General features: G+C 46.5%; 1 protein-coding gene and 1 long non-coding RNA gene across 7 annotated transcripts; one reads left to right on the plus strand and one right to left on the minus strand.

Annotated features, from left to right (window-relative positions):
- Nucleotides 1-17,895: 17,895 nt before the first annotated feature.
- On the minus strand, nucleotides 17,896-21,206 carry LOC134735263 (uncharacterized). The gene is made up of 2 exons (XR_010118252.1): nucleotides 20,990-21,206; nucleotides 17,896-20,207 (listed from the first exon to the last, which is right to left on the minus strand). It is a non-coding gene; the product is annotated as an uncharacterized lncRNA (long non-coding RNA).
- PIK3R5 (phosphoinositide-3-kinase regulatory subunit 5) lies at nucleotides 21,081-107,375 on the plus strand. Of its 6 annotated transcripts, none has more exons than XM_055258650.2 (20): nucleotides 21,263-21,396; nucleotides 74,875-74,990; nucleotides 76,825-76,941; nucleotides 77,521-77,621; nucleotides 80,988-81,056; nucleotides 82,018-82,156; nucleotides 93,218-93,287; nucleotides 95,936-96,110; nucleotides 96,721-96,874; nucleotides 97,617-97,700; nucleotides 97,951-98,689; nucleotides 99,144-99,306; nucleotides 99,604-99,729; nucleotides 100,220-100,348; nucleotides 100,501-100,594; nucleotides 101,566-101,642; nucleotides 104,445-104,538; nucleotides 104,614-104,696; nucleotides 105,266-105,378; nucleotides 105,497-107,375. In XM_055258650.2, exons 2-20 carry the CDS (start codon nucleotides 74,888-74,890, stop codon nucleotides 105,642-105,644), a joined length of 2,778 nt encoding a protein of 925 aa, XP_055114625.2. In that variant the 5' UTR covers nucleotides 21,263-21,396; nucleotides 74,875-74,887; the 3' UTR covers nucleotides 105,645-107,375. The 6 variants fall into 6 exon arrangements, with proteins under 6 accessions (XP_055114629.2, XP_055114628.2, XP_055114625.2 ...); XM_055258651.2 differs by having other exon boundaries at nucleotides 100,223-100,348; XM_055258654.2 differs by lacking the exon at nucleotides 76,825-76,941 and having other exon boundaries at nucleotides 21,081-21,396; nucleotides 100,223-100,348.
- Nucleotides 107,376-117,699: the final 10,324 nt, after the last annotated feature.

Genomic DNA, 117,699 nt, shown 5'->3' on the forward strand with positions numbered 1-117,699 from the left:
TGTGAGCCACCATGCCCAGCTGGAAACACTTTCTAAGTCTTTTCATGAGGCTAGGATAACTGGATACTAGAACCTGACAAAGACGTTACAGAAAGAGAGAATTACAGGACAAATTCTGTCATGAATATAGATATAAAGTTGTAAACAAAATATTAACAAATTCAACCCACAGTGTACAAGTAAGACAATGCATATGACAAAGTGAAGTATTTTCTAGGATTGGAAAATTGGCTTAATATTAAAAGATCAATCAATGAAATTCACCATAAAACAATACAAAGGATAAAAAGACATATGATCATCTCAATAGATGCAGAAAAAGCACTTGATAAAATTCAACACTTGTTCAGGATAAAAATTCGTCAAACTAGAAAATTTTCCATTAGCTGATAAAGTATAATTCATATGGAGCTGATTTTGTGTTATGTGCAAGATAGAAAGGATTCTATTTTATTTTTGTATATGAATTATCAATTATGCCAGCAACATATATTGAATGGGCTCCTCCTTTCCCCTCTGACCTGTAATGCCATCTCTGTCTTAAATCATACTTCCACATATGTGCAGATCTGTTTCCACTGACCTGCCTATACCTGCACCAGTACCACCCAGTCATAGCTTTAGGACATGTTTTGATCCTTCGTAAGGAAAAACCACACCACCACCTCTGCCCACCACTTCCTTTTTTTTTTTGAGACAGGGTCTTGCTCTGTCGCCCAGGCTGGAGTTCAGTGGTCCAATCTTGGCTCACTGCAACCTCAACCTCCTACCTCAGCCTTCCGAGTAGCTGGGACTACAGGTGTGAGCCACTGGGTCTGGCCACACTTCTTCCTAGGAGTATCTTGTATATTCTCAGTCCCTTGCTCTTCCATATAAAGTACTGAAACACCTGAGCAAATTACATGTACAACTTTATTGGGATTTTTTCTTGGGGTTGGTTGCATCAGATTTGGTGAGACTTCATTCTTATACTTTGCTATGAGACATGCTTTTCTTTTAAAGGGTTTATAAAGACTGATTTAAAGTCTTTATTTAGTATGTCCAACATCTGGCTTCCTCTGGGACAATTTCTATTGACTGTTTTATTTCCTGTGTGTGGGATATACTGTTTCTTTGAGTCCCTCATAATTTGTAGTTGAAAACAGGACATTTTACATTTGGAAATCAGATTCACACCCCCTTCCCAGCATTTGTTGTTGCTCCTGTTTGTTGATATTTTTGTTGCTGCTACTGTTTAGTTTGTTTAGTGGCTTTCCTGTACTAATTCTATGAAGTCTGTATTATTTGTTCTGTGTGGCCAAGGAAGTCTGTGCTCCTTTAGCTTAGTGGTCAGCTAATGTTTAGACAGAGGTTCCTTAAATGCCCAAACCAACTGATCTCCCCGCACTTTGCCAGGGAACTGTGCCTGTGTGTTGACAAACACTCTGATTGCCCTAGTTAGTTTACATCTCTGCCTTAACTTTCACTTCCTGCTTGAGCAGATGCTGAAGGTCAGCCTGAGGTGAGAGATTGGGGCCTTATCAGGTCTTTCTTGGGCATGAACATGTGCCTACCCTTCTAGATCTCCAGGACTATGTCAGAGCTTTCCAAAGCCCCCTAGCTCACTTCCCAGATTTTGCCAGAGGCGGCTGCACTGTTAAACAATTGTTGTTGATTGCTTTCAACAAATACTCTGGGAGTAGGGCAAGCGCTGAGTCAGGTCAAATAAAAACACCTGTAAATGGGGCTTTTCCAGGGAACTGCCAGCCCAGTCAAATAGTGACAGTTCTCTGGGATGGGACCTTTGGGGGTGCCCCAAAACCACCTGCCTCCTCCAGTGGCTGCAAGATTGCTGCTTTGCACAGCTACCATGGTTGTGAGATTTTCAAGTCTACTTCAGAGCTGGGGAGAGGGAGATGAGAATAGGGGAAGTTAAAAATGCCACAGAACTCACTATTCTTACTGAGAGTCAGCATTTTTTCTTGAATAAATGCTCCTGAGATTGTTGCAAGTTTTTGGTTAATTTACAGAGTTCTAAAAAGGTTTATTTTTTATTTTTTATTTTTTATTTTTATTTTTGCCAGTGTTCTCACTGCTTTTATGGAGGAATGACTTTTGGGGGGTCTCCAATCTGCCATTTTGGAAGTGCTTCTCCAGGATTGCATTGAATCTTATAGGTCAGTTTGAAAAGAGTTGATATTTTTATAATACATTTTATCCATAAAACGGGATAACTTGCCAATTATTTGTATGTATTTCAGAGAAGTTTTACAGTATTCTGTATATTGTCTTGTACATGTTTTATGTTTACTGTCTTAGCTTATGTTGCAACAATTATCTTGTAATTTAAAAAAATATGTCTTTTGTTAATTGCTGGTGTACAGCAACAGAATCCATTTTTTTGTACAGTGATTCTAGAGCCAGTTATCTTGTTAACTTCCATTCTTATTTCTAATAATTTCTTTCTTTCTTTCCCTTTCTTTCTTCCTTCCTTCCTTCCTTCCTCTCTCTCTCTTTCTTTTCTTTTTCTTTCTTTCTTCTTTCTTTCTTTCAGATGGAGTTTTGCTCTTGTTGCCCATGCTGGAGTTCCATGGCGCCGTCTCAGCTGACTGCAATCTCCACCTCCCAGGTTCAAGTGATTCTCCTATCTGTCTAAGCCTTCCAGGTAGCTGGGATTACAGGCATCAGCCACCACACCTGGCTAATTTTTGTATTTTTAGTAGAGACAGGGGTTTCACCATGTTGGCCAGGCTGGTCTCGAACTCCCGACCTCAGACAATCCATCTGCCTCAGCCTCCCAAGGTGCTAGGAGTTTAGGCGTGAGCCACCGTGCTTGGCCTATTTTTAATAATTTCTTTGTGTCTTCAGTTTTCTGTATAGACAAGCATATAATCTTTGAATAATGACCTTTTCTTCTTCCTTTACAATGTTTTTAAATTGTGTTGTTATCTTAATATTCTGGCTGGGATATCTGATATAATGGTGAATAGAAGTGGTAACAAGGCACATCCTTGTCTTGTGCCTGATCTTTTTTTTTTTTTTAATCCATATGTGTTTATTCCAAATTAACTGCTCTTGGAAACACCCTGCTCTTCACATGCTTTTTCAAAAATACCTTTATTGAGAAAAAAGTTACATCCCAGACAAATCACTCATTTAAAGTGGTTTTTAGGATATTCAGAGTTGTGCAACCATCACCCCAATCAGCGTTTTCCTCATCCCCAAAACAAACCCCATGTCCATTAGCAGTCACTTAACTATTTCTTTCCAACCATCCCTAAGCAGCCACCAGTTGACTTCCTGTCTTTATGGATTTGACTGTTCCAAACATTTCATACAAATGCAATCACACAATACAGGGGTGATTTGCAACTGGCTTATTTGTTTCACTTAGAATAAAGTTTACAAGATTCATCTATGTTGTAACTTACGCCTGATTTTAAAAAGGATGCTTCGGCCGAGCATGGTGGCTCATGCCTGTGATCCCTGCACTTTGAGAGGCCCAGGCGGGCGGATCATGAAGTCAGGAGATGGAGACCATCCTGGCTAACATGGTGAAACCCCGTGTGTACTAAAAATACAAAAAATTAGCCGGGCGTGGTGGCATGTGCCTGTAATCCCAGCTACTCAGGAGGCTGAGGCAGGAGAATTGCTTGAACCTGGGAGGTGGAGGTTGCAGTGAGCCGAGATCTCGCCATTGCACTCCAACCCGGGCAACAGAGCAAGACTCCGTCTCTAAATAAATAAATAAATAATTTAGATTTATTTATTTTATTTAGATAGATTTATTTTATTTATAAAATAAATAAATTCCTAAAATTTCTTTGTTAAAATTAAGTGTTTATTATAGGCATTTACTAAATACTCTTTCAGGCTAGGGAAATTCTATTCTTAGTTTTCCGAGAGATTTCCACCCCTCCGCACCTGACGCCCAAACGCTGATAATTTTATGAAATGCCTTTTAAGCATCCTATCGGATGTTCCCCCTTTTACATGGTTAATATGATGAATGACACTACAGAATTTTCTGCTGTCAAATTACCCTTGCATTCCTGGGATAAACCCAAGTGGTCATAATGTATAATCATTTTTGGTTTCCTATCTTTGCATGTAGTGTCACAAATAAAATCGGCCTGTAATTTTTATTTCTTCTGTCTTTATCTAGTTTGGATATCAAGGTTATGGTGCCCTCATAAAATGAGTTGGGAACTATTCCTTCTTCTTCAGTTTTCTGAAAGGGTTTGTGCATAATTGGAATGAACTGGTTTTGTTATTTTTTTCCAGGAAAAAAATGCCCATTTCATCTAAGTTTTAAAATTTATGAGCCTAATATTATTCACAGTATTATATGTTATTTTCATAATCTCTACTGCATCTGTAGTTATGTCCCCTTTTTGACCCTAATATTATTTACTTGTACTTTCTATTTCTTATCTGTCTTGCCAGATATGTGTTTATGTTGTCAAATAACCATCTTTTGGCTTTATTTGGTTCTGACAAATATTTATTATTTCATTAATCATGGCTCTTATTTTTATTATCTCCTTTTTTTAGGAGGTAGGGATTAATCTATCGCCCTTTTTGTTTTCTTTTTTGAGATAGTCTTGCTCTGTCACCCAGGCTGGAGTGCAGTGGCGCAATCTCGGCTCACTGCAACCTCCGCCTCCCGGGTTCAAGCAATTCTCCAGCCTTAGCCTTCTGAGTAGCTGGAGTTATAGGTGCCCACCACCACGCCCAGCTAATTTTTTGTATTTTTAGTAGAGATGGGGTTTCGCCATGTTGGCCAGGCTGGTCTCAAACTCCTGATCTAAGGTGATCCACCCTCCTCGGCCTCCCAAAGTGCTGAGATTACAGGTGAACTGCCGTGCCCAGCCCCTATTGTCCTTTTTCTAACTTCTTAAATTAGACAGTTTATTAATTTTCAGCCTTCTTTTATCAAATTAGCATTTAAGAGGCCATAAATTTCCTTCTATGTATGGCTTTTACTTGTGTCCCACAAGTTTTGGTATGTAATATTTTCATCGTCATTCAGTTGTAAGTATTTATTTAACTTATTTTTAGGGATAGGGTCTTGCTATGTTGCCCAGGCTGGAGTACAGTGGCTATTCAGAGGTACCAACATAATGCACTACAGCCTTAAACTCTTGGGCTCAAGCAGTCCTCCTGCCTCAGCCTCCGGAGTAGCTGGGACTACAGGCATGCACCAATGTACCCAGCTTCAGTTCTAAGTATTTTAAAAATATTTCCAGTGTGATTATTTTTCTTTGACCTAGAGGCTATTTAGAAGCGTCCAGTTTTATAATTTAAAACTATTTTTGTTATGGCACTGTGGTCAGAGAATGCGGTCCGTATGACATCAGTTCTCTGAAATTTGTTGAGACTTGATTTGTGGCCTTGCCCATGATTTATTGCAGTAACTGTTACAGCTGGGCTTGAGAAGAATATGATTGTTTTTCAATAATTGGGTGTAGGGCTATATATATGATTATCAAATCCAGTTTAATTGTTTTTTATGAAATCTATAGCTTTACTACACTTTATCTTTTGAGGGCTTTTTGTTTGTTTGTTTGTCTGTTTGTTTTGAGACAGATTCTCACTGTGTCACCCAAGCTGGAGTACAGTGGCCTGATCTTGGCTCACTGAAACCTCTACCTCCTGGGTTCAAGCGATTCTCATGCCTCAGCCTCCAAAGTAGCTGGGATTACAGGCATGCACCTCCACGCCCAGCTAATTTTTGTATTTTTTAGTAGAGACGAGGTTTCACCATGTTGGCCAGGCTTTTCTCGTGGACTCAAGTGATCCACCCACCTTGGCCTCCCAAAGTGCTGAGATCACAGGTGTGAACCACTGCCCCGGCCTCTTTTGAGTTATTAATATTTCACAGAGGCTTGTCAAAACCTCACAATGATGATTAATTTCTCAATTTCTCCATGTGGTTCTATTAATTCTTGCTTTATGTAATATTTAGATTTTTTAAATTAGTTTCGTACAAATTTAAATTTGTTTTATCTGTTGATGAGTTAAAACTGTATCACTATATCATATCTCTACTTCTAATAATACTTGTCTATTTTAATCTGAAATTGACACAACTAACCACCTTTATTTTAGTTAGTTTTCACTTGGTATTTCTTTTGCTATCCTTTTGCTTTCAGCACTTTCATGTCTTCATACCTTAGGTATACCTCTTAGAAACTGCAACTGGCTGGGTGCAGTGGCTCACGCCTGTAATCCCAGCACTTTGGGAGGCCGAGGTGGGCAGATCACTTGAGGTCAGAAGTTTGAGACCAGCCTGGCCAACATGGTGAAACCCCGTCTCTACTAAAAATACAAAAAAATTAGCCGGGTGTGGTGGCAGGCACTCGTAATCCCAGCTACTCAGGAGGCTGAGGCAGGAGAATCGTTTGAACCCGGGAGGTGGAGGTTGTGGTGAGCCGAGATATCGCACCAGTGTACTCCAGCCTGGGCGACAGAGCGAGACTCTATCTCAAAAAAAAAAAAAAAGAAAAAAAGAAAAGAAAAAGAAAGAAAGAAACTGGAACTGATTGTGTTTTATACGTTTTCTTCAATCTAACAATCTCTGACTGTTAATGGGTCACTTTATTTCATTATGATTATTGATACATTTTGGCTAGTTCCTAGACTTTTGGCTTCATTTCTATCTGCCCCACTTTTTCTGTTTCTTTTTTCCTCCTTTCTTTCTGTTTTTTTGTAGTATGTGTGTATGTGTGTGTATTAGCTTTTTTTTTTTTTTGTATGTTTGCTCATTGGGGGAATTTCATTTTCTTGGTTTTCAGTTTGGTTTTGTATTTGACTTTTTAAAATTTTTTTACTGTTGCAGTGAGCTGAGATCGCGCCATTGTACTCCAGCCTGGGCAATAGAGCGAGGCTCCATCTCAAAAAAAAAAAAAAAGATTTGAAGTAGAAAACACACTTACTTTTTCCCCAATGATTAGTTAGTTGCCCCTAATGGTCAGTTGTCCTAACCCATTATTGAGTAATTGATCCTATCTTCTTTAATCTATATTAAATTCATTCAGATATTTGTGTTTGTTTCTGACGATCAATTTAGTTCCACTGATCTGTTACACTTCCTCCATCAGCACCACAGCCCTGTAACTCGGTGGCTTTACAGAACACCTTCATATCTCAGACAGAAAGTCCTCCCTCATCACTCAACCTTTGAAAAAGTTTCTTGGTTATCTTCGCACAATTATTTTTTATGATGAAATGTGAAATCATTTTGTCAGTCTCCTTCCTTGCCCCCAACTCCACTAAAAGCCTTATTTGGCTTTGACTGAAACTATATTATATTTTTAAACTCAACTGGGGGAAAATGGACAGCTTTTACAATATGATTATATTTTCGAATCCAGATATGTGAAATAGCTTACCATTTATGCAAGACTTCTTTTGTGTCCCATAATACAATCGATAAATTTTTAATAACAATGTTATTGAGATATAATTCACATATCCTATAATTCACCCATTTAAAGTACACAGTTCAATGGATTTTAGTATATTTACTCATGCAACCATCATCACAGTCAACTTTTGAATATTTTATTTCCCCCCACATAAATCCCATCCCCATTAGCATTCACTCCCCATTTTCCCCCTACTACCCCAGTCTTTGGCAACACTAATCTACCTCTGTTTCTATGGTATTGCCTACTCTGAACATTTCTTTTCTTTTCTTTTTTTTTTTTTTTGAGACGGAGCCTTGCTCTGTCGCTCAGGCTGGAGTGCAGTGGCATGATCTCGGCTCACTGCAACCTCCGCCTCCCAGGTTCAAGCGATTCTCCTGCCTCAGCCTCCTGAGTAGCTGGGATCATGGGCGTGTGTCACCATGCCCGGCTAATTTTTTTTGTTTTGTTTTGTATTTTTAGTAGAGACGGGGTTTCACCATGTTGATCAGGCTGGTCTCGAACTCCTGACCTCATGATCCACCCGCCTCGGCCTCCCAAAGTGCTGGGATTACAGGCATGAACCATTATGCCCGGCCTGAACATTTCATATAAATAAAATCATACAATATGCGGTTCTTTGTAATTGGCTTCTTTCACTTAGCATAGTATTTTTTTTTTCTTTGAGACGGAGTCTCACTCTGTCCCCCAGGCTGGAGTGCAGTGGTGCAATCTCGGCTCACTGCAAGCTCCGCCTCCCAGGTTTACACCATTCTCCTGCCTCAGCATCCCGAGTAGCTGGGAATATAGGCGCCCGCCACCAGGCCCAGCTAATTTTTTGTATTTTTAGTAGAGACGGGGTTTCACCGTGTTAGCCAGGCTGGTCTCCACCTCCTGACCTCGTGATCTGCCCGCCTTGGCCTCCCAAAGTCCTGGGATTATAGGCCTGAGCCACTGCACCTGGCCCACTTAGCATAGTATTTTTAAGGTTCATTCACATTGCTGTATGTATCAGTACTTCATTTCTCTTTATGACCAAGTAATATCCCATTGCATGGATATACTACATTGTATTTATCCATTCATCAGTTGAAGGACATGTGTGTTTTTTCAGTTTTGTGCTATTATGAATAATGCTGCTATAAACATTCATGTACAAGTTTTTGTGTGGACATATGTTCTCATTTATCTTGGGTATACACCTAAGAGAATTGCCGGGTCATATGGTAACAGTATGTTTAACGTTTTCAAGAAACTGACAGAGTATTGTCCAGTGATTGTGCCATTTTACATTCCCACAAGGAAATAGGTATGAGGGTTCCAAATTCCCAACATCCTTGTCAACACTTGTTATTATCTGCTTTTTTTTTTTTTTTTTGATAGTGTATGGTATTTCGTGCTGGTTTTGACTCGCATTTCTCTGATGATGTGGAGCATTTTTGCACATGCTTGTTGGCTATTTGTATATTTTCTTTGGAGAAGTGTCAATTCAGATCCTTTGCCCATTTTTTAATTTGGTATTTGCCTTTTTATTATTGAGTTATAGTAGTTCTTTATATATTCTAGATTCAGATCCCTTTTCGTATATATGATTTGCAGTATTTTTCTACTATTCTGTGGGCAATCTTTTCAGTTTCTTGATGGTGTCCTTGAAGAACAAAGTTTTACTTTTCATGATGTCCACTTTATTTATTTATTTATTTTTATTTTTGAGATGGACTCTCGCTCTGTCACCCAGGCTGGAGTGCAGTGGCGTGATGCTGGCTCACTGCAATCTCTGCCTCTCAGGATCAAGCGATTCTCCTGCCTTAGCCTCCTGAGTAGCTGGGCCTACAGGCGTGCATGCGTCACTACACCTGACTAATTTTTGTATTTTTAATAGAGATGAGGTTTCGCATGTTGGCCAGGCTAGTCTCAAACTCCTGACCTCACATGATCCACCCGCCTCAGCCTCCCAAAGTGCTGGGATTACAGACGTAAGCCACTGCACCGGACCAGTGATATCGACTTTATTTTTCTTGTTTTGTTTCTTGGGCTTTTGATGTCACATCTAAGAAACTATTGACTAATCCAAGGACATGAAGATTTACACTTATGTTTTCTTCTATGAGTTTTATAGTTTCAGCTCTTAGCTTTAGGTCTTTGATCCATTTTTGAGTTAATTTTCATATGTGATATGTCTTAGGGACCCAATTTTGCAATTTTGCATATGGATATTCAGTTGTCTCAGCACTATTTATTGGGATGAATGAGCTCATTTTCTATCTGGTCATTGCTGGTATGTAGAAAATTACTGAATTTCATCTTTTTGTGTCTCCAGCTACTTTATTGAACTCTCTTATTAGTTCTAGACATTTCTCAGCCCATTATCTAAGGTTTCTCAGATAGAAATCATATCACTTACAAATAATGATGAACTTGACTTTTGCTTCCCAAATTTGTGACTCTCTTATCTTTTTGCTTTGAATTTCACAATATTATTGACACTATTCAAGTTGTGAGCATGTTTGTTTTACAGGAATTCTTCTGTTATTAAGGACTGTATCTGTCCCTTCATTCCAAGTCAACATTAGCTATCATATTGTCTGCTGGATTGAGATAGATATCATTTATCACGTTGACATAATTTCCTTTTATTCCTAAGCACAGAGAATTTGCATTACGGGACATCTTATCAGGATAATTATATAGTTTTTCTCCCGTGTCCTATTCATGTGATGAACAATATGAATACACTTTTGCAGTAATCTCTGTTTGTATAAATGAAGTGTCTTCCAGCCAGTGGGAAGATTAGCTCACGTGAACAGAAAGAACTCAGGTTTCACTGGTGCATGCTCCCACCTGTGTAATAGAAAACAGATGTCACAAACTGAAAGCCAGTAGGTCATGTCTAGTTTGGCCTGTAAGACGTTTTAGAATACTGTTTTGAATTAGCTTCCAGCATTTAAAAATCAGGAGATTTCTCTTATGAATTCCAATTTTTAGTTTCTCTTTTTAAATCATAAGATCTCGCCACACCAATCCTGCATTTCCACATGGCCACCGTGGGTTGGAGCTGAGCCCCAGGGGCTCCTTTTAGTGGTCTCTTCATTTACCTCATTAACATCCCATCATACCGTATTGTCACCATACCCTATTGTTTCCCACACATCAGAGTCAAGGCTCAGTTGCCAATTTTTGCATTTGTGCAATTTTAAAAAATAATGAAATAATGAAAATAATGAAATATTTCTTGTAATCGTGTCTAGCAAATGTAGAAAAAAATGAAAGCGGCCAGGAGGGCCAGGTGCTTCTAAGAGAAAAGGGGGAAAGCATATTTCTAGGTAGAAGTAAAGAATATTGCTGTATGTTTAATATGCAAAGTGTGTCTGCTGGAAGAATAAGACGTAAAGGGCTACCAGAAATGAAATCTAAGACTGTGGAAAAGCTGTGTCGGAAAAGAGAATCTTATTGCACTGGGGGGAGAAAAGGACTGACCTTTTAACAGGGTTTATTTCAGGAGGCAAGAGTATAAACAATGCTGTTATGAAATGTCAGAATACATTAAGCGAACACCATCTCACCCGTTCTATCCCTGAGTTTGACCTGCCTGGCCCTTGGGGGTGTTTGAGTTTCTGATCCCTGCTCCAGGTCCTCCAGCTTCCTTCAAAGCCTCCTCAGTTATCCCTGGGGTTCCCCAGGTCTGTCTTACAGTGGTGACTGTGCTGGGGTCAGTCTCCTTGTATTCCCCAAGGTACAAGGCTTCGTGATTTCAAAGCAACGCTTTTCCACAGGCCTACAGGGGCCAGAGCCATGGCATGTTCTTGCCCCTTTCACTTGGTTTCTCGGCCCTTTAATGAAAAGGTCTTTTTGCTTCTTCCTGAAGCTCTTTCTCCATAAGGTTCAACCTGTGAGGGTGACCTGGGATAGAGATCACACTCCCATTGGTAGCAACAGCAAGGGACTGGCTTGGGAAAGATGTGGGTGCAGCTCCTCCCCAAACATCCCATCTAAATTTTGCAATGGTGACCCATCAGTCAGACTCTACCCATCTCCTATGGTGACATGCTGGAATTTCCACTAGAGGTCACTCCCCATCTCGCACCCCAGGGCCCACCCATAAACGCCTCCGTGCAGGCCCCTGACTTTTAACCAGCTCAATGTACACAGTGGATTCTTGTGGCCGACCAGTCCAGTCTGCATTCCTTTGCGCTCATCCAGGATGTTGGCATTCCTTGAACAAACTCTACTTTGTCACAGTATATTACTATTTTAATTAAAGGCTGGATATAACTTGCATTTACTTTTAAAAATTATTTTATTTATTTATTTATTTTTGAGATGGAGTTTTGCTCTTTCACTCAGGCTGGAGTGAAGTGGCACGATCTCGGGTCACTGCAACCTCCACCTCCCCGGGTTCAAGTGATTCTCCTGCCTCAGCCTTCCGAGTAGCTGAGATTATAGGCGACTGCCACCACATACAGCTAATTTTTGTATTTTTAGTAGAGATGGGGTTTCGCGATGTTGGCCAGGCTGGTCTTGAACTCCTGACCTCAGGCAATCCACCCGCCTCGGCCTCCCAAAGTGCTAGGATTACAGGCATGAGCCACCGCGCCCAGCCAAACTTGCACTTATTCTATTTCAGATTTTATATCTGTATCATAGAGAAGAATTCACCTGTAGTTTTCTTTTTGTGTTTTAGTATCAGGTTAAAACAAAATGGGAAGTTTTTCCAAAGTTTGTAAGATTTGCAACTTTTAAGTTTTGCTTTTTTAAGTTTGTATTTTGAAATAATTTTGGATTTACAAACAAAGGTGCAAACGTAAGAGTTCCCATAGACCTTTGACCGAGCTTCCCTAAATATTAGCGTTGTATATAACATAGTATGATTCTTGAAATCAGAAAATTAACATTGATATAAAACTATTAACTAATCTACAGACCTTATTCAAATTTTGCCGATAGTACAACTAAATGTACTCTTTCTGGCCCAGGATCCAAGCTCAAATCCCTCATTGCATTTAAGTGTTGTGTGACAATCTATGACAGCCCTTTAGCATTTGTTTCCTGAGCTTGACACTGTTGAAGATTTTGTAGAATGTCCCTCAATTTGAGTGAGTCTGATGTTTTCCTTTTTCTTTCTTTTCTTTTTAGAGACAGGTTGTCTTGCAGGCTCTGTCACCTAGGCTAGACTGCAGCAGCATAATCACAGCTCACTGCAACCTCAACCTCCTGGGCTCAAGCAATCTTCCCACGTCAGCCTTCTTAGTAGTTGGGACTACAGGCCCATGCCACCGCACCCAGCTAGTATATGTATTTATTTTTTGGTAGAAATGGGTCTTGCTATGTTGCCCAGGCTGGTCTCGAACTCTTGGTCTCAAGCAATTCTCCCACCTTAGCTTCCCAGCGTGCTGGCATTACAGGTGTGAGCAACCAACACCAAGCCCTGATGTTTTCTATGATGAGATTGATGTAAGACATTTTTGGCAAGAATACCACAGAAATGATGTGCCTGTCTCAGCATCAAATCACGAGATGAATGTTATTGCTGTGTCTCCTTATGATAATGTTAACTTTGTTCACTTGGTTAAGGGGGTGTCCGTCTGGCTTCTTTGCTGTAAGGTTTCTACTTTCCCTTTGTAACTAGAAAGTATCTTGCTGTGCATGGTGGCTCATGCCTGTAATCCTAGCATTTTGGGAGGCCAAGGTGGGCGGATCACTTGAGGCCAGGAGGGCAGATCATTTGAGGATCAGCCTAGCTAACATGGTGAAATCTCATCTCTACTAAGAATACAAAAATTAGCTGGGTATGGTGGCACAAGCCTGTAGTCCCAGCTACTCGGGAGGCTGAGGCAGGAGAATCACTTGAACCTGGGAGGTGGAGATTGCAGTGACTCGAGATCGTGCCACTGCACTCCAGCCTGGGTGACAGAGCAAGACTCTGTCTCAAAAAAAACAAAAACAAAAACAAAACAAAACAAAAAACCTTGTGGGGAGCTACTTTAAGCAAATGTCTTATTTGTCTTAGTCTGATCAGGCTGCTATAAACAAAAAAACATAGACTGAGTGGCTTATAAACAACAAACATTTATTTTTCACAGTTCTGGAAGCTGGGAAGTCCAAGATCAAGGTACTGGCAGATTTGATGTCTGATAAGGGCCCATTCCTCATAGGCAGCACCTTCTGTGTCCTCACGTGGTGCAACACACAGTAAGAGGCAGTTCCCTTAGGCCTTTTTTTTTTTTTTTGAGATGGAGTCTTGCTCTGTCGCCCAGGCTGGAGTGCAGCAGCGCAATCTCGGCTCACTGCAACCTCAACCTCCCAGGTTCAAGTGATTCCCCTGCCTCAGCCTCCCAAGTAGCTGGGACTACAGGCACATGCCACCAAACCTGGCTAATTTTTTGTATTTTAGTAGGGACGGGGTTTCACCATGTTGGCCAGGATGGTCTCAATCTCCTGACCTCATGATCCACCTGCCTCGGCCTCCCAAAGTGCTGGGATTACAGGGGTAAGCCACGGCGCCTGGCCCCTTAGGCCTCTTTTTTTGGAGCACTAATTCTAATCATGAGGGCTCCACCCTCATCACCTAGACCTAATCACCTCCCCAAATGCCACACCTTCTAATACCATCACCTTGGGGGTTAGGCTTCAATGTATGAATAGTTGGGGGGACACATTCAGACTACAGCACCATTTATCATCATATTTTTGCTCACTGCATTTAGCATCCATTGATGATTCTTTTTTTTTTTTTTTTTTTGAAACAGAGTCTTGTTCTGTCACCCAGGCTGGAGTGCAATGGCATGGTTGGCTCACTGCAACCTCTGCTTCCCAGGTTCAAGAGATTCTCCTGCCTCAGTCTCCCAAGTAGCTGGGATTACACGCACGTGCCACCACACCCGGCTAATTTTTGTATTTTTAGTAGAGACGGGGTTTCACCATGTTGGGCAGGCTGGTCTTGAACTCCTGACCTCAGGTGATCCACCTGCCTTGGCCTCACAAAGTGCTGGGATTACAGGCGTGAGCCACTGTACCCAGCCCATTGATGATTCTTGCCTGCAAAAATTATTACTGTGGTGTTTACCAAATGGTGATTTTCTGCTTCCGTCTTCCTTCTACATGTATTTACTGGCATTCCACTGTAAGAAAGAGTTGTCAATTCTCCCCCATGTATTTATCCAATTTTTTATGTCATTATGGACTCTTGGCTATTTATTTTATTCTATAAGCTATAACCCGTAACTACCGTTATTGTGTTACTCAGCTTGTTCTGGATTTGGTCACTGGGAGCCCCTTCGAGTTGGTTATTGCATTCTTTTGACAAACATTAATCATTTTTTGAGCATTTTATCATTTTCTAGTACCACAAGATGTTCTAGATTCATCTTGTTCTTTCCCTGTCATGGCCCTTCAATCAGATATTCCTCCAAGGAGCCCTGGCTCCTTTTATTGGAGAATGATATTTAGAAACCAAGATCTGGAAGCTAGGTGTGCTCATCCCTAGTGGGATATCATTACCTCTAGGCTCCATCATCAGAGCTGGGAAATATACATACATCTATATCTCTTTATCTATATATTTATCTATGTATCTAACTATTAAAAACCATGAGTATATACTGATACTTCCAATTCTTATCTAACACCACCACATTCATTCTAGCCTTCCACCTTTCCTTATTTGTAACTTCCTTCCTCAACACCAAAAAACTTGGCTCTCATTATTCACAATATATTTACTTATTTGTTCAATCTTCACGTATATATAAAAGAGTTTCAGAATTTCTAACCCATATACCTGTGAGATATAGATTTGCTCATCAGAGAACAGACCCCTTAAGCAGCAATACCAACACAATGTGGTACAAGTTGTGGTTTTTTTTTTCCATCTTTAGCCTTTGTATTAGTCTGTTCTCACATTGCTATAGAGAAACACTTGAGACTGGGTGATTTTTATAAAGAAAAGAGGTTTAATCAGCTCACGGTTTTGCAGGCTGTGCAGGAAGTGTAGTGGCTTCTGCTTCTAGGGAGGCCTCTGGAAGCTCACAATTGTGGTGTAAGGCAAAGCTGGGGCTTGCATGTCACATGGCCAGAGAAGGAGCAAGAGAGACCAAGGCGGGAGGTACTACACAATTTTTTTTTTTTTTTTTTTTTTTTAGATGGAGTCTCACTCTGTCGCCAGGCTGGAGTGCAGTGGTGTGATCTTGGCTCATTGCCACCTCTGACTCCCTGGTTCAAGCGATTCTCCTGCCTCAGCCTCCCAAGTAGCTGGGATTACAGGCATGTACCACCACACCCAGCTAATTTTTGTATTTTTAGTTGAGACGGAATTTCACCATGTTGGCCAGGATGGTCTCAATCTCCTGACCTTGTGATCCGCCCACGTTGGCCTCCCAAAGTGCTGGGATTACAGGCATGAGCCACTGCACCTGGCCAGTACTACACATTTTTAAATGACTAGATCTCATGAGAACTCACTCTCAAGAGGACAGTACCAAGAGGGATGGTGCAAAACCATTCATGAGAAATCTGCCCCCATGATCCAATCACCTTCCAACAGGCCCCACCTCCAGCACTGGGGATTACATTTCAATATGAGATTGGATGGGGCACATACTTATATAGTCAAAATATGGTTTTCTATGTTATTTGGTTAGTTCCTTTTGTCTTCTCCTTCCTCAATATGGTTACATCATTCATTTGTAATAGAGTTAGGCTCATTTGTTACTGTTCATATTCAGTTTTGGGTTCCCATCACATCCTGATTGATGTAAACTTACTATTTTAGGGTGAGATGGGGATATGTGTAGCATTATCATGGTCCTCAAAGTAAGAACTGTACAAACAGCACACTCAGAGAATTGTCATTTCTCCCATCCCTTCTATCCTCACCCTCAATCTCCCATTCTTTCCAGACTATCCCTACCTATCCACTGTAGGTAACCAATCTCATCAGTTTCTGGTTTATCCTTCCTATACTTGTTTTTCTACAAATGAGAAGATACATGCATATTTTCTTATTTCTCTTTCTTTTTTACATGAAAGGTTAGCACACTATATTTTTCACGGTAGTATTTTTTTAAAAGCATGGCAGAATTCTGTCCTTTAAAATTTGATAGAAGTCATCTATGTAACTACCAAGACATGGAGACTTTCAAGAGAGATGTTCTTTGATAATTTATACAATTCCATGGTTATTGGTCTATTCAGGGTGTATCTCTTCTCAAGTCAATTTTTGGTAATTTATATCTTACCAGGAAAGTTAAGATATTGAGTAGAAGATGCAAATCTTCCTTTAGTTCAGAGAAAATTTCTTCTGCCATATATTTTATTTATTTTCTCCTCTCTCTCCTTGTGGAATTACTGTTATACGCATATTAGACCTCTATAGTCTAGCTATCACAGATCATCTTTTCTCTTCTGAATTCTAGGACACATTTTCAAGCTTGCGTTCTGGGTCACACATTCAGCTTTCTTCAGTTCCCAATCTTCTGTTCATTGTTTCCACTGAGGTTTAAATTTAGCAAGCTAAAAATGTTTCCTAATTTCGGTTTGCAATTTCTTAACGATTCCTTGTAATTTCAGTTTGTAATTTCTTAATCCACTACACTTGCAAATACAATACCCTCCCACATATTATTAAAAACACAAAAGAGAAATATGTTTAAATTTTTTTTCCTCTTCTTCTTGTGGAAATTTCATTTCAAAGAAAACTAATTTTCTCTGACCATGTTCCTTTCTGTTGAAAGTTTGAATCTTTTTGTGCTTTCGTATCATTAATTTTTCTCTTCGCTTATTTTTACCAGGAGGGAGTCTATATTTATTCTGGAATAGAAGTTGAGGTGGTTCTGCTGATTATCATGAATAGTCAGTAAGCATTCAGTCAAATAAATAAGTGGAGAGAGGTATTTTAAGCAGAGGGGACAGAGAGAGGAAGGGCATGAAGATATAAAAGCCCAACGTCAGCCAGGCACAGTGGCTTGCACCTGTAATCCCAGCACTTTGGGAGGCCCAGTTGGGAGGATTGTTTAAGCCCAGGAGTTTGAGACCTGCCTGGGCAACATAGCAAGACTCCATTTCTACCAATAATAATAATAACAATTAGCTAAGCACGTCTGATGCAAGAGGATGGCTTGAGCCCAGGAGTTTGAGGCTGCAGTGAGCACTGATCATGCCACTGCACTGGGTGACAGGAAGACCAACATGGATTTTCTTTTCTCTCATATTTTATGTACTGGGATATAATAGACAAAGAGCAGAATATGTAACTTTTAAGTGAACATCTCACTAACTTGTTCATATGCAGACACCATTTAACCACCACCAAGATAAAAACACCACCCCAGAAAGCTCACTCATGTCCCCTTTCTGGCTAAGTTGTTCCCTTCCCCCAAGATAACCATCATTCTGGTTCCTATCACTATAAGTTAGTTTGCTGGTTCTTGAACTTCATATATATGGAATCATGCACTATATTTTCTTTTGTGTCTGGCTTCTTTTGCTCAACATAATTTTTGTGAGATTCACCTATGTTGACACATGCATCACTCATTTATTCCTTTTTACTGCTGAGTAGCACTCCAGTGTATGAATATCCCACAATTTAACAAAAAATCATTCTACTATTAATGGTATTTGGGGTGTTTCCAGTTTGGGGCTATTATGAATAAAGTTGCTACAATCATTCATATATATGTTTCTGTGGGGAGATACACATTCATTTATCTTGGATATATACCTAGGAGTGGAATTTCTAGGTCACAGGTAGATGTATATTTAACTTTATCAGATACTGCCAATGAGTTTCCCAAACTTGTTGTGCCATGTTACGCTCCTACAAGCAATATATGAGTGTTTCGGTTCCTCCACATCCTTGCCAACATTTGCTGTTTTCAGTATGAATTTTAGCTATTCTAATGACTGTAAAGTGGTAACTCACGGCTTAAGTTTGCATTTCCCCAAAGACTCATAATGTTAGCACCTTTTCATGTGATTATTGGCCATGCGCATATCTTGTTTTGTTGAAGTGTCTGTTCAAGTCTTTTGCCCATTTTCAAATTGGATTATTTGTCTTTACTACTTTTGAGTTGTGGGAGTTCTTTATATATTCTGGCTATAAGTTACTAGAAACCTTACTATCCACTGGTGGATAGTAATGATGTCAACTGAGATAGGGAAGGCAGGAGAAAGAGTTTGTGAGAAGATGAGGAATTTATTTTAGGGCATGGAGTAATTAAAAGGCTTTTGGATTGATTATCTAGATATGGATGTACAGAAAACACTTGGAATTACAGATCTGGAGCTCAAGAGAGAAGTCTGGGCGATAGTTTGGGAGGGATCAGTATGATAGGAATGGATGAGATTGCCCAGGGAGAAGCAGCCTCATCTGAAACCTCAAGCATTGTATTGTTTAAGGGATGATGCAGAAATGAAGCCAGAAGAAGAAAACAGAAATCATGGTGAGACGTGGAGGAGAAGCCAAGGAGGGGATTTTCAAGAAGGAGTGGTGCTAAATGCTATAGTGAGGTAAGAAAATGAAACCACTGGAGCTGACATTTGGGGTTTCCCTGGTGGTCTCTGTTCAGAGAATTGAGGAATTAATGTAAGATGAGGAAGCGGAGACAGGGGTAGACTCCTCTTTGAAAACATTAGGCAGTGAAAGGAAGAAGAGTGATTTCAAAGAGCCATCGATTTTAAAACAAAGCAACAAAGGAGTTGTAGAAAGAGGTACATAATCAGATGCTTAATGAGTGACAGAGGTACCTTTCAGAGTTTTTCCAGCAGCTTTGGGGAGGTGGGAAGTGGAGGATGGATAGATGTCAGGTGCTGATCAGATCTGGGAGAGGGAGACACAGACAGAACTCAGTGTTGATGGGGTGGCATAACATGCAGGCTCCATATTTGGGTCACAGCTGCAGGTGGAGAGGAGAATGCCTACTTCTGAGGGGATGTACGATGGGACCAAGTTGGCTTCTTGGGATGCTCAGAGCCCTAGGAATGAGCACCAATGAGCCACTCCTTTGCAGTTTTCCTCCATTTTCAGAAGGCGGGCATCCCATAATTTCTCTGGCAGATTATTTGCCTTTCCAAGTGCTCTCCTAATCCAGCATTTCCATCTGGCACACACTGTGTCATTCTTGCTCCTGAATTCCTGATTCCAGAGCAGTTCTGCCATTTTCTTCCTTTGCATGGTGTGTACCTTCCCTCTTCTCCTCTTCCTCCAAATATCCATATTTTTGTGGTGGAAAAGGTGGGGACAGGGGAGACAGAAGACTAGAATCCTTATCAAGTCCTCTCTCAGCCCTTGGTGGCTCTGGTTCCTTCTCTGTGAAAGGGTGACGTGTGGGGTAGGGATTGGGGATGAGGCAGGAGAGCGGGTCTGAGTTCCTTCCCACTTCTAACGGTGGCTGGAACCAGGCCTCTGTGTTCAACCAAGGGTACTTTCTGTTTCTGTCCATTTGGGGAAGTTGCTTTTTCTTGGTATTTCGGGAGTCAGGAAAAGAAAAGTCATTGGTGTTCATATCTCTCAAAGCCTCAGGTAGGGCTGCGGCTTTTGACCAACAATAACGTATGACCATGACCTTGTGGCCGAGCTTGCACGCCTCTAACAGATATTATGACACAGTTCCATTCAATAGTGGAAGTGGAGATTTCAGCGTTACCCTTTGTTAACCCACAAATGAAGTGCTACTCTTCCATTACGAGGGCTGTCGGAGCAGTAGCCAATCTTCTTATCCCCATTATTTAAACAAGGGAAAGGAGGCATAGGAAGCGCAGTGTCTTGTGGGATTCCCTGGGAAGTCCTTCCAACTCCTGATAGAGCATCATCTGCAACGTCGTCTGGGGGAGAAAAGGAGGAGGCAAGAAGAGGGCCTTGACCCTGGAGGCAGGAACTCCCGCACACCCTCACTCCCTTCCCCAGGGGCTGGGGAAACCACTCAGGTGACAGTAGCCTTGGTGCCGGCCAGGGAGGGCAGGAAGTCCAGCCAGAGGCTGGAGCGGCAGTGCTGAACGCCGGGACTGGCTGGTATTTCTATGAAGGTTCCTGCAGAAGGATGCGGGTCAAGGTGCCTGTCTGCACAGCAGTAGTGCAGGCATTTTAAGGGTTAAGGGCACCCAAAGAAAACAGAAGTAGGGGCCAGAAGCGGTGGCTCACGCCTGTAATCCCAGAACTTTGCGAGGCCGAGGTGGGCGGATCACGAGGTCAGGAGATCGAGACCATCCTGGCCAACATGGTGAAACCCCGTCTCTAGTAAAAATACAAAAAATTGTCGTGGTGGCGCGCGCCTGTAGTCCCAGCTACTCGGGAGGCTGAGGCAGGAGAATCGCTTGAACCCGGGAGGCGGAGGTTGCGGTGAGCCAAGATCGTGCCACTGCACTCCAGCCTGAGGACAGAGCGAGACTCCGTCTCAAAAACAAAAAAAACAAAAACAAAAAAAAAGAAAGAAAATAGAAGTAGGAAGAGGAAGTGGGTCGCAGTGAGAGAAGGAAGCAGCTCGTCGGAGCTTCCTCTTTCTCGTCTTTCCCCGAAGCCCCCACCCCAGACCTGCCCCCCAGCCCCGCCCAGCCCTCCTGCCGGGCCACAGCCGCGCTTCCGACGCGGGGGCCTAACCTCCCCTTACTCCTGGGAGGTCGCTGGTGCTCCGCGCTGGCGCCCCTCGGGCCACTGCCATGCACCGGCCAGGGTCTGCTTCTTCTGAGGGCTGGCGGGTCAGAGCCGGGGCTGCTTCTCGGACGCTTTGCGGGCTCGGGGGCCTGACCCAGAGGATGTGGGGCCGGGCGCGCACCTGGCTGACGCGGCCCGGCCACCAGGTGGCTGGAGAGGCCGGCTCCGCGGTCAGCCCCGCCCCATTAGGGCCCGCCCCCTGACAGGCCCCGCCCCGCTCCCCGCCCGCCGGAGGAGCCCAGGCTGGGCAGATGCTGCGGCTCGCCGCGCGGCTCCAGCTGGGGCGCGGTGGTCCCGACGGTCACCCGAATCGCAGGGAGTCGCCGCTGGAGAGGGGCTCGGCGCGCCCGGCGGGGACTGCAGGTGTGTGACTGGGCGGCCAGGGCGGGTGCGGAGGGCACGCGTGGGAGCTCCAGACAGAGCTGGAGCAAGCTGGGGACCGTCGGGGAGAGTGGGCTCAGCGAGCAGCCGCCGCAGCCCGGGGGCTGGACAGATTCTGCTATCTTCCGGCCCCGTGGACCTGGCCCACCGCGGGAGCAGCGGCTCTGCAAACCTGCGCTCCAGATAAACCTAGAGACTTAAGGGGCGTCGCGGGGACCACTTATCGTTATCCGGGTAACCTCTGCTGGGCGGCTCTGTGCAGCTGTGTCCTCAGCCTCCTGCCTCCGACACAGGTCGCCCTGTGTCGTAGGGTCAGGTACCCTGCCTGCTCCAGCGGGGAACTGTCCGTGAGCGTGGGCGTCAGGGCTCCTGTGCCGTCAGAACCTGGGAGTCATGGAAGTGCCCGCGTGAGGCGCCCTCTGTCGAGCCTCACTCAGCCTGCTAGTTAGCCAGCCTTGGCCCCAGACGCGGCTGCTGTCCTAGAGAACGGCACGCTTTCTGCTCTCAGAGGATCTGTGTTTACACACTGGGCATCCCCGCGTGACTGTGTGTGTGTGTGTGTGTGCGCGTGCGCGTGCTGGCCCATCCCGGCCTGGGGTAAATACACAAAAAGTTCAGGTCAGTAGGAGGAAGGAGATTGTTCAGAAGGAAAAGGAAGGCGAGATTAAAGCGGCAGGATGTGGTATAAAGCGAGTTAACAAGACTCCGAGTAGAGAGGAGGGGTGGGTTTAGGCAGAATGAGGACTAAAAGTAGGCCAAGCCTGCCTCCAAGGCCCTCTCTGGACTGACACCCTCGTTTTCCTTCCGTGTCTTCTCATCCACCCCACACTTTCCTTCCTGCCCTCAGGACCACCTGTAAGGCACTGGCTCCCAGAGCTGAATGCAGGTAGGACTCTTTTGGAACCAGCCCTACAACATGGCTTTCCAGGGATGGGATCTGGAATCCGTAGTTTTCAAAAATTTGAATGAGCTCCTTAAGTTATGATGCTGAAGCTCTTGCTTGGGAACCATGCATGATGTGGAAAAGAGACCCAAGTTCCAACCAGATCCAGCTGTGTGACCTGCAGCATCACACTGTCCCCCAACTCAGCCTCAGTCTCCTTATTTGTAAAATGTGCTGTCATACTGACCCATAGAGCTGTGTGGAATTATTATTATTATTATTATTATTATTATTTTTGAGACAGGGTCTTTCTCTGTCACTCAGGCTGGAGTGCAGTGGCGTGATCATGGCTCACTGCAGCCTTAAACTCCCAGGCTCAAGCAATCCTCCGCCTCCGCCTCCCAAGTAGCTGGGATTACAGGTCAGCACCACCGCGCTCAGCTAATTTTTGTAATTTTTGTAGAGGCAGGGTTTTGCCATGTTGCCCGGGTTGGTCTCGAATTCCTTGAGCTCAAGCGATCCGTCTACCTTGGCCTTCCAAAGTGCTGGGGTTATAGGCATGAGCCGCTGTGCCTGGCCCAGTGTGGGAAATTAAGTGAGGCATGTATGATGAGAACGGCTGCACGTGGGAGATGCTCTGTGGATGTTGGTAGAACGCTGGCTTCTGTGTTTCCTCGGTGTGGCTGTGGTGGTGTGGGTCTTCACCTGGGGACCCGTGGAAGACAAAGAAGACAGTTTTGGATGGTCAAGCTGTTTTCTTGCTTCAGGGCTCCCTCCCCTGCTTTTTGAAGCCTCACACACCAGGACTGTGGGGGCAGGAAGGCTTGGGGTCTTTGTGTGCTGTGTCTCCTTAGGGTTTTAAGAACCTCCTTCCTTTCATCTCTTGCTTACGAGAGAGATGATTCATTATCTTCTCTCCTCAGGGTGCAGTAGAAGCAGACAGTCTCTGCCTCCCTGCTTGCCTTTCCTCCCTCCCATTCACTGTTGATTGTTGCCCTCAAGAATAACAGGTTGCCCAGCTACTCGAGAAGCTTAAGTGGGAGGATTGCTTGAGTCCAGGAGTTCGAGGCTGCAGTAAGCTATGATCGCTTCACTGCACTAGAGCCTGGGAGACACAGAGAGACCCTGTCTCAAAGAAACAGACAAACAAAAAAAAAAAAGAAGAAGAAGAATAGGTTGGACGCTAACTGGTGGCACTGGATGACAAGAGCATTTGGGGTTGATGTTGGCATGAGGATGAGAAGGCAGGGGTGCAGGCTGCTCCATACCCCTGTGTTAGCCATCCATCAGGGGCCTGCTGGCTGAGGACTGGGAGAGGAGGAGAGCCAGCAGCCTTTTTGCCTGGGTAGCCTAGAGTTTGGAAGCCCCAGCTTGGGTTCCACTGAGCACTCAAGCTGTGCTGACTTGGCCTTTCTTCAAAGATGCTCATCCCAAGGGACTGAGCTGGCTGGCCCTGTGGGACCTCTGAGAACCAGAACACCTGTTTGGCCTCAGCTGGTGAGCTAAAAGCCTGAATCAATATGTTAAGAAAGAAAGCTGGCCAGGCGTAGTGGTTCATGCCTGTAATCCCAGCACTTTGGGAAGCCAAGGCTTTGAGGCCAGGAGTTCGAGGCTGCAGTGAGCTACGATCATGTCACTGCATTCCAGCCTGGGTGACAGAGTGAGACCCTGTCTTTACAAAAACAAAAACTAAAATTTAAAAAACAGAGAAAGCTCCTGGAAGAACAAGATAGAGTGATCCTTAACAAGTCAAGGGAGAGGTGTTTAATTTGATTTTTGAGCCTCAGATATAGATGGGGTGGGAGGAGAGAAAGGAAAGAGTACATCTGACTTCTGCCCAAAGGGAAGATGATACCCTCCCATAGCAAACATATATTACATAGTAGAATATTTCATCAATTTGAAGATGCACATATTTTCACGTTTTAGCACTGAACGTGCTAATTTGTATGAATTTCACTGAAATCAAGGTGCATTTTACTGTTTATGGCATCTTCCAATTATAATAGGCCACAATATTTCTTCCTTATTGCCACACAAAATAATGGTGCATCTTACAATTGATGGCATCTTAGATTCTGTTAAATACAAAGTACTTTTTATAGATTTGGGGGTATGTGTTAGCGATACACAGGTCCACACAGAATTATGTTGTTCTCATAGCTTTCATACATTAATTTTTCCGGTAGCTCTACCTTCTAAGTATCAGAACTTTTCATTGTATTATGTTTTAAAAGAAATCTTTGTAAAGTACGTTGCTTGCATTTATAAATGTAGCATGTTGGATATGATTGAATAATTTCTTGAAATTTTCATCAAGTGGTTCTGGCCTGCCATTCTCTTTTGTACCCTGTGTCTTTTTGTACATTCGTGCTTCTTTCTCTTTCATCCTTCTCCCCGTCCTTTTCTCCTTTGGCTATGACTTCATGGTTTTGGGCACTGTACTGAGTATGTCATGTCCTTTAATCTTCACAGTCACACTCTGAGGTAGCTACAATTATTGCCCCCATTTCACATATGAGAAAACCGAGGGCCAAGGCCACGCATGTAGGTGGTGCCAGAGCTGGGCTGACTCTGGCTTCTGCTCTTAACCAGAGTTGACCAAGCCTAAGTGGTGGCCTAGGTGTTCCTGTGGGTGTCAAGCACATGCCCCATACAACGCAATTTGGGGGGCATGAATTGTGGCCACCAGATGCTTTTGTTTGCTTGCTTGCTTCTAGGATAGCAGCTAGGTTCTGGATAGTTGAGGTTATCGGTTAAGTGACTTCCAGATAAGTGAGTCACAGCTACAGCAAGTTACACCCAAAAGGGGGTTGGGGGCTGATGAATGGGAAGAAATGGATGACTTTCATGGCACAGAGAAGATCCTGGGTCCTTCTTGAGTCTTCTGAGTCTATCAAGTGGCTTGCTAGACTTTGGGCCCTAGAGTTCGGCATCCATGGGAGACTCCTGCTTCCATGGGAGCGTCTCTCCTGCTGCCATGGTGATGTAAGATAACACATTTGCGTGAGTCACTTTTCTTTTCCATTTTTTTTAATTATTATTTTTTAGACAGAGTTTCACTCTTGTCACCCAGGTTGAAATGCAGTGGCGTGATCTCGGCTCACGGCAACCTCTGCCTCCTGGGTTCAAGCAATTCTCCTGCCTCAGCCTCCCGAGTAGCTGGAGTTACAGGCGTCCGCCCCCACGCCCGGCTAATTTTTGTATTTTTAGTAGAGATGGGGTTTCGCCATGTTGGCCAGGCTGGTCTCGAACTCCTGACCTCAGGTGATCTGCCTGCCTTGGCCTCCCAAAGTGCTGGGATTACAGGCGTGAGCGACCGCGTCCGGCCTGCGTGAGTCACTTTTCAGCTGAAAATGCTGCAGAGCTGCATGACTTTCCAGAGATGGTCCACACCCACCACCCATCCCAGGTCCACCCCTCCTTCTTCCTCTCCCGTAGCCTGAGCAGACCTCTGCACCTTTGTGTGTGCTATTGCTTCTCCCCAGATTGCCCTTCCCTGCCTCTGCCTGCCTGGTGAACTGCCAGTTCCTCCTAGAAGCCCAGCTCAAGCCTCATCTTCTGAATCCTTCCCTGATGCTCTTCCTTTGCCCTTCAGCACTGACCACTCTCTCCTTCTTCATTGTGCTTTCTATGTCTTTGCACCATAGCACTGACCGCCCAGGCCTGCAGGGGGACCAATGACCTGGCACAGCTATGGCCTGCTCACCCTAGCCACTTGATGTTCAGCATGGCGTCAAGCTGTCACTCTGAAATTCCCTGGGATCTCATAGGCAAGGCGTCCATGCATAGCAACAGCAGAAGTTGCCAGATCACAGGATGGGGTGGGGGGCTGGGGGTGGGGCCCGGAGGGAGTGGTGTGCTTTTCATTTTCATGTCCTCAAGAGTCTTGTTGTTGTTGACCTAGGCAAATGAGCTTGTGTGGTTTCCTTGTTAGAGTGCAGGGCTGGGGTGTGAGGGCTGAAGGTGGCCTCACATGGAGCCCAGTTCCTGCCGGGCTCCCCCACTCCTAGCCACGTGATCTTTGCTAAGTCCATGTACCTCTCTGCATGTCAGTTTCCCCATCTGTAGGATGGAAATCTGGCACTCAATGCTTTATGTGGCCCCTGCCTAATCGCTAACATTTCACTTGTTCATTCAACACTTCTGCATGGAGCGCACCTTCTGTGTGCCAGGCATGTGCCAGGCTCTGAGGACGCTGAGCAAGACAGGCAATGTTCCTGCCCCGTGGAACTCACAGTCTCATAGACAAGATATGCAACACACATATTGTTTAATTATAATTGTGAGAGTTATGGGATACTATGAGATTATGGAAAGGGAACTCAATATAGTTGAGGGGTTAAGGAAAGGTTTCTCTGAAGAAGTCAAATTTGAGTTGAGACTTGAAAGATATAAAGTAAAAGAGAATCATAACAATGATAATAATAATACTTACCATGTAGTGAATACTTGCTAAGGGCTTTTTGGGTGCATTCTTTCCAGCATTCTTTTCAACAACTCGTGTGTGGGGTATGTGGGCTCCCTCTCCTGTGAGGATCAGATGATAGCACTACTGGCAAGCACCCTTCTCAGTGTCTGACACAGACCAGGGACTCATTCCCACCTTCCTCACCCCTTCCTGTATTCCAAGGTCCAGCTTATGGATGCTTAGGTCATAAATACTAATGGGGGGGCCTCTCTTCTCCTTTCCACTGACCATCACCAGATAGCGTGTCCTGCTCAGGAGCCCTCTGCATTTGTGCATCTCCATCAACAGCTCAGGGAGTTGAGTCCCCATCCACAGAAAACTCTGCCGTGTTGTTTGCCCGGCCTTCACTCTGTTCCTGTTAGGAGCCGCTGTTCTGGGAGGGTTCAAAAGCCCTGATCCGGATTGTCTGTCTCATCTAGGAAGTCACTTGTCCAGCTCCCATATTCTTCTTCCACCAAAGCTGTCTCCCCAGAACCATGAAGTCTGTGCAGACGTATCACTGGGTTTTTGGTCTGAGCATTTATTCCTGCATGGCTTGGTGGTTTGGCCCTTGTCAGGCAAATCTCCGTGCAGCCACTTCCACCCAACCTGGCCGAGCCAGCCAGCCTCCTGGGGGAGCGTTCTGCAACCAGATCGCATCTACATTGACAGCTCTTCGAGGAGAATCTCAAACTCTCTCTAGATAGTTGGCCCCTTTGAAAAACTGATGAAAGCGATAGATCATCTCCTCTCTCGTCACCCGTAAGCACATATGTACATGCGAATGAATGTGTGCGCACGCGTGCACACACACACACACAGTCTCTCTTGCTCAAAGTTTTGCATAAAATTCTAAGGTCTTCTTGGATCTCTGCAGTTCACCAAGGGACCCAGGTTAATAACTCCTGTTCTAGAAAACATGACTTTCTCTATGCTGATTTCTTTGGATTATACCCAGCACAGCTCCCTGTGGGAGGAAGCTGTTGTCAGAAGCAAGCTAGGGGAGGTGATGGATAATGAAAACTGTGTAGAGGACACTGGTAGCAACTTACTGGTGAGAACCCCGAAGCGGCGTGCTGGGGGCCATCTCATGACTGCACACTGGGCCACTGCTCTGTTGTTGGATTTCTCACCGAGTTTTGAATTCAGCCCATTTCCAAGATGATTAAAGAGTGAAAGAGAAGGCCCGGCATGGTGGCTCACACCTGTAATTCCAGCACTTTGGGAGGCTGAGGCGGGCGGATCACCTGAGGTCAGGAGTTCAAGACCAGCCTGACCAACATGGAGAAACCTCATCTCTACTAAAAATACAAATACTAGCCGGGCGTGGTGGCACATGCCTGTAATCCCAGCTACTTGGGAGGCTGAGGCAGGAGAATCGATTGAACCTGGAGGCGGAGGTTGCGGTGAGCCGAGATCGCACCATTGCACTCCAGCCTGAGCAACAAGAGGGAAACTTCATCTCAGAAAAAAAAAAGAGAGACAGAGAGAGAGAAAAAAAGGTGTCTGTGGCCACACACATGAATATAAACAGTCTACGGATCAGAGAGGCAGGCATGACTGTTTCTTTGCCACAAAAGTCTGCAACCTCCCAAGTTCCCAGGGACGGGCATGAGCTTGGGGCTTTGTTTCTCTGATGTGGTCATAGTTCTTTAGAACCAGTGCCTTGATGTAAAGTGCCGTGTGTGAAGGACGTTTTCTTCAATTCCTCCTTTCTAAGGATTTTTTAAAAGCATGAATGGATGTTACACTTGTCCAATACTTTTTTAAAGCATCTACAAGGAAACTCTTGTATTCTTTCACCTTGTGATAGATTTATGTGACACATTAGGTCATTGGCTTCCACATATTGAGTCTCTGCATTTCTGGAATAAACTCAGTTGGGTCAAGGTGCTTTATTCTTTCAGTACTGTGCTAGGTTTGATTTGCTGTGATTTTCTTTAGGATTTTTTTTTTTTTGAGACAGTCTCACTCTGGAGTGCAGTGGTATGAACCTCCACCTGCCGGGTTCAAACAATTCTCGTGCCTCAGCCCCTAAGTAGCTGGGATTACAGGCAGCCACTATCACGGCTGGCTAATTTTTGTATTTTTAGTAGAGACGGGGATTCACCATGTTGGCCAGGCTGCTCTTGAACTCCTGGCCTCAAGTGATCCACCCGCCTTGGCCTCCCAAAGTGCTGGGATTATAGGAGTGAGCCACTGCATCCCGCCTTTCTTTAGGATTTTTGCATGAAATGAATTTGGCCTCTATTTTCCTTTTCTGTGCTGCTGTTGTCAGTTTTTGATATGCTGACTTTGCAAATGATTTTGGAAGCACGTTACCTTCTCCCGCGCCCTGTGACAGCTTATAGAGTGGGGAATGAGCTGCTCCTTGGAAGCTGGGAGAATGGCTCCAGTCTTGAGGTCTTCCACTGTGGGATTCTTGGCTTCCCACTCCCCAAGCTTCCTTCTCTTCTCTCTTCCTCAGTCCTCCCAGGTACACACCTGTAAACCTCAGTGCCCCCAGGCTCATGCCCGAGAGCCATCTTTGATTCTTGGCTTCCAATGTTCCGCCACTAGGTCCCGTGGGTCCTTACTTTATATGCCCTTCAGCTTACAAACATGCCTATTTCCACACTGAACTGGGCATATCCACCTTGAGTGCATTCCAGGTGCTGCATTTGGAGGATGCTGAGCAACCACTTCATATCCAGAGATAGGTGACCAGGATAGCGATGACAGAATATGAAGTAATTAAGAAGTAGCGAGGTTTTTCTCCAAGAAGGGAAGACAGAGGAGAAGTAGTATCTGTCTTCAGATATTTGACGAGCAGTGTCCTTTGAAAAAGGTGAAGACTTCTCAACTAGGGGTCATTCTCTGGGATGGAAAAGGGATGACAGAAGGAAAATCGTAAGAAAATAGACTCCAGCTCACTAGAAGGAAGATCTTAGAGAAATTCAGAGCAGATCAACAATGGAACGGGAGGCTTTGTGGTGGTGAGTTTCCCGTTGGGGGAAGTATGCAGGGAAAATACATGTTATATATTATAGAAATGATAGCCATGAGAAAGGAGACCGATATAGCTCATTTTTAAAGAGCCTGTAGTTCTCTAAATCATGGTGGCCATGTCTGACTGGTTGTGTAAATGCTGGTTGTTCTGAGAACATGATTTGAGTTTGAGTAGTTCAGTGACCTTGAATAAACACATCCCAAAGCTGGGCAGTTTGCTCAGAAATCCCACAGCCCTGCTTCACAGCCCGTTCCCCGGAGCAGAAGCACCTTGGCTGTTAGAAAACCATAGCCATTCATGGACACTGGGATCCTCGCCCACATCCTCTGCTGGGCTTTTCTTGAAGTCTCTTGTTCTTGGCTCCTTCTGATACCTGGTAAAATAAACTAATGGAACCCCATTTCAAAATCGCCTTCCTCTGTGAGTGTCCCACATAAGATCTTGGGGCCAACCTGTCTCACCTCCAGGTTGAGCTGGGAATTGATGTCCTCTTGTTCTTGGGGTTTTCACATCAATGTTTCATAGGTCTTTGCACTGTGCATTCACTTCTGTACCATGTTGAGAGTTTCATTTTGAGAAAACGAAAAGCTCTGCACTCTCCTTGGCCTGCTATTGTGCTTAAGAGAACACAGGGGGCTGTGATGTGATGTACTGGCTACAGGATGGGAATAGAAGATGTAATCTCTAGTCCTGGTCCCTAATTACTTCCTCATCTCGCTGAGTCTGTTTCCTCCTGGACCAACTGGACTCTATGATTCTGACCGCCTGTGAATTTTCAAAGCCTGCTCTCCAAGAGTTTTCTTGTGGGAGCTGCTCTGATGGGCTGAGCAGAGAGGGGACCGGCTCCTTCCCTCATGGTGCCACCTTATGACAGGACTCCCAGTGACTATGAGTCCCTCTTCAGACCTCAATGGCAGAAACCCACCCTCTAGCCCATGCTTCTGCTGGAAGGCTTCCTTTCAGGTCACTGGTGGCTCTTGAATGGCAAGTTCCAATAGTCTCTTCCCAACCTGCATCTTTTTTTTTTTTTTGAAGTCTCCATAAAGTCTGATGCCTGACACATTTTTTTTTTTTTTTTTTTGAGAAAGGGTCTCACTCTGTCACCCAGGCTGGAGTACAGTGGCACGATCACAGCTCACTGTAGTGTCAACCTCCCCAGGCTCAGATGATCCTCCTGCCTCAGTCTTCTGAGTAGCTGGGACTACAGGTGCATGCCACCATGCCCAGCTAATTTTTTTGTGTGTTTTTCATAGAGACAGGGCCTCACTATGTTGCCCAGACTGTTATCAAACTCCTGGGCCCAAGTGATCCACCTGCTTCGGCCTCCAAGTACATGCGGGTTATTTTCACTTGATGCCCTATTTCAACTTAAGCAATGTCCAGAGCCCAACTCTGCATCCACAAAGCAGGCTTCCTGTGCAGACTTCCCCATTTCTGTCTCTGCTGAAACCAGACTCCCAGCCTTGAAACCTTGGACTCATCTCCGCGTCCTCCCTCCATCTTCCTTGTTCCCCACTCCCCAGCCCGTTTTGATGGTGCTTCCTTTCTCCATGGCTCTTGTTTCTCTCACTTCCCCATTGTTTTCTCCGCTACCTAATTTGGCTTTATTTACCATATGCCTCTGGTGGGCCTTTTGGACCACAGGCTCTTCCTCTCTTCACCAGGAGATTCTTCTTATGAAAACTTCTATGTCACTGTGTTCAGATAGTTTGATGGCACCCCACTGCTTAGGGAGAGTCCAGAGTCCTTAGTCTTCTGTTCAGGTTTCGAAGTTGAGTCCCACTCTTTTCTCCACGAATCGTCATGCTCTCCTCCAGCCAGACTGCCTGACTCAGTTTTCCCAAGACCTAACGTGTGTTCTTGCCTCACTCATCCCCTTCCCAATGAGGGAAGCTTTCCAATCATTTTGTTCAGTGCTGACTCTCCAGTGCCTTGCAGGGGCCAGCATTTGTCATTCAATCAGTGCTTGCTGAATGAGTGATTGCCTGGTCGAGCAGCCAGCATAGAAGAGGCCTGGGCCTCAGCCTTGGATGACTGATGATGGGTAGGCTGGGCTGCTCCCCATCTGAGACCTCTGTGGGGTTTGGTCATCCTCCCCTCAAGGACCCTCCAGGCATGTCACTGGTCTTCTGTGCGCAACTGCAAGGGCTTCAGACACCTGTGGCTTTGTGATCCACTGTGGGACAAGGCAGGTGTCCTCTTCTGGGCTGCTTCAGACCCCTGAGCCTCTGGCAAAGTCCAGGTGCAAACTCCAGGTGCTGAGAACCCTCTGCTTGGGAATCTTTTTTTTTTTTTTTTTTGAGACGGAGTTTCGCTCTTGTTGCCCAGGCTGGAGTGCAGTGGCATGATCTTAGTTCACTGCAACCTCTGCCTCCTGGGTTCAAGCGATTCTCCTGCCTCAGTCTCCTGAGTAGCTGGAGTTACAGGCGCCCGCCACTATGCCAGGCTAATTTTTGTACTTTTAGTAGGCATGGGGGTTTCACCATGTTGGCCAGGCTGGTCTTGAACTCCTGACCTCAGGTGATCTGCCTGCCTCGGCCTCCCGAAGTGCTGGGATTAAAGGCATGAGCCACCGCGCCGGGCAGGGAATCTTCTTACCACCCTCCCATTTAGTCAGATTTAAGATGAGCAGTTAGCTAAGTCTGAGAGCAGGGGAAGCCCTGGGGAACCTTCCCCCAACAAGCCACTCCCAGTCTAGTGACAGCTTCTGCATAAGAGCCTGGGGAAGTATCTGTTTGCAACACGGTGTTTACAAGGCAGAGGGGCTTCCTGTCCCGCCCGTGCCAGGCTGTGGGGCAATCAGGGCAATCAGGCGCTGTGTTTTCAGAGGGAGTAAGGCAAAGAAACGGTCAAGGGATTTCTGGAGATTCTTCGAACATCACCAGGGGGTGCCTGGGCTACTTGACCCTGGAGGACAAGGGAGATGTAAAACTCAGGTTTAAAAATTGGGAGCAAATTAAAGTATTACTAACAATGATTAATTTGCATATGGTCCTTTGCACCTTGCAAAAATGCAAAGCATTTTTCACAAAAGTGGCCCTCCCTCTGAGTCTAATGGGAAAATCTTTGGAGCAAAAAACTTCCTTTTCTCACTCCCAAGCCCGGAGCTTGGGTCAGAGTAAGCAAGGACAAAGTTATTTCTTTTTCTTTTTTTTTTGCAGAGGAAAGAGCACTTTCTGGGGGAAGGGGAGAGCAGTGGAAATGACTCCCCAGGAGAGATAACTCCCGCATTCCAATTCAGAGCTCATGCATGATGGAGAGTGACACTCTCTCTGTGCATATCTGAGAAATGGGCTGAGGAGGCTGATACTGGCGCCTCTGCCTCCTCCAAGGACTGTGGCAGCCCTAGGGCACGCACCTGCCAACATGGAACCATTGCCATGGCACTCACAGAAACACGAGCTTGTGTCCAGAGCCCTTGTTGTCTCTTGGGCCTCAGTAAAAGTATCTGGAAAGGTCTTGGGAGGTGGGTTGGGCTTTCTTGGCCCTGGGGACAGGAATATAGTCCACTGCCTCTCTTCAGTGGGTGGGTAACCCAAGAGTGGGTGATCAAAAGATGTGGCTCACTCTTGCCACCTGACTTATGAAGACCTGAGGTTGTTTTTAGTGGTGAATCTTTCCTCTGAACCCATTTGATGCCAAGTGTGAGCTGGCCAGTGGTAGGGCCAAGGTGCAAAGGCTCCTGTGAGTTCAACACATTAGCCTGTGGGTCATGGTGCTATGATAGCTGTTGGTGTGAGGTGATTTGCTTTACTGTGCAAAACAAGAGAAAAATAAGGGTGTGGCCCTTTAAAGAACTTGCTAATAAAAACCTCCCACTTGAGAGAGGCAGAGGTTAGCCTGAAGGGTGGGGTTGAGGAGGGAGATGATGGGTGGAGTTGAACAAGGACTAGCTTTGTGTAAGCATCAAGAAAACACATTTCTGAACTAGTGAGGCTAAGTAGCTCAGGTCCAAGGCATGTGAGATATTTGGGAGTTTGTTCAGAAGGTTGTTCTAGAAGGTACTTGAATTGCCTAGCAGAATAGATGGTGGGGACTTGTGGAAGTTGATGGAAGCAAACCCTCAATGCTGGACCATGTAATGGGTGCAATGAATAAAGAAGGAGGCGTCCAACTTCCCATTCGCTCATTCTCCCAACTGTGGCCCAAGGCACTGTGCTATTACGGTCCAGCACTCTCCTCTGAGATAGATGTAGCTGGTCAAGAATGCTCCTTCTTGGTCCATGGCTCAACTCTGCCAGGTTCCCATCAAGCCTTCTGTCCAGGGGCTGTTGAAGGGATTGGGTTGCAGCCATGATAATCATATGATAATGGCCACAGTTGCACCTTGGGTCCAGAGCTCAGTTGCCTCAGAGGGTCCCATCTTCCCTCCTCCCCCTACCTTTCCTGCATTTTCAAAGCTACAGGCTTACTTCTCATTGGCTGTGTTACTCCTAAGATCTGCTCAGTAGATGGAGGTGAAAATGTTATTTTTCACTAAAATATCTGACCTTGTTTAAGGAGAAAACATTTTGTAATAATGCCCATAATTTATTCTCATGGTACTTTATTGACCAGTAAGAGATTACCCCTAATTCGTTTATAAAGACATTACTCTGTCAACTTGAGTTGCTTCAATACTAGCTGGCCAGCCCAGTTTGCTCCAATGAGTGTCTGACCTTTAAATAGCTCAATCCCTGCTGCTCTCCCTAGAGTAGGACACGCAGAGGTGGGGACTCCATGTAGAAAACCTGTGCTCCAGAAGTCATGTCTGGAGGATGACTTCACCTTTCATGAGGTGTCTCTATCAAGGAAATTTTGGGTATACCATGTGGTCTTTAAGTCAGACCATAAACCATACTCTACAAATTCAGGGGAAATCCACCAGCTGTAACTAAATGACATAGTAACAGAAAAACAAAAACGTAATTTCTCTTATTAGGTAACTCAGCATTCACTGAAATAATAGTTGGTCTACTGGTTTCTCTGTTGGATTGGAGAGACCCAAAATAATAGTGGCTTAAACAAGATAGAGGTTTATTTCTGTCTCATGTAGCAAGCTGGGCATAAGTGATCCAGACTTCACATGACAGCTTTATAGGTTGGGAACTGAGGTTCCTTTTGTGTCGTTGCTCTGCTTTCTTCAACATGTAGCTCTCATCTCATGGTCGATAATGGCTGCTCTAGCAATTGCCATCACATCTGCATTCCAGCTAGCAAGAGGGGGAAAGGGGGAAGGGAAGGGCATACCTCTTCCTTCTAAAAGCATGACTTGGAAATTGCACTTATCAATGTCTATTCATATTCCAGTAGGCAGAATGTAGTCATATGGTCATACTTAGTTACAAGAGTCTGGGAAATGTGATCTAAAATTCCTAAAAGTTATATTCCTATAGAAGGAAGGAGAATAGCTGTGGAAGAACAAATATGAGTCTCATCCACATTTGAACTTTGTGAATCTTCACTGTTATAAAAGATGTTCTTTATCCCTTCTCTTGTGGAATAAGCATGCCTTCTAAGCCCTACTGAAAACTGTTAATAAAAAACAGCATGCTACACCAAAAGGTCGAATTAACCCAAATGTCCATTGATGGATAAATAGATAAACAAAATGTGTATATACATTCAATTGAATGTTATTGATCCTTAAAAAGGAATGAGGTTCAAACACATGCTACACTATGCATGAACCTTGAAGACATTATGCTAAATGAAGTAAGCCAGACACAAAAGGACAAATACTGTGTGATTCCACCCAAATGAGGTAGCTAGAGTAAACTCATAGAAACAGAAAGTAGATTAGAGGTTACCAGAGGCTGGGGGGAGAAGTGGTGGGGAGTTAGTGTTTATTGGGTATGGAGTTTCAGTTTGGGAAGACGAAAAAGTTCTGTGAATGGATGGTAGGGATGGTTGCACAACATTGTGAATGTACTTAATGTCACTGAACTGTACACTTAAAACTGTATGCACAAAACTGTATACACAACCTGCAGAATGGGACAAAATATTTGCAGACTATGCATCTGTCAAAGGTCTAATATGCAGAGTCTATAAGGAACTTAAACAAATCAACAAGCCAAAACCAAATAACCCCATTTAAAAACAGGCAAAGGACGTGAACAGACACTTCTCAAAAGAAGACATACAAATGGTCAACACACATATGAAAGATAATGCTCGTCATCACTAATTATGAGGGAAATGCAAATCAAAACCTCAGCAAGATACCATCTCGCACCAGTCAGAATGGCCATTATTAAAAAGCCAAAAAACAACAGATGCTGGCAAGGCTGTGGCGAGAAGGGAACACTTACACATTGTTGGTGGGAACTTAAATTAGTTCAACCACTGTAGAAAGCAGTTTGGAGATTTCTCAAAGAACTTAAAACAGAGCTATCATTTGACCCAGTGATCCCATTACTGGGTATATTCCCAAAGGAAAATAGCTCATTATACCAAGAAGACACATGTACTCACATATGTTCATCACCCCACTATTCACAATAGCAAAGACATGGAATCAACCTAGATGCCCATTGATGGTAGGTTGGATAAAGAAAATGTGCTACATATAAACTGTGAAATACTATGCAGCCATAAAAAAGAATGAAGTCATGTCCTTTGCAGCAACATGAATGGAGCTGGAGGCCATAATCCTAAGCAAATTAATGGAGGAATGGAAAACCAAATACCATATGTTCTCTCTCACAAGTAGGAGCTAAACACTGAGCACAAGTAGACATAAACATGGGAGCAATAGACATTGTGGACTCTCAGAGTGGGGAGAGAGGGAAGGGTGAGGATTGAGAAACCTCCTATTGAGTACTGTGCTCACTACCTGAATGCAATATACCCATGTGACAAACTTGCACCTGTATCTAACATAAAAGTTGGAATTAAAAAAATACTTACAATGGTAAATTTTATATTGCATATATTTTACCACAGTCATGCTATAAAAGACCAAAAGCAGGGTTCTCTGGCATTTTAGGAGCAATGTCCCTACAGATGAAGCTGCTCAACACCCTTTGGGTGAGGTTATTAAGCCAGTAATGAATCCATCTGTCTGTGTTATCATTCGTATTTTTTACATCATCATGAGACTGTATAGCAAGACTTGCTAAAATTCAGATATGCTGTTTTTGTGGCTGTTCTTCTATTACCTCTTTAGTCAGTGAATCCATTGATCCCTATTGGCTGCAGATGGTTTCTGGATCCTTCCCTTAGCATTCACACACTGTCTTCTAATAATGTGTAGAGAATGTTGCCAGGGGACTGGTGGACTCAGACACGTACTTTAAAAAATTCCACTTAAAAAATTTTTTTTTAATTTTTATTTTCATGGATTTTTGGGGAACAGGTAGTATTTGGTTATGTGAGTAAGTTCTTCAGTGGTGACTTGTGAGATTTTGGTGCAGTGTACATTGTACCCAATGTGTAGCCTTTTGTCCCTCACCCCCTTCCCACCTTTCCCCTGCTAACTCCCCAAAGTCCATTATATCATTCTTACGCCTTTGCATCCGTATAGCTTAGCTCCCACTTATGAGTGAGAACATATGTGGGTTTTCCATTCCTGAGTTACTTCACTTAGAATAATAGTGTCCAATCCCATCCAGGTTGCTGCAAATGCCATTACAGGATTCTCCTTTTTTTTTTCTGTTCCTCACGATGAGGACATTTTCTAATCTGTCTCTGTCTTTCTCTGTCTCTGTCTCTTATACATCTTTCATTTTCTCTGATTCTTCAAAGATAATCAGTAGCAGCTCCCTTTCACAACCTCAAGTTTCTTTGTGACTCTGAGATGCCTTTATTCTCTTCTGCAATCCTAAACTCATTTTCAGCAGCAAGCCTCCCTATTTGGCATCAGACATTTCAATATCGGACCCTTTCCCTGCAATCTACCTTTCAACCTGTGGCAGGTATGACCTTCCAAATCCGAAAGCTGATGTGTCATTCACCAGCTCGAAATTTAGCAATGGCTCCGCCTGGCGCTTGAGTAAATCCTTAAGCACTTAGCTTGGCAGATAAGGCTCTTCACAGTCTACCATGCCAGCCCATGCAGCATCATCTCCCAGCGTGCCCCATGTCATGCTTACCCTTCAGTAGGGCTGAACCGCCAGCAGTTCCCTAAAGGAACCATGCTGTCTCCTGCCTCTTGCCTCGGTTTATTTTCCTACCATCGTGCCTGAGTCTCACCCAGGGCAGCTCCTCCTTCCTGAAATGTTGTCTCGGGAGTCACCTTTTTGGAGAAGCTTTGCTAATAGACATTCTCCCTCCTCCAAGTTCCTATGGCACCTGTCCCATATTAGCCTCCACTGGGACACCTAACCCACTGGGTAATTTCTAGTTTGAGGGTTATTTTGGATAGTGCTGCTCTGAACTTCCTGTTGCATGTCCACTGGGGATGTAGCTAGGAGGCATATACCTGGGGCCTGGAGCATGCTGAAGTGGAGTTTTTTAGGGTCTGCTAGAGGATCTTCCATTGGGTATGTTGTTGTACCAGCGTACATTCCCCGCAGCAGCCGTGAGGGTTTGCGTGGCTTCACATCCTCACAACAGTGTTCTTCACCTTTTTCATTTTGGCCCTTCTGCTGGGTGTGTAGTTGTATTGCCTTGTGGTGGGAATGTGCGCTTCCTTTCTGACTAATGAAGCTGAGCACCTTTCCACATGTTTAGTGGCCATTTGGACACCCTCTTCTGTGAAGCGTCTATTCAAGCCTTTTGTCCAGCTTTCTATTGGGTTGTCTTTTTCATATTTTTCTGTTGCTCCTGCCACATTGTGTAGTGACCTCTCTCTCCTCCTCCTGACCACGAGCTCTGTGAGATTTCTGGACCCCCAGTGCCTAGTGAAGTCCCTCAAATAGTAGACCCTCAATACATATTTTCTGCTGACTAAATAAAACATCTGTGATTCATGCTTTTCAGTGGGTTAACCATTCTCCTTACAATGGTAAAGCTTATCATGGTAAAGCTTTAGCTCCTACTTATAAGTGGAGGAAAAGATGGAGGCAGCATAGGAGTGCATTTCAGCTTTCTCTCATGCATCGGTCACTGTCTTGAGTAACTGGCCTGGTTTCTCCTGGTTTGGGCTCTGAAAATAGCTGTATGGATCCTTTTTGATGTATGCTGCATTTTTCTTTCTCTTTTCTATTTTTCTTTTTTAAGACGGAGTCTCGCTCTGTCGCCCAGGCTGGAGTGCAGTGGCTCAATCTTTGCTCACTGCAAGCTCCGCCTCCCGGGTTCACACCATTCTCCTGCTTCAGCCTCCCGAGTAGCTGGGACTACAGGCGCCCGCCACCACACCCGGCTAATTTTTTGTATTTTTAGTAGAGATGGGGTTTCACCATGTTAGCCAGGATGGTCTTGATCTCCTGACCTTGTGATCTGCCGGCCTTGGCCTCTCAAAGTGCTGGGATTACAGACATGAGCCACCATGCCTGGCTGCTGCATTTTTCTTAAGGCTTGCTTTCATGAGACGCTCACTCTCTCTCTTTCGTATCATCTTACTTGGGGACCTCGATTCCATCTTGATGTATGCCCCAGGAAGTCACACTGGCCCCTTCACATTTCCGCCCCTTTTCTCCCTTGTGACACTCTCTGACTTGCCTTCAGAGCTTAATTTTCCATTTTCTTTCCCTGTTAAGCCACCCTTTCTGACTTCCAGCCTCTTGTTGTTGTTGTTGTTGTTGTTTTAATAGATTAGATATGCACAGAAACAATTCCTAGCCCCTTGGATAGCTGCTTTCATAAAGTCTATGACTCGCATCTGACTACGTCTAGTATTTTCTTCCGTGATTACTACAAACCCCAAAGTCATGGGTCCTTTTCTCCCCATTTTTCTCTCACTTCTATTTTACAAAGCTTTCATTGTTCTTGGTGAGAATTAAAGGCAGAAGATAGGATAGTAATCTTCCTCATCACTAACTTGACCTTCCAACAGATGAGATGACCGAGGAGCAGGGATTCATTTAAGAGCCCGGCTCCAACCTAATCAGCCACCCAGCTGCTGTCCGGGCAAAGATTCTGCCAGCCCTAAACCTTGGCTCTAGGTTCATTTTTTGATGCACGCGAGAAAAGCCGCATCTGTATCTCAGTCAGGCGGGGTGTGTGACCCCATGGGCTTCTCTCTCATCTTCCTTCAAACCTCTTCATCTTTCATTCATTCATTCATTCAGCAAATTATGTGCCAGGCACTCAGCTGGGCCCTCATGGAGCTCACATTCTAATGGGGCTGGGAGTTGGAGAAATATGAGAACAGTACAAAAGCAAAATGTATCATATGTCCATGGGTGAGGGAGATGTGGGTAAAAGTAAGGCAGGAGGCAGCAGAGATGGTGCTTGTCAGGAGTCCTCCTTGAGAACAGAAGAAGGGAAACAAGTGAAGGAGTGAGCCAGGCAGACACCTAGAAGAGCACTCAGGCAGAGAGAACAGCAGGCGCGAAGGTCCCGAGGCAGGAGAGGCAGGAGTGGGCTGCTGTACTGCTGTGGTCATTTGAGTCCTCAGAACGTGGCGGGGCACATGCTGGCATGTGAGCAGCTCAGCATTTGAAATGAAGGACAGTGTATTAGTCATCTTTGCAGCTACCACAGCATGCAGCAAAGCATCTTGTGGTCATATTCACTTGGTAAGAAAGATTTTTATTTGAGTAAACACACTTAAGTTGGATAGCCTCTGAGGGCCCTTCTGCCTCTGAATTGCTGTGATTATCTTAGATGCCTTGTGGATGGTGCCGTCTCCTAGTAGTTTTCTTAGGTGCCTGGCAGACGGCACTATCTCCTAGTAGTTTCCTTAGGTGGCTGGTGGATGGAACCGTCTTCTAATAGTTTTCATAGGTGCCTGGCGGATGGCACCATCTCCTAGTAGTTTTCTTAGGTGCCTGGTGGATGGCACCATAGTAATTTTCTTTCTAGTAGTTTTCTTTCTAGCTTTTCCATCTGGACTTTTCTGAACACATGGTCTAGTGGCCTCTGGGCATGTGACCTGATCTCGGTAAGGGGCTGGCACTCACACCAGATGGACCTGGTCTCAGTAAGGGGCTGGCACTCATACCAGCTGGCAACATACACCAGATGTGTATGTTCCAGATACTATTGCTGTGTAACTACCTACCCCAAAATGCAGCAGTGTAAGATTGCAACCATTTTATTATGCCCATGGATTCTGTGGGCCAGGAATTTGGGCTGGGCACAATAGGGATGACTTGCCTGTGTTCAGTGATGTCTGGGGTCTCAGCTGGGAAGAACAAACAGCTGGTAACTGAAACTGTAAATGAGAATGCCTACAAGGGGCCTCTCCATGTGGTTTGGGCTTCCTCACATCATGGCAACCTCCAGATGGATAATCTAATTTCTCACTCGATGGCTCAGAGCTCCAAGTTCAAACCTTCTAGCAAACAAGACAGTAGCTGCATGGTCTTTAGTGACCTAGCCTTGAAAGCCACACAGCATCACTTCCGCTATAATCTATTGATTGTGGCAGTCACAAGCCCACCCAAGTTTAAGGGGATGGGAATAGATTCTACCTCTTGATGGAGAAGTGGCAAGGCTGTAATGTAAAGGAGATGTGGGATGGGAGCTATTGTTGGGATCGTCTTTGGGACATAAAATCTTATAAGCACTTTCTATTTTTCTGGGGAGGAGTTCTCATTTTCTGTAGTTTCTGGACTATGGTGGATTTGAGATGTCTGCTTTGCGTCTTGTCTAGCAGAAACTCCCAGTGCGAGGTGGTTGCTGTGATGCCCAGCCTTCCTCTTCCCACTGCTGCTAGCAGTCCTGTCCCAGGCTCTCTCTGGGTCACCAGTGAAGCCTCGCTTATGAAGGAGCAGCCAAGGGGCTGCCAGGGGGAGGGAATACAGCCCTGGGACCAGTTTCTCACTCCCTGAAGGATGTGAGTGTGTGTGTGTGTGGCTGGGGTGGGAGGCAGACCTACTGATTGTAAGGGAAGAATCTCTTGGAGCTAGTATCAATCGAATGCCCACCCCAGTGGCTGGTTTCCTGGCACAACTCCCAGGCCTTAGCTATGCCTCTTGAGTGTGTAGGAAGCCAGGGCCTGCCAGGGAGTGAGTGTTCCTGCAGCTGGGGAGGACTCAGATCCTTGCTTTGAAGTGGGGTGAGGGGCCGAGCCAGGGTTTGGCTAGAAGCCTGCCGCAGCTGAAACAGTGAGAAAGCTTTGCCAGCTCACTGGGCTGCTCCTCAGCAGGGCTTCCTGGACCCCCAGGTACCAGCATCTTCCTGGAGAGGAAGAACCTCTTCCACATCCTGACTTTCTCAAGTGTATTCATTTGCTGTGGACTTGCTGGACGTTCATCTGCTAACCTCAGCAGGAAATTGCAGAACTAACACGTTAGGGCGTAAGTGTAGGCCATTTTTCCCCAGTCACATGTCTCAGTGTCTAGGTGTAGGTGTATATAGTTACCTGTGTGCCAGTATTACAAAGATCCAGGATGGCTAGATATAGGAGGGTCCCAAGAATTGTGCTTGAGAAGGCTGAGGAACTCTCCAGCTCCCTGTCCTGGTACTTCTGTTAGGATCACCCGTGTTCCTGCCCTAGCCAGGTGCCTTTGAAGCCTGAAGACAGGTCTGGAGAGTAAGGATGGATATAGGAGTGGTCCCATGTTCCCATTTCACCAGAGAGTATGTTCCCACTCTTCATTCCCCAGGGAAGGAAAAACACAACCTCATCATTCCAGAATAAAATCATGGAATGCTAGTGCCTGAAGGAACTTTATTCATAAATTAATTCATCTTGCCCCCTTTGCAGAGGATGTGCCCCTGATAATGGGCACACAACAGATGCTCAGCGAGTGTGTTCCTTGTTTGAGAAATCACCACAATGCATCATTCTGCATGAAGACACATGCACGCATATGTTCATTGCAGCACTATTCACAATAGCGAAGACATGGAATCAACCTCAATGCCCATCAACAGTAGACTGGATAAAGGAAATATGGTACATATACACCATGGAATATTATGTAGCTATGAAAAAGAACAAGATCATGTCTTTTGCAGAAATGTGGATGGAGCTATTATTCTCAGCATAATAGATAACATAATAGAATAACAGGATGTCTGTTATTCTTAGCAAACTAATGCAGGAACAGAAAACAAAATACATGCTCTCACTTATAAGTGGGAACTAAATGATGAGAACTCATGGACACAAAGAGAGGACCAACAGACACTGGAGCTTACTTGAGAGTGGAGGGTGGGAAGAGGGAGAAGTTCAGAAAAAAATAACTATTAGGTACTAAGCTTAGTACCTGGGTGACGAAGTAATCTGTCCAACAGACCCCCGTGACACGAGTTTACCATAACAAAACTGCACATGTACCCCTGCCTAAAATAAAAGTTAAAAAAAAAAAAAAGAGTGCATTCCCTAGGGTACAGCAGACAATGTTTCAGAATTATTGTCAATTTGCTAGGTGTGGTCAGGTTGGAAGGTTGGAGAATGTTTCTTTTCTTTTCTTTTTTTCTTTTTTTTAGATGGAGTCTTGCTCTGTCACTCAGGCTGGAGTGCAGTGGCGCAATCTCGGCTCACTGCAACCTCTGCCTCCTGGGTTCCAGTGATTCTCTTGCCTCAGCCTCCTAAACAGCTGGGACTACAGGCGCGCGCCACCACACCTGGCTAATTTTTGTACTCTTTAGTAGAGACAGGGTTTCACCATATTGGCCAGGCTGGTCTCGAACTCTTGACCTGGTGATCCATCTGCCTCCGCCTCCCAAAGTGCTGGGATTACAGGCGTGAGCCACCATACCCGGCCGAGAATGTCTCTTTTCTCGAGAGGTGTGTGCTCAAGTATTAGATTGAACCCCATGAAATTGCTAATATCTACTCATGTTTAATATAATTCAGTCAAGGCCAGGCATGGTGGCTCACACCTATAATCCCAGCACTTTGGGAGGCCAAGGCAGGAGGATTGCTTGAGGCCAGGAGTTTGAGACCAGCCCGGACAACATATTGAGACTCCATCTCTACAAAAGCAAACAAACAAACAAATAAAATTAAAAATTAGCCAGGTTTTGTAGTGCACGCCTGTATCCCCAGCTACTCAGGAGGCTGAGGTGGGAGGATCATTTGAGCCTGGGAGTTCAAGGTTGCAGTGAGATGTGATTGTGTCACTGCACTCCAGCCTGCACAACAGAGCGAGACCCTGTCTCCTGACAAAAAAAAAAAAGAAAAAGAAAAAAGTTCAAGCTGATGTTTAGGAGTGATGTGCCATGATGTCCACAGCCTGCAACTCACTTTCAAATGTTTTAGCAAACTGTGTGTGTGTGTGTGTGTGAATGACGTGATCTGCTTTGTCCAGCTAGGGCAGCAGCCAAATAAGAATAAGGCTGACAGGGCCGGGCGCAGTGGCTCACATCTGTAATCCCAGCACTTTGGGAGGCCGAGGCGGGCGGATCATGAGGTCAGGAGATCGAGACCATCCTGGCTAACACGGTGAAACCCCTTCTTTACTAAAAAATACAAAAATTAGCCGGGCGTGGTGGCGGACGCCTGTAGTCCCAGCTACTCCTGAGGCTGAGGCAGGAGAATGGTGTGAACCCGGGAGGCGGAGCTTGCAGTGAGCTGAGATCGTGCCACTGCACTCCAGCCTGGGCGACAGAGCGAGACTCTGTCTCAAAAAAAAAAAAAGAAAAAGAAAGAGAATAAGGCTGACAGGAGTTGAAGGCTGCAGAGCTTCCCTCTGTCTTCCTTCCTCCCACCCAAGACACCCCACCCCCTCCTGCAGACTGTCTTTTGACCCTGCCCCTGTCAGGGTGCTGGTGGGGCTGAGCAGGCCTCCTGCAGATGGGGGGTTGTGACATGCGTGAGGTGGCAGGAATGGGTGAGGCAGCAGTGGGGGCAGGAGCTGCAAGGAGGCTCCGACTATGGGTGGAACAGAGAAGAGGCCACAGGGCGGGGGCAGGGAGGGGCTCTCCAGGGGCAGCTGTGTATTTCTGAATGGGGTCGGGCCAGCAGAGGTCAGGTGTGGTTTCCTGGGAGGTGGCCGAGATAAGAAGGGGCACAGGTCCTGGGGTCACTAGACTGATTTCAGCCCCAGCTCGAGGGTCTGCCCATCCCTCCAGGGGCTTTTGAAAGACCCCAGGACTCTGTGAGACCCTCTGCAATGGAAGGGAGAGAAGCTGGAGATGGGATGGGAGATGAGGGCCCCATTGTGAGGAGCTGGCAGGGTGACCTCACCTCTACCTGAGCTATCAGCTCCCTGTCTCCAAGGAAACCCGGCCCCCTGAGCCTCCCTGAAGCCCCCACACCCGTCTAATGGGAAATTCTCAGAGAATTCAGATGGTCATGGGAAAGCCCATACACGTAAATCCTCCCGAAGGGTCCTCTGAGTAAATAGGGGGATCTTTCTGTTTTCCCCTGTCTTACTGCCTGCATCTCGATGCCTGCATTAATGCAGCAGGCAGGATTGAGGGAGGCCATAGGATGAACTGGCTGACAGGTGGTGACAGGTTGATATCCACAGGCTGCAGGCAGCAGGGACAACCACGGCAGGTGGTTCCCTAGAGGGTTCCTGGCCACACTCCTCTCGGGATCGTCGCGCTGCAGACCCTGCCACCTGCCCCGCCACATCCTGTGCCCTGGTGCCGCGTGGGCCGCTCTCGAAGCACAGGCCAGATGTGCAAATTCTGCGGCTGTGCCTGGGGGCAAGCGCAGCACAGCTTGCTTTTCTTGGAAATCACTGGTGATTTGTTAGAAAAACAGGAAACATTGGGGCTGCTGGTGTATGTACATTCTGACTTTTTTTGTTTTTGTTTTTGTACTCCTTTCATCTATCTCAGTATCACGGTGTTTTAAGGGTATTTCTGCTCAACTTAGTCCTTCAAGCCATCCCTGGTCACTCTTCCCTCTCTGCACATCCCCTGTTTTTCTTTCTCCCTCTTGTCTTCTGCTGCCTTTGTCCCCCAACCCCAATCACTGCGTGGGGAGGGGGCCAGATCCAGAGAACCATGGAAACATGCTGGTGAGTCACCTTGGCCACATGCCTCTGTGGAGCCTGGCCTCCCTGCACCTGCCTCCCCACTCTCTGCCTCCCCACCAACCCCGCATTTATCCCCCTATGCCCCTCAGTCATGGTGGTTAGACAGGAAGCAAAGTGGTCTCTGCACAGTAGGACCTGCTGCAACTGGGACAGCTGGAGTGGCTCTCATTGTCCTGCTGCTGACACACAGGGACGATGTGGCTGTGATCAGAAGTTGTTCTTCCCTGCTGAGTCACAGTGGAGCTGGAGGGGCCCTCATTGCTTTACCCACTGAAACACTGAGGCTGAAAGAGGAGCGGGGATGCCTTGAATAAAGAAGAGGAAGGGGTGAGGAGGTCTGGGTCCACGCTCTGGCTGTGTCCCAACCCAGCTCCTCCCTGCCTCTCTCAAAAACACAACAGGGGCCGGGCACAGTGGCTCGCACCTGTAATCCCAGCACTTTGGGAGGACGAGGCAGGCAGATCACCTGAGGTTAGAAGTGCGAGACCAGCCTGGCCAACATGGTGAAACCCTGTCTCTAATAAAAGTACAAAAATTAGCCAGGCGTGATGGCTCATGCCTGTAATCCCAGCTACTCGGGAGGCTGAGGCAGGAGAATCACTTGAACCTGGGAGGCGGAGGTTGCAGTGAGCCGAGATCGCACCACTGCACTCCAGCCTGGGCAACAAGAGTGAAACTTCATCTCAAAAAACAAAAGCAAAAAACAAACAAACAAAAGAACCTCAGCAGGCAAGAGGCTGGGAACTGTGGTTGTTTTGTGTATGGGATCTTCAGGAAAGTGGTACAAGGCTGCTGTTTGCTAGTGTCCCTTGGTGAGTTTTCTTGGGTCCCATCTTGTCAGGGATGAGCTCTGAGGGTGGCCGGTGGTTGCTTTGGGATTATTCTTAAGCCTTCTTGCAGGAGCTCTGAACTTCATAATGTACCACGGTGGAGAGACTCCTCTCCCATTTTATGGTCGAATAAACAGGTCCAGAGAGGTTCTCCATTCCCTGAACAGGCCCCAGTGAGGCGAGAAGGGCAGGGCCTCCCACATGCCCAGCTGCTTGCCCCAGGTTGGGGGCTCTTCTCTGCTGGGCTCTGCCCCTGGGTTTTCATCAATGCAGGGGGCTCTGACACCACACCTTCAGCCAGGCCCCCATCTCCCAGGGGAAGCAGGCCTAGGGGCTGCCCTTCTGAAGTCATACAAGAAGTCTGATATGAGAGATTAGAAACTCCCCACAGCTCTGTGGGGGTTGTTTTTTAAAAGGAATTAAACTGTCCAGAGAGAGATGTGTAAGACTAAGCTGAGATGGGGACCAGCGTGAGAACTGAAACACTCTGTTTGGAGCTTTCCAGAAATACTCAAATTTGAGGAATTCTGGAGTAGGGAAGGACATTGGGGCAGGAAGGTGACCCCTTCTCACACCAGGACTCCAGACTACATGAATATCAAAAGGCAATGACAGTCCCTGGGACAGGGAGGGGCCACGCTCCCATTCCTCTCGGCTGCACAGCTTCTGAGGAGCAGAGATTCTCAGCCAGGCGTCCGTGAACTTGGATGGAGAACACGTGACATCGTTATTTTCACTCACCTGTAACTGAAGTTCGCATTTGAATGTAGGCAAAAACCAGTCATATCAGTAGCACCTGTGACTTTGTCACCAACAGAAATCCAGATGTTTTTGTGTCACTTTGAGGTTGCAGATACCTCAAATGTCATTCATGCTCTTTACTACCTTTAGGTGATCACAGTGATTAGTCTCATTGCTGGGCTTTTATTATTTCATGTGTTAATGAGAAGAACATATGCTCCCATTTCATAAATCTGATGATTTAAAAATAGTTTGACCATTCTATTTCAATGTAAGTCATTTCCTTTGCAATTCTGTGTATTTTATTTCATTCATTTAAAGCATTATTCTGAAAAGGGGTCTGCAGATGTCAGACTGCTGAATGGTCCCGTGGTGCAAAAAAGGTTAGGAATTCCTATTGCTGGAGCAATTAGGTAGAGAATTCGAGGTGTTACCTGACAGCTGGGGAGGGCTTTGGTGTTCGGCAGGCCTGAATTAGCATCATTGCTCTCACTTGCTGCAGATCCTGAGAAAGTGACTTTATCTCTCAGAGCCATCGTTTCCTTATGTGTAAAACAGAGATGAAGAATGACCACCTGGAAGGATTGTCCCACGTGAAAGTGCTTGCCTCTTCCAGCAGCTGACAGGTAGTAGGAACTCACTGTGGGTAGTAGCTGATGGCGGTGGCACCAGCTTATGTAAGCCCACGAGACTCAAGCAGGATTCTCTCTTTTTACAGAGGAAACTCCAGGTTACCTTCATTTCTTACTGTCCCTCATGTAGAAGGGTAAACTTGGGTCATACCTGGATACAGTCTCTCATCTTTTTCTTTTGCTCTGAGCAAGTAGCTCCCAGGTATCCAATATGAATCTTGGTCCATAAATTCAAGCATTTGAGAAATAAAATTTCAAATATATACTTGAAATGCTTCAAGTGTATTTGAGAAATACTTGGTATGTCCACACAGTGAAATATTACTCAGTCATAAAAAGGAGTAAGTACTGTTACATACTACGACATGGGTGAACCTAGAAAACATGCACTAAGTGAAACAAGCCAGATGCAAAAGACCACATATCATATGACTTCATTTATATGAAATGTCCAGAATAAGCAAACCCATAAAGACAAAAAGTAGATGAGTGGTTGCCAGAGGATAAGGGGAGGGAGAATAGAGAGTGATTGCTAATAGGTATAGGGTTTCTTTTTGGAGCGATGAAAATGTTCTGGGATTAGATAGTTGTGATGGTTACATACTTAGTGAGTATACTAAAAGCCACTGAAGGATATACTTTAAAATGTTGGGTTTATGTTACATGAATTACAGCTCAAGAAAAAAAGTAAAAATCACTGCCAAACCTATGGATATTGAAAAGATAATAAAGGAATACTATGAACAACTCTATGCCCACCAATTTGATAACTTAGATGAAATGGAATAATTTCTAACTTCTATTAAAACTCATACAAATAGAAGCAGATTATCTGAATAGGCCTATATCTATTAAATAAATTGAATCAAGAATTAATAATCTTCCAAAACAAAAAAAGTTTCAGGCCCAGATGGTTTCACTGGTGAATTCTACCAAATATTTAAAGAAAAAATGGCTGGGCACAGTGGCTTACACGTGTAAGCCCAGCACTTTAGGAGACTGAGGCAGGCAGATCACCTGAGGTCAGGAGTTCAAGACCAGCCTGGCCAACATGGTGAAACCCCATCTCTACTAAAAATACAAAAAATTAGCTGGGCGTGGTGGCAGGTGCCTGTAATCCCAGCTACTTGGGAGGCTGAGGCAGGAGAATCGCTTGAACCCGGGAGGTGGAGGTTGCAGTGAGCCGAGATCGTGCCACTGCACTCCAGCCTGGGCAACAAGAGTGAAACACACACACACACACACACACACAAAAACGAAAAATGATGGCAACTTTCTACAGTCCATTCCAGAAAACAGAAGAAGAGAGAATGTTTCCTAACTCATTCTATGAGGCCAGCATTACCTAATACCAAAACCGGACAAAAATATTGCAAAAAAGGAAAACTACACATCAATATCTTTCATTAATATAGATGTGAAAATCCTAAACAAAACATTAGCAAACTGAATCCAACAATACATGAAAAGAATTATAGATTGCAGCTAAGAGGGATTTATTCTGATATGCACGGCTGATTCAATATTTGAAAGTCAACTAATGTAGTTAATTACATCAACAGGCTGGAGAAGAAAAATCATGAAACTAGACACAGAAGAAACATTTGACAAAATCCAATACCCATTTATGATAAAAAGCCTCAGCACACTAGCAATAGAGACGAACTTCTTCAGCTTGATTAATACTTATACAAAAAACCTACAGCTAACATTATGGTGAGAAACTAGACGTTTTCCCACTAAGACTGGGACCAAGGCGAAGATGTCTTCACTTACCACTCATATTTAACATCGTACTGGAAGTCCTACCTAAAGCAAAAATATAAGAAAAGGAGATGAAAGGTATATAGATTGGGAAGGAAGTTTCTGTTCACCAATAACATGATTGTCTATGTATAAAATCCCAAAGAATTAACAATGACAAAAAACAACATTCCTGGAACTAAGCAATTATAGTAAGGTTGCAGAGTGTAAGATAAATACACAAAAGTCAAGTGCTTGCCTATATACCAGCAATGAACAATTGGAATTTGAATTAAAAATACAATACCATTTACACTAGCACCAAAAAATGAAATAATCAGATATGAATCTAACAAAATATATACAAGATTTCTATGAGAAAATAATAAAATGGATGAAAAAAATCTACAGAAATCTAAATACATGGAGAGGTATTCCATGTTCATGTATAGGAAGACTCACTGTTGTTAAGCTGTCAGTTCTTCTAGTTTTATCTCTAGACTCGATGCAATCTCAATCAAGACTCCAGTAAATTACTTTGTGAATATTGACAAACTCATTCTAACACTTATATGAAAAGAAGAAGACCTAGAATAAACAACACAATATTGAAGAAGAACAAGTCAGAAGACCGACATTACTAACTTACTAAGACCTGCTATAGAGACTTACAAGACTTACTCTAAAGGTGCATCCATACAATGGAATATTATTCAGTGGGAAAAAGAAAAGAGCTATCAAGCCATGAAAAAACATGGAAGAACCTTAAGTGCATGCATATTGCTAAACGAAAGAAGCCAATCTGAAAAAAACTACATACTGTATAATCCCAACTATGTGATGTCCTGGAAAAGGCCAAACTATGGAGGCAGGAAAAAGAAGAATGGCTACCAGACGCTGGAGGGAGTAGGATGAATAGATGGAGTATAGGGGATTTTCTGGGCAGTGAAAATATTCTGTGATACTGTAATGTGTATTGACATTATATATTTGGAGAAACCCATAGAATTGTACAACACAAAGAGTGCACCCTAACGCACACTGTGGACTTCAGTGACTACTCTTGTATCGATATTGGTTTATTAATTTTAATGAATGAACCACACTAATGGAAGATATTAATAATAGAGGAAACCGTGGGCAGGAGGAGGAAGGAGAGGGAGTATATAGGAACTCTCTGTACTTTCTGTTTAATATTTCTATAAACCTAAAACTACTTTAAGAATTAAAGTCTATAAAAAAAAGAAATAAACACTGTCTTCTTTTTTTTTTTTAATTTTATTTTTTTGAGACGGAGTCTCACTCTGTTGCCCAGGCTGGAGTGCAGTGGCGTGATCTCAGCTCACTGCAAGCTCCGCCTCCCGGGTTCGCGCCATTCTCCTGCCTCGGCCTCCCGAGTAGCTGGGACTACAGGCGCGTGCCACCACGCCTGGCTAATTTTTTGTGTTTTTAGTAGAGACGGGGTTTCACTGCGTTAGCCAGGATGGTCTCAATCTCCTGACCTCGTGATCCGCCCGCCGCGGCCTCCCAAAGTGCTGGGATTACAGGCGTGAGACACCGCGCGTGGCCTTGTCTTCTTACATTGACTGAAATCCGATGCCAAGCCCCATCCTGCCAGGAGCTGTCCAGGAGCTCAGAGCTGTTCACTTTCCTGCCACAAACCTTCCTCAAGGTGGTTGTCTTCTTAGTTAGCATGGAGATACGATGAGGGGAGAGCACAATGTACAGAAAGAAATAAATTAATAGAAATATAAATTGTCCTGTATTTGTACTCTGAGGTCTTAGGAACAGCTCCGGGGAAGCTTGGGTTCTGACCTGAATCTCTCTTCCTTTGGCCTCTGGCAGAGGAAACAAGGAAGGAAGCAGGTCTCCCAGGCAACCTGCCCACACTGTGGGTGGCCAAAAACGACTCATTCAACACCTCTGAAGACTGACTCACTGGGACGTTGCAATAGACGTGATTTCCCCTTGAAGCCAGAGGAATATCCCCTATTGCTCATATGGTCGTAACATCATGGGCATATATTTGGGCGGGGCTTTGGTTTGCACACTCATGTAATTTTCCAGGGAGAATCTGCCCAGACCCTGTGCCAGGCACTGGGGTTAGAACCATTATGGTAGATGGGACACTGACATCAGAGCTGAAAGCCCGCTAGAGAAATAGGCAGTTATAACGCAGGCACAGTGGAAGCAGAGAGCTCTGGGAGCTCAAAGGGTGAGGGTGGACATCCAGCCAAGCCTGGAGGTCAGAAGGTCTCCCCTGAAGAAGTGACCTGGAAATGGAAGACAGAAGAATGCATATTAGGATCCACATCAGAAGCAGGGAAACGTGGGGGAAATGTTTCAGGCAGAGGCAGCACATGCAGGAAGAAGTTTTATGGAGAGGAAAGGTAGAGGTTTGAGACTGACCAGGGAAGAAAGGCACAGAGCTCTTGGGGTCCAGTGAGCCATGTTATGGGCTTGAGTTTTGACTCAAGGCAACGAAAACCCATAGGAAAGGTTTCAGAGGGCTGGGAGAGAATGATGTAATCAGATATGCTTTCTCAAGAGACAACCGTGCATAGAACAACATGTATACTGTGGTTCTATCTATGTTAAAAAAAAAAAAACAAAAACCCATGATACGACTTACCGTGTTGATCTACGTGTGCTTAAATCATCAGTACCAGATTGTCTTGATTACTGTAGCCCTAGAGCAAATCTTGAAGTCAGATAGATGAGTCATCCAACTTTGTCCTTTTCCCAAACTGTTTTAGCTATTTTAAGTCTTTGGTATTTCCATATACCGAAGGCATGTTATCCATTTCTATTTTTTAAAGTTTGCTGAGATATTGACTGGGATTGCATTGAATCCATACATGAACTTGGAGGAAAACTGACATCATATCAATATTGAGTCTTCTGACTCATAAATATGGCCTATCTCTCCACGGATTCATTGATTTATCTTAGCAATGTCTTGTAGTTTTAATGGTGGGGTTTTTCCACATTCTTTGGTAAATTCCCTAAGAATTTTGGCTTTTTGATGCTATTATGAATGGTGATTCTAAAAACTTCACTTTCAAATTGGTAGTTATTAACACGTAGAAGTACAGTTGACTTTTAAATACTGACTTTGTATTCTGTAACCTTGATAAATCCACTAATGGTAGTTTTTAATAGATTCCTTAGGATTTTCTAAGTATATAGTCATGTCATCTCAGAGTAAAGACAGCATTACTTCTTCCTCCCTGATATATATGTGTTTTTTCCTTGCCTCATGGCAATGGCTATGACCTCCAGTACAATGTCGAATAGGTAAGAACAGACATCCTCGCTTTGTTCCCAATAGTAGGTGAAAAGCGTTCAGTTTTCACCTTTAAGTATGATGTTAACTGTAGATTTTTCATAGATGCTCTTTATAAGTTTGAGCAGTTCCCTCTTACTGAGAGTTCTTATAAACGGGGGTTGAGTTTTTTCAAAGGCTTTTTATGCATCCATGAAGTAGTTATGTGATTTTTTTTCACTCTTCTTTATTAATGTGGTGAATTACATTAATTTTTGAAAGTTGACTTTCAGTACAATGACTTTCAGTACAACAACTTTCCAAGTACAGCATTCAAAGTGGGTAAGTCCCATTTGGTCTTTTTATATATTTTTACTTATTTTGGAAATGATTGTATTTATGTATTTCTAGACTTCCTTTTTAATTGTTTTGTTAAGAATTTTTGCATCTTGAAATGTAAAATGAGAGATATTGATCTGTAATATTCTTTGTTTGGTAGTGTTCTTGTCTGGTTTTGACATCAGGATTATGCTGGTTTCATCAATGAATTGGGAAGTGTTTCCTCCTCCTCTATTTTATAAAAGAATTTGAATAAGATTGATATTATTTCTTTCTTAAAGGTTTGATACAATAGCTTTTTAAAAAGCATTTTTAGTAATACATGTCTGCTGGTGACCATCTTTTCGGCATCTTTTTGTCTTCAAATGTCTTTATCTTCATTATTTAAAAATATTGTTTTACCTATAACTTTCTTCACTTCCCAACCCTTTGATTATTTTTATAGTGCTTTTCATGAAAAATTTACAAACATTAAAATGTAAAAAATTTAACTGTACAATTTTGACAAATGTGTACATCCATGTCACCCACAGACCTAACAATATATAAAACATTTCAATCACACCATTAAGTTTCCTAACTTTTGTTTTTGAAGAATATTTCCACTGGATATAGAATTTTAGGTCGAAAGTATTTTGTTTTGTTTTTCTTTAAGCACTATAAAGATGTATATCACTCTATCCTAGTTTGTGTTGTTTCTAAGAAGTCAGTAGTTCTTCTCTGTTGTTTTCTACATACATCGTGTCTTTTTCTTCTGGCTGCTTTTTGAGATTTTCTCTTTATCCCTGATTTTCAGCAATTAACTATGATATACCTAGGTCTGGTTTTCTTTGCACGTATCATTCTTGGGTTTTTAGAGCTTCCCAGATCTATGGGTTCATATTTTTTATTAAATTTGGGAACATTTTGGCCATTATTTCTTAAAATATTTTTTTCTGCCCCCATTTTCTTTCTTCTTTCTTTTTGAGACATCAATTACGTATCTATTAGAACTTTTGGTTGTGCTCAGAAGTCACTGAGGCTCTGTTCATATTTTGAAAACCTTTTTTATGTTTTATGTTTTAGTTTGAATGGTTTCTAACATTTAGGTTCTCTGATCTTATTTTTGCAGTGTCCAGTCTTTTATTCAGTCCATCCAACGAACTTTTGTTTTCAGAGATTGTGTTTCCCTCTGGTAATAGATTTCCATTTGGTTCTTTTAAAAATAGCTTCCAGGCCGGGTGCTCCCAGCACTTTGGGAGGCCGAGGTGGGCAGATCACCTGAGGTCAGGAGTTCGAGATCAGCCTAACCCACATGGTGAAACCCTGTCTCTATTAAAAATACAAAAATTAGCTGGGCATGGTGGTGCATGCCTGTAATCCCAGCTTCTTGGGAGGCTGAGGCAGGAGAATTGCTTAAACCTGGGAGGCAGAGGTTGCAGTGAACCGAGATCACGCCACTGCACTCCAGCCTGGGCAGCAGAGTGAGACTCTGTCTCAAAAATTAAAAAAAAAGGTTTCCAATTCCCTTCTGAGATTTCTCCATCTGTTAACTTGCTCTCTCCATTTTTCCTTGAAATCTCTGAACATATTTATAATAGATGTTTTAAAGTTTTTGCCTCCTAATTTCAACATACCTACTATCTTTGGGTTTATTTTATTGAATTACTTCCCTAGTAATTAATTGCATTTTTCTTCATCTTCATCTGTCTAGTAATTTTTTCAATGTATTCTAGGCATTATGGATGCCACACGATTGAGCATCTAGATTTTCTTGTTTTTCTTTAAAGAATTGTGTTCTGGCAGGCAGTTAATTTATAGGTGGATAAGCAGGATCCTTTCAAGTGTTTCTTAAAACTTAATGGATGTCTAGATGTCAAGCATTGCCTTTCTAGGTTCTCAATTGAATGCTTGAAGTATCCAGTGAGGTTCCTCCACCCTGGCTGATTGGAAGTCCAATGTCTCCCAACACTGTGCAACTTCTAGAACCTCTATTCAACTCCAGGCTTTCCAGTAGCTGTTTCTGCCAGTCTTCATGAGGTCTTACGCTGCATGCACAGCTTAGTATTCAGCTAACGTCTTCTTGAGCTCTTCTTTTTCACATTTCCCTCTTTTCCAGTTCCTTGCCCCACACATTCTAGCCGTTTCTAGAGTTCCAAACTCCAATTTCTGTCTCCTTAACTCGGAAAGCCCCCGTACTCTGCTTGCGTTCTACCTCTATGCTTCAAACCATGGAAGTGCCTTCCAGCAGAAACCCAGCGAAATCAAGCGGCTCCCCTTGTGTGTTTCCCTTCCCTGAGGGATTACAGTCCTGCGCTTGCCTGTTGCCCAGTGTCTATAAACAGTTGCTTCAACTGTTTTGGGTAGTCTTATAATTGTTCATGGAGGGAGGCTTAGTTCAGTGACAATTATCCCTTCTCATCTGATGGTGAAAGTACTCCTTCTTTTGGGTGGACTCTCAAATATCACCTCTTTTATGAGATAAATCTATTTGAGTATGATCTGTGGAATTTTAAAAAATAAAGTTTTTAGAAGGATAAAGATCAGACTATTGGCAGTTATTCTAGGTAGTTTTAAAGCTTATATTTTAACATTTTAAACTTATCTGTACACGGCTTTTAAGTTTTGTTTTTTAATTAGACTTTTACATCTTGAGATAAATCGTAGATGCATATGTAGTTCTATGAAATAATAAAGAGAGATCCTTTGTACCCTTTTCTCAGTTTACTCCAATGGTAACATCTTGCAAAACAAATAGGACAATATCACAACCAGGATATTAACCTTGATACAGTCAAGATACAGAATATTTCCATCACCACAAGGATCCCTCATGTTGCCTTTTTTTAGCCACACCCACTTCCCTCCTGCACCTGCCCTAATGCTAACCCTAGCAACCACCAATATGTTCTCCATTTCTATAATTTTGTCACTTCAAAAGTATTATGCAATGAAATAATATATTACACATTCTTTTGGCATTGTTTTTATTCAGCATGATTTTCTAGAAGTTAACCCAGGTTGTTGTGTGTATCAATAGTTATTTCCTTTCAATTGCTGAGTAATATTCCATAGTATAGATGGACCATAGTTTGTTGAACCATATTCTAAATTGAAAGACATTTAGTTTTTTTTTTCAGTTTTTGGCCGTTTTGAACAAAGCTGTTATAAACATTCATATACAGGTTTTTGTATGAACATACGTTTTCCTTTCTTTGAGATAAATGCTCAGGGGAGCAATTGCTGGGCCATATGGCAGTTTTAATGTATGTTATTTTGTGTTATAAATTTCTCTCTCAGAACTACTTTAACTGTATCCCACCAATTTTGATACATTGTACATTCATTTTCATTCCTTCAGTGAATTTTTGGATTTCTCTTGAGAGTTCCTCTTTGGCCCATGAATTATTTAGAAGTTTGTTTAGTTTTTGAGTATTTGGAGATTTTTCTGTGATCTTTCTATTATTGATTGCTAGTTTGATTCCACTGTGGTCATAGAATGCACTCTGTATGATTTCAGTTATTTTCAAGTAATTGAAATTTTGGTTGTTTTAAGGCCCAAGATATGATCTATCTTGGTTTATGTTCCATAAGTACTTGAAAAAAATGCGTATTCTGCTGTTGTTAGGTGGAGTGCTGTAACATGTTTATTAGATCCTGTTGACTGACAGTGTTGTTGAATTCTTATGCATCCTTGCTGATTTTCTTTATAGTTGTTCTATCAGTGGTTGAGAGAAGGATGCTGAAGTCTCCAATTATTTCTTGTTTTTTACTGTTTTTAAATTCGATCGCTTTTGGGGTACAGGTGGTTTTTGGTTACATGAATGAATTGTATATAGTTGTTAAGTCTGGGATTTTACTGGACCCACCATCTGAGTAGTGTACATTGTACCCAGTAGTTGGTTTTTCATCCCTCACCCCCTTCCATGTCTCCCCCATTCTGAGTCTCCAATATCCATTATACAACTCTGTATTCCTTTGCAAACCCATAGCCTAGCTCCCACTTATAAGTGAGAACATGTGGTATTTAGTTTTCTGTTCCTGCCTTAATTTCCTTGAGATAATGGCCTCCAGCTTCATCCATGCTGCTGCAAAGGACATGATTTTGTTATCTTCTTTTGGCTGTATAGCATTCCATTGTGGCAGTCCCCAGTTATAATTATGAGTTTGTCTATTTTTTCTTTCTGTTCTCTCAGTTTTTGCTTCACATATCTTTTTGGTGTGAACACATTTAGGTTTGCTGTGGCTTTTAGTGAATTGACCTTATGTCATTATATAATGTCCCTCTCTGCTTCTGGTAATTCTCTTTGCTCTGAACTCCACTTTATCTGATATTAATATAGCCATTGCTGCTTTCTTTTAATTAATGCTTGCACGATATATATTTTCCCACCATTTTACTTTCAATTTGTCTATATATTTATATATAAAGTGAGTTTCTTGTAGACAGCAAATGGTTGGGTTATGTTTTATAATTCACTACAAATCTCTGTCTTTTAATTAGCTTATTTAGTCCATTTAAATATAATGTAGTTACTGATATGCTAGGGCTCAAGTCTGCTATTTTATTATTGGTTTTGCATTTTTTCCTATGGACTACTTGAATATTCTTTAGAATTCATTTTTTATTTTATCTGTAGTGCTTTTATATATATCTATTTGTATAGCTTTTTAAATGGTCACTCTATATATTGTTACTTATCACAGTCCACTGATATCATTTTACCAGTCCTAGTGAACTGTACCTCCCTTTATTTCCCTTTACCTGCCCCCCATCTATAATATGATTGTCTTAAATATTTACTCCGTGTACATTTAACACTACATCAGACTGTGTTATTTTTTATTCAGCCATCTAAGATAACTTAGAAAACTCAAGAAGAGAAAGAAAGTCTATTGTATTTACCCAGATTTTAGCCTTTCTTATTATTTCTTCCTGATGTTCCAACATTTCTTTCTTTTATCATCCTTTTTTTCTGTTTAGAGTATTTCCTTTGGCCATTCTTCTAGAGTAGGGATGCTGGTGACAAATTCTTTCAGTTTTTCTTCTTCTGAGAATATCGTGATTTCCTCTTCATTCCTGAAGGATACTTTTGCTGGATAATTGGACTCTAGGCTGACAGTGCTTGTCCTTCAGCAATTAAAATATGTTATTCCACTTCCTTCTAGCCTTCATAATTTTTGATGAAAAGTACACTGTCATTCAAATTATATTTCATCTAAGATAAGGTGTTTTTTCTCTCTTGATCCTTTCAAGATTTTTTCTTTGTCTTTAGTTTTCAGAATTTTGACTATGAGATGTCTTGGTGTGTATTTCTTGGTTTATCCTGTTTATGTTTCACATAGCCTCTTAGAACTGTAGTTTTATGTATTTTGCCAAATTTGACAAGTTTTATGTGATTATTTCTTCAAGTACTTTTTCAGCCTGGCCTTCTTTCTCCTCTCCCACTGGGACTCCAATCACATGAATGTTAGACCTTTTGTCTGACATTACTAATGGGTAGCATGGGAGTTCCAGCTTCCTATTAGGTTTTGTCTTTGTTTGTGCTGCTATAAAGGAGTACCCGAGGCTGAGTCATTTATAAATAAAAGAGGTTTATTTGGCTCACAGTTCCACAGGCTGTACAAGAAACATGGCATCAACATCCGCATCTGGTGAGAGCCTCAAGCCACATGCAGTAATGGTGGAAGGTTAAAAGGAGCTGGCGTGAAGAAGTCACAGGGTGGGAAACTGGGTGCAGGGGAAAGGTGCCAGGCTCTCAGGGGAACTAAGCTGGTTCCCAACCAGTTCTCAGGAATGAAGAGTGAGTACTCACTCACTCCCATGAGAATGACACCAAGCCATTCATGAGAGATCGGCTCCAACCATCCAAATACCTCTCACCAGGCACCACCTCCACCACTGGAGATCAGATTTCAACATGAGACTTGGTGGGGCCAAAAAAAACATATCAGGCCTCCACTGATACGTCTCTGGCAATAAAGGATAGGAGTGCCTCCTTACTGCTACAATGCCATCACAGCAGAGGGGACGACCTCATTACTTCTGGGCAGTGGTAAAAGTCTTGACTCCCTGCTAGGCTTCCTCTGACATCATCTTATCGTGGAGGTGTCTCTTTACTGTCTGGTGGGGGTGGAAGTCCAGGCTCCTCATTGGTGTCCACTCACACTGTGGAGTGGGAGGGGGCTCATTACCACTAACAGAGATAAAAGACCTGGCTATCTACTTGGCTTTTTCAGACAGTGTCCATGGCAGGGGATTTGGGGAACCTCATTACAGCCTGGTCAGAGTGGAAGTATAGGCCAATTAATTGGCTTTTGCTGGTGGAGGTGGCCCCACAATATTCCCTGTGGAGTTTGGCTTGAATACAGCATGTATTGTCTAAAAGTGTCTGTTTTGATAAGTTGCCTCTTTCCTCGGGCTTTGGCTAGAGAGAGCAGGCTTTTGTGAGGGCTTTATTTTAAATCTGCACCCATTTTTTTCAGATTGCTGGCCGTTCAGCTCCAAGTCTGTAATATATAAGGCAAAAAGAGAAACCAGGGAACTCACCCATGCCATTCCTTGTCCCCAGGGTCCCTAGCCTGTGTGCCTTCTCTCTCTCTTTCAGGGTCTCTTATGTTAGTTTTATATATAATGTTTAGAGCTTGTGGTTGTATTTCAAAAGGAATAGAGAAAAGCATATCTACTCCACTTGCCCAGCACTGTTTTTTAATTTTTATATATATAACCTCTGTTATCTATATGATAAAAAAGGCATAAAATATGTATTATGAAAAATGTTTAATAAAAAATAAAAATTATTCCCATTTTTACCTCCCAGATATAATTGCTGTTAGCATTTGGACGTGTAACCATGTCGGGTAGTGACATGGTTTGGCTCTGTGTCCCCACCCAAATCTCATCTCGAATTGTACTCCCATAATTCCCATGTGTTGTGGGAGGGACCTGGTGGGAGATAATCTGAATCATGGGGGCAGTTTCCCCCATACTGTTCTTGTGGTAGTGAATAAGTCTCACGAGATTTGATGTTTCTGTCAGGGGTTTTACTTTTGCATCTTCCTCATTTTTCTCTGGCCGCTGCCATGTAAGACATGCCTTTTGCCTCCTGCCATGATTCTGAGGCCTCCCTAGCCGTCTGGAACTGTAAGTCCAATTAAACCTCTTTTTCTTCCCAGTCTCAGGTGTGTCTTTATCAGCAACATGAAAATGGACTAATACAGGTAGTTTTTCTTTTGACATCGATATAGACATTTTTTTTCAAACCGAAAGCACCTTAGGGTTCTTTTGGTCACCATGGCAGCAAGTGAACTTGTGCTAGGTAAAGAAAAACAAAAAGGAACTTAACAGAAGGATCCTGGGGCATCTCATAAACCCAGCTCTTCTGAGCAAAGCTTCCCAAAGCAGTTGCCTCTCTGTCACTTCTTCTCTCTCCTCAGCCCATTCCATTTGGTCTTTTCTTCCTGCACTTGTTCTTTCGTGGTCACTCAAACCCTCCACATCACCAGATCCAGTGGCCACTTCTCTGCCCTCATGCTGGAGACCTTGCAGCAGCATTCCTCACTCCCTCCTTGAAACATGCTTGTTTTGGATCCTGTGACATCGTGTTCTCCTCCTGCTCATGAGCTGCATCTTCTCAGTGTCTTTTTGGTGATACTTCTGGTGCCACCTCTTAACACTGGAGGTGTTCTCCTCACTCTTCTCGCTTCACGTGGTTCACAGCCTCAGTGACCACAGCACCATGTGAACTCCCAAATAGAGAGCTGTAGCCCAGACCTCTCCACTGGGGTCTGAAGGGGATAGAACTCGGACAAAGCAGGACTCTTGTTTTCCTCTCCCAAATTGTCCTTTCCCCGAACTTCTCCATCTCAGTGAATGTGATGCATCTATCTGCATTAAAGGAAAAGACAAAAGGGGATGAAGCATCCAAGGAAAAATTGCACACCCACTTGGGGACCAAAATGTACTCAGCCATGATGCAAGCTGTACCCACTTATTATAGAGATTTTGGCCTGAGTCTAAGCCTGGATTCTCTTAATCCATTTCCATCTGACTTAGACATAATGTCAATCCCTCATTCTGGCTTGTCAGTGTTGGTTTCAGTTTGGATCGTATGCATGTGTGTTCCTTTTTTCTCTATCTATCTCTCCATCTACTATCTATCTGTCCATCTACTATCTATCTACTATCTATCTATCCATCTACTATCTATCTATCCATCTACTATCTATCTATCCATCTACTATCTATCCATCTACTATCTCTCCATCTACTATCTATCCATCTACAATCTATCTATCCATCTACTATCAATCTATCTATCTATCCATCTACTGTCTATCCATCTACTATCTATCTATCTATCCATCTACTATGTATCTATCCATTTACTATCTATCTATCCATCCATCTAGTATCTATCATCTACTATCTAACCATCTATCTGTCTACCCATCTACTATCTATCTATCTATCCATCTACTATCTATCTATCCATCTACTTTCTATCTATCCACTATCTATCTACCCCTCTATCCATCTACTATCTATCTATCTATTCATCTACTATCTACCTATCTGTCTATCCATCCATCTACTATCTATCTATCTGGTATATTTGGTGAGAAGTTGGGAGAGACTGCATCAGTGCCTGATGCCCTAATGTCATAGTAAATTGTCCTTTAGAGTTCTAGAGAGTTCTAGACTGGGCTAAACGGGACTCTTGACATCAGCGTTTGTTTCATAAAAAGTTGTAAAAACCACACCTGGCCAAGTATCGGGAGGAGTGTCTGATTTCAGTTCTGTCCACAAACCTGATGAGTATTAGTTTTCTTGTTAGAGAGGTTTCACTCTAAAGCATATTCATGAGTGGGATGGAGGGGGAGAAGTTGAGAGATTTTTCTTGCATAATTGGGCAAGAGTTCAAAGAGAGTAAAAAGGAGACTAGAGAAGATGTGCCCATGTCTGAGAACAATGACCTGCTGTCAGATTAATGGAGAGAAGACGGGGTGGTAAATGGTTTATCACTCTGGAAGAGAAGAAAAGCTGTGCAAGGGAAAAGATAATGGATTGGACCAGTCTACCCCAAACTTATTCTGATAGTAAAGCATCTAGAAGTCACAGTGCTCTGGAAGGAGAAAAATCTTCCTTGCCGAAAACTATGAAATATTCATATCTGTCTTACAAACTGGAAATGATTCTATCTGTAGAAAGTGAGCAGCCTGTGTCAGGCTGCAGGTGGCTCACGCCTGTAATCCCAGCACTTTGGGAGGCTGAAGCCAGCAGATTGCTTGAGCTCAGGAGTTCAAGATCAGCCTGGCAACATGGTGAAACCCCACCTCTACAAAAAAAAAAAAAAATTAGCCAGGCATTGTGATATGTGCCTGTAGTTCCAGCTACTTGAGAGGCTGAGGCAGGAGGATTGCTTGAGCCCAGGAGGTCAAGGCTGCGGTGAGGTATGATCACACCACTGCACTCAGGCCTGGGAGGCAGAGCAAGACCCTGTCTTGAAAAGGAAAGGGAAGGGAAGGGGAAAGGAGGAGAGGGGAGGGGAGGGGGGAGGGGAGGGAGGAGGGGAGGGGGGAGGGGAGGGAGGAGGGGAGGGGGAGGGGAGGGGGGAGGGGAGGGGAGGGAAAGGAAGGCTGCAATGTCACAACTGCAATCTTTTTCCACATCCAGAAGGCTGCAGTGAGGTATGATCACACCACTGCACTCCAGCCTGGGAGGCAGAGCAAGACCCTGTCTTGAAAAGGGAAGGGAAGGGGAGGGGAGGGGAGGGGAAGGAAAGGGAAGGGAAGGGTGCAATTTCACAACTGCAATTTTTTCCACATCCAGAAAAACCAGAAAGCTGCCAATATATGTGTAATTGGCCTTTCTTGAGTTTTTACATTTACATTCATTTGCTGCTTTATTCTCCTGTGCACACTGTCTAACCATTAAGATGGGCTCCATATTTAAAGGTGGCAGGATTAAACAGTCTCCAGTGTAAGTGCCCATGGTTTAGCCCAGGTGCCCAAAGAATTCAGTTGCTGCCTGGAGCTTATTCCTTGTTTTATTGTTATAGTCTTCCTCTGGTTTCCCAGCTTGGCAGTAATTTCAGTTTGCCCACCCCTGGCTCCAGTATAGCTGCTCTTACTTGCATGGAGAAGCTAAATTGCCTAGAGCATACTTCATTTACCAGCTGAGAGAACGCTCTGTACCGCCGTCTCCTCATCTGTAAAATGGGGGTAAGGAGTGTCTACCTCACATGGATTTAATGACTTAATTCATAGAAACACCTAGAACGGTGCCTGCCACATAGTAAGCTTTCAATTCCTATTAGCTGCTATTATTAAAATTATTATATGAAAAGGCGACATTGTACATCCTATTGTCTTTTTGGTACTCTACCTGGGAAGAGTGGGCCAGAGAGACCTTAGTTCAAATCCTCTCTGTGCTATCCGTATGTCCTTGGGAAAGTCTTTTAGCCAACAGGAGCTGAACTTCCTCATCTCTGCAAGTCCAGAGTGTTCTAGAGTAGCTCAAAATAAATGAGATCATGTACTTCAAGCCCAAAGCATGGTATCTGGTCCAGGGTCAGTGCTGTGTACATGTTAGTGTCTTTCTCCTTCCCCTCCTTCATCCTCATCCCATTTCTTCTTGGTCTTGACCACAGCTGTGGGCTTCCCAAGCATTCCTGTGCCCCTTCCTTGGTAAAGAAGGGCTTGAGCAAAGTTGGGGGGAAGTGGCAGTCTTGCCTCTGCTTCTTTAGTGTTTCTTTCTTTTGGTACATCTCTACTTCATCTTCTGCCTTCCCTGGACCTCCACGCCACGTCCACCTACCTTTTCACATTTCCTCCCTCTCCTGGCCCCAGAGTCCTTCTCCTGCCCACTAGCTACCATCACTGCTGTAATAGACTCATCTGGTGGCTAAATCATCCTCCAAGAATCTTACATCTTGAAAAATAAGCTAGGACAGAGGAAGTGAACAGCCCTAACCCAAGGAGAATGAATCACTAACAATGGAAACTCAGCCAATTTTTATGCAAGACCTCAAATTACAACACTGAGACGAAACAGTACACTCAGCCCTTCAAGTGTCTAGAAACCAGTAGAAATCCTATGAACACGACATAGGAAAGAACATGGGCTTTGAGAGTCACGCCAACTTTGCATGGACTTCAAGCTCAGGCCATAGGAATTGTGACCGTAGGAACTTGAGTGAATAAATGGCTTACCCTCCATGAGCTGCAGGAAATGTGAATAATTATGATAATATCACAGGGTGATTATGATTATCAAACTAAGTAATCAATGTCTTGGGGATTAACTGAATGTTAATCCCCAAGACAATGGGGATTAACTGAATGTTAATCCCCAAGACAATGGGGATTGATAATTTGATAATCAATTTGATAATCAATTATGATTATCAAACTAAGTGAAAGCACCCAACATAGTACGTGACACAGATCAGCCACTCAATAATTACCTTCCTCCTTTTCTTCCTTCCTCCCTCCCTCCTTCTCTCCCACCTCCCAATTTCCCTCCTTCCCTCCTTCCTTCCTATTCTCCAGGCTGAAACTTATGGAGAATGAACAAATCAGGTGGTTTGTTTTTGTTGTTGAGTTATATAGGAGCTCTTTATATATTCAAGATGGTAGCCCTTAATCAGATATATGATTTGCAAATATTTTCTTCCATTCCGTAGCTTGCCTTTTCACCCTGTTGATTGTATCCTTTGATGCACAGAGTTTTAAATTTTGATATTTAACTATTTTTTCTTTTGTTGCCTGTGCTTTTGGTGTTATATCCAAGAAATCTTTGACAAATCCAATGTGATGAAGCTTCCCCCAATTTTTCTTCTTAGAGTTTTATAGTTTTAGCACTTTACGTTTAGATCTTTGATCCTTTTTGAATTAATTTTTTATGGTATTGAATCTTCCTAACAACAGAATATGTATTTCCATTTACTTTTGCTTTTTTGTGTCCCTCAAACATTTTCTTTGTAAAAATCTTGCATATTTTTAAAGTATTTTAAACAATTTATATTACTTTTGTTGCTATTAGAAGTGGAATCTTGTTTCCCCAACATAATTTATTTGCATAGTTAGATAATATTGATTTCTATATTAATTTGTGCCTAACCACTTTACCTAACTCTGTTCTTTGGTATGACCATTTTTCAGTTGATTTTCTTGGGTTTCTATGAACATTTTGAGGGTGAAAAATTATGAATTATCCCAATTCTATAATTGGCAAAGCTATAATTCATGAGCCAGAATGAATGACACATGACATACAAAGTCTCAGAAAGTACCTCACCCACGTATGTGTCCTGAAATTACTCGAAATACTCGAGCTGAGCAAGACAGGAACCAAAATAAAGGACTTATAAATAGGAATGGTAGGGTACAAAACAAAACAGTGAGTAATAAAATAAATGAAACTTAAAGCCACTGTCCAAAAATACTGCTGTTATCAGTTATTACATTTAATGTAAATGTCAAAAACATTTAAAGAACTATGAAGTAGTATAAAATATTTAATACAGGCCGGGTGCAGTGGCTCATGCCTGTAATCCCAGCACTTTGGGAGGCTGAGGCGGGTGGATCACCTGAGGTCAGGAGTTTGAGACCAACCTGACCAACGCAGTGAAACCCCGTCTCTACTAAAAGTACAAAAATTAGCCAGCCGTGGTGATGCATGTCTATAATCCCAACTACTTGGGAGGCTGAGGCAGGAGGATAGCTTGAACCTGGGAGGCAGAGGTTGCAGTGAGCCAAGATTGCACCATTGCACTCCAGCCTGGGCAACTAGAGCGAAACTCTGTCTCAAAAAAAAAAAAGAAAAAGAAAAAAGAAAAAAATACTTAATACAAATATGGATCTGTATTTTAAAAGAAAACATGTTACATTAAAAGAAGGGCTAAAATTACAGAAGTAATTGTAAAAATTATATAGGAATTTCTGATTCTTGCTAATTAACTTTAAAATCTTGATTAAAATCAATGATATTTGCAAAGTTGACACATAAAGTTCAATACCTGAACAGATCAATAACTCTGGAAGAAATTTGAAAAGGGATTCCAAAAATAGCCTTGAGGAGAGCAGCTAAAGTCAATCACTGCTGGGCAGCAAGGAGAGTGCGATCCTCATCTAAGCGGAAGGATGCATGATTATCCTTCGTTCCAGGCTCAGATTCTACTTACAGATTTACTGCTGTCTAATCTGGGCAAGTCCCTTCACCACTCAGAGACTTTGTTTTCCTATCTGTAGAGTGGGAATGTTGTACTAAATGGTACCTAAGGTGCCTTCCCAGTCTTAGAGTCAAATGTGTGTGTGTATGCATGTGTGTGTAAAATAAAAAGCATGACTTTCCAAGTCTAACTGTGCATCAGAATCATGCAGGAGGTGTTTTATTTCTTGGCCTAGTCCCGAAGACATCAAGAGTTGGGCAGCTGAGATGTATGTGTTAAGAAAGCAGTCTGGGCCGGGCATGGTGGCTCACGCCTGTAATCCCAGCACTTTGGGAGGCCGAGGCAGGTGGATCACTTGAGGTCAGGAGTTCAAGATCAGCCTGGCCACCATGGTGAAACCCTATCTCTACTAAAAGTAGAATAATTAGCCTGGTATGGTGGTGCATGCCTGTAATCTCAGCTACTCAGGAGGCAAGAGAATCCCTTGAACCTCGGAGGCTGAGGTTGCGGTGAGCCGAGATCACGCCACTGCACTCCAGCCTGGGAAAAAGAGCAAGACTCTGTCAAAAAAAAAAAAAAGAAAGAAAAAGAGAAAGAAAGAAAGAAAGAAAGAGAGAGAGAGAGAGAAAGGAGAGGAGAGGAGAGGAGAGGAGAGGAGAGGAGAGGAGAGGAAACTCTGACAGCTAACAGAGAACATATATTGAATGTTTGTTATGCACCAAGAATGTTTCCACACATTTGTCTATGTTAACTCAGTGTGCTTAACCTTGAGCTCTGGCAGATCCCCAGCACACACATGGTGTGCCCTGTCCTTTTAGGAGACACCAACACGGTATGACACAAATGCAAACTGGGCACGGACATCTGGTAACATTTGGTCATGAGGTGGTCATCAAGATGTTCCAGAATATATTAACTATGAACTGTATCTAGACTGACATTAAAATGAAAACATAACTTGAACATTCTCAAAGGCAGCCCCTAAATCCCCCACAGAGCCCCAGAAATTCTCAGCCCCAGTTTAGGAACTTCAGATTGGGGGATTTTGAGGCAGCGAGCCTTGCACTAGTCCACTGTGACTACAGAAGAAATAGCAATGTTTGAGAAGCTCATGTAAGGTAGTGAATCATTTGATAACTGCCTGGAAAGATACTGAAAGGGCATAAGGCTATGTAAATATATAAAAGATCTTAGAGCCATGTCTACCATTCACTCAGCTTCCTCTAATTAACAACTTACATAAACATGGTGCAGTTATCAAAACCAGGAAATGATCACTAACAGAGTACTATTAACTCAACGACAGACCTCATTTGAATCTTAGCATATTTTCCCCCAATGTTCTCTTTCTGTTCTACAATTCAGTACAGGATCCCACACTGCATTTAGCCTTTGTGTCTTCTTTGCCTCTACCAATCTGTGATAGTCCTCTGTCTTTCCTTATCTTTGATGACCCAAACACTTTGGTGAGTACTCACCATAGTGAACGTCCATAGTACTCACCATATAGAATGTCTCCAAACTGGGTTTTGAGTAATGTTTTCTCATGATTGTAGTTACGTGTTTTTGGAAACAAACAAACAAAGAAGTGACGTGTCCTTCCCTTCTCAGTGCATTACGGCAGGGGACACATGATGCTGATACAGCTTATTGCTGGTCATGTTAACCTTGATCATATGGTTAATGTGCTGTCTGCTGGGTTTCTCCACTGAGAAGTTCTTGTTTTCTCCTTTATAAGTGGTATTTATTTGGGGGGAATACTTTGAGGCTATACAAATATCCTATTTCTCCACAGATTTTTACTAACAGATTTTTAGCATTCATCAGTGGATCTACAATTATTACCACAGTGTTTGCCTAGTGGCGATTTTCTATTTCTCTCATTCCTCTCACATTTATTAATTGGAATTCTTTTGTAAAGAAGACCTGTCATTTCTCCTCCATTTATGTTTTTATTCAATTATCTATAACATTTAATTATCTATAATTATCGATAGACTCGTGGGTATTTGTTTTATTCTATGAGTTATAATTCATCACTGTCTTTGTTCATTCAAATTGTCCTAGCTGTGGCCATTGGAAGCTCCTTCAGGTTAGACCCTATGTCCTTTTGACACTCCCCATGGTTTTTCAAATATTGACTTATTTTCTGGCACTACAAGATGTGCTGGGTTTATTCTGTATATTTCCTCTTTCAATCCTAGGATCAGCCATGTCTCTAAGGAGCTCTGGTTCCTTCTATTGGAAAATGGTATTTAGAAACCAAGATCTGGGCACTAGGTGTGCTTGTAGTGCCTCTGGGCTTTCTCTGTAGACAGAACTAGAAAATGTATGTATGTGTATTAATCCAAGCACATACATCTTTTTAAAATTTTTCTATATGTATCTGTCTGTATATACATTAAAAACCATGAGCTCATACTGATTCTTACAAGTCTGGTCCAACTCCACAAGGTTCGTTCCAGCTTTCCCCCTTCTTTATTTGTCACTTCTTTCTTTAGCTCTCATTATCTATGGTTTATTCACTTATTTGTCTAATCCTAGTGTACACATAAAGAACTTTCAGATTTTTTTCTTTTTTTCTTTTTCCTTTTTTTTTTTTTTTGACATGGAGTCTCACTCTGTCACCTAGGCTGGAGTGCAGTGGCACAATCTCAGCTCACTGCAACCTCCACCTCCTGGGTATAAGCAATTCTTCTGTCTCAGCCACCCAAGTAGCTGGAACTACAGGCGCACACCACCATGCCCGGCTAATTTTTGCATTTTTAGTAGAGACAGGGTTTCACCATATTGGTCAGGCTGGTCTTGAACTCCTGACCTCAGGTGATCCACCTGCCTTGGCCTCCCAAAGTGCTGGGATTACAGACGTGAGCCACCATGCCCAGCCCTGAACTTTTAGAATTTTAAACTCACATTCATATGAGAAACATATTTAATAACTGGAAAACAGTATTTGTCTATAGTTTTTATTTTTGTCTTTGACCAGTATCCAGTCAAAGTACCATTTTACAAAGTTACTGAGGTTAGCGCTTTCATTCCTTATCCCCCTCAGTGTGGTTATGTTAGTAATTGATCATACAGTTAGGTTAATTTGTTATTGCTTGTCTCCCATTTTTGGTCCTCTGCCCCTATATCCTGGTTGATTTCGATTATTTATTTAATTTTGGGTATGTAAAATATCGCCATGGTTCTAAGCATTAAAGCTATACACACAGATAATTCTGAGAGAAGTGCAGCTCCTCCCTCATCTCCAGTTTCATTCCTTGATCCTATCCACCCTTTTCTCACCTCCACCTCCCATAGTAACCAACCAATCTCCTTAATTTCTGGTGTATCCTTCCTGTGTTGGGAAGAATTATTTTACTTAGGTCACGGTGGAGATTCTGCCTTATGAAGGCATGAGGAAGGGAGTGGGGCAGAGAAGGGAGAGTCAAGCCTCGAAGGGTAGGAAGCAGGAGAGGGAGGAGTCATCCAGGACGGAAGCAGGCTGGGTCAGCCCAGGACTGCATGGGCCTAGAATATTCCAGAACACCAGGAAAGCAGTGTGGAGAGCCAGCCAGAACCTGGAGGCCCCCTCCATATGAGATGCAGGCCCTCTAACTCCTCCCTTCATTACTATTTAGAAACCCCCAAGAGGCTCTCCTCCCTGCCCCATCGTGGGCTGCCTCGGGAAGCTGGACCCAGGCAGACCCTATGCCTCCTCTGACCAGCCCTGCACCAGAGGGAAGATGAGCCCTCCAGATCATGGCGTCCTATCAACATGGGAAGAAAAAGTGGAAGCAGGACTGGCTCTCTCTGTGCCCTCTGGGGTCCCACCAACCCACCCCAACTCCAGGCCTTTCTGCCCCATGTAGGGTCCCCAGCAAGGACTATGAGTCCTCTTCGCTGCCTCAGAAGAGGAACTTGGAGATGGGGGAAGGCCCTGTTGTTGGATGTTTCAACACCATCTCACCACTGGCAGGGGAATTGGTGGCGGGTGCGGGGGGTGGTGCGGCATTCCCGGCAGCAGCTGGAATTTTACAATGGGAGCTCCTCTCAGCAAGATAGGGAGGGGGCTTGGGAGGGTGATGCCGGGGAAGCCAGGCCCTGCTTGCCCAGCTTTTGAAAAAAGGCATCATGCTGGGAGAGTGGGTGCCACTGTCTTCCCCCCTCACCTCTGCCCCAAAGCCGTGAGGTTCTGCTGACAAGTCATAAGAAACAGCTGATGACTGACTCAGACGGAAATGAGCGTGTCAAAGGGCTGGGTGGTGAGCCCGGTGTGCTGGGTTAACCCCCAGGGCAGCTCAGCTGAGGGTCCCCTGGCTGGGCTCCCTCTCCCTGTCTCTCAGGCTCCCAGGGGCTAGTGATTTGGGCAAATCCTGCCTCTGAGAACAACTTGGGGCAAGCTCGAGAAAGCCTTGGAATGCCGGGGAGACTGGCACACCAGAATTCCACCAGTGCCTGAGGATATACTGCCTTTCCGTGGAGAAGGCTTTGATGTGTCCCTTGAACAGGGCGGGGTTGGGGGGAAGGGGCGTACTGAGGCCAAGAGATGGGAAAGTCGCAGGCGGCTCCAGAATGAGAAAGAGAAGCCATGGGCAGGCAGGCATTGGGCGGGGTGTACTAGCAGCAGCCCCATGGCACTATGTTCTGCCCCCTTAAGGACAGGAGTGTGCAGAAGTGGTGTTGGCTGAGAACATTCATTTACATCTTGTATTTGCATCCATTACAGTATGGGACACGTAATGAGTGAGCAGGATGACTCACTCCTGCTTCATGGCATAACCAGCTTGGCCATCGCAGCAGGGGCTGGGCAGAGGGGTCTTAAAACCCAGATCACACGGTTCAGGACATGCTCCAGGCTAGAGACGCCTGGGCCCCGTGAGCCGCCATGGTCATCACCGGTGGAGTCTGAGAGAGTGTTGCTCAGTATCCCCTCTGGCACACACTCCTGTGAACCTTGGCCCTTTCTCTGGAGGATGCAGGGCTGTGCGGGGCAGCTGGTGTAGATAGACGTGGTGGGGCTCACAATCCCCAGCAACTGAGAGTCTAGATTTTTTTTTTGAGACAGAGTCTTGCTCTGTCACCCAGGCTGGCACGATCTTGGCTCACTGCAACCTCCACCTCCCGAGTTCAAGCCATTCTCATGCCTCATGGCGTCCTATCAACATGGGAAGAAAAAGTGGAAGCAGGACTGGCTCTCTCTGTGCCCTCTGGGGTCCCACCAACCCACCCCAACTCCAGGCCTTTCTGCCCCATGCAGGGTCCCCAGCAAGGACCTTGAGTCCTCTTCGCTGGCTCAGAAGAGGAACTTGGAGATGGGGGAAGGCCCTGTTGTTGGATGTTTCAACACCATCTCACCACTGGCAGGGGAATTGGTGGCAGCACCCTCAGCTTTGGGCATCCCAGTCTGTGTCAGGACTTCTCTGAAAGCTCTCTGCCCTCGGCTTTGCGGAGAGAAGGAAGGACCTTCCAGAATGGCTGACAACCCTTTTTCTCTTCCCAATCTTATAATGACACGAATTGGCGGGTCGCTGTGCTGGTTCTGGACTGACACCTCCCAGCAAGCCCACCGGGGTGGTTGCGCCCACGTCCTTGACAATACTCTGTGGCTCTTAGAACTATAGAATGCAGAGCATTTAGCACCTTTTCTCCCTAGAATTGGGTCTCAGCCACAATTTGAAAATAAAAAGTCCTCCCTGATCCCCTTGTCTGTTTATACCAGTGTCAACTCTCTCCCAGCTGCCTTGAACAAGCCCCTTATTCTCACTGGGCCTCAGCCTCCCCTTCTGTAGAATGAGGGACTTGCTGGGGAGGCCTCTGAGCTCCCTCCAAGAACCTGCCCTGGGGGTAACCTGGGAGAAATCAGCCTGTGAGGACAAAGGGTTGCTGATGACATCTGGGTCAGCCGTTTATGCCCCAGGCTCATCCATGTGAAGGTGCCTGGTGTTCTACCTTCTCCAGCAGGTGCCGTTAGCCCTGAGCTGGAATAGGACCCACCTCCAGAGGGTCTTGTGGTCGGGCTGCCACGGGAGGTAGAAAGATGAGGCCTCATCACAGGTGTCAGTCCCCACAGATGCTCATCCATGCCAGGTACCAGCACAATCCCAGGTCAGGGAGGGCTCTGCCCAGTCTGGCTCAGGGTCAGTGGACTCACTACCTGAGCTACCTGTGGAGATGTTAAACAGAAGATCCAAAGGCAACTGTAAAAGTCACATGGAAGGGCCTCAGGATGTCTTTGGGCATCCAGGTGTTGCTAATGGACACACCCAAGGTCTTGAGTCACCAGTGAAAGGTTTTCTTCTTTTTTTTTCTTTTTGAGACGGAATCTCACTCTGTCACCCAGGCTGGGGTGCAGCGGTGTGATCTTGACTTACTGCAACCTCCGCCTCCCGGGTTCAAGCGATTCTCCTGCCTCAGCCTCCCGGGTAACTGGGATTACAGGTGCCTGCCACCACGCCTGGCTAATTTTTAAAAATATTTTTTAGCAGAGATGGGGTTTCAACGTGTTGGCCAGGCTGGTTTCGAAATCCTGACCTCAAGCGATCCACCCACCTTGGCCTCCCAAAGTGCTGGGATTACAGGCATGAGCCACTGCACCCAGCCACCCGTGACAGGTTTTCTGAACTCAGCTCTTCACCTCCGCAGCCAGAAGGCATGGGACCTAATGGGTTAGTCTCTGTCCTGGGCCAGCCCAGCACCCTGGCCTATGCCCCTGGGTCCAGGTCCTCAGCAAGCTAATTCCTGCACCCAGACCGTGGCATGGGCTGGCTCCCCTTTCTCCAACACTCTTCCCCCTCACTTGTCCTGGCTTCCTCATCCAGCCTAAAAGTCCCTTCTTCAGAGAGGCCTCCCTGACCCCCCAACATCCTGGAGGGGGGTCCCCACTTGTCCCACTCCCAGCACCATCCTTTACAGCCTATTTCACTTCCTGGAATCACGTCTTTCTTTGTTCCATTGCTCAGCATCTGTGTCTCCCACCAAGGAGCACAGCTGCTTGGTTCACTGCTGTCTCCCTAGTGCCTGGCACGTGGCAGTCAGTGAACCCGTGATGGAACCAAGGTGCATGTGCCGCTTCCTGTGTGCCCACTGCTGCACTGTCCGGCTTTGGAATGCATAGCCTACCACAGACACTGTGAAAGCATGCTGGAGAGCTCACAAAGGGCTTAGTTTTCATGCGGCGAGTGGTGCCTCCCAGGCTGGGGAGGCAGCAGGATTTGCCGGTGTGGGGCCTCCGTAAGCTGAATACTCTAGCCACACCGCTGAACCCAGGCTAGGATTTTATCCCTCTTTGTATGTCATTTGCATGGCTCAGCTCTGAGCTCTGTGCTTCCTCTTCTGGCTTCCAGAGCTGAACTGCAGCTTTCTCGGCATCCCTCTACAGCCTGGCCTGACTGGCCAGTGAAGGGGTCTGCCCAGAAGGGGTGAGTGCAGTGGCATCCCCTGAGGCCGGGGCGATGATGGCAATGACTGTAGCAGGACAGCTCTCACGTGTTGGAAGCTTACTCAGCGCATCTGCTACAGCATTTTATCTTCCCAAGAGCCCCATGGGGTTAGCACCATTGTCATCCCATTTTACAGATAAGTCAACGGAAGTTTGGAAAAGTTATTTGCCCAAAGTCACATGGCTAGCAAATATCAGAGTCCAGGTTTGAGCGTAAGTCTGTTGGATGCCGGAGCCAGGCTTAATCACTGGCCAAATAACCTTCTCCCCAGAGACCCGGGAGCCCTCATACATAACTAAGAATCTGGGCTGGCCCTGCTGGGAGCTCTCAGTTCCCCATATGGGGCTAAAACCCTCCTGAAATTCCCACTTCAGTGGCTTTCCAGCTCAGCTAAGCACCCCTTGGATTCTCCTCAGTAGGATGAGGAAGAAGGTCTTTGAATGACAGGTAACATTGCCAAGCCCCAGGGGAAGGAAAGAAAAATGGCAAAAGTGGAGGTTAGGGCAGAAAGGAAACAGATGCCTGTGACCTGGGCACCCAGTCAGAGGGAGCTCCCTCCAAGCATATTGAGGGAGTTGCTGTGACCTTCTCATCAGGAACACGCTCCCTGCCCCATCCCTGGAGGTTTGGAAAACACAGCCCTGGAAATTCAGAAAAAGTCCTCCAAGTGATTCTGATTTTCCCCTCAGGGTCTTTCCTGCCCAGCCCACTGTGGTCCGACCACTCCCTGGCTACTTGGCGACACTCCCCACTGCCCAGTGTGGAAGGCAGGTCCCTTTCCACCTCTCTGCTCCCATTCCCACACCTCTGTTCCGTTCTGCTGCAGGGGTGCTCTGTCCTGCCACTCAGATGTGGCCCTCCAGATGCCGTTCCTACCCTGGAGGCAGCTGTAAGGCCCCTGGTCCTGTTTCCACAGCACCTGAGCTATAGCTGGGCTGAGCTGATCACACTGTACTGTGAGCACCCATTGTCTTTACTGGACCAGGTGCTCTCTGGGAAAGGAGCTCGACAAGCTGACCGGTGTCTGTCCCCCATTCAGGCGATGACCCAGGATGCAGCCAGGGGCCACGACATGCACGGAGGACCGCATCCAGCACGCCCTGGAACGCTGTCTGCATGGACTCAGCCTCGGCTGCCGCTCCACCTCCTGGTCAGGTAGGTCCAAGCGAGCCGGGGAGGTGTTTGAGGGCTCAAGGAAGCCTCAGGGGCCATGGTGGGCACTGGACCAGGCATGGAAGCTGGCAAATTCTAGGTCAAACCCTGTCTGTGTGACTTGGGCAAACCCCAGGCTTCTCCTGGGCAGGTGCCTGGCACAGCACTTGATATGCTCAGACCTCAGTATCTGGCACTTTCTCCCTTCTCCCACGGCATCTTCCTCATCCTACTCAGGGCTGGCTGCCTTTTGCTTCTGGAAGAATCCATCGAATCTGCTTAGAAAACCACAACTGCTGATTCTGAAAAAGCAGCTGGGAATTCACAGGCAGCTCTCCCCAGAATTCTCCTGTTTGTTTGTTTCTAGTTCCCTCATAGTCCTAGCCTCTTCTTCCCTATAGAATAAGGGAAAACTCAGCAGAGCTGCAGAGAGCAGGAGGCCTCTGTGTTTCCCATCTCCCAGGACTAAAAAAATAGGGTGTCCGCAGTCCCGGGCAAATGCGTCTCTGAAGGCTGGCGCCTGGCTGTAATAATTCCTTATGCTTGTAGAGCTTTCTCATGCCCCATATCTCACTGGCCTCCCTGACTTCTCCGTGAGTAGCCACACAGTGCTCCTTGAACATACCTGGTCCCTCCCTACCTCAGAACCTTTGCACCTGCTGCCTGAAACTCTTCCCTGGGAACTACACATAGCTGGCTCCTTCTCGTCCAGGTCTGAGCTCAAATGTTGCTTCCTCTGCGAGGCTGTCCTTGGCCTTTGGAATGAGACAGACCTGGATTAAAGCTATCTCCCATTGGCTTTACAACCCTGCACAGGCCACTTATCCTCCCAGGACCCTGGCCCTACTTGCCTTCTGCAAAATGGGAATAATAACAATGGAACCACTTTTCTGAAGGGACAGTGGGAGCCTCAATGAAGATAATGTATTCAGAGGCCTAGCACTGTATTGGCACATAGTGGGTGGTCAATAAATGGTAGTTTTCTTTCTTGCCTGCTACCCAGGTTTTGATGGAGGCTAAGCTCGTAGGGCTGGGGAGAGGGATATCATTAAGCAAAAGAATATAAAAAGATCTGACCTGGCCGGGCGCGGTGGCTCACGCTTATAATCCCAGCACTTTGGGAGGCCGAGGCGGGTGGATCACGAGGTCAGGAGATCAAGACCACGGTGAAACCCCGTCTCTACTAAAAATACAAAAAAATTAGCCGGGCGTGGTGGCGGGCGCCTGTAGTCCCAGCTACTCGGAGAGGCTGAGGCAGGAGAATGGCGTGAACCCGGGAGGCGGAGCTTGCAGTGAGCCGAGATTGCGCCACTGCACTCCAGCCTGGGCGACAGAGCAAGACTCTGTCTCAAAAAAAAAAAAAAAAAAAAAAAAAAAGATCTGACCTTAGCAAATTTTCTGACAACCTGTGACCACATGGACACATTGTTAGAAGCCTCCAGAACTTTGGAAGGAGCCTGTACACGTGAGAGGTCCTGGAGCTTGAGCTCCACGAAGTTCAAGTTCAATCCATTTCCACTCCTGCGGCTCTCACTCCCCACTCCACACACACACACACACACACACACAGCCCCTCCCTGCTCCTCCGCCCCGGGCCGTCCCTTTAATTTTTAGGGGTTTACCCTTGCTGACTGCAGGGAAACAGAGATTGACAAAATAAGAAAGTCTGGGGAAGTTACAGAGTGACAAAGTGCTCATGGCAGCTTTTAAAATAGAACTCGTTTAGCTTCCCCTTCCTGGGCTCCATTGCCGTTCTTGGGAAGCTCCATGGCTGCTGTAGACTCAGTCTTGCGTCTTGGGATGAAACTCACTGTGGCTCCTCTCTGTATTCTTCCAGCAATTTCTGCCTCTGTTCTAACCTCCCTGCAACTCATAGGCACCAGAACCCACTGTAGGAAACCAGGGCTGGAGAGGTTGTGGGAGAACTGGTGCTTCCACAGGGAGCGGAGTCGTGGTGAGCTCATTGTCTTCTAAAGGGGTTCCCAGCCCGCATCTCCAACCCCTGTGTCTCTTGCATATGCAGGAACAGAGAATTTGTCATTATGTCTTGATGGGGCATGGTAGGGCTGAGTGTTGATCCAGCATCTTCTCCTAGATTAACTTACTTTAGAAAGGAGTGTTCCAGGCTGGGTGCAGTGGCTCACGCCTATAATCCCAGCACTTTGGGGGTCCGAGGGGGGTGGATTACGAGGTCAGGAGATGGAGACCATCTTGGCCAACATGGTGAAACCCCATCTCTACTAAAATACAAAAATTAGCCAGGTGCGGTGGTGCGTGCCTGTAATCCCAGCTACTTGGGAGGCTGAGGCAGGGGAATCGCTGGAACCCAGGAGGCAGAGGTTGCAGTGAGCTGAGATCACACCACTGCACTCCAGCCTGGCGACAGAGCAAGACTCTGTCTCAGAAAAAAAGAGTGTTCCAGTGCAATACCACAGAAGAATGTTCCAGCATAAATACCCCTTCTTTACAGCGCCTGCCTGAGTGTGGCGGGAAGACACCAGAACTGACCCCTTGCCTCTCTCTCTTTTTCCAGCTGGGCTGTGTCTGAACTGCTGGAGCCTGCAGGAGCTGGTCAGCAGGGACCCAGGCCACTTCCTTATCCTCCTTGAGCAGATCCTGCAGAAGACCCGAGAGGTGAGGGCGAGTCAGGAATTGAAGGGCAGAGCTGGGGTCGGCCTCGTAAAGTGGAGAAATAGGTCCCAGAGAACATCATTCCTGGGTGCCTGGACCTCCAGAGGGGCTTGGCAAAGGCCCTGGGAACCTGTGAGTTTTGTGTTTCAGCAGCGCTTGCATATGAGAGGTTTCTAAGAGGGGGGTGCATTCAGTAGGAACACATCATATGCGAGCTAGGGTCCTGAATTCAGCTACAGACATGGCTTGTAAGTCCAGGTATTGACTAGGAAGGGAGAAGACACTTTACCCAATTCCTTTCCTCAAAAAGATCCATAAAAACAAAGACATGAAAGAGAAAACTGATCAGAAAGGTAAACTGAGGCCTCCTCTCATAGTTCAGTCAGTGGCTTTCATGACAAAGAAGAGGAATGTGTTTAGTGCTGAGCTGGGCTTGGGTTCTAGAATAGCTGTGAGTCCCCAAAGAGGATTTGGGCTCTTTTATAAATAATTCTCTTTTATAGGGTGTGTGTGTGTGTGTGTGTGTGTTTTAATTATTTTAAATACATGTGATTTGGAAAACATGTCACTTTCACTCTCAGTTACCTATCCCTGTAAGAAGATGCCCAAGGTTACAGTTCTGACCCCACTATTTACCTGGTACTTTTTTACTCTCATCATAAGCCAACCAGCTCAGAAGAGCTGAACCACCTCTGGAGTGCATAACATATAAACCCAGATGGAAACTCTGGACCACCGTCTAGCAATAGAGGAGGGTCTCATAGAAAGGTCCGATCTGCAAGGCTTGGTAGACACATTGTCTATTAAGGGTAAAGAGAAGGAGGATTCTAAATGTGAGCCTACTGAGCTCATCTAGCACAGAAGACATGTTGGGGCTTTTTCTGTGTCTCCAACCCCCACGAGTTCCAGAATGGACCGAGAAACCATCTGACCAATGAATTTTAAATCATGTGGTGTGCACATGTGTGCATGTGGTGTCGTAGGTTGTATCAGAGAGGCAGTTCACAAAAGGATAAATAGAAGTTGTAAACAAATATGAAAAAGCGATAATAAAATAAATGCAAATTAAAACCATAATAAGACAAACTTTGCCTAACAAATTAGCTAAAAAACAAAAGGTAAGGCCAGGTACAGTGGCTTGTGCCTGTAATCCAAGCACTTTGAGAGACTCAGGTGGGAGAAATCCTTGAGCCCAGGAGTTCAAGACCAGCCTGGGCAACATAGCAAGTCCTCGTCTCTACAAAAAATACACAAAGTAGCTGGTTGTGGTGGTGCGCACCTGTAATCTCAGCTACTTGGGAGGCTGAGGCAGGATTGCTTGAGCCCAGGAGGTCAAGGCTGCAGTAAGCCAAGATCGTGCCACTGCACTCCAGCCTGTGCGACAGAGCAAGACCCTATTTCTCTCTCTCTCTCTCTTTTTTTTTTTGTTAAAAAAAGATAAAAACCAGTGCAGAAAGAACATGGTGAAAATGGTACTTTTATATATATAGATAGTATAAATGGCAAAATCCTTTTGGAAAGCAATATGACAATATGTCTCAAAGGTCATAAAACTCTATAAACATGTTGATAACCTTTGATCTGTTGACTCCACTTCTTGAACTCTTTTCTAGATAAATAATCCAAATTATAGAAAAAGGAATGTGCTGCATAATAGTGTTTGTTGCAAAATATGTAAAATACCAAGAAAATAATCTTGAATGTCCACAATGAAACTAATAAGATGCCAGGCACGGTGGCTCACGCCTGTAATCCCAGCACTTTGGGAAGCCAATGCGGGCAGATCATGAGGTCTGGAGATCAAGACCATCCTGGCCAACATGGTGAAACCCCATCTCTACTAAAAAAAAAAAAAATACAAAAATTAGCTGGGCGTGGTGGCGGGTTCCTGTAATCCCAGCTACTTGGGAGCCTGAGGCACCAGAATTGGTTGAACCTAGGAGGCAGAGGTTGCAGTGAGCCGATATTGCACCACTGTACTCCAGCCTGATGACAGAGTGAGACTCCATCTCAAAAAAAAAAGAAAGAAACTAATAAGATATGGAGGTCTACCAGAAGCAGTATAATGCAGCTAAAAATGATGCATATTATCCAAGGGCATAAACAAAATTTAACATATGATACAATTGCAGCAGTAAGATTTATTAAATGGTTTAGGGAAAATTGACTAAACATTTGGAAAAAGATAGAGCAAGATCCCCAACTGACACCATATAGCAGGTGAAATTCTAGTTGCATTAAATATTTCTCCTTTTTTTTTTGAGACAGAGTCTCAGCCTCCCATGTAGTTGGGATTACAGGTGTGCGCCACCATGCCTGGCTGATTTTTGTATTTTTAGTACAGATGGGGTTTTGCCATGTTGGTCAGGCTGGTCTCGAACTGGCCTCAAGTGATCCACCCACCTTGGCCTCCCAAAGTGTTGAGATTACAGGTATGAGCCACTGCGCCCAGCCTAAATATTTCAATTTCAGAAAACGAAGCTTCAAAGAAAATAAGAAAGTATATATGAGTATTTACATGATCCTTGCATGCAAAAGCGAAAATCCATGAAGGAAAAATCAACACCTATAATTTCTGTACATGAAAAATATTTATAAAATTAAAAGGCAAACAACCAACTGCAAAAAAAAATTTATAACACAAATAACAGGTAAATGTATAACCAGAAGGGAAAAAAGGTAGTCTTAGAGACCATATAGTAAAACAGAAATTTACTTATAATACTATATGTAAAATACATTAGGAGTAAAAACATACACACAGCTTATAGCTTCGCAGACACAGGAACAGAAAACCAAACACCGCATGTTCTCACTCATAAGTGGGATTTGAACAATGAGAACACATGGACACGGAGGGGACATCACACATCAGGGCCTGTCGGGGGGTGGGGGCAGCAAGGAGAGGGAGAGCATTAGGACAAATACCTAATGCATGCGGGGCTTAAAACCTAGATGATGGGTTGATAGGTGCAGCAAACCACCATGGCACATGTATACCTATGTAACAAACCCGCACCTTCTGCGTATGTATCCCAGAACTTAAAATAAAATTTAAAAAAAAAAGAAAAGAAAATACATAGGGCAAAAATGGCATCAGGAGAGGGACATTGAAACAGCTGTGGTTGGGTTTGGGAGGGGAAATTGTGAGTGTTTTCGTTTACATCCATTTTTCAAATGTTTGTCATGTGATTGCATTACTTTACACTTAAAAAAAAAAAAGAAAGAAAAAAGAAAGGCTAGAATGAGGAAGAACCAAGGCAGCCAGCACCTACCACCGGTTCCTGACCTGGCCTGTTCCTGTATTCTGCCTCAGGGAGCCCTGGACCCCGTGAATGAGTCTCATTCTCCTTCTCCTCCTCTCCACAGGTCCAGGAGAAGGGCACCTACGACCTGCTCACCCCGCTGGCCCTGCTCTTCTATTCCACTGTTCTTTGTGTAAGTCCACGTGGGCCAGGATGCGGGAGGTGAGGGAGGAGGGGGAGGAGCGACCTCTATGTGCGGCAGAGCCCTCACATCTCTGGAGATAAGCAGAGAGAGAAACTGTCAAGCAGCGGCATGTGAAATGGGTTTCAACCCTCAGATGGCTTCAGAGCAGCCACCACGAGAGGCTTCCAGTGACTCCATGTGGCCGCCATGGTGCCTGGCATCTCTGGGCTCCCATGGAGGAACTGCTGTCACTGTCAGTTCACAAGCCACAAGAGATATTCTATGTCCACCTCATTTTTCACCCCAGTGGTCGGTTTCACCCAATGTGATCACCCCTTGTATTCACCAGACAGGGGGCATCAAATGTGTACACTGACTGAATCCATCCTCAAAAAATAAACATTTACCTGTAATGAGGATATTTAAGTAAAGATGGTTTAGGCATTGAAGACCATTATCCATAACATAACACTGAAGACCATTGAATCCACCCTCAAAAAATAAACATTTACCTGTAATGAGGCTATTTAAGTAAAGATGGTTTAGGCATTGAAGACCATTATCCATAACATAACACTGAAGACCATTGAATCTACCCTCAAAAAATAAACATTTACCTGTAATGAGGCTATTTAAGTAAAGGTGGTTTAGGCATTGAAGACCATTATCCATAACAAGTGTCAGCAATGGCACCATTTACCAGTAAGGGGACAGCCTTTCAGAGAGGCTCACTCAAGCATTGGGTAAAGCAAGTCCCTCCAGCAGAGACACCCCGGGTGCCATCTTGCCCATCTGTAACCCACTCCCTGTGGGTAACTTCCAGTTCCACCTGACCTTGTCCTGGGACACGCTGCTGCCAGGAAATGTGTGTCTTTTGTGGAATATTCCAGAAAGGGAGCAGAAGCTGTTTGGGACTATCTGAGCCTTTTCTCACCTAGATCTCTTTGCTTGTTGCCTGCCTCCATCCTAGACACCACACTTCCCACCAGACTCGGATCTCCTTCTGAAGGCAGCCAGCACCTACCACCGGTTCCTGACCTGGCCTGTTCCTTACTGCAGCATCTGCCAGGAGCTGCTCACCTTCATCGATGCTGAACTCAAGGCCCCAGGTAAGCACTGAGGCAGCTGGCACGGGGGACGGGGCTCACAAGGTCAGAATGCTACCAACTCCTCTGAAACTATTCTTTGTGACACTCCTTACCTTGCATCCTTTGATTCATCTCTGCCGATGCCTTGGTTCACAAACATGGAGTCTCCTCTTCACAGCACCATCAAGCATCTGATGGTTGAATCCACACAAGATGAAAGTAAACATGGGAGGTAACTCGAGGAGGGATTGTTAGGGGAAGCAGGAGCAGGCACTCAGGGCAAGGAGACCCCACCTTGGCCTGTGCCTCTGATCTGGTTAGTCAAGGGGTCTCCAAGGCTGCCCAGGTCAGACAGCGATGTCCCCAGGATGCTGACAGGAGGCCTTTGCATGTTCTCTGTGCCCCAGGAACAAGTAGGTAATTGTATGTGTGGGTTGATGCAGTTTGGGTCGCGGAAGGTGGCTGGTACTAGGAACAATGATCACTGTGACAAATGTGGACAAGACCCGGGACTCAGTTTTCATGTGTGGGGTCTGAAAAGTAGGAGTTCTTCAGAAATTGCAGGTGCTGTCATAGACATGCAAATCAGGTCTAAGGAAGCTACTATAGTGCAGGAGAAAACTTATCAAGTGTGATTTACTGAGAAGCAGCTCAGCGAATCAGTACTCAAAGGAATAAATTCGCAAAAGCATCTCAATAGATGCCTCTAAAATATTTCATAAAATTCATCATCATTCCTGATATTCAAAACCCCTCAATATATGGAAACGATTACTCCAGAAGTGCTTTTAATATGGCAACAGCCCAAGGTAAAATACTAGAGGCATCTTCTTTGGAGCCAATAATCTTCCTCTTTTGGCTTATAGATATTTGCCTATGCAAAAAGACAAAAATAAAGAATGCTTTCTCTTCTGAAGAAGAGAAATTTTAATTAGTTGGAGCTCAAACAATTGCTTTTTCTGTCAAGACTGAGAGAATCCCCTGAACGAAGAACTGTCAGAACTAGAAAACAGGTAGCTAAGAGCTTTTTTATAAACTAGCATTAACTAGTAAGAAAATATAATTTAAAAAAATTTACAATAGCTATTAAAAATAAAAAATAAAAGAAATTTTAATAGCCTCTATAGAGGAAACAAGCTCTGCTGAAGAATGAATAATTGAAGAATCTTATTGCTGAGTTGAATCAATATTGCAACAAGACCAGGTGTTGGGAAAATAAACGTAACCACAATCAAAATACCAAGATATTTTTAAAATTTATAAAATATATGTAAATAAAAAATAAACATAATATATAAATATTTTACAAATAAATAAATTTATATATAAAGAAAATAAATAAAATCTATGAAAGATTTATTTATGCACTTAGTATATATTCATTCATGTATTTTTAAAGGAGAGTAAGAAGGAAATATTTGCATTTTTTGAAGGTACTATAGGGCTATAGTTATTAAAATAGCACACTGTGGGTATAAAAATAGGTAGATATTGGAAGAAAATGTAGTATCTAGAAACAGATTAAATATACAAAGTTATATGACAAAGTGGCATCCTCAAATTACTGATGAAAAAGATCAGTCATTTCATAAATGATCTCAGGATAATTGGTAGACCATAAAAAAAAAACTGAGTTAGAAGACTCTCTAAAAAGGCCAGGTGCAGTGGCTCATGCCTGTAATCCCAGCACTTTGGGAGACGGAGGCGGGCAGATCACCTGAGGTCAGGAGTTCAAGACCAGCCTGGCCAACATGGGGAAACCGCATCTCTACTAAAAATAGAAAATTAGCTGAGCATGGTGGCATGAGCCTGTAATCCCAGCTACTCAGGAGGCTGAGGCAGGAGAATCACTTGAACCCGGGAGGTGGAGGTTCAAGTGCCTCCAAGATCATGCCACTGCACTCCAGCCTGGGCAACAAGAGCCAAACTCTGTCTCAAAAAAAAAAAAAAAAAAAAAAAAAAAAATTCTATCTAAAAAATAAAATTAAGAGTTCTAACGCAAACATAAAAATAACTTTTAGATACATTAAAGGTTTAGGTGTAGAAGACAAGACCACAAAAACTACAGAAGAAGAATAGGTGGTACTAGCCTGGAGTGGAGAAGAGCTGCTAAACATATTCCCCAGGGCAAAAATTATAAAGGAAAAGACTAACAGATATGAAAGCATAAAATTTAAAGCTTTTCGTATGGCAAGCCCACTTTGAGTGAAAGGTAAATGACAAACTGAGAAAAATATTTGCAATAAAAATTAATGTATCAGGCCGGACGCTGTGGCCCAGACCTGTAATCCCAGCACTTTGGGAGGCCGAGGTGGGCGGATCATGAGGTCCAGAGATGGAGACCATCCTGGCCAACATGGTGAAACCCTGTCTCTACTAAAAATACAAAAATTAGCTGGGCATGGTGGCATACACCTGTAGTCCCACCTACTCGGGAGGCTGAGGCAGAGAATAGCTTGAACCCGGGAGGAAGAGGTTGCAGTGAGCCGAGATCGTGCCATTGCACTCCAGCCTGGCAACAGAGTGAGACTCTGTCTAAAAAAAAAAAAAAACTAATATATCAAACCCATGAAGAAGTTTTTTTTTTTAGTCCATTAAGAAATAGGCAAGTACACTTATGGAAATATGAATAAATATGATTCAAGTACATCAAAAAAGAACCCCCCAAAATATTCACCCTCACTACTCATAAAGAAAATGCAAAACTAAAGAGCAAGAATCTTTTCTCCCCCTATCAAATTGGCGAAAATAAAAAAGAAAGAATAAAAATGCCAGCACTGGTGAGGAATGGGGGGCTGTGTTTGCTAAAGCATCAGAAAGCACACCCTTTCACCCAGCAATTCCATTCCTGAATTTTATCCTGATGAATCTCTATGAATGTACAAAGATTTAGCTACAAAGATGTTCATCAACGCATCCTTGCTAATAATCAACCAATGCCAAAAAACTTAAATATTGAACATGGTTGAGTATACTGCGGCAAAGTCATTTGGTGGAATGATATTCAATTATTAAAAATGATATTGTAGAAATAGTTACTGAGCTCAAAAGATGTTGAGTAACTAGTTGAGCGAAAAAGCAGTCCCCCCAATAGTAAGTATGTTATAATCCCATTTTTGTTTTCTCTCTTTCTAGTGTATACATGCACCAGGCCCTGTTTAGTAATGGCAGCGTTTAATTCTCACCTTACACATTAAACACACACAGAATAGAAGTACCAAATCTTATTCCCCAACAATTTATGCACCCTAGAAAGCTCAAGACTGGCTTGTAAATTTATTTGGAAGCGTTCATAACTTTCCTACCCAACCAGTTACCTGATCTGTCTGCGCCCCACCCAGTCAGCTGACCTGTCTGTGCCTCGCCCAATCAGCTGATCTGCCTGCCCCCGATCAGTCAGCTGTCTGTCATTACAAAGAGCAGAGCAGGTACAGCCAGGGATGGCCAACCCCCAAGTCTACCTATAACAAGGTCCTCACCTCGTGGTAGAGACTTGGGTGGAGATTTAGGACACCAGGAAGACCCTTAGGAGGCGCTGGACTCTGAAAGGTAAAAGCTGGGTCTGCCAACCCAGCTTCCCAAGGAAAGGAACAAACCAGTTTAAGGTCAAACTCCTTCATTCCCTCCCTCACTCCCTCCCCCTGTCCCCCCAAACAAACAGATCAGAATGCCTTCTGAGCTTCTCGCTGGTGACTGGAGTTCATTTGGTAGGAGGCAATGCTTTTCTTCCTTTTGACAACGCTCAGAGAAAGAATTTAAAATGCAAATGTCTTGGCAGGGCCTTGGGTTTCCACCAAAGACTGAAATGGTTCTTTTTTATTTTGAAAAGGATAAGGGAGTTGTAGGGTTGGAGGAGGGGATTACCTGTGGGGAGACCACTTCCCAATTTCAAGTAGAACCAGCTGTCCCTCCTCAGCTCAATGCACGCTATGCCTCGAGATATTTTTGCAGGCGGCTGGGTAGAAACTCCTTCTGGGCAGCACAGAAAGCAGATGTGCCACAGAGGGGCTGGCGGTGGTGAGGCCCAGGCCCTGGAATGATAAAATGTGAAGCCTGCAGCACAGGGGCCAGGCAGGGCAGCAACTGGAGCCGGAAGTAGAATGAGGATCCTTTGGCCTCAGAGCAGGAGGGACCCTTGGAACCATCACTCACTGCTGACGGCCTTTTCCTCCACATCCTTCCCGGGACCATGTGAAGCTTCAGATATCCTGGTGACCAAGGAGAAGTCAGATGCCCCAAGAGGGCAGCTCAAGCCAACTACCCATGGTAGGAACCTCTCCTCTTCCAGGGAAAGCAGAACCAAAATAGGAAACCATCAACTCTCCCTCGTTTCGGGGAATCCTTTTCAAACAGTTCCAAAACCTCACACATATATATATATATAGTGAGCCTGTGCCCGCTCATTAATGAGGAAACCAGCACGATGATAGAGCTGGCTTAGAGGAAGATCCAAGAAACTGAGATGAGCTCCTCATGGAAGCTAGAGTAAGACTCAAAGTTAGATACCAAATAGTTAGTATCACAGAAGGGTATAAAACCATAACCTTTGAGGTTATCTTTTCTACTGAACAAAAATCTCTTGCAACTCATCTCACATCCACCAGTTAACCTTCAATTTTAAAGAACCTAAGCCCTAATCAATGACAAATAAACAAAATTACCTTAAATGAGCTTATTGAAAAATACTTTCGTATGATTTTTTGAGATGGAATCTCGCTCTGTCACCCAGGCTGGAGTGCAGTGGCATGACCTTGGCTCACTGCAACCTCCGCCTCCTGGGTTCAAGCGATTCTTCTGCCTCAGCCTCCTGAGTAGCTGGGACTACAGGCACATGCCACCACGCCAGGCTAATTTTTGTATTTTTAGTAGAGACGGGGTTTCACCATATTTGCCAGGCTGGTCTCGAACTCCTAACCTCGTGAGCCACCCACCTCGGCCTCCCAAAGTGCTGGGATTACAGGCGTGAGCCACCGCTCCCGGCCTTTCCTGTGATTTTTAACAGGCCTGCTGCCCAATTTCTGAGTCCTTCCCACCCCCAGTTAAGTGGAGAGAGGGCTAGAATGAAGGCCAGGGAACTTGAATGCCTGAGGGAGAGGCTGAATAACTTAGTGGCTTCTAGTCCTTGGGACAAGACCATTGTACTTGCAAATCCTGGGTCTGCTACTTACTAACTGTGGGCCTTCAGCAAGACATTTAGCTTGTGAGCTTCAGTTTCCTCATCTGTGAAATGGGGTATAGCAATGCCGCCCTGTCAATGCAGTTAGTGAGGATTAATGTTGGCCTAATTGATTTCACAGTGCTGCGGGCAGTAGGGGTTACAGTGGTGTTAGCTTAGAAGGTAGGTCCTGGTAAAGTCACAGGGAGAAATGAGAAGGGACACAGGGAGGTGGGCCCTCCCCACCCCCCCGTGAAGTCTTAGGGACCCAGTTGCCATGGAAATGAATGAAACAGTTTATTCTGCTTTGATGTGGCTGGGTGGCAGAGGAAGTGGGCCTGTTATCAAGGCTGGGGGCCTCCCCCTGCTTCCTGACTCCACCCCCATACGATCACCCAGTGCCTCGATTCTGGAGGTAGCAGGAAACCTCACGTCAATGCCATCGGGTCCTACCTACCACAGCCCTCTTGGGCTCAGCCCACATGTTTATTGAATATTTACTCTATGCCTGCATAGCTGTGCCAACCACAATACTTCCCTGCAAAGAATTTACCTATAAACCTGGGAGATGACATGGAGTATCTTACGTGCAAACCACTCTGCAATTTTCAAAGCCCACAAACCTCAAGGATTGCATCTCGCCTGTAGGGGAAGAAGGAAAAGTCATATTCTTCTCATTATAAAATGGGAAATAATTTTGAGAAGACCAAGTTCAGTATTTCTTGTTTAAGCTACAAAGTGAAGTATGAAAGAGGGAACACAAACCCTCGTATGACAAAGACCTACACTTCGTCACTTATTAGCTAATGACCTTGGACAAGTTCCTTAGACTCTCTGAGCCTCCCGGTCAAAAGCAGGATTATAATTATCATTGATGATCATGAGGAGGAGGACAGCAATGATGCCAGGTTTGCTTATGGCATATGAAGCACCGTCATAGGTTGGTCTCATCTAACCCTCAGAACACCTCCATGGGTAGTTACTATTATTCCCATTTTTCAGACGCTGAAACTGAAGTCTTAACATTTATGTAACTTGCCCCGGTCACATAGTTGACAAGAGCTCTGCCACTTGAACCCATATCTCTTTGATACCAAAAGTCATATCATATCCTTTTCACATTTGCATAAAGCTGTGTTTCTACCAAGAGGCACTGACAGATGGCTGCATGACCCTGGGTTGCCCAGGCTGTCTTTTTATAAACGCTCTCCCCCTTGGGGAATTTCTCTTGCCCCTTTCCCTTTGGCATGCTTAATATGGCTTCATACCCTTTGACCTCCTATCAAATGAGGAACAAACCTGGGTTAGGTCAGTTTTGCTTATCAATGGGTGGCAGGTGAAATCAGAATGTTCTTCAGTGGTGATACATTTCTCTGGGGACATTACTGATCACAGATATTTGCATTTTATACTTTTTGTCTCTGGTTATGGAATGAAAGGTTAGACCTCTTGAAGGATGTCAAACATCATTGACTAGTAGGTGGGGGAGGTTTAGGGAAAAGAGTAGAGGCAGGTGTTCCAGAAACCACAGGATGTGATCAGTTAGGACTGAGCTGGCTGCCTATAGCAGAAAGCCCCAAACGACAATGTCTTAAACTCACAGGGGCTATTTTTCTCTTACACACAGACACACACACACACACACCACACACACACACACACACAATCTGTACGAAGGCAGGCCAGCATTGGCATGGTGGCCCCATGAACATCCTAGAGCAGCCTTCTCTCATCTTTCTGCTCCACCACCCTTAGCAAAAGGCACCATCCTCAAGGTTGCTTCACGGTCTAGGATGGCTGCTGGAGCGCTGGCCATCACGTCCACATTCCAGTTAACAGAAAAAAGGAGGTGAGGGGGGTTGCACCTAACACATTCTGCAAGGGAGGTTGAGAGATTGACTCATCAACTGGGTACAATGCCCAGTGTCCCACTCATTAAAAAACGAGGAATGGATATTGAGTAGATGCCTAGAAGTCTCTGCCTCATCTGACTTACTTGTAAGAGTAGCCCATAAGGCCTGAATTGGTCCTGTTAGGGTGACTCTCACCAGGGTGGTGAAAGGGTGTTATGAAAGGTCTCATCTCACTTCGCCCCCACAAGCCCGGTGGCTCTGCAAAGCCGGAGACCTCATCCCACAGGCGTTTCTGTGGGGTCACTGCACCTGTTCAGAGCAGCATATGTCTTCTGGTGGCACTGGCCTTTCATTCCAAGAACTCACGTCTCCTCTGCCTGCATGGAGGCCTGCCCAGTGGGTTCCTTGCCCCCAGTATTTTCCTCTTGGCTTTCTAGCCACATTCCTTCTCACCTTCCACCTCTCTGCTCCTGGAGTCCTGGTGGCCAGGGATTCCAAGCCTCCCTTGTTATGTCCTGTCCTCCTTTGTTTATTCACCTGAAATCCGTGCTTCACCTTCCTGCCCAGGCCCTGCTGAGGCCCATAGCCATGAGTCCCCAATTCCTGCAGCCTCTCTGGAGTCCAGGACCCTGGAGATGGGGAGCAGGAAGGCGCTGTACCTGGGGCCCCCAGTGAGGAGGGAAGTGTAAGAGAAACCCTGCTGTGGGGAGTGGTGTGCCTGGTGTTTGCTTCAGGGTATGATGTAGGTCAAACTGTCCACCATGAGTTGATATTAATCATAGATGCTGGAGAACCAAACCTGACCTAGTCTCATTTGGAGATTGCAATGCTGTTGGGGCTGGGCCGTGCTTCCACCCTGTTGATTCCATGGAATCTTGGTGTTCCCCTTGTAGGAGGAAACTGAGTCAGATGTGGTTGCTGCCTGCCTGCCCCAGGCTCAAGTAGCCACATCACCCTCAGCATGGACCTGTCTATCCGTGTGTCGTTAATACCAGTGCTTGCTTGATGGCAGATGTAGTGATTGTCCTGTGTCCTGGATCTTCACAGTCAGCTGTTCTGTGCAGAATCCCTATCTATTGCAAAAAAGTGGAAGCTTTGATGGTCGAACAAGGCTTGATGGTGAAGGGTCTTGGACACCTGGACCAGGAGTTTGACCTTCACTATGAGTGTGTTCTGCCCACTCACCCCATTCTTTGCCTGTATGGGGTGACTCTTCTCGATTTCTTACTTGCTAGGGCCTGACGCAGGAACAACCCAAGCAAGGTTTTTGTTTAGCCCTTGCACCAATCTTGATCTAAGAAGCTAAACTCAGAAAGTTGTTTCCATCTGCTAAGGTGATCAAGAAAGGGTGAGATCTAAGATCAAAGAGAGAGAGGTGTCTGTTGATCCGAGGCTCCCCAGTGCAGCCTTCCTGTTTGGGAAGTGGAGGGTGGAGTTAAGGGTGGTCCCGAAACTGACATTGCACACCCCACTTAGCATTCATGGCCTCCCTGGCATCACCAGGTAACATTGTGAAAACCAAGCCCATGGAGGATGCTGGGAGATATTTCCAACCTCACAGCATACACCAGCAAATGCGGACTTGGCAGTACAATCTCTAAGCCAGGCTCAAAGGAGTCAGTCTGTACGAAAGTTTATAGGATCAAAGCCTCCTCCACATTGCATAGTCTTTTCTAATTTGTTCCCAGCTCAGGCCCCAGCCCACCAGTTAATTACCCCAAAACCCCACCCCCCTGCTAAGCAGGGGGGTCCATTACCAAGAGAGGCCAAGGAAGGGGGTTGATGGTGTTTCGGGGGTGAGGGCGGGAGTTTATCTGATGATCATAGGCTCTGCTTGGGAACTGTTGGTACCTTGGGTATTCAGCACCAGCCAAACAACTCTGAAAATCACTCTCTCTGGGTCAGGGTGTGCCAAGAGGCACAGGTATCCTCCTAAATATCCCCCATTAAAGCGACAGGATACATAGAGCAACAGTTGCGTGGAGTCCACATAGCTCATACGAAGCAGCTTCTGATTCTAACTGTAGCACAATCTAAAATGAGACGAAGGCACACGAATATAGATGTTAGAGACTGCCCCTTATCCTAGAGACAAGAGGAGATGAAGGAGCTTCAAGGAGAAGCTTGTCAACGGTACCAAGCGCTCCAAAACGAAAGTTCAAGCAGTGTGAGGATGAGGTTGGGCCGTTGGGTATGGGGACGGGGAAAACATTGCCAACCTTCAGGAAAGCAGGGTCAGGAGGGCAGAGGGGTTGGAAGCCAATGGCTGGGCGTGTTGGAAGAAAGCTGATGTGGAGGCTTAGCGACGTCACAGTCCACTGCTTCCTGGAGTGTGACCGCCTGGATGTCCTTGGTCAACAGAGGCAGAAGTGGCGGTGAAGAAATGGGGTCAGCGGGGTGTGGGTTACCTGTTAAAAGCATTAAATAGTAAAAGAAAAGAGAAATAAGGTCAAGAGAAGATTTTGCGTTGTCTACGTGTTTTATGGTCAGGGAGATGGGGGATATCTGTTTGTCTCCCCTATGGTAACTACGGTATTATGTAGAGGTGGTTGCAGAGCGGGTGAGGCTCTCTTCTCTGTAATGCATGTGAGTGGCCACCAGATGGTGTCCCAAGTCCTGATGTAATAGCCACTGTGTCAAGGACTTTCCTGGCAAAATGGACCAAACGTTAACTTCTAAATATGCGATGATTACATAAAGTAAACATCACACAAAAGGCCAAAAATCAAAGCAATTAGGTCCCAAGTTAGAAGAGCATTATATGGTAATTTTCTGCCTTTTACTAAAGGAACCTCACAGCCTTTCTATTTATAGCTGTCTTTAAACCCCCCGCCCCCCCCACTCCCCAGACTTGCACTTCTGAGGGGACATCCTGAAGGTTCCCAGCTCAGTCCCAGTTCAGAGTGGCCCTGCTCTCGATGGGGACTGTCCCAGGCCTATTTCCGAGCTATGACAAGAAGGCGACCCACCCCGCTGGGTCCCCAGCCCCTGCTCTGTGAGGGAGTGAACTGATGCTTTCTGTTTCATCTCCTTGTCATGGTAGAAACAGAACTGAATGCACCCTGTAAAGCGACTGCTGTGCAGAACGGAGTCAAGTTGCAGAAACAAAAGGAAAACCTTTGGTGTGTTTCTTCTCAGCATTTGGAAGTCAGAGGAGACAGAGAGGGGGAAGGGCCAGGGAGAAAAGGGATGCGGGCTGGGAGTGGAGCCTGGGATGCAGATGCCTCAGAGCAGGGAGGATGCCAGGCCAGACCACAGTCCTTCCCGATCCCCTGAGAGGACTCGGAACTCCAGGCAGAGACAGGGAGGTGCAGGTGGGGAAACTCGAAAGCCGCTGCCTGGCTGGAGCTGAGGCAAAGTGGATGGGCTGAGAGGTGCCTGGCATAGCGGGAAGGCACCCCCGACCGGGAGAGGGGCCAGCGGCAGGGACCGAGGAGTAGCCCGGCGGCACAAGACGCGGCAGCCTCCTGGGCCCACGTTCTGCCTCCTGCGATGCTCTGCCTCCCAGCCTCTGAAGAGAGAAACTTTAAGTTGGTCAAGCCATGGTGGGGCCTGCGAATCACAGACTGTTAAAGGCCTCAGAGGCCAATGATCTAATCTGGCCCTTCCCGGGAGAAACTGAGGCCCAGGGCTAAAGTGACCTGGCCAAGGCCACGCAGAAGAGCTGGAATAGAACTCAGTCTTCCAACCCGGGCTCTCACTCTGGATCTCCTTCTCTCCAGCTAGGCTGCCTCCAAGCCTGGGGCCGGGACCTGAGCCACGAGGGGAGTGGAAAGCTCTTAGGAAGGGAGGGCAGTCAGAGAGGCCACGGGAATCCAGAGGACAGCGAGGCCCAGGACAGAGTTTTGGTGTTGGAGGTGGAGGTGGGGATATGACTCGTGAGGTGTGAAAGGACGCATGGAAGCAAACTGCTCGGCACGCTGGCTGGTCCACAGAACAGCTCCTCTCCAGGTTCGCCTGAGCTCCATCCGGGGATTTCCAACCTGATTGTCCAGTGCTTGGCTCGCCACGAGGCACAAGGACGATGCTGAAGGAACTGACCAGCCCATGAACTCTTTTCTTGTTGACCCACAGGGATCTCCTACCAGAGACTGGTGAGGGCTGAGCAGGGCCTGCCCATCAGGAGTCACCGCACCTCCACCGTGTGAGTGCTCTTGGGGGACGGAGAAACAGGGGGGAGGGAGTTTGGGACCCCTGCACTGTTCCACCTTCACCCTCCTCCCCCACTCAAACATCCAGTGCTCCCACCCCCTGTCCACCCCAGCCAGCAACAAACAAGCTTCCAGGGAAGTGGGAACCCTCCGGCACTGCTGGTGATATTTTGTGTCTAGGTGTGTTTTTCTAGGCTGAGGGTCTGTCACCAGATTCTTAAAGAGGTCTGCATCAACTATGCCAGGTGTTAGGCACACAGTTCCCCCACTTTCATTATTTTCAGATGAGGAACTGGAGGTCAGAGAGGTCAAGCAACTTCCCCGAGGTCACACAGTGAGCAAGGGTCCGAGCCAGAATTTAACCCTCAGGCTTATTCAGAAGCCCATGATATTTCCACAATCTCCTTCTGTTACTAAAACAGTGTTTCCAAACTTGTTTGACCAGGACCTATAAGAAAAATCCATCTTATATGACAGCCTGGTACACACACACACACACACACACACACACACACACACCTGAAATGAAATGTATCCTGGCTACATAGGATGAGCTCTGTTCTATTCTATTTCATTTAAGACACAAATGTGGCTCCCCAGATGATTTCATTACCCACTCCTGTGTCCTGACCTGCAGTTTGAAAAGCACTAGAGAGGGGGTGCCCATTAGGAGGACCCTCTGCAGGCCTCGAAGAGTTGGGTGCTGTCTCGCCTTGACATGTTGGGAGCCCAGGGACCCCGGCCTTCACCACTTCAGAAATTACAGGCCCCCGGTCCTCCCCATTCCCAGCGGTTCACTTCCCACTCACTCCCCTGAGCAACACTTCTTGACTCCCCTTTAGGTAAAAACAAACACAAACAAAATTATAGATGCTGAGACAGAGGGAAAGCATGCTAAAATGTTGTAGTTTAGTAAATAAGATTCCTCTGGGGGAGCTGGGGCAGGTGGGCTGATGAAGAATCATCAAAGCCTTTTAGACCCTTACTGGGACCCCAGGCACCATTCTAAGCATGGTTACATGTGCTGACTCATTTAATCCTCACGTTAACCCCATGAGAAAGGGATTTTTCACATAAGGGAAGTGAGGCACCAAGAGATTTGTAAGAAAGAGCTTACAGTTGGGAGACGGTCTCACTTTCATTATCTATAAATTGAGAATGATGATAAATTCTTCGGCAGAGAAATTATGTGAGTGAGGAGAGGGGCTCGGCTGGACTCGTTATAAGGTTATAAGGGGCTGCTCATGCAAGCCCACCTCCTTTTTCTTACAGATAGAGAAATCAAAGTTAGTTTCTTCCCAAATGATGGGGACTTTGACAGAGACTAGTCCTGTCTCTGCCCTGTCTCGGGGCACCGACGTCCCCAGAGCCTGGAGGGAATGCCGCCCTGCGTGGTGCTCCTTTGCACCGGGTTTAAATGCAGTGTGGAATTGAGAGCACAAGAGCCATCACATGCAGCTCATACTAAAGCATTTATGATACAAAGCCGCGATGGCTCGAATTTGCTTCGAGGTCATGCAGTGATGGAGGGGTTGGCATGGGGAAAGTGAGAACAGCCGTGCGTTGTTAACTGTAAACAGCGTGATCAGCGCTTCAGAACCCACGATTCTTTTAATCTGGGGTATATTTGAAAGTTTCCATAATAGCCGGGCGCGGTGGCTCATGCCTGTAATCCCAGCACTTTGGGAGGCCGAGGCGGGTGGATCATGAGGTCAGGAGTTCAAGACCAGCCTGGCTAACACAGTGAAACCCCGTCTCTACTAAACATACAAAAAAAAAAAAAAAGTTAGCCGGGAGTGGTGGCGGGTACCTGTAGTCCCAGCTACTTGGGAGGCTGAGGCAGAGGAATGGTGTGAACCCGGGAGGCGGGGCTTGCAGTGAGCCGAGATCGTGCCACTGTACTCCAGCCTGGGTGACAAGAGCGAAACTCTGTCTCAAAAAAAAAAAAAAAAGAGAGAGAAAGTTTCCATAATAAAGAAATGTAAACACTGGCACCAAGAGGGAATCTGGGTGTCCATCGGGAAGGGAGGTAGCAGTGGCCAGGCACACACTCCCCTCCCAGCCAGTGAAAGCCTGTATCATGGCTTTGGGCTGATTAGAAAAGGTGTCCCTCATAAGCGCAGGAAGAAGATGCACTCTGACTTGGCACCCCCTCCTCTGGGCAGATGCAGCCCCATGCCACGAGGAATTTCATGCCCCGCTTGCCCCAGACCACACTGCACAGCACCACGTCGCTGCCCGACTCCTCCCAAAAACTGGTCGCTTGGCTTCAAGTCACCTTGCCTAAAATATGATCCTCATTTGAGTAATCTTGCATCCACTCAGCTGTCTCACAGGAAAAAATGTTTATATAAAAATTAAGTAAATTTAGTTTTAAAGAATTAAGTTCAATTTTGAAAAGATCTTTGAAACCAACAGCTGAAAAATGCTCAGCAGTGAACCCTATGCTTTCCCCTGGGAACCTGGGCCCTGGAGCTGCTGCTTCTGTCCTGGCCTCCTGTGGTCACCTCCTCGAGCTCTGCCTGGGCTTGAGGAGGCCCTGGCCACAGTGGAGCTGAGCACCAGCAGGCACAAGGTGGGTGGCTGCGCCGTGGCATGCTGCCCACCCCCAGGTGCCATAGCCGGTCCCCTGTGTCCCTAGCACCGTGCTGCTGCTGAACCCAGTGGAAGTGCAGGCCGAGTTCCTCGCTGTAGCCAATAAGCTGAGCGCCCCCGGACACTCGCCTCACAGTGCCTACACCACCCTGCTCTTGCACGCCTTCCAGGCCACCTTTGGGGCCCACTGTGACGTCCCAGGCCTGCACTGCAGGCTACAGGTATGTACCTGGGGCCTGGGGCTCTGGTGGAGCACCTCTCCGAAGAGGTAGCACCCTCTCCTTGCTTCATCTCAGCCACGGTCTCCAGGGTACACTAGTCTCCTGCACCCCTGGTGACATGGCAGGGTGGTGGCTGGAGGGCTGGCCTCATAGAGGGTGTTTCTGGTGTGCTGGATCCTGACCAGCTGGGTGGCAGCCTGGGCAGTGGGGCTGGGTGCTGATAACTGGTGCCTCAGAAGGTGGCATATGCTATAAGAACGAGAATGAGCTTTGGGCTGAAGACCTGGCATCTAGGCCTGGCTCTGTCACAGGTGTCACAGGTTGGCTGTGTCACCCCGCACAGCTCCTTCCCCTCTATGGGGTACAGTGAGGAGCGCTGAAGTCCCTCCTAACTGCAGTGCTGTGACTCTGGTCCTTTCTCTCCTGACCATTTCCTGAGAATGGAAGGGCAGGGAGAGACCTGGCTGCCTGGCCAGCTATGGGTAGGAGATGGGTGATGAGGCTGGGAGGGGACAGATCACTGCCTCATCAGTAAGAAGCTAGGAACTGGAACAGGTGGACAGCTAGCTCACGGTCCAGGAGCAAAGCCCATCTCCTCCCGGGGTTTCAGGCCAAGACCCTGGCAGAGCTTGAGGACATCTTCACGGAGACTGCAGAGGCACAGGAGCTGGCATCTGGCATCGGGGATGCTGCAGAGGCCCGGCGGTGGCTCAGGACCAAGCTGCAGGCGGTGGGAGAAAAAGCTGGCTTCCCTGGGGTGTTAGGTGAGGCTCTTGGGAGAATGAGGTTCTCCCACATTCCCCATGGCCTATTCTAGGTCCCAACGTGCACGGTCCATGCGGGCCTGGTGGCTCTGCTCCACACAGTCACTCAGGGTCTCAGCTTCTTCAGCATCTCACTGCTCCGCCATCCCCTAGGGTGTCCGTCATTCCTATCTATAGGGGCAGGGTGGGGGTGCCATCATGATGGCAACTTGTGGGAAGAGGAAAAGAGAGTGCTTACGAGGGCAAAGGCTGGGCTTTTCTGTTGAAGGTGATGCAGAAGCTGGGCACGTCACTTGCACTCATGTTCCTTTGAGCCCACCTTGGTCACATGGCCACATCTTGCCCCAAAGGAGCCTGGGAAACATCCTCTCTACAACTCTATTACCATAGAAGGGAGCACAGATTGTGAGGAACCATTAGCATTCCCTGCTACAATATTCCTCATAAAAACCCTCTGGGCTAGTACTATTATTCTCCCATGGGCACACTGTAAAATGAGGCTCAGAGGTTGTGGTTTGGCCACATTCACACAGCTCATAAAGGGCATGCCATCTACATGGTGTGCTTGAAAGAAGGGCCTCTGCTGGGAGCCTGGCACCCTGGCTGTAACTCAGCCTCAGCCTATCCAGCTACACATCCTTGTGCCGATCCTGTCCCATCTCTGGTCTCTTCTCCAAGGCAAGGGGACTGGACTCCAAGGCCTCTTCCCAGCCCTCTTCTCCTATCCTCCCTGTTCTTACAGACACTGCAAAACCAGGGAAGCTCCATACCATCCCTATCCCTGTCGCCCGGTGCTATACCTACAGCTGGAACCAGGACAGCTTTGGTAAGGAGCCGGGGCCCTGGTGACACCCATGCCCCACACTGCCTGAGCTGTCTTTCTGGTCCTGGGTCCGTGCAGCTCCCACCCTGTCCCCAAAGCTCTCCCACCTGAGCAGGCTCTAAGCAGAGCAGGGGACAGTGCTAGGATTTCTGGGCTGGCCCTGAGTCCTTCTGCTGTCTCCCCTCCAAAGGGAATATAGAAGGGGGTCCGGGGGCCCAGACACCAAGACAGTGCTGGCCTTGCTTCCCTGCAGACATCCTGCAGGAAATCCTGCTCAAGGAACAGGAGCTGCTCCAGCCAGGGATCCTGGGAGATGATGAAGAGGAGGAAGAGGAGGAGGAGGAGGAAGAGGAGGAGGAGGAGGAGGAGGAGGACTTGGAAACTGACGGGCACTGTGCGGAGAGAGACTCCCTGCTCTCCACCAGCTCTTTGGCGTCCCACGACTCCACCCTGTCCCTTGCATCCTCCCAGGCCTCAGGGCCGGCCCTCTCGCGCCATCTGCTGACTTCGTTTGTCTCAGGCCTCTCGGATGGCATGGACAGCGGCTACGTGGAGGACAGCGAGGAGAGCTCCTCCGAGTGGCCCTGGAGGCGTGGCAGCCAGGAACGCCGAGGCCACCGCAGGCCTGGGCAGAAGTTCATCAGGATCTATAAACTCTTCAAGAGCACCAGCCAGCTGGTACTGCGGAGGGACTCTCGGAGCCTGGAAGGCAGCTCGGACACGGCCCTGCCCCTGAGGCGGACAGGGAGCCTCTGCAGCCCCCTGGACGAACCAGTATCGCCCCCTTCCCGGGCCCAGCGCTCCCGCTCCCTGCCCCAGCCCAAACTCGGTACCCAGCTGCCCAGCTGGCTTCTGGCCCCCGCTTCACGCCCCCAGCGCCGCCGCCCCTTCCTGAGTGGAGATGAGGATCCCAAGGCTTCCACGCTACGTGTTGTGGTCTTTGGCTCTGATCGGATTTCAGGGAAGGTGGCTCGGGCGTATAGCAACCTTCGGTAAGAGCCGTAATGGAGGGCATCGCTCTGCCCTGGGTAACAGGGTTGTTGTGCTGGTGGAATCTGGGGCCTGAGGCTTAGGGCCCCAGAGGAACCAAAAGTTCCCTTATTTATTATTATTATTATTATTATTTTGAGACAGTCTTGCTCTGTTGCCCGGGTTGGAGTGCAGTGGCATGATCTCGGCTCACTGCAACCTCTGGCTGTCCAGTTCAAGCAATTCTCATGCCTCAGCCTCCCCAGTAGCTGGGATTACAGGTGCACGCCACCACACCTGACTAATTTTTTTTTTTTTTTTTTTTGTCTTAGTAGAGATGGGGTTTCCCTATGTTGGCCAGGCTGGTCTTGAACTCCTGGCCTCAGGTGATCCACCCACCTCGGCCTCCCAAAGTGCTGGGATTGCAGGCATGAGCCACCATGCCCGGCCCCCATCTCACCATCTTCTTCTTGCCAGGCGGCTGGAGAACAATCGCCCACTCCTCACACGCTTCTTCAAACTTCAGTTCTTCTACGTGCCTGTGAAGCGAAGTCACGGGACCAGCCCTGGTGCCTGTCCACACCCTCGGAGCCAGACGCCTTCACCCCCGACAGACTCCCCTAGGCACGCCAGCCCTAGAGTACGTCCCCAGCCTGGGCCAATGGGGCGGGAAAGTAGAGTTCTGGCTACCTGAAGGAAGCCGATTGGAAGTCATGGAAAGCAAGCACCTGTGTTGACAGGGCACCTCCCCCTGCCTGGCCCTCACTCCCTGCACTTGGACATGACATTTTGCCATACGACAAAGACTGAAAGTTGTCATACTTCCCCAAGGGCAGGGAGAAGCTCAGCTTGGGGCTGCAGGTGCCATCCAAGGCCCTGGACCTAGGATGGGCAGGCCTCCTGGGGAGCTGGGAATGACTCTTGTCCTTTGCCCTAGGAGCTGGGCACCGCCCCATGGGAGGAGAGCACCAATGACATCTCCCACTACCTCGGCATGCTGGACCCCTGGTATGAGCGCAATGTACTGGGCCTCATGCACCTGCCCCCTGAAGTCCTGTGCCAGGTAAGTGGCCCCTGGGGTTGCGGAACAGGGCCCACTGGCTGCAGTCACCCAGCCTCACTTAGAAGGCCCTGGATTTAGGGAATCCAGCTTGAGGCCCCCATGGAGGACCTGGGCCCTCTTGGAAAAGATCAGGGAGTGTGGGTGAGAAGCAGGACTGAGCCTGAACTCAGGACACTGAGGGCAACAGCTGGGGTCACTGTGGTGATGGAGGAGTGCCCTCAGAAGGGTCTGGGGGACCTCAGATTTCAGCCCCTTCCTCAACTCCTGCCTTTGTCTGGCTAAGCCAGAAGCCTCCCTGGAGGCCAGTGGGTCAGGTGAGGGGCATGGAGGCTGGGCGCCGGCCCTCTCCTGCTTCCTGCTTCCACCTCACCAGCTCCCCCTGGCTGGCTGCCTCTATGTCTCTCTTCTCTCTTCCTCCCTAATTCTTGCTCCTTCTTACCATCTATCCACCCACCTATCTGGCTTGGCTGCCCCTTCCCTGTGGCCACAGCAGTCCCTGAAGGCTGAAGCCCAGGCCCTGGAGGGCTCCCCCACCCAGCTGCCCATCCTGGCCGACATGCTACTCTACTACTGCCGCTTTGCCGCCAGACCGGTGCTGCTGCAAGTCTATCAGACCGAGGTAAGGCCTCCCTGCCCCGCGCCGCCTCTTCCCCACCTGCCGGGCCTGCAAGTCCCCACTCCTGCCCCGGGACAGCCAGCAGGTCTATGCTGGAGGAACCGAATAGGCCCCTCCAGGAGGTTCACACTGATGTACATGCTCCTGCCCTCCAGCTGACCTTCATCACTGGGGAGAAGACGACAGAGATCTTCATCCACTCCTTGGAGCTGGGTCACTCCGCTGCCACACGTGCCATCAAGGCGTCGGGTGGGTACTGCCTGAGCAGAGACAGGCGGGGAGGCGGGGCCTGGGACGCGAAACGCGGAGCTCTGTGGAGTTGGGGTTACCTGGGAGGTGGGGCTGTGGGAAGGTGGGGTTGCACAGGAGGTGGGGCCCTGGCGAGACGGGGTTACCGGGAGGTGGGGCCATGGGGAGGCTGGGTGACCTGGTAGGCGGGACCCTGGGGAGGCAGGGATATGGGAGGTGGGGCCACGGGAAGGCGGGGTTACCCAGGAGGTGGGGCCATGGGAGGGCGGGGTTACCTAGGAGGCGGGGCCCTGGGGAGGCGGGGTTGCCCGGTAGGTGGGGCCTTGGGGAGGCAGGGTTACCGGGAGGCAGGGTCATGGGAAGGTGGAGTTACCCAGGAGGCGGGGACCTGGGGAGGCGGGGTTACCCAGGAGGTGGGGCCATGGGAGAGTGGGGTTACCCAGGAGGTGGGGCCATGGGAGAGTGGGGTTGCCTGAGAGGCGGGGACCTGGGGAGGCGGGGTTACCCAGGAGGTGGGGCCATGGGAGAGTGGGGTTACCCAGGAGGTGGGGCCATGGGAGAGTGGGGTTGCCTGAGAGGCAGGGCCCTGGGGAGGCAGGGTTACCGGGAGGCGGGACCATGGGCAGGGGGGTTACGTGGGAGATCGGGCCAGGTGGAGGCGGGCTTACCCAGCAGGTGGGCCCTGGGGAGGCAGGGTTACCCAAGAGGTGGGGCCCTGGGGAGGCAGGACCCTGGAAAGGTGTGATCACAGCGGAGATGGGGCCCTGGAGTGATGGGGTCACTGAGGAGGTGGCGATCCCCGGAAGGTGGAGCCAGATAGAGAGGCAGGGCCTTGGTGAGACAGATCCCTAGGGAGTCACGGTCCATGTGGTAGAGGATGGGGAGGTAAGGCCCAGGGAGGCAAGGCCACTGCGATCGTGAGGAGCCCGGGAAGCCAGAGGGAGTGAAGGGTCTGTCTGTGTGTGGCACAGGTCCTGGCAGCAAACGGCTGGGCATCGATGGCGACCGGGAGGCTGTTCCTCTAACACTACAGATTATTTACAGCAAGGTAAGACGCGTGCTGGGGCTCCTTCCCCTCCAGGATCTGCTGCTGATCCCTCCTCTGCCAGAGCTTGGGCCCAGAGCTGGACTCGTGTGTTCCTGGGCCCCAGTCTTTACGCTGGAAGGCCGCAGCAGGCTCCCCTGGATGCTGAGAGAAGCAGAGAGGGGAAGGAGTGGATATCTCTGTGCTTCTTGGCCTCCAAAGCCTCTCTCCCACCATGTTCTCTGCCCCCACCTGAATGCGCTCAGCAGCAGCCCAGGGGTAGGGGTCTGCTGGGCCTGGCTACAGGGTTGGGGCTGAGAGGGGGCAAGGGAAGGCTTCCAGAGGCACTTGAGGGAGAAGCCAGGGTCTCGGGGGGCCAGTGTGCCTGGCAGGCTGCATGCAAGGTGGGATTGGCGTGAGAAAGGAGTGAGGAGAGTTGTGGGGAGGTGGAGGGCTGTCTATGACGTGCCAGAAGACATGAGTTCTCTGAGCAGGTCGCATCCCAAGGTCCAGGCTGAGGGAAGCTTGGCCTCACGGGTGGGCTCCTTCCTTCTTTCCTGCCTCCTTCCCTTTCTTCCTTCGGCCATCCCAAAGATATCCTGTTAGCACCTGCCCATGCCGCCTCTGTGCTGGGCAGAGGAAGCCTAGGCCTCACTTTAGCTTGTCTAGAGGAGGGAGACAGACAAGAAACGAAGAAACAAAGAAATAGCCAAGATAATTCCAGGAGCGGCAAGTGATGACAAAGCAATAAAACAGCAAATGGACAGTGGTGTTGGGGCTGCAGTGCGTTTGGCAGTGAAGGAGGTGGGCAGGAGGCACTGACACTCACTGCAGCCACATGCCAGGTGCTCGCTAGACATCTTCCATGGCCCAGGCACTGTTCTAGGCCCTGGAGCCTTCCTAACAGTGAACAAAGGACAGAGGTGGTCGCAGGAAACCTGCTGACCCCCTGCAGTGGGTGGTAGGCATTGGTTAGATGATGCACATGATGTAAAATTACAACTGTGACACACGGATGAAGGAGAGGGACACGGGATGTTCCTAAGTGGCAAACTGAACCCAGTCAGTTGAGTTAGTAGTGAAGGCTTCCTTGAGAATGGACCTGAGTTAATATTGGAGGGAAAACCAGGAGTTAATTAGGCTGGGAAGAGAGGTGAGTGCTCTCACGGCAGCAGGAACTGCATGTACAAAGGCCCTGTGGTGGGAGGCAGTGTGAACACCTCGAAGCACTCTGAAAGAAGACCCCTGGGCTGGAGCAGAGACAGCCGGTGGGAACATGAAGCCGAGGTGAGGCTAAAGAAATGGGGGGACCAGCATACCAAGAGCCTTGATTGCAGTGAAAGGAGTTTTGTCTCGCCCTGTTTCTCAGGCTGGAGTGCAATGGCGCAATCTTGGCTCACTGCAATGTCCGCCTCCCTGGTTCAAGCAATTCTCCTGCCTCAGCCTCCCGAGTAGCTGGGATTACAGGTGCCCACCACCACACCCGGCTAATTTTTTGTATCTTTAGTAGAGACGGGGTTTCACCATGTTGGCCAGGCTGGTCTCGAACTCCTGACCTCGTGATCCACCTGCCTTGGCCTCCCAAAATGCTGGGATTACAGGCGTGAGCCACCATGCCCGGCCCAATGAAAGGAATTTTATCCTGGTCCTAAGAGCAGTGGATATCCATTAAGGGGCCTTACGTTTGTGCGGGGGCTGGGAGTGCCTGTGACATGATCATATCTGAGGCTTGGAAGCTCCCTCTGGCAGCTCTGTGGAGGAGAGATAGGAGGGGTCCACAAGTGAGGTGGGAAGGCCAGTTAGGAGGCTGTTGCCATGGTCCAGAAGAGAAACGAGGGCAGCAGCCTGCACTAGTGTAGTGGTGGCGGAGCTGGAAAGGAATGGGAGACAGACGTGAGTGATATAATCAGCAGGGCTCATGGATGGGTTAGGAAAGGAGAGGCCAGACTCCTGGAGTCACTCCTCTGTGACTGGCAGCACCATCTTCTCGGGGGGGACCACAGGAAGAGGCCCGGGTCCAGTCGGGGAATATCCTGAGTTTGGGTCGAGACATATTATTGAGGTTGAGAGGCCTTGAGAGGTATAAGGAGACAGTGAGAATAGAGGCTGGCTGAACGGGCCTGACTTTGTGGTGAATATAAAGATGGGTGGACAGCTGCTAATGGAAAAAGGTCATGGAGGAGACTCCTGAAGGGGGGAAGCAGGGAATACAAAGAGCAGAGGACCAAGGGGAGAATCTTGAGCACTTCATGATGTAATGGCGGGCAGAGGGCGGCGATCCAGCAAAGCAGAGAGGCACTAGCCAGAGAGGCGCTAGGAAAACCAGGAAGGTGCTATCACGAAAGCCCAGGAGAGGTTTTCAAGGAGGGGAGAGCGGTGAACTATAAGGTCAAGTAAGCTGAGGACCAAGAAGTGTTCTTGGGTTTAACAACATGGAGGTCCCTGATGACAGAGACATTCACACAAAGACTTGAAGAGGGGGTTCAGGTCTGGCTCTGCCAGAAACAACATGTCTGTGGGCCCAACCCTTCTTCACTCTGGGCCTGGCAGGAGAGCCTCAGGACCACCCCTGCAGGTGCTCTCAGCTCTTGTACCTTTCAACCTGGTCACAGAGGCTGCCGACCCCTAGACCAAGCCAGTGACGTGAGTTCCTCCCTGGAGTCATCCAGGTCTATCCAGGGTGGTACAGGGGACCTGGTGAATAAGAGAGCTTTCTGGGGATATGCTAACTAGAGGCAACCCCCTGTCACTGATGGGCCTTCAAAGAGAAGGCGGCAGGCACGGGGGCCTCTGGACTCAGAGGGTCTGGCTACGCTGCATTTCCAGGGGGCCATCAGTGGACGAAGTCGCTGGAGCAACCTGGAAAAGGTCTGTACCTCCGTGAACCTCAACAAGGCCTGCCAGAAGCAGGAGGAGCTGGGTGAGTGGGGTGGTCAGGGTGGGGGGCGCAGTAGGGAGGTGCTCTGAGCCTGGCCTGAGTGCCCTTGCCCTTCAGATTCCAGCATGGAGGCCCTGACGCTAAACCTGACAGAAGTGGTGAAAAGGCAGAACTCCAAATCCAAGAAGGGCTTTAACCAGGTACGGGCTTCCCTCTCCTTCCAGCCATACCCTCGCATGTGTGTACGTGTGTACGTGTGTGTGCACATGTATATGTGTGCATGTGTGTACACACGTGTGTGAGAGAGAGAGGAGAGGTGGGGGAGGAGAGGCAGGGTGAGGGGTGTGATTTGGGGATGTTCACAGGTGTGAAGTGTTGTGGGATGTCGGGGAGTTAGGGGTGCCCTGTGAGAGGACTCATGTATGTGGAAAAGTTGTGGGGTGGGTGCCAGGAGAGTCCTAAGACTCTGAGACCAAAGAAAGCAGGCTCTGGACCAGGGAACCTGGGGCTGCTCCAGTGAGGGCAGCAGGCAGGGCAGAGTCTCCTCAGGGGACACTTGCTTCTTCCAGATGCTGGAGAGGAGGCAGGGGCTGATGGAGGCCTCAGGCTCCCTCCCGTGACCTGGCCATTAATCCTGGAGCACGGTCAGACAAACCCCTGCCCTCCCACACCCCTAGAAGTGGATGGGCAGTTCTGAGATAAGGAACTGCCAGGGGCTGGCAGTGTTGGATGGCCAGGGATTCGGGGCTGACCTGGGCCTTCCTTCCAGATTAGCACATCGCAGATCAAAGTGAACAAGGTGCAGATCATCGGCTCCAACAGCTGCCCCTTTGCTGTGTGCCTGGACCAGGATGAGAGAAAGATCCTGCAGAGTGTAGTCAGGTAGGAAAGGGGGGTCCCAGGGAGGGGAGCAGTTTCTGCTCCCACCAACCCAGAGGCCTGGAAGGAGCTGGAGGGATGGGGGCCTGCTCTGATCCCTGGCCCCTGCCCTGCCACACAGATGTGAGGTCTCACCGTGCTACAAGCCGGAGAAGAGTGACCTCTCCTCGCCACCCCAGAGGCCTCCTGACCTGCCCGCCCAGGCCGCGCCTGATCTCTGCTCCCTTCTCTGCCTGCCCATCATGACTTTCAGCGGAGCTCTGCCCTAGTGTGGGCCCAGCGCCAGACTGAACAGAAGCCCTGGGGCAACCTCCTCTGTGACTCCTCCAGGACAGTCCCTGTCTGTGGAGAACTGAATGGCCCTGTGCAGAGTCAAAATCCCACTGTGGGTTCTGCAATGAGCAGGGGCTGGGAGTAGAGGGTTTCTGGGGCCTCAGGGTTCTGGGAAAGGAATAGCTATCAGGGAGAGAAGGGCCAGACCCCACAGCCTCTTAGATTCCTTACAGTAGAAGAAGAAGGATGGGTAAATTGACCTCTGAAGTCCCTGACCACTAGCATGGTCTAGGATCCTTTCTAGAAGGAAGATCTGAGGCTCTGGTGCTCAGGGGGATGGCTTGGGCCTTTTCTCTCAACCTTGGCTGAGCCTACTCCTTACTTTGTCAAAGACTTGAGGACCCCGTATGTCTGGAGTTCAGTCCCCTCCTCTGTGGGGCTCAGGTGATCGAAATGTGGATGAAACATTTCTCTACTTCAAGACCACCTCTCCCTCCAGACACACACACACACATGCATGCATGCATGCGCACGCACACACACACACACACACACACCCCAACAATTTCTCTCAAGTTTCCTGAGTCTCCAGAAAAACAGCACTAACGCTGGACCTGTCTACTCTCAGAACCCGGCACAGATTCTCTCTTGATCTCCTTTTGGAATCTGAGATTCTCGGAAGACAGGATAGGCTTAAATTCAGTAGCAGCTCAGTTCTAGCTAAATCACTAGAGGAAGTTAATTAACTTCAAGCCTCCGTTTCCCCAGCACTAAAATGGAGTGGAGAGTTGGGGTGGAAATAAGACATCCTTAAAAGGTTAAATTGTCTGCAAAGCACCTAGCCCAGTGCCAAGCTCCCAGTAGGTGCTCAGTAAAACTTAGTGCCTGACTTTCTGAACACCGATTCCTCCTGTTTGGAGTCACTGGGATACTCTCACCGCCGTTGGGATATTCCTCACTCCTTCCCAGTTTGTGGCTGAGGCAGAATCCAGACTGAAGGGGGAAGAGACATTCCAGAGGAGGATCGCCTTTGTCAGGGTAAGGGGTGGGCTGCTCAGGGGCCCTACCCTTCACCCCCTTCTGTATCAGATTGGCCCTCCCACTCCCATCTCACTCTTTGTGTGCACAATCTTCCACACCCACAAGTTCACTGGCACTCTTCTGGCACCTGGGCAAGATCCCAGAACAGAGGATGGAGTGACTGGCCTCACAGAGCTTAGTGCCTGACTCAGGGGAAATGGGACTGGTGCATGGGAAATGGTCAGCCTAGGATAGGACATGAGAGTCTGAAATTCAAAGCGACCAGCTTGAAGTGGTTTGAGAAGCTGGAAGCAAACATGGACTAGAGAGATAGGGCAGAAGTCAAGACGAGGATCTGGACTGATAGATGTGGAGAAAGCAGCCACAGAAGCATGAACTGTATCCCACACAAAGTCCCTCTTCCCCTCCTCCTAATTCATTATGCCCAAAAGGCCTTACATGAAATTCCAGCCCAGAGTACTCATGACTTGAGAGACGGGAACAGAGCCAGCTTCTGCCTTGCCTGGCCGTCTCTCCCCTGTCTTAATTTCTGCTCTTGCTCTAAGCTCCAGAAGAGTGGAGGGCCATGTATCTTCAATACTTTTTTGCTGTATGGGCAGGTTGTCTTATTACATGATCAACAGATGTCCAGGAACTAATGAGTGGAATTTAATATTATTGTCGAATAAAACTTGATTTGTCATATATTTAATGACCAATAGTTACTTTGCTGCATGACACCTGCTAGTTGGACAGTTTATATAAATCATTTTATTTATACAGAAAGAAGCTTCATAGGGGATTGTTTTATTTCTCTTTTTGTAATTTTCCACCCTATAGAAAATATATTTGGGTGAAAATTTTCCCCAATACTGTTCTGCTTAAGCCTCATCCTACTCACCGACCCACAGAACAAAAAATCCTACACCTAAGGACTCAACATTTGGGGTTTCCTGTGCCACTTCACTTGAGAAATGTACACCCACATATCCATCTGTTTCCTGTACCCCAAGCACCAGGGAGGGGATGGGCCTGAGGCCATTGCTGCGGATGGGTGGCACAGTGGATCCCGGACCTACCATGCAGCTGAGAGGAGGGGAAGAGAGCTCAATAACGGCCCTCTGGATCTGGGACTGCCTTTAGACTTGGGTGATAAGGAAGGAGAGAAGAAGAAGTGGAGGGATGATAGAGGGCACCTGTGGCTTGGGAGAGGGAGGTAAGTACCAGGTTCCCAGAACACTATTCAGGATGGAGGGAGAAAGAACTGTGAGCTGTTCCAGCTCTGCATCAGCTGGCTGTTGCAAACAATGAAGCATACCTTCAATTCAGGGGACTAAGTCTCCGATCACTTGTTCTTGCTCATGCATCTAGAGGACATCTAGGGATCACCTGATCTAGGCTGGGCTCAGAGTGGCTTGGCTCCAAGCTGCAGGATGGCTGCAGATCTGCTTAGTTGGTCTTTCAGACACATTGGACCAGCATGAGAGGCAAGCAGAGACACGCGATGCCTCCTAGGAATGGAGCCTGGAATGAGAACAATATTCCTTCTGCCAATAATTGGCTAACATTGATGAAGCACATCAACCCACAGACTTAATAAACCCAGCAAATTTCACACAGGAATTTTGACACAGGAATCTCCACACAAGAGAAAAACAAAATCACATGAGAAGTGCACTTTACCTTTGACGTTCTTTCCATAACTCCAGTCTAATCAAGAGAAAAAAACATCATATAAACCCAGACTATGGGACCAGATAAACTGACCAGTACTCTCTTAGTGTCACAAAAAATAAGGAAAGACTGAGAAACAGACAAAAAGAGATGGAGTAAGCCTGAAAACTAAGCAGTGGACACTGGCTTGAATCCTGAAACATTAATCCAAAAACTGGTGAAATCCCAAAACAATCTGGAGTTTAGTTTTTTTCTTAGACATACACACACACACACAAACACACACACACACAAACACACACACACACACAAACCCCTTACTGTCAAGCTTCTAAAGAAAAAAAGTTAATGAGAAAATAGTAAAGACAGAGGAAAATAATACACTTTATCTTCAAAGTAGCAACAGTTAAACTGAGAACTCTCTCTTTCAACAGAAACCATGGAAGCCAGAGATGATGAAATGATATCTTTAAAGTATGAGGAGAAAAAACAAGCCTACTAACCTGGAATCACACACCCAGAATTGTCTGATAATACTTTTTTAAAAAAACATAAACTGCAGCGGCTGGGCGCAGTGGCTCACACGTGTAATCCCAGCACTTTGGGAGGCCGAGGGCAGGCAGATCACGAGGTCAGGAGATCGAGACCATCCTGGGTAACACGGTGAAACCCCGTCTCTACTAAAAATACAAAAAATTAGCCGGGCGTGGTGGCAGGCACCTGTAGTCCCAGCTACTCGGGAGGCTGAGGCAGGAGAACGGCATGAACCCAGGAGGCGGAGCTTGCAGTGAGCCGAGATCACGCCACTGCATTCCAGCCTGGGTGACAGAGCGAGACTCCATCACAAAAACAAAACAAAACAAAAAACTTATAAACTCCTCACAAGGGACACACTTTAAATATAACATCACAGAAAGGTTGAAAGCAAAAGGGTGGAAAGAATCACACCATGCAAAACCAACCAGACGAAAAAAGCTGATGTTAACACACTAATATCCAAAGATGCAAAACCGGACCAAAAAAGCTGGTGTTAATACACTAATATCCGAAGATTTAACAGCAGAAGCATTACGAAAAATAAAGAGGAACATTTCATAAAGATTAAGGAGTCCAACAAAAGGTATTAGAGTTATAAAGCTATATACACTAAATAACAATGGAAAATTATATATAAATATAAATATATGTCACTATATAAATATAAACTGTATATAAATATAAATATAAAACAAAAATTGACAGAATTAGAAGTCTCCACAACCACAGTGGCCAACATACCTCTCCCAATAGCTGATAGAACACATAGACAAAAAAATTTAATAGAGATATATAAGATCTGGACAACACAATTAACAAATTTGATGTTACTGAAATTGATAGAACATTGTGGCCCGTTCTCAGCTCACTGCAAACTCCACCTCCCGGGTTCAAATGATTCTCCTGCCTCAGCCTCCCAAGTAGCTGGGACTACAGGTGCATGCCACCAAACCCAGCTAATTTTTTTTAATTTTTTTAGTAGAGACGGGGGTTTCACCATGTTGGCCAGGCTGGTCTCGAACTCCTGACCTCAGGTGATCCATCCGCCTTGGCCTCCCAAAGTGCTGGGATTACAGGCATGAGCCACCGTGCCCAGATAGAAGATTCTTTAAACCATACTTCACAAAAACCACTGGCCGACCTAAGAATGGATCCCCTATTGGTCAGACACATACCCTGGATACGATCACCATGATCTGTAGGCCAATCCATGGTAATAGACTAAAGGGGCTCTGAGCCAGAATGTCTCATCCAGTCCATAAGCTTTTGTAATCCGAGTCATTGAACACTGAGGAAAGGGGCCGAGGTAGGGGACTGAAACTAGAATCCCCGTTGGGTCCTGCTGTTGGCAGATGAAGAGAAAGGAGGAGGCTGTCCTTTTCAGCACGCCATCCTCCTCCTCAAGGTGGCCTCTCCTCCGCATGGTACCTCACCATGAGCTCAGGAGCTGGCCATAAACTTGAAGACTCTCACCTCCCACTACTCACAGCAGAATTACTTCTGCCCTAGGGGTGTTGACCTCCTAGTCTTGCCATCCCTGGAAGGGGTATATTTCTCCAGCTTTGGGAGGAGATAGGGGTCTCCTTTTGCCACTTCCTGCTTCCTAGAAGGCTGGGCAGGCCTCAGTTAGGGGACCCCTGCGGGTCTCAGGGTTTGGGGCCGTAGAAGGGAGGGCTCTCTTGGCCCCCAGTTCCGTCATTCCTTCCTGCACCTGGCGGAACCCCTGTGGCCTTACATTTCCTCTGCTCCCTTTGTCGGATGTGGCACTCTCTCAGGCTAAACCTCGGATCACAGGGAGGCCAGGGAGGAGCAGGAGCGTTCACCCTTGGAGTGACCCTGGCCGCCTCACAATGTCTCCAAGCCTCGGTTCCTTGCCTGTGAAAATGACACAGTGTCTACTTTCCAGGGAGTGTGTAGGGCTTATCACGGGACGCTATGCGAAAGGGGATGGTGCTGCTGAGACTGTAGTCCAGGTAGCCTGCCGGGCCCCAGGTGTAATGCCCAGCCTTGTTTTACTAACCCTGTTTTTAGACTCTCCTCTTCCGTTAATCACCTAGCCTTGGTTCCACCTGAATTGACTCTCCCTTAGCTAAGAGAGCCAGAGAGACTCCATCTTCGCTCTTTCACTGGCAGCCCCTTTCTCAAGGACTTAACTTGTGCAAGCTGACTCCCAGCACATCCAAAAATGCAATTAACTGATAAGATACTGTGGCGAGCGATATCCGCAGTTCCCAGGAATTCGTCCGATTGATAACGCCCAAAGCCCCGCGTCTATCACCTTGTAATAGTCTTAAAGCCCCTGCACCTGGAACTGTTTACTTTCCTGTAACCATTTATCCTTTTAACTTTTTTCCTACTTTACTTCTGTAAAATTGTTTTAACTAGACCCCCCTCCCCTTTCTAAACCAAAGTATAAAAGAAAATCTAGCCGCTTCTTCGGGGCCGAAAGAATTTTGAGCGTTAGCCGTCTCTTGGCCGCCGGCTAAATAAACGGACTCTTAATTAGTCTCAAAGTGTGGCGTTTTCTCTAACTCGCTCAGGTACAACGCAGGGCTCCCTGCGAGCAGAAGCCTTACCGAGAGGGCCTCCTCCAGACACAATGGCTTACCCCTCTTTGTTCTCCTCAGACAGCTGGAAGCTTCCTCTAGGGGCAGGAAGGTGATGTTCTATCACCATCTTCAGACCTCTCCCTGAAGTCTCTGGCATCACAGTCATGCCTCCCCCAGGGGAAAGGGCTCTCTCACAGCCTCCAGGGCAGAGAAGCCTGCAGCCCCCTGTCTGCCCAAAGCAGAGGCAGCACAGTTTTCAGCCCCTGAGGCTCCAGGCACACCCGAAATGCTGTGTGGCCCAGCCAGCCCGGTGCCTGCCCTGGGCCTTCAGACTGCCCCTCCCGCATTGCCACACCGCCACCCACTCCAGCACCGGGAATGTTCACAGCTTCCCTGGGAAAAGGGCTCCGCCATTTTCTTGGGGAAGAATGCACTTCCTTCTTTCCCCAAGTCTCTGAATCCTTCTCTTTCTTCCCCCAACCGTACCAGTAAAATCAGGGTAAAGGAAATGCCTCCTGGGAGAGGGTGCCATCCCCTATCCCTCTGGGGGCAAAGTGAGGCAGGTGGCAGACCCTGTCCCCAGGAGTGCCAGCTTGTTTCTCTCTGTTCTGTGCGCAGGCACACCTATGTCCCGGCTCGGACCACAGCCCCGGAGACTCTGAGTGTGGGCTCCCTGGAGACATGGCTGTGGTCACAGCAGGCACATGCGTCTGCCACTCTTTGCACAGGGGGAGTGGGAAGAAATGGTGCTCGTTCGAAGGATCTCAGATATTTTGAGCTGAAAGGTGCAGCGTCTCAGTCATTGCAGCCTGCACAGGGAATCACCTGTGAATGTCCACATCGAGTGGACTGGGCTATCAGCAAACACTTTCAGCACTTACTAAGCACGTGTCAGGCGCTGCTCTGTGTGCTTTACATGCTATGTTAACTCATTTGTGCCACAACCCCATGAGGTAGGCACAATTATGACCCCCTTTTACAGGCAGGGAAACTGAGGCAGAGACAAGTAACTTGTCCAAGGCCACAGAGACAGTAAAAAGGGGAATCCAGGATTTAAGCACAGACAGGTGGGCTCCAGAGTCCCTGTGCTTAACTACTAATCTCTGCTGCTCTCTCGAACCTCTCGTTTGGGTGGTGGATAAGCTGAGGCCATGAAAAGGATCACACAGACATCTGAGAAGAATGGCTTTATTTCTAATGGAACGCTGGAGACGCTCTGATGGTTTCAAAATAGAAGCTGTGTTCACACACCCTCAGGAATGGTGGGAGTGGCAGGGGTGGAAAAGTTGGAGGGGGCATAGAGGAGGAGAGGAAGCTGGGGCCGGACTGGGTTGGCGGGACTCCAGGCTGGTCTGCGCTGACCACTGCTGAGGGGAGGGCAGTCAGGAAGGAAGCCCTCGGTGAATGGTGAATGTTGCTCCTGGCTCCAGAGCAGACTGAAGGGGGTCCCGCGAGACCTCTGGGGAAGAGGAGGAAGGGAGCGGAGCAGCCCCCACCCCCACACACCCAAGGAAGGGGCCCTTGCATCCAGAGACCAGAGGCCTTCTCTGAGCAAAACTGTAGCCAAAAGTCTCTGAGGCCAGAACAGAATCGTTTTGGGGCTTAGAAAGCTGAGGAGGCTTTGCAAACCCAATCTGCAGCCCCTCAGGTTACAGAGGAGGAAACTGAGGCCCAGAGACTGGGAGAGGCCTGCACAGGGTCACACAGAGCGAGAGGCACATGCCAGGATGAGGGCCCAGCCAGGTGGCTTGGCTTACTTTTGGGGGTGTATCTCAGTGTGTGCATGCATGTGTGTGTGTGTGTGTGTGCACGCGTGAGTGCGTGTGTGGTCCTGCACATGTGTGGAGGGCAGGCAATTTGCATAAATAATAAGAAGTTGGGGTCTTTGCATTTTCTCACTGATTTCCTGGTTGACCCCAGCCATCTTGATTTGTTCCACTTCCTGGTGTGAGTTCATTTGGGAGAAGAAAATGGAGAGGGTGATATGCATATCATGCAGATCAAGAGACTCCTAACACCTCCCCAGCTCAGCTCCTCCAGCAAAAGCCTGTCCAAGGAGGAACCTGTGGTATTAGGGGCAGAGGGAGAGGAAGCAGGGGTACACTTGGTCTCCCTCTCAAGGCAGCCATGAGAACAGGGGAAATGAGAAGAGACCAAGCCCCACCCTCCACAGCAACCGCAAAGTGTCTGCCCTCTCACCCCATCCCAGAGCTGCCAGTACCAAGGAGTTTGGGAGAGGGGAGAGAGTTGCACCTGCAAAAGAGAAGGAGGAGGTCACAAGGTTTTCTTCACCACCTGAAGGGTGGCTTTCAGAAGAGGGAGTGACTGATTTTCTCTGTGTCCTTCCCATTTTGAACCCCGTAAATGTGTAACTAGTCCAAACAAACATGTACATTTAAATGTAAGAAAAGAATGTGGTCGATCCTTATGTACTGATATATCGTGATCTTCAAGTAAACAAAGCAAGTTAAAGAGCGATTTGTATGGTGCTCATGTGTATAAACCACCCTAAGCTATTTACCGTGGTTATCACTGGGTGGGAGGGTAAAGAAATTGGGGAGGGGGAGGAGAGAGACCATCCTTTTTTACTCTTAGGGTCCTACAATGCTTGAGTGTTTTTATAATGGAAATATATTTATGGATTACCTAACTAGTTTTTGTTGTTCTTGTTTGTTTGTTTGTGATGAAGTCTCACCGTGTCACCCAGGCTGGAGTGCAATGGCACAATCTCAGCTCACTGCAACCTCTGCCTCCCGTGTTCGAGTGATTCTCCTGCCTCAGCCTCCTGAGTAGGTGGGATTACAGGCACTGGCCACCATGCCAGGCTAATTTTTGTATTTTTAGTAGAGATGGGGTTTCACCACATTGGCCAGGCTGGTCTCGAACTCCTGACCTCAGGTGATCCACCTGCCTCGGCCTCCCAAAGTGCTGGGATTACAGGCATGAGCCACCATGCCTGGCCTACTTGACTAGTTTTTTAAACATTACAGCTTAACAAAAAAAGAACATTGATGGCATTTAAAATAAAAACTTCCCCACCACCACCAAAAATAAGAAAAATAGCTGAGAGGGTGACTGATTGGATATGAAGCATAAATCCACTTCTTCTATCACCCCAATTAGTCCTGATTCTGCACACACCCTGCCAAATAACACTGCTGGAAGTAAAGGATGGCTAGTTCCCAAGGTGTGTATTGTTCCTCCCTTTCCACAGCCACAGCAGACAGTACTAGTTGATAACAGATTTCCAGGGCAATGCTGATGCTGCCAGTCCAGGGACTACCCTTAGCGAACCAGTGGCTTAGAGCATGATGCTGTCCTGCCTGCCCCTGGGCCATGGACAAGAGCTGGAGGGACTGCCCCAGAGGCAAAGGTGCTCCCCAGTTGGGTACTGCCTGTGCCACTGCCTTGGCCTTCCTGGACTGAGGTCAAGTGATTCAGGATTCAGGCTGGCTCAGCCTACAGGTCTTCCTGGGGTTGGATGGGAAGTCCTAGGACTGGGAGGTCCTTGGTTTGAGTCTCACCTCCACCAGGGATGAGAGCATTTAAACTTGACCTTTCTGTGTAACTGTACCTGACTCATGAGGTGATCATTTAAACGAATCAAAATGTGTTTTCCTAACAGCTCTTTTCTGGTTTATTATCTCTCACAGTTTTCTAAAAATGGGTCCTGCCAACCAGAGAGCTATCTGTGTGGGTGGCGGTCATGAGTTTGGGGTAGAAAAATGGGGAGTTAAGAATTAGAATGGAATTAAAGTGCTCAGAATGCGCTTCAAAGACAATTTGGATATGTCTGTGAAAAAAATCTGGGAGGGAGGAACCAACGCTTATGAGTCAGGGTCACGTGGGGAGAAGAGAGACAGGAAAAAGCACAAAACCCCACCCCATTCCAGGCTGCCCGCTCCAATGGCATGGCGTGGAGGAGGGACGTCGGGATCCTCAGAACTATCCACAGACGATTTTTGAATACTTTGCCAAGAGATGTGTGATGTACACTCCCTTCATCCTCCCACGTAATCGTTAGTAAAATCGACTTTGCTTATTAGTATTTTATGTAAGTGGATTCCTTAGAAAACTGAAATGACAAATTCTGCTGCCTTCGATGCTGAATAATCCCAGAGCAGCTTCCACGGTAGGCGGCACTGCAGGCGAGGACACAAGCGTCCCTGGGGGCCTCCTGTCCTAAGCAAATAACTCTTGCCTGACTCCAATACTGTGGTCCTGCAGACCTCCGCAATGCCGGTACCTGGCCCTCCTCACTCATGGCTCTGTCCACAATTGCAAGAAGATTTAATCTTTGTTTAAAGCTCTCAGCGGCTTTGTAATGAATTGGAAAATGGATGAGGATGGAATGGAAGCAGTGGTTCATCTGTAGAGAAGGTAAGTAACTTTGTAACCCCAAGGCGAGTTATGTGAACAGACTTCCAAACACCCTGGCTGAGATAGGGGAACCTGAAGAGAGGCCATTGCAGCTATGCCCAGAAGAGCCACCAGGAGTGGGGACCCTCACTTGGCAGAGGAGGGTGGCAGAAGGAGGAGGAGGAAGGGGAGTGGCAATAGATGGTGAGCCTTCTGCTTCTGTATCTTGGGCATTGATCATTATGGGGGGTCTTTGCCTCCATTAGCTGACCAGGTCATCTGGGAACTAGTACAATGAAAGCAGGGAACCTTAATTTTTACAGTTCTGATGCTGATGGATCATTTGCCTTTTGGCAGGGAAAGAGGGGGCTGCTCTTTGGAGATTGGTGCAGATGAGAAACCTGGTAAGAGCACAGCCTGGAAAACCCAGATTAAACAAATCCTAAGAACATGGTCTGGAGAGGAAAGACATGGCTGGGATTGGCCAAAGGGGTGGTGCCGCCTTGCCTTGATGATGGTAGGGATGGTGCACTGGGAGCCACGGGAGAACTTGGTCCTTCCTATTGTCACCTCCTCCTCCCACTGTCCTTTGTTCCTGGCTGGCTATCAGCGGTGTGCACTCAAAAATGAAAGCACCCTAGCTCCTCTTTGCAAGGGACAGCTCTGGGGCTCTCTATGGTCACCAAGCTGCCCCCTCCGTGGGTACCACAGCAAATGCAGTTGCAGAAACGGCAGCTGATGATAAAGAGAGCAGTGCACCCACAAGAAGTGACCTCGGCTTGTGATTTCCGATTCAGTTAAGCCAAGGCTGATAAGGAGAGGGGCTGCCCAGGGTGGCCACACTGCCTGGCAGCTGCTGAGTCTGGAACCTGCAGGGGCTGAGTTCTTGGTCCTTTATTCTGTCCTGGGCATATTCATTGCCTTCATTCAGTCACCCATTTGCTTCACAAATAAGCCAAGCATTCTCTTAGCACTCTTTCACCCTGTGATGGATAGAATAATGAACAACACTCTAGCCCCTGCTCTTTCAGAACTCATTGAGGGAGGAACAAGGCAGACATGTGAGCTGAGAACGCTAATACAAAGATGCAAGATAGAAAGTGACTTCAGTCACATGAAGGGGACAGAAAAGAAGCAGCTGTGGGAGGAAGGCACAGCAATAGAGTAAATGATTTACATTTCTGGACTTTTTTTTCCAAATAGCTTCCTCTGCAAAATGAAAGTTCAGAATAGAACCTAGTCAAGCCCCTACGGGAAAGGATCAGTGACTTCACAGCTCCAAAGCTCTTTGAGTTGAGCCAAGTGACAAACTCCAACAGGCTTAATCCAAAAAAGAATGGAATTTATTGAATCATGTACAATGAACAGTCCAAGAGTAGATTCAGCACCAGAATTTCAGGCATAGCTGGATCCAGCACTCAAACCCTGCTGTCAGCAATCTGTCACTCTCTAGAGCCATTTACCCATTAGGCCCAACGGGATGACAGCATAGAATCTGTGAGTTTTTCGAAGCTCTAGAAATGTGTCAGAGACTCTCCCAAATAGTGTTTGGCTTCAAAATGTGAAAAAAAAAGAAAGAAAATGACAAAGTAGCAAATGCGTCACCATGCGGTTGATCAACTTCCCCCAGCAGCTCTACTGTCCCTGCTCAGCACTGCTCTCTCCTCATTGCCAAGGACAGCAGATGCTTCTTCATTCTCTTCACCTGTGTCCTCTCTGCAGTCGTTGGTGTCGTTGACCGTCGTCTCCTCCTTGGCATTCTGTCTCCTGCCAGCATCCCTGGCATTCCACTTTCCTCCTGCCTCTTAGGCTTGTTTTTTGTTCTTCTCTGATATAACGAATGACAAGGGATGAGCCAGGAGAAGGATTGGGAAGCGATTCCCACAGCCTGGATAGTTAAGAGACTGCAGTA

Source organism: Symphalangus syndactylus, chromosome 20 (genome assembly GCF_028878055.3).
Source record: "Symphalangus syndactylus isolate Jambi chromosome 20, NHGRI_mSymSyn1-v2.1_pri, whole genome shotgun sequence".
Lineage (NCBI taxonomy): Eukaryota > Metazoa > Chordata > Mammalia > Primates > Hylobatidae > Symphalangus > Symphalangus syndactylus.

Bases quoted from the DNA above. Each gene is read 5' to 3' on its own strand.
- PIK3R5 (XM_055258650.2), top strand. From the start codon at position 74,888: ATGCAGCCAGGGGCCACGACATGCACGGAGGACCGCATCCAGCACGCC. The intron at 98,690-99,143 runs GTAAGAGCCGTA...TCTTCTTGCCAG, and splicing joins CGGGCGTATAGCAACCTTCG to GCGGCTGGAGAACAATCGCC. The intron at 99,730-100,219 runs GTAAGTGGCCCC...CTGTGGCCACAG, and splicing joins CCCCTGAAGTCCTGTGCCAG to CAGTCCCTGAAGGCTGAAGC.